We start from the raw sequence: 144,179 nt of genomic DNA on the forward strand, positions 1-144,179 counted from the left end.
TGTTTTATTGTTTAGGGGTAAGTCAAGTCCCATACAATACTTTAACCTTATCTTTTTCAAATTATCTATAAAGGGGACAACTCTGACCATTCCTCAGAATACTTTTTACACCATTTACATACATCTATGTGTGGGTGTGCAAGTTGTATATTATTTTTTAATTGTTACTTCATCAGATCATCATAATAACCCATTATAGTCAATATTATCTTTATCTTACTTTATCTCTAGTAACCCATTATACATTTGTGTTCAGCCCTTTCCCATCTCAGCTGTTATCCTCAATGGCTTCTCCTGTCAGTGCTCACTACCTGTAGATTGATGGGCGGCGGTGGACAGAAACCAAAGATAACGTTATAGATCTAAAAACTAAGCTCATAGAACTGGCTGGGGTATCAATTATTTCACCCACTCAGTAATCCTCTTTCACACTGGAGCTAGTCTCCTGACAGCTCTCATTCACTCAGTAATTTATAGCTCAATTTCAATCTTATAACATTTTCAATCAACCATATTTCAGTGTTATTCAAATTTCAATCAGTTTAATATCCAAATTTCAATCAGTTTAATATCCAAATTTCAATCCATTTATTGTCCAAATTTCAATCAGCTTAATATGTCATCTGACAATCACAACTTTCACATCCAAATTCACTTAGATTACCACGTGTGTTTGGGAATAGTACTAACATATTACCCATATTCATCTTCAACGATTCTCTTGTTACTTGCTATGCATCATATGTATCTCCTATACATATTTAATAACACCACATATTCAAAAACACTTATTTGTAGTGGCTGCAGACCACGTAGACATTTCTTATGAATGCCTACAGACAGTGGTCAGCAGGGCTTTCCATGGTACCGTTACGCCCTCGCTCTAGTCTTCTCATAAAATTAGTGAATAGCCTTCTCTCTACAAGATTATGGGTACATATTTAGGCGTTACTCACCTTGATTTAATTTATCATTTATTTTTTATTTTTATACAGATTCAAACAAAATTGACTTACTGAAATCAGTTGCCGTCCCTCAATTGTTCGCGGATGATGTCTCCTTCTGGGCAGCTCACAGTAAGGGTCTGGTCTGAGTGGGTCTTATCGTCTTTTGGTCAGACAGGAATTTCCCTCACGCTTCATAAAATGCGCCACCAGTTTTTCTCGCAGACCCCCACTGACCCCCAATCAATCATCCTGTTCGTTGACACCAAATTGTTGTGGAAATTCTTCCACAGGGACACTCAGTCAGTCTTGTATGAATCATTGTTTATTGTCAGTGCACTGGAGGTTCCAACCAACTCAATGCACCATATGTACACATGTCGATCAGGAGCTCTAACGGGGCAGTCCTGTTAGTCCCCTTATATACTAACAAGTTATATTTGCATGATTCATATTATTCTTCATTCATAATTTATGTTTGCTTCGCGCAATTGTGACAGACCAATACCTCACAAGGCTTCTCTCTAAGCTGAGACCTTGAAACTGAGATATCCCTTTCTCTAAATAAGGTTTTGGGTGTACTGCCAAATTGCAGATACTGATAGTGAGGATTCGTTCAGTCACTTGCAGGAACAGAGAAATGGGTTTTTAGAAAAGCACGAAGATAACATTTTCCATCACACTACTCAAACGGTCTCCCGCAGAGAGGAACTATGATGTAGGCAACTGGGAGCTCTTGGCTGTGAAGTTGGCATTAGAGGAGTGGAGACACTGGCTGGAGGGCGCCAAGGACATTTCTCAACCTCACTAACCATCGGAACCTGGAGTACATACTGACAGTGAGGCGGCTAAACCCGCTCCAAGCAAGGTGGGCCCTATTCTTCACTAGATTTGAGTTCACCTTGTAATATCACCCAGGTTCAAAGAACATCAAAGCCATGTCACATCTCTATGATTCGGGAAAGGTTCCTGTCCTGAGTGCACCCATCATTCCGCCCTCCCGAGTTGTTGCCACCATGCTTTGGGACAAAGATGTGGACATAAGCCAGGCTCTGGAGAGAGAACCCACACCTGCTACCTGTCCTCCAGAGCACACCTACGTTCCCATGGGGATAAGGGATCGGCTGTTGACCTGGGCGCACACATCTCTCATTGCTGGACACCCAGGTATCACCTGCACTATTCAATCTGGTACTGGTGGCCCGACTTGGCACAGGACATCACTTGCTATGTCAACTCCTGCTCCGAATGGGCCCAAACTAATCTCCCTGGCACGCTCCAGCAGGGAAACTCCTTCCCCTCCCCATGCCTCAGCGTCCTTGGTCTGTCCATTCATTTCGTCACTGATCTCCCCTCTTCTGATACTTTCACTACTATTATGGTTGTTGTGGACAGATTCTCTAAATCCTGCCATTTTATCCTTCTCTCTGGTCATCCTATCGCTCTCCGGGTCACTGAGGCACTGTTCCAGGTCTTCCGGAGGAAGGTCATAGTGTCCCCCAATCCATGTCACGGGTATGAAAAGCCTTCATAGAGAAGCTCGGGGTCACGGTCATCCTCACTTCAACGGGCAGGTGGATAGGATGAACCAGGAGCCTGGGAGGTTCCTTAGGTCCTGGCAGTGACTCGTGCAGAGGGAGTGGGCCCGGTTCCTTCCTTGGGCGGAGTATGACCAGAATTCACTGCGTCACTCCTCCACTGGGCTGACCCCCTTCCAGCCTGCCCTGGCTCTGTGGACCCCGAGCCAGACCAACGCTCCTGCGGTGGACGAGTGGTTCTGGCATGCAGAGGAGGTTTGGAACTATGCCCATGTAAGGCTCCAGCTCGCCATCCGCAGGAATGTCCCCGATTTGTGGGGCCCTTCAAGGTCCTCCAGAGAGTCAACGGGGTCGGCTCCAGTACCTGGTGGACTAGGAGGGGTATGTCCAGAGGAGCACTGTTGGGTCCCGGTGGATGAGATCCTGGATCCCATCATCCAGGATACCTTCCGGACCAAGCCGCACGTCAGGAGGGGGGGGTACCGTCATGCCTGCTCTGGCGCTCAGCGGTCTACTAACCACCGGTCCTGGCAACCCACATTGCACACACACCTGCTCCACATTATGTAAACCTGGACTTCATCATCACCCTGATTACTCTCCCTGTTTTCCCTCCCCTATTGGTAGTTACAGTCAGGACTCGTGAGAGGTGAAGGTCGAGAGCCATGCTTCATCCGAAACACGACCCTGCCAAGCCGCACTGCTTCTTGACACACTGCTCGCTTAACCCGGAAGCCAGCCGCACCAATGTGTCGGAGGAAACACCGTACAACTAGCGACCATGTCAGCGTGCATGCGCCCAGGTCTGTAGTGGCGCCACTAGCACTGTGATGCAGTGCCTTAGTATTGGTTTTGTTTACGTTCAGTACGCTACTCCTGTTTTAATTATCTTCATGTTTCTTATTATTAAACACCTCCTGCACCTGCTTCCTGACTCCCTGCGTATACGTTACAAATATCCTCTTTGATATCTCTTGTAGTGGAGATGAATGACGATGACAACTTTGATGAGCAAGCCCTCCCTCTTGGTGAGTATTTCATTTCTAACCCTTAAAGCAGGGGTTCCCAAATGTTTTTACTCATGGCCCCCCTTCCAGCATTGGGGAACAAACAAGATTAGCTTAGAATTCAGTAGCATTATTTTATTGTATGAAGAATACAAAAGTATATTTTCTCCAAATTAATTCCAAAGGATTGCGCACATGCGGCTATAAGAAACAGTTATTTATGCAACTTTAGTTGTGATACAAACATTGAGCTATATATTGATATATTCTAAGGCTGCATGTTGTACCTCTAATGATTTGAAAAAAAATATGCATGAAAGGAATAAGCTCTGCATTGTTTCTTGTGCAGGCTGCACACACTTCATCAGTCTCTCATTCACAATTTGACAAGCACTTGATAATATTCTCAACAGGCCTTGAATTCCCTGGCGGCTTGCCCCTTGTGTGGCCATAATGCCCCCTAAAATACCCATGGCTTTTGCAGCCAAAGTGGCTGTGTGCCCATGGGCTGAAATATAATAATTTAAATTCCCTTCTCCCAGCAGCCTTGCTCCGAAGCACCTCTCACTCACATGGCTCTCTCAGATATCTCAATTCTTATTAGCCAATGCACTTCATGTGATCGGGTCCTTCTCACAGGCATCTCAACTCTGAAGTAGGCTACAAGTGAATACAGACACATTGGGGATGCAACAGCGTGCGTCCGTCATCGAATTCCGAGGAGTGTTTTGAAGACGTTAGAATGGTCCACATAAGATGAGTAGGCCTAACAAACAGCAAAAGCACTAGCCTATGTCAATCTACTATCGCCCATAATACAAAGGTTGACCTATTCTGTGCAAGAACATACTCTGGGACAGTTGCAGGATGTGATAGATCCCAAATTAATACCACTCGCATCAAACCTAAAAGCAATTAGGCTGATGCAACCTATCAGAACGTTTGGCTTAAAATGTTGATAAACTATTAGGCTATTTCTTCACATAAGCTCAGCAATGCGCTATAAGAGCAAATGTTCCAAAATGCAATCAATTAGCTGTTCTCAAAAGTGACCGCAAATGTGACTATAATAAAGCATTACATCCATAAAGGTGCATATTTTTTCTTTCTTCCCCAAACTTGAAACTCATGTGCCGCCTATGTATGCCAGTTAAGCTCTACATCGATTGTAAAGCGGATTAATTTAAGTTATTTGGACACTTTTTAGTTGTGATCCAAACCTTATCAGAACATATAGGCCTATGGGCCTACATGTGTGCAACTATGATTTCAAAAAGCCGCAAAAAAGGCATGTGCTGTTTCTTGCGTGAGGTGTGCAACTATGATTTCAAAAAGCCGCAAAAAAGGCACGTGCTGTTTCTTGCGTGAGGTGTGCAAATATGATTTCAAAAAGCCGCAAAAAAGGCATGTGATGTTTCTTGCGCACACGCTGGGCATCATTCACAAGTGATATTCTCACCCATCATTTAATCTTGTCTTTACATATAATAAATAATTAGTGAAATTAGTTTTGATTTAGAATGGCTCATTATCATGCACCCGTCTCGGGGCAGTGAACAAAAAATACGTCATCTATGCACTTAATTAGCGAATGGAGGATGCTTTTCAGGTCGCCCCAAAAACGTACATATTGCAGCTTTAATGTAAAATAGAACTTCTAGAAACGTTCCATTGCAAGAACATTCTGAGAAAATCGCTGGACTGACACTCGTCATATGCTCCAGCAATGTTTACATTTCCTGTTGGATTTTTTTGAAGATGGTTTTGATCAATGTTCACTCAAATTGTTCTGTATTAATGTAAATTGAAATTCTCAGTCAGCATGTGTTACCACGTAGTATATTGTATTAGGCTTCTGTACATGTTTTCACCCTGTCCTGTTTATAATTGTAATGTGCTTGTATACCTGAGGCCATAAATAAATATCATTTGAGAGAAATAAGGTTATTAGAAACAATCCCTGAATGTCTATACTATATCTGCACCATCAACAGATTTGTTCAAAAACAATAACCATCACATAATACAGTATTCACTCATGAAGAACTCAGATGACAGAGCAACTGAGTTTTCTAACAGGTCTATGAGCTAAGCCAGTAATGGTGGTATAGCTCAGGGGCACACAATGACATCAAATTGATAATCTGTATTTTTGTTTAATTCACAAATTATCATGAACAAAGCTAATCATTTCAACAAATGAAATGTACTCAATGTTCAGGTCGCTATGAAATGTTATTACACGTCAATATCATAATTGTTAATGTGATCTACCCTGAACACTTCGCAAGATGTTAACCTTGAAGTTGAAGCAGTTTGTAAGATTTTCAGTTATTTCATCTAATGAAACACTACACATCACACTGTGGCTTTAAAACAAAACAACTTTTCAATTTGCAAGTCAGTGTGCATTAATCAATTTATCCATTCCCATAGTTTTGCCACATCCTTTCCAACTTCTCACTCATCTTTGGATTTCTGCTCCTTGCGGGCCCGAGAGGCCATGACTTTGAAGAAGAGGGCGGGCCACAGGGTGCGAATGTAGATGGCCAGAGTGGGCAGGGGCCCAGCCAAAAGGACCTCTTTACTCCTGTGATGGACAGCCTTCAGGACCACTTGGGCCACATCTTTCGGTTCCCGCCCTAAAGCTGTTGTCTCATCCAGGACTTTACCAGAGTAGAGAGGAGAGAAATAAATAGATGACTAATGTAATTACAGAGGGGGAGGGGAAAGGCAGAGAAAGAGTGGCCAGTTAATTCCTCTCCATTACCTCCATATTTGGAGCCATCACACGTGACAGCGTTAAGAGACAGATTGGTTCTGATGTAGCCAGGGCTGACCACTGTCACCTGGATATTGTAGCGCTCCATCTCAGCCCTCAGACAGTCAAAGTAGGCCTGGGTGGCGTGTTTGGAGGCAGCATCTGCTCAAAACACATTACTAGTATGTATACATCCTTTACTAGTACAGATATCACTGACAGAGCTATTTGCAGTTGGAAATAATACCCGTTTCACCTTCCTTTGGAAATGTTTGTAGATTTTTGTTATGTTACACATTTTCCAAAAGATCAAAATGTCAAAATGTGATTTCATGGATAATTATTTAACCTCAGTTATAGGGTTGGCATCACTATCTCTACATTACTCACAAGCTGATCTGTAGGGGATAGCAATCTTCCCCTGGACACTGCTGATGACCACTACGTGTCCACTGTGCCGGCGAACCATGGAGGGCAGGATGGCTACAGGTGGAGAGAGAGAGGGATGGAGAAAACAAAAAAAGTGGAGAGTGGAGAGAAAAATCAAGAGACTACATGAGCTCAAGACATGAATGGCATTTGTCATTTGACCACAGAGAGAGTACATTTGGAAATCGGGTGATCATAACCTTTACCTTGAGTTAGAGCTATGGGCCCAAAGTAATTGGTGTCCATGACGTCCCTCTGTACGGAGATGTGCGTCTCCAGGATGTTGCCGCGGTGACTGATGCCGGCGTTGTTGATGAGGACATCCACATGGCCGTAGCAACTCAGGATCTCCTTTGCGGCCATGGCAACCACCTCCACTGTGTCGGACAGGTCAAATACCACCATACAGGGGGTGTACGTCTGCCGGTGATGACATCACAGACATGTCATAAGAATTCAAGGGGTGCATCTCAATAGTCAAATGTTCCTCTCTCCCCTGACTCCTTTCCTTCATCTGACATGATGTAAAAAAGCTGAACTGGTGAAGGCAAATTTCTAGTATCCAACTAATCGCTCTCCCTTATCTTATGTTTTCATGTCAGCCCAGTGGAGGAAGAGGAGATGAGAAGTGAGTAAGTGTGTGTCTCCATACCTGCTGCTGGCTGTCTGCTGCGGTGGCTATGAGCTCCTGAACTACGTCCTGTAGCCTGGCTCCGTCCCGGCCACACAGAACCAGCCTTGCTTTGGCAGCATGGAACACCCGAGCACACTCTGCAACACAACACACACACTATTTTAAAAGGTATAGTTCACTTTAAACTAGTACCTAGAACCTTTGAGTATGTTTTTAATTTTATTTTTGTGATTCTGTCTATGTAGCCTACATTGTGTATGCTGCGAAATTGCCTCATTGAGGACATTAAGTTTTCTAATCCAAAATAACACTCACCTCTCCCCAGGCCAGAGCTGGCTCCAGTGATGACCACTACAGTGTCCTGGATGGTAGCCCCCTGTTGGAGCCTCTGGAGCAGCCGGTAGAGCAGCACCAGCCCCAGCCCACCCAGGACCAGCGGCACCACTCCGCCCATTACACGCTCCATGGCTGGGAAGATAGGGTCGGGTGGTCCGGTCCAAATCAGTTTACCCTGCCTGGACAACACACAACCACTTCTCTTCAGGATTTCCAAGCTGCTTCCCAAATGGCACCCTATTTTCTATATAGTGCACTAGTTTTGATAGGAATCTGGTCAGAAGTAGTGAACTGTGTAGAAAATAGCATCATTTCAGAGGCAAGTTAGAGGCTGCCAACCTGTGAGGATCAGCAGAAATCATTGCCCACCAAATTAAAATACCGTAAAACTTTTCTTTAATAGCGCAGGCGTTTATTTGCTTAAATCACTGAACACAACAGGCACTAATTAGAGACCGACTTCTATTTGAGCCAGGCGTCTATTTCCTTAATGAACACATTTTTTTGTATTGTTTAATTCCAGCATTTTAATCCATTTCTAAATGTCCTGCACTAATGTGTTATGTACACACTGTGTCATGTTTATTTTGTCTTAGTACGCTTCAGTAAAAAATACAACAAAAACAGAATAAGGCCAATAATAGTACATTATGAAACGCGATAAAGAAACCTTAGAGATTTCCCTTCAAAATAAAAGTCCCACAATGAAGGTGGTAAAGAATTATACAAATGGTCGAAATTCGTAACATTTTATGAGGAAATGTAAGCGGACTTAGAATTTTGTTTAACAATATGAAAAAAGGAATGAAGTTAATCGCCTTTATAGCGCAAATAATAATATTGCATTGACATTTAACAGCATTAAAAGTAATGATTACTAGATAGTTATGGTAACAGTAAATGTTATTTTTTATAATACTTCTATTAATAGTAATAACAATATTAATAATAATAATATGATAATCAAATTTAGAAAACACTTGTTAATTAGCCCATTGGTATTGCATGATGTTCAGCACATTTTTCATATTGTGTGGGGGGGGTCCCATTGTACTCAGGAGCTTTTTACTAAGAGTTTTGATCTATATTTTTCATTGGGTATTTACCATTGCAAACCAATGCTGGCACTAAGACCACACTCAACAAGCTGTATAGGGCCATAAGCAAACAAGAAAATGCTCATCCAGGGGTGGTTCTCCTAGTGGCCGGTAATTTTAATTCAGGAAAATTGAAATCCGTTTTACCTCATTTCTACCAGCATGTCACCTGTGCAACTAGAGGGATAAAAACCTCTAGATCACCTTTACTACACACACAGACTCCATACAAAGCTCTCCATTTGGCAAATTAGACCATAACTCTATCCTACTGATTCCTGCTTACAAGCAAAAACTCAAAACAAGAAATATCAGTAACGCACTGGGTGCATGCCACTTGGGTGCATGCCACTTGGGTGCATGCTCAGTTCCCTCCTGCACTCCCTGTTAACTCATGAGTTTGCGACATGACGGTGGTAGGTCTGATCACCAACGACACAGCCTATAGGGGGAGGTCAGAGACTTGGCATTGTGGTGCCAGGACAACAGCCTCAACGTGGGCAAGACAAAGGAGATTTTTGAGGACTACAGGAAATGGAGGGCTGAACACATCCCCATTCACATTGACGGGGGGTCGAGAGCGTCAAGTTCCTTGACGTCCACATCCCTCAGGACCTATCATGGTCCATACACACAAACACAGTCGTGAAGAGGGAACAATAATGCCTCTTCCCCTCAGCAGGCTGAATAGATTTGGCATTGACCCTCAGATAATTTAAATGTTATACAGCTGCACCACTGAGAGCATTGTGACAGGCTCCATCACCACCTGGTATGGCAACTGCTCGGCATCCATACGCAAGGTGCTACAGAGGGTAGTGCGTACGGCCCAGTACATCACTGGGGCCAAACGCCCTGCCATCCATGGCCTCTATACCAGGCGGTGTCAGAGGAAGGCCCTGAAAATTGTCAGACTCCAGCCACCCAAGTTATAGACTTTTCTCTCTGCTACTGCACGGCAAGCGGTGCCGGAGCACCAAATCTGTGACCAAAAGGCACCTGAACAGCTTCTACCCCCAAGCCATAAGACTAACTGTTCAGCAATCAAATGGCTACCCGGACAATTTACACTGACCCCCCTTTATTATTTATGTATCTTAATTGTTTTGGACTGACTTCCTTGCACTGGCTCTTCACACCCACTAGATTCTACCCTCACATACACTACACTGTCACTCCAACACACACGCATGCATATTGACACCACACACACTTTACATACGCTGCTGCTACCCTCTTTATTATCCTGATTGCCTTGTCACTTTTACCCCTACCCACATGTACATACCTCAAATACCTCGTGCTCCTGCACATTGACTTGGTACCGGTACTCGTTATGGTTTTTATTGTGTTACCATTTCCTTTTTATTTAGAAAATATTTGTCCTACTTTTTAACTGTGCACTGTTAGGAATGAGCTTGTAAATAAGCATTTCACTGTAAAGTCTACACCTTTTTTATTTGGCACAATACAATTTGATTGATTTCCAAATACACAGAGTTTACACCCCAAGTAGCATCATTGCTCATCTGCAGCCCTTAAAGAGGGGCCAATCAGCTTAAGTCCAATAGTTTTTTCATATTGGGGACGCCATTTTCTGTAAATTGTGTCACAGTAAAAAGGGGGTCTATTCTATTCAGATGGGCTAATGGGACAATTTGGAGCAGTGGCAGTCGGTGCAGTTTAAGATGAGTTTGAGTTTATTTTTAGTGCGCACATTAATCAACATTTCGGTAAAAAAGTGCCGGTTTTAGCCAGCAGGCAAATTTTCAACCGCAGTCCCTGGGTAGGTTATTAAAACCAATAAACAATTAATGAGCAGTGAGCACAAGCAGAGCAACATAGGACAGGCAAGACGTTGCATGCACACCGAGCAATGTAGCACAAAAAGCAACAAGACAAAATCCATAAAAGCAACTAAGTGTTTCCACACCTAACAAGCTACAGACAACATGGAAAGTAGCAATACACAACTAGCGATTATGTTCAAAAGTCTGATTGTCCTTTAGCCATGTCTTCATGTTGTTTGTGAATGTGTGATAGGTGGTGCAGTTGTGTATCTGATGGCAGGGTATTCCAAACATGAGAAGCTCTCACAGAGAAAGCAGATTGACTAAAGGTGCTTTTCCTTAAGGGAACTATACAGTCACCTCTCATGGCAGACCTTGTGGATCCGCTGCCACGTTTGGGTTCTCTGTTTAACAAAAGTACTGAGTGGAGGGGGAGCCAGGCCATTTAGGATCTTGAATACAAGACATGCGTCGGTGTATTGCACAAGATTTTTCCAACTCAGGAGCTCCTGCTTTCTGAGGATGTAACAGTGATGATGGCTATTGGGCTTCCTATCAAGACTTTGAGAGCCTGTTTGCAGACAGACTGAATGTGTTTTAATGTTGTACAGCAAGCTTGGGCCCAACTAGTCAAAGCAGTATGTTAAGAGTGGGGGAGTATCATAGATTTGAAGTACAGTTTTGCTACTTCTGTAGTCAAACAATTTCATATAAATCGGAAATTAGCTAAGTTGAATTTGGTTATTTGAGGGAGAACACTTTTTTTTTTTAACAAGCATGGCCTTATTTCCATTACAGCACATTGGATGACTGTCATTCATATTCCATTCCCTCAGCTCAATGTAACATCGATAGGTTTAGGCTACTACATGATTGTAAAATTTTTCCTATACCCATCATGATGTTGCTACAACCTAGCCTATGAACGAAGGTTTATAACGTAGGTTCACAGGTCGAGAGAAATGTAAGTAATCAAGGTGACAGACAGTGACACATTCGATTCCGCCTTGAACACTCTTGCCTGCATCTAGCTGATCTAGGGTGTAATCATTAGTCCCAACAGTTGCAAACAAAAGTTTTTGGGACAAATTCAGGTATGTTTATCCCCGTTTAAGAAACATTTCAACAACAGAATCGTCAGAATGAATACCCCTGATCACATGCTAACACAGTTCACTTTCATAGCAGCCACATGCAAACAGCATGATCACATCTACGCGCTCTCATAAAACCTTTTCCCTTCGCCTGTGGACTTCAGTGCACAACACATCAGCTGTCTGTGACCAGGCAAAAAAAAATAAAAAATCCAAGCCAAACCTTCATAAGCATTACACACAGCCTACACCGTTGTCCCCATATTAGCAAACGTCATAGTCAACATAGCTACTAGAACTAACGCGTTAGTAAACCCGCTACAATCATGCAGTACAGTGTACAGTCAGCAAGCAGTTGCAGTTACGCCCCCTGTGGCAATAAATTAATAAAACCAAAAGATTACCTTGACATTGAAGAGTTCCAGTGTTGGATAGCCATAGCCACCTAGCTAACATAGCATCCCTCTCTGTTTGAGTTAGCTAAACTAGGTAGCTGCACAAGTGAAAGTGCAAAAAATACAACAAATAGCTAGTTATCTCTATTGCTTCTTCATTTTTAAGAAATGAATTTGTTCAAAACTGTTCAACTATTGTCTTTCGCTCTCTTTGAGTCAACTACTCACCACATTGTATGCACTGTAGTGCTAGCTAGCTGTAGCTTATGCGTTCAGTACTAGATTAATTATCTCATCCTTTGATTGGGTGGACAACATGCCAGTTATGCTGCAAGAGCTCTGATAGTTTGGAGGACATCCTCTAGAAGTTGTTTTAATTCATGTGTATGTCCATGGAAGGGGGTAAGAACCATTAGCCTCCTAGGTTTTGCATTTAAGTCATTGTACCCAGAGGAGGACAGAAACGAGCTGTCCTCGGGCTACACCATGGTGCTACACTAGAGTGCTGTTGAGGCTACTGTAGAACTTAATTGCAAACAGTGCATTTTAACCAATTATTTGGTTAAATATATTTATTATAGTTTTATCTGAAGAGGTTAACTTTATTGTTTCACTATTTTTATGAAATTCACTGAGGAGGATGGTCCTCCCCTTCCTCCTATGAGGAGCCTCCACTGATTCGGAGTACAATGCATTTCTCATCCCAGGGTTGAGGTTCGTTTCCTGCCTGCTCCGCTATGTCTTAGGGCGTTTTCACATATTACATGTTTTACCCTGGTTCGGTTTCCTGGAGTATTTGTTTGAATTCTACACAAAACGTTTTGCTTTCACAACACCTAAAAAAGTTTATGGGTGTGATTATTAAAAACATACACACTATATCATGTTAGGGAGCAAGCTTGTTTACACGGGCAAAAAAGTTCCACGTGACTCACAATACCTGGTATAATCTTTATCTTTTTTTCTTCATTTTACCAGGTAAATTGACTGAGAAAACATTCTCATTTACAGCAACGACCCGTGGAATAGTTCTCGGGGATGAATGAGACAATTGTAAATTGGGGACCTTGCACCCCCTACTCACGCAGGTCCAAGATTCGTTCCAGCATGCGTTACACACATGCTTTAGAGCGCGGATCGACACAAATGCAGCTAGAAGTAAGCGGATCTGCTGGCTAAATAAAAAGAAGCACACAACAGTAACAGCTGCTGTTATGTTCCGACCGTATACAATGACACACAGTTTGGTCCTCTAGCTAGTTTACTTTGCTACAAGGCAGAACCCCCAAAAAGAAGAAAAAAGAAGAAGAATCAGTCACTAGCTACACCAGTTGCTAAATAATTTTAAATATTCCACAAGCAAGTCTTCTTACTAAAATATGAGCCTGCAGCTACTGACAGATGGCTAATAAAACTCAACATGACTAACCAAAGTGCCGCAAATATCTTATGTAGCTATGCCGAAAACATTACACACCTGACACCTGTCCGTTTGAATCGTCGTCAACATAAAGGTTTGACGATAATATTTGATAGTAATCTTTGTTCAAATCTGAACACCGACAATAGAAAGTAACCCGGAAGCAGCTAGGAAAGTTTAATTCCAGCCAATCAGTTGTATGTGACGTTGGAAGGATTTCTGCCAATCACGTGTAGGCTGTCAATCAGTGCGCATTATTGCTAACCCGGGGTATTCCGTTTTTTAATCAGTGGAAACAGGTTATATTTCTTTAGTTTACAATAGTTTCAACTCAACACATATTTATATCTGTCACTGCTACGCGTCACCAAAGATTATGGATATACTGACAAGATTACATGTCTCTCCGCCTTAACAATGGTAGTCGTTGTCCACGATGCAGAACAGCTAAAAAACACAGCGGGCTGTCTAGCAACCTTCTATCCTTTCTTTGGATTGGTGGATACATCTCATTATTGTAATCCTGTTTTGAATATTCGATTAAGGTTGTTTACAGTCAACTGCCTGTATGCTATAGCCTCATGTCATGAATATGCGTAGACAACTCTTGAGAAAAAACACTTTATATCGGAGTTGTCGGGAAGTCACGTGTCCTACTTATATCAGTACACTCGTAACAATTTAAGCATTACGAAACTTATATTTCATCAAATAAACCAATAAGCCATTCATTTTTTGTTGACCAAATTCGACACTCATTGCCCTCCATATAAAAACTCATTGCTTGGTGTGCAAAACGACAATACGCCACCTGCTGGAGAGAGAGAGATTTTCCTCCGACTTGGGACTTTTCCTCTGGTATCACACCATTAACTGATGACTCTCAAATGCATATCAAGATGATCCAAAGTTAGAGCTGGAGGTAATAAGCTAGCACAATTACTAGAAAAAAAACATTGTACATGTTCTAAGTATTTTAACTGCAGTCTCAAGAAAGACTTTCCAGGTTGTTCATTGTTAATTTTGTATAATATATTGCAAAACAGCAATGTGAAAGAAAACACAGGCAAACAGGGTAAGTTGCCCTGTATTGATGATTGCCAAACAGGTATTTGGCTAATCAGGCCCCCCATCAAGCTGCAAAGCCTTACAATTTCAAATAATATTCCAAATTAAATTAAATACAGGTAAACCATAATGGTTAGACACACTAAATTTAATGTTGCTCTCTTTAGTGCAATTTTTAATTGATTTAAAATATAAAACTATGAATGATAATTTTCTTGTAACCTGGCTAAGTCGTGTGTACACAAGGTTGTCATGTTCTATTTTACATAGCAAACAACCTGATTTAAGATTAATAAACACCACAAGAAGACTACTTGCAACATTTGGGACTCCATAAACACTGTGTACTCCAAACATTAGGAACACCTTCCTAATACATGCTGACTCCAATGCTTCCCACAGTTGGCTGGATGTCCTTTAGGTGGTGGACCATTCTTGATACACATGGGAAACCCCACCAGCATTGCAGTTCTTGACACAAACAGGTGTGCCAGGGTCCTACTACCATACCCTATTCAAAGGCACTTAAATATTCTGTCTTGCCCATTCACCAAACAATGGCTCACAATCCATGTCTCAATTGTCACAAGGCTTAAACAACATCCTTTAACCTGTCGCCTCCCCTTCATCTACACTGATTGAAGTGGATTTAACAAGTGACAACAATAAGGGATTATAGCTTTCACCTGGTTAGTCTGGTCATGAAACGAGCAGGAGTTCTTAATTTTTGGTACACTCGGTGTATATGTCCCTTACATACACAACCCACTCCTACACTCAGAAAGTCCCCATTAAGTGTCTAACAATCCCACAAAGAGCTCCATCTGGACAGTCTTTTTGCCCATAACTGCATGTGTTTAAAGGACAAGACAGACCAACACAATGTTGGGAAAGGAACAGAAAGGAAATCGGCCATGCACAGCAAGTCCTATGTTCGTGTTGATCTGTTTTGTCCTTAACAACTTTGACTGGTGAGGGATGGTCAAACAAGTATGTTTAAAGGTCTGACTTTGTTCCAAAAACTGAGTAAACCTAGAAAGACAAGTCTGAAAACAAAGGTAATGCTATTGCCTTTGTGATTCAAGACATGGTGTAAAATTTGTTTAATGAAAAAGAAAATACAGAAATGAGAGTTTGAAATATCCTAATGTTTAATGAAAGGGTGACATACTGATCAGCAAGAAAGGGGTACAGTAAAACTACAAGGAATAGACATGTTGGTAATACTTAAGCCTGTCCGTTTCAACTGCAACACAATTCAGTCTAAATCTTATTACTTAGCTACCCTTGAGCCCTAACTTAGTGTACTGAGAGGGGTACAGGGATTGGGAAGAGGCGCAAGGGTACCATATGGATAAGTGCACTGGTGATGTCACTTACAAGTAAAGAAAATAAGGGAAAAATAATTCCTTCTAGTTTGAACTATATCCCTCTGATCCATCAAACAGCCCAAAAGTAAGCGCCCGCGCAAGTGAGGTGGGGTGGAGGGGGTTGGGGGCAAACCCTCGACTCAGCACATGGCTTCCACTTGGCTTACTACTGGGTGGATTCTTTCTTTTCCCGCTATATTTATTTTATTTTTTATTTTATTTGTTTAACCCTCTTCAGAGTATGCTCATACCACATAGAGTTCGTAGATCTTCTTGGCGCAGTAGGCCAGGGCGGCCAGCGCTATCGTGTTGTGGAGTCTCTTTCTGTGGATGTCGTCCCTGCGCACCAGAACCACTGGCGTGGAGGAGGTGAGTGTGTGCAGGGGCAGCCTCGAGAGTTTTTGGCTATCGTACTCCACCTGGTACTTGCAGCAGGGATCGAACTGCCAGGAGATTCCGTAGAGGGCGGAGCAGGCCACGCTGAGGGCACCAGCGGGCAGTGCCACGTAGCGTGAGTATTCAGGCGGCAGCGAGAGCGGCGTCAGGAGGCAGGCGGTGCCCGACAGGACGGCCGTCTTGTGCAGGCAGTTGCCCACAGCGATCCAGCGGGCCGTCTCGTCGCCAATGCGTGTGGGCTCGATCACAATGTACTTGTACTGGGCCTCGAGTGCCTGCTCCAGCTCATACTCAAACTGGTCCTGCGCATTCTCCCCGTTGTAGATCTCATGAACGATGTAGCAGTCCGTTGCCGCCATCACTCCCCTGTATACAGAGAGAGATTAGATAATGAGGGAGAGAGGGGATTAGAAAGTAGATGGAAAAGGAAGAGAATCACAATATTAAATTCCCAATTATTTTCCAAGCTTCATAGCAATTGTGCAGCTTCGGGGCCTAAGGCAAGTGGTTGCACCAGTTTTTAATGATGATGTACAGATGAGTACCACTTGTGAAGAAATAAGGGGAACAACTACTTTTACAAAACTTTTTTTTTTTACATTATAGTCCATGACCTTGATATCAGATTAGTGCACAACACCTGTTTTTTCAGCCCACTGTGGTAAAAACAAGACACTTGTGGAACTTTGACATGTGTTGCCTGTGCATGTTTGACATAAATAAGAGCTGTTGAATCAAAGTAGGGTATTTTCTCATGTTTAGAATTCTCAAGAGTTCACTAACTAGTCGTCAGTCACTCAAGTTGCCTGTTAGTAATAAGCTATGGTGATAACTTTATTTAACTCGGCAAGTCAGTTAAGAACAAACTCTTATTTACAATGATGGCCTACCCTGGCCAATTGTGCGCCGCCCTATGGGACTCTCAATCACGGCCGGATGTGATACAGCCTGGATACGAACCAGACTGTGCCTGGGAACGTTAACGTAGCTATGGACAATATAAACAATATGCAGGAGAAAACTAAATGTAGCTATATCAAGTGGAAATAACTCACGTGTAAAACTCGAATATCTCACTTTGCAAACATTTTGCCACGCGCAAGAGCGCTAGCTAGCTCCCCAACAAGATTAACACGGCATGCTAAATAAGGCTGCGTTCGTAAATTCACCCTGGCTGAGTCAGACACTCCAGAGCGAATTTACGAACGCACCCGTCAAGTAGCTAACTGTTAGCTAGCTAACGTAAATAAAACTCTGGGTTAGCGAGCATGTTGATCATTCACAACTTTCAAAATTCCAGTAACATCTATATTAGCTACGTTTAACATGGGAGCTGCTGCTATGCTGTATTGGAAGCAGCTTTGCATAACGGCAGTTCATAACGTTACATTGGTCAGCTCTACCGCTGTTAGGAAGCTAGCTGCTCTGAAAAGTAGCTAGTACATAAATTACAAGCGGCGAGTAAAACGTTAGTATTGTGTTATACGACCGATATGTTTGATATGTGCTAGTATATCTACTTTGTAACGTTACGGCATGTTTTCACACTATTTTAGTTGAGATGGCTAACCTATCCAGAACTTGACTTTGAAGCTTTGATGAACAGGCTATCGAGGTTAGCGACGATAGCAAACATGCTAATCAAAACATCACATGAGCAATTATGGAGGAAGGAATTCGGGAGTGACAGTTGCATTTTGCTTTTAAAGTCCATATGTTGGAATAGTGAACGTGTAGGTATCATAAAACAGACCTTGTACACAAAAAAATAGTCGTGATATGGCAATGATTGAGTCAAACTGACCTCTCCCTGTTGACTGGGACACCGCGCCTCCTTCCCAACGACGCCATCTTGGAGAACCAATATACGACTGCTGTGGACGCAGTGCAAGCTAGGATGTGTAGTGTATGTTATACTTGCAATACACTGCGACGACGACTTAATGTACTTTGTCGTACTACATTTACCATAATTAATTGAATGCATGTAGGACGTACCACTCATTATTTATACCATGTAAATGTAGAGGTCAGTTTAATTTACTACACTAGTACATTTTGACGTAAACTGTAATACAAAATGTATAACACAAATGCGGAAAATGCTGCCTACACATCATGTTTATGTTTTGTAACAGTTGAAAAATGACCAATCACAAGCAAGGACAACACTATGGGACTCAAGAGTAGCATAAACCATTCTATAGCCAGGTTGCGCAGCAGGTAAATTGTTCCACTAGCTATTATGGGCTGCACTCACACTTCAATGCAACGGACTGCCACACTGAAGTGGGGGTGATATTTACCTGCCTCAGGTTTCTATACTTACCCATATTGTGTCCTGTCCTATCCAAGCTTCTCTAGTGAGTTGATATCTGGCTTATCGCACACACGGTGTAGAACACTAGACTGGGAAATGTGTTGTAACCCTGTGCCAAGCCAGTGCAAACCACAGTAACATGTGCAATCCATTAGTATGCTCCCTGCCTCCCTTGTCAATAGATTAATTGCATAAAGTGCACCTTTAAAATGTTATCACCTTGGTAGTCTGCAGCTCAGAGGTGAAGTATACTAGGAAACTACTTTAAAATGTATAAGGCACTTCTAAATGATTGTAAATCAATGTTTCAATGGTTAGTCAAATAAGGTATTATTTAATTTAAAACAAGAGAGACATGGAAAATAATCAGACTGTCTGCAGACTATATACCCATCTCTGTCAGACAGTAGGCCTACAGAGCCATCCCCTGAAGACCGTGTCATCAGTTGTATTGCCTTCCTGACCAGTATGCATTCAGTCACCTAGTAAATAGTACATCTCACCTAGGTCAAAGCCAGAGAGAATCCCTACTGTAGTTTAAGATACTCAGCAAATGGAAAATACAACCTGTTACTTGATATTGGAATTTTGTTTTCTGTTTTCTTAAGCCATGCTTGTAAACTGTATAGAGAAAATGCCACACAAGATTTAAACTGTAGTGGAACAGCCCTGAATTAGTGCTTTTACAGACAGTAGAAGATTACCCCCACGGTCAATGAAGGTTCTATGGCAATGTCTCATGTCAGATAGCACAGCAGCTTTCTGTACAGTAACATTTAAGGTGAAGGGTAGGCCTACTGAAGAGTGGTTGTCCTGATGAACATGGGGACAGATAGTCTTGGGCAGCATAGCAGGAATAGAGGGAAGTGCCTCACTAGCCCACGACAGGCTGACTGCATGTAGGGGATATAGCCCGCAAGTTGATGGTCTAAAGTAAACAAGGTGTGGTCCACCCTACTGGAGAGCTATTGTATGTGCACACTATTGTGCCAATGCTGCTCTAACACACCTGATTCAGCTAATCAAGGTCCTGATGAACAGCTGTTTGTCTTGATGGTTTTGACGAGAGGACAAACATCCTGAATGATCAGGATTGCATTCCACTCCAGAAAGCTGTTCCTTTCCTCCTGCCGTTGTTCACTCCTCTTCAAATGACCAGCCAAGACAGGATAAGTGAAAGCAAAACGGCCAAAGTGTGATGAGACATTGCTTCTTACAGTACAAAAACAGGAATCCTGCATACAGTCTTGCCACTGTATATACAATAAGACAGCAAGACTCTACAACATTCCTTTTTTCTTTACACACACACTGATGTCCATTCCCATTGAGGACAGGCCATGAGTAATGTCAATGGCACTCGGAAAGTTCCTCTACCACTGCTCTCCAACAGGGAGTCTTTATGTCTGTAGAGATAGCTATAGTATGGTTTCCCTCTCCCTTACACCCCCCCCCCCCCCAAAAAAAAAACATTACACAAAGTCCTCCAAACCGAAAGCATGAGGCCATGCTTTCTACCTCAGTCTCTCTCCCTCTCCGTCATGGGGTCACACGGGGTGGATGTGCTCCAGGTATTGAGGTTGGGGATTCTCTTTGACGTATTTCTGGATGTACCAGCAGGTAAGGTGAGCCTTCAGATCCTCTTCCACCACAAAATCCATGGCCGCCTGCAATCAACAGAACATTGCCATTTAATTTAGGAGTTGTTTGGTAGCTTGAGTTTACAAAGTAACGGTCTGTGTCACTCTGGTTTTATTTTAATACATGCAGTAATCAGGGACTGCAGATAAAAGGTGAGACACTTGCTCTATTATATTTGATATAAAGATTTTAAAATGTTAACGTTCCGGTCTACACAGATCTTCAAACAAACCATGTTTTAATTTCCTTCTTCCTCTTATCTCTACCATAACTGTTCCCTTGATATTACCCACCAGTGCTCTGAGCTGAACTCATCTGGCAAAGCACTGCCTAGACTGAATAAACAGGCCAATGCTTGGATTTTCAGAATTACAAGCAACATTCACATTGCCATGCAGCTGTTATAAAGAGAACTAGATGGGAGAGTCCAAAATGTCCAATGAAAGCAGTTTATCAGCTGACAGCTTAGGAAACTGTATTTACTGTCTCTTACTGGGTTAAAGAGGTACAAAGACTTCTCTCCATACACAGAGTGAGCTGCACAGGTCCAGATTGCAAGAAGGTCCTCCTGCAGAATTGTGTTATAGCAAATGATGGGTAGCATTATGAGTTGTTTCTGGACAAGGCCATGGGCTCAAATGCCTAACCAGTAATATTGAGACCTATGGACTCCCATTGCTTATCTGAAAGGCACAGATAAATGTTAAAAAGATCTAGGGACATAATAGGAGTGAGGGTGTATTTTGCATTGGGCTATGGTTCCATTCCATATTGTCAGACAGTCGAACCTTGGCCAGGTGCTTGGCAATGCCTCTCCCTCTGTAGGCGTCTGGAACCTCCGTATGCTGCAGGTCCACAGTCTTCTTCCCGACATACTCGTACAAGAGGACCGCACGGTCATGAGAGCCTAGAACCAAAGAGAAAAGGGTTACCTTTAAAAAAAAAAAAAGTTTAAATTTAACCTTTATTTAACTAGGCAAGTCAGTTAAGAACAAATTCTTATTCACAATGACAGCCTACCAGGTAACAGTGGGTTCATAACAACTGCCTTGTTCAGGGGCAGAAAGACAGCTTGGGGATTCGATCCAGCAACCTTTCGGTTACTGGCCCAACGCTCTAGGCTACCTGCCGCTCCGAATTTAAAAGGGTGCAATTATATGCTAAGTAGGGCTTACACCTTGCGCGACTATTAAAAGGTATGTACACATCAGTCTGATTCTCCATCAGACCTCAAATAAAGATCTATCAAAGATAAGGATGCTGATAAGGATGCTGGCAGATAAATGAGGAATTGGGTTTTTAGAGAAAGTTAAGCAGATTCTCTCAAATCAGAAGTTTTTTTTTGAGCGAATGTGCATGCACAAACTAGCAAACTAACTGAGAAGAACAACACCACCATGTTAGATGCGTGACAGCAAGAGCATTCAATTCAACCGCTCAATGCCAGGAAGCTAAGAATTTTCCCAGTTGGCTAATGCTACAAATCCTTGGCTATGTCACTTGAGTTCTAGCTAGTAGCTTTTGGTCCGTTTGTTTACAACGACCATTAGGAAAAAGTACGTTCCTTATCTAAATCACAGTACGACTGCAATCAGGTAAGACTCTTTTGCGCTATGAAAAAGTTGGTTAGCTAACTAGTTTAACCACACTCTTTGGTAAACAATTGATAAAAGGGAAACCACGTACGATTTCGCGTAGCTAACGTTACATTACCATTTAGTCGTATGGTAAACTGTCGCTTCTTTTTATCGTGTTCTACTGTTATCGGAGTGTTGATTTCGGGGACATTCATCTGTGTAGCCTGGGCCATGGTCTTTCGTCTTCCTTTCGCCAAAACGTATTTGATTGAGGTGGAATGGATCTCAAAGCGATTAAATCATAGCCACCTCAAACTCAGAAGAATCAATATCCAGCAAAACACTCCATCATCCTCCAAGGAAGTCTACTGTAGATCACATGGTCTGAGCGGACCAATGATTCCTGCGATTCTTCCATTTGAGAATGGCCGTGTTCCAGGCCGCCTACATTGGAGTTGAGATGCGCATAATCCGTTTATTTTGTCATCAATAATCAGTTAAGGTATCACATATTCATGTGATTCATTCGATCAAGGTTAAACACTTGGCTTAATTCAACATTTGCAGATATCTGACAAACACACACATGAGAAGCGCTTACCAAGAAAAACTTTAACTTAACAATTTCGCAACAACTACCTTCTACACACAAGTGTAAATTAATGAATAAGAATATGTACATACAAAAATATATGAATGAGTGATGGTATAGAACGGCATAGGCAAGATGCAGTGGATGGTATAGAGTATAGTATATACATATGAGATGAGTAATGTTTATTTCTTTATTTTTATTTTATTTCACCTTTATTGGCCAAGATAAAGCAAAGCAGTTCGACACATACAACGACACAGAGTTACACATGGAGTAAAACAAACATACAGTCAATGATACAGTATAAACAAGTCTATGTACGATGTGAGCAAATGAGGTGAGATAAGGGAGGTAAAGGCAAAAAAAAGGCCATGGTGGCAAAGTAAATACAATATAGCAAGTAAAACACTGGAATGGTAGATTTGCAATGGAAGAATATGCAAAGTAGAAATAAAAATAATGGGGTGCAAAGGAGCAAAATAAATCAATAAATTAAATACAGTAGGGAAAGAGGTAGTTGTTTGGGCTAAATTATAGGTGGGCTATGTACAGGTGCAGTAATCTGTGAGCTGCTCTGACAGTTGGTGCTTAAAGCTAGTGAGGGAGATAAGTGTTTCCAGTTTCAGAGATTTTTGTAGTTCGTTCCAGTCATTGGCAGCAGAGAACTGGAAGGAGAGGCGGCCAAAGAAAGAATTGGTTTTGGGGGTGACTAGAGAGATATACCTGCTTGAGCGTGTAGGGTATGTAAACATATAAAAGTGGCATTGTTTAAAGTGGCTAGTGATACATTACATCAAGATGGCAAGATGCAGTAGATGGTATCGAATACAGTAAAAACATATGAGATGAGTAATGTAGGGTATGTAAACATTATATAAAGTTGCATTGTTTAAAGTGGCTAGTGATACATTTATTACATCAATTTTTCCATTATTAAAGTGGCTGGAGTTGAGTTGGTGTAGCCGATGTGAAATGGCTAGCTAGTTAGCGGTGGTGTGTGCTAGTGGCGTTTCAATCGGTGACGTCACTTGCTCTGAGACCTTGAAGTAGTGGTTCCCCTTGCTCTGCAAGGGCCTTGGCTTTTGTGGAGCAATGGGTAACGATGCTTCGAGGGTGACTGTGTGTGCAGAGCGTCCCTGGTTCGCGCCCAGGTTGGGTCGAGGGGACGGACGTAAAGTCCGTCCCCTCGGACTTTATGTGATGGCTGTTTAACAGTCTGATGGCCTTGAGATAGAAGCTGTTTTTCAGTCTCTCGGTCCCTGCTTTGATGCACCTGTACTGACCTCGCCTTCTGGATGACCTCACCTTCTGGATGAACAGGCAGTGGCTCGGGTGGTTGTTGTCCTTGATGATCTTTTTGGCCTTCCTGGGACATTGGGTGGTGTAGGTGTCCTAGAGGGCAAGTAGTTTTCCCCCGGTGATGCGTTGTGCAGACCTCACTACCCTCTGGAGAGCCTTACGGTTGTGGGTGGAGCAGTTGCTGTACCAGGCGGTGATACAGCCTGACAGGATGCTCTGGATTGTGAATCTGTAAAAGTTTGTGCGTGTTTTTGGTGACAAGACACATTTCTTCAGCCTCCTGTGGTTGAAGAGGCGCTGCTGCGCCTTCTTCACCACTCTGTCTGTGTGGGTGGACCATTTCAGTTTGTCCGTGATGTGTACGCCGAGGAACTTAAAACTTTCTACACTCTCCACTACTGTCCCGTCAATGTGGATAGGGGGGTGCTCCCTCTGCTGTTTTCTGAAGTCCACGATCATCTGCTTTGTTTTGTTGATGTTGAGTGTGAGGTTATTTTCCTGACACCACACTCCGAGGGCCCTCACCTCCTCCCTGTAGGCCGTCTCGTCGTTGTTGGTAATCAAGCCTACTACTACTGTAGTGTCGTCTGCAAACTTGATGATTGAGTTGGAGGCGTGCATGGCCACGCAGTCGTGGGTGAACAGGGAGTACAGGAGAGGGCTCAGAACGCACCCTTGTGTGGCCCCAGTGTTGAGGATCAGCGGGTTGGAGATGTTGTTACCTACCCTCACCACCTGGGGGCGGCCTGTCAGGAAGTCCAGGACCCAGTTGCACAGGGAGGGGTCGAGACCCCCATGAGCTATAGTCGATGAACAGCATTCTCACATAGGTATTCCTCTTGTCCAGATGGGTTCGGGCAGTGTGCAGTGTGATTGCGATTGAGTCGTCTGTGGCCCTGTTGGGACGGTAAGCAAATTGGAGTGGGTCTAGGGTGTCAGGTAGGGTGGAGGTGATATGGTCCTTGACTAGTCTCTCAAAGCACTTCATGATGACGGAAGTGAGTGCTACGGGTAGTCATTTAGCTCAGTTACCTTGGCTTTCTTGGGAACAGGAACAATGGTGGCCCTCTTGAAGCATGTGGGGACAGCAGACTGGGATAAGGATTGATTGAATATGTCCGTAATCACACCAGCCAGCTGGTCTGTGCATGCTCTGAGGACGCGGCTGGGGATGCCGGCTGGGCCTGAAGCCTTGCGAGGGTTGACACGTTTAAATGTTTGCTCACGTCGGCTGCAGTGAAGGAGAGCCCACAGGTTTTTGAAAGCTGGCCGTGTCAGAAACAGACAATCATAATATAAGTCATAAATATCAGATTCCCTGTTTGTTTCAAAACCAACTTTATAAGAGTTTTTATAAATAGGTTATATTTGACTCAAAATTCCATGATGTACAGTAAGGCGTTGTTGGCAGAATAGATGGATGCAGTTCAATGCATTTCTTGCTAGTCCCAAAATATTGCTATCAGGTTGTAAATCACAGCTGGCCTGGTACATTGTTTCCTTCCGCCACCCATTCGTGATGCACTGTTTCAGTTTCAAATGACTCAATATTTTGAACAAAAACTGACAACTGTAACTAAGGCTGGGAGTGTCAATACAATCAAACTAGCAAGGGCAATGATCACAAGTCAGTCATAATGTGGCTAATAGGCTAGCATACGTGTCAAACACAAGGCCCGCCGTCCGAATTAGACACACATAAGCGAGTATAAATGAGTCCACAGTTGAGTCATCTACTTTATGAAATCACAGCCTGATGTACTTGTATAGTTAATTCAACTTCAACTGTGCTGCTTTCGTGTGTCCTGTTTACAGAGCTGCAGTGGAGGGAAAGTGTACAGACACATGCCACTGTCCTGGCTAAGCTACTAAAATGTTGACGCCTGGTTTCGGTTTTTAAAGCTTGACAATGAATAACCAAAAAACAAAACCTGCAACAAAACACCATTCAAAAGAGAAACATGTAGGCCTGTTACAGCAAAATTTGAGCAGTAGCCTAGGTTGGCTACTCAACTACAATACATTTTGAGTGTACCATACAGCAATGATGCATTCAACCGCACCAATGAATGCAGTGCAAAAAAATGAAAAACATGTTTTAAGATGAAATGTTACAACAACCTATAGCTACTTTTTAGTTATTTGGAGTTATTAAATACTTTTTAATTTGGGTCACAGCACATCATGCACATTTGCAAGCATAGCAGCAAAGGCTGGGCAAATATTATTGATCTATTTTGTTTTAATATGTTAAATTGCTATATACAGCTGACTTAACTGTAGTACAGACAGAGTTTGGAACTCTATTCCACATCAAGTGGAATGCAAACTGTAAAATCAGATATAAAAACAGATAAAAATACACCTTATGGAACAATGTGGACTGTGAAGAAAAGACACACACAGATGCATGCGCACGCTCACTCTACATACACGTAGGTATGGTGGTATTATAAATGTATTGTAGCTATGTAGTGGTGTAATAATGTTATGTACGGTTTTATTACATTTGAGTTTTTGTCTTAATTTGTTTGGACCCCAGGAAGAGTAGCAGCTAATGGGGATCTTTAACCTTAAGAGTCTATTAACTCACCTGTGCTTCAATCTAAGTAACAAAATACAAAAAGATCCATCAAAATCTGTCAATTTAAGCTATATATATCAGTAGTTTTGCATGAGCCGATTCTCAATCCACCGCATATGTCGGCCTTCCGCATCTGTGGTGGAAGGTGACACAGCGGTCATCTCACAAACACGTTTGTAGCCTCCTAATGGGCCCCACTGTGGAAAGGGGAGACTCTCACTAACTCAATGGTCTCCTCTGTTTTGCACATCTTAAGGTAACCCATAGAAATGAATGGCTCACCTTCCTCCCTGCGCTTTGTAGCCATAAAACATGTTCAAATTTCGCCAAGATGTGGCATCATATGTAAACTAAAACAAAGAGAGGCTTTCTGGCAGTAGTCCTTAGACACTGTGGATCCTCAGGGCTAAACTATGATTTTTCACTGTCCTCGTCTCTATAATGTTGCCTTGATTTTTTGGGTCTCTGTCTCCGGATTCACAGACACCCAAATATCACCTATGTGTATTTTGACACGGCCTATTGATTAATGAGACACATTATCTTATTATTAGTATTATTAGGTGCAACAATTGTTAATTTACCTTGAAACATATTGTCATTATTTTCTTACATTGTTGTTTCTCAATGGGCCACTAGGCTATAAATAGGAGCGTCAGTTGACTGTTCGACACCTGTACAGCAGTGGAGGCTGCTGAGGGGAGGAAGGCTCATAATAATGGCTGAAATGGAGTGTAATGGCGTGAATGGAACGATATCAAACACAAGCCCTTCTCATGATTTTTGTCATTGTTATTGAGCACCCCTCCTTTCCTTTGTTTGCTGAAGCGCGAAGGCCCACCTGAACTCTTGCATATATACATATGTAGATCTGATCATATTAAGTATGTAGACATTGAGTGGATTTGAATGTCAAAACCTCTTTTGCATGGAAGCATTGGCTTCATCTGAACAGAAAGTGTGTAGACTTTCCAACTTGTATCACACAGTTTGCTGTTGGGTTGAGGAACATGTCATTACCTAGAATAGAGTGAAAACAGTCTGGTTAAAACTCAAATCATGTTTTAATTATTGATGTACTTGGTGTCAGTATCAAAATGTAAACAGTTACAGTATTTATTGTTTAGCACAATAAGGCACATTCTGCAGTCTAAAATTATTTATGACCTGCATACTCACCCATTGAGCATGTTTGGGATGTTCTGGATCGATGTGTACAACAGAGTGTTCCAGTTCCTGACAATATCCAGCAACTTCGCACAGCCATTGAAGAGGAGTGGGACAACATTCCACAGGCCACAATCAACAGCCTGATCAACTCTATGCGAAGGAGATGTGTCGCGCTGCATGAGGCAGATGGTAGTCGCACCAGATACTGACTGGTTTTCTGATCCATCCCCCTACTTTTTTTTTAAAGGTATCTGTGACCAACAGATGCATATCTGTATTCCCAGTCATGTGAAATCCATAGATTCAGGCCTAATGAATTGATTTAAATTGACTGATTTCCATATATGAACTTTAACTCAATCAAATCTTTGAAATTGTTGCATGTTGCGTTTATATTTTTATTCAATATACATGCAAACCCACTTTAAATTCATAACATACTCATTCAAACTGCAATAACATTTGTTGGCTATAAACTGAAGCTTAGTGCTAACACCGAGGCAGAAACCAAACCATGACAAATCAAAAAACAATATACAGTACATGTGATGCAAATATGTCAGAATTTCACAAATTGGTCTATCAAATCCAGTTTTCCTGCATAGACTATAGAGTAGACAATCACTGAATGAAATTAAGATCTATATCGCTCTTTTAAAACAAAATGACTTCATAGGACTTCATTGTTATCCAAACTAATGGGTTGAAGTTTTCTGTTGTTGCAGATGATCAGATATTCAGGTAGGGCCGAGTGACCATTTACCATTCACGCTGTCATACAGGGTGAGGGGGTCACCACCGATGGTCTCCGGTGGCCCAATAAGACCTGGTGAGGCAACAGTAGACTTCCCTGTCAGCACATGCGCCTCAATGAAGTACAGGTACTCTTCATCAGCCAAGCCCCTCCACAGCTTCTCTGTCCCATGCACGCTGGACTTTTTTCACATTTCGTTACGTCACAGCCTTATTGTAAAATGGATTTAAAAAAATCCTCAATACCCCATAACGACAAAGCAAAAATAGGTATTTAGACATTTTAGAAAATGTATATAAAAAAAACAACCTGAAATATCACATTTACATAAGTATTCAGAACCTTTACTCAGCACTTTGTTGAAGCACCTTTCCCAGTGATTAAAGCATCGAGTCTTCTTGGGTATGACGCTACACGCTTGGCACATCTGTATTTGGGGAGTTTTGCCCATTGTTCTCTGCAGATTGAACTACCAACGGGACATTAAAAACGGTAATATCTTATGCTTCACGGAGACGTGGCTGAACGACTACACTATCAACATACAGCTGGCTGGTTATAACTAGTAAATAGTAGCCTACAGCAAAGTGTATTTAAATCATTTCTAATTTGTTAACTTCTGCTAGTTAGCTTTTGCTACCATGTGGGTTTTAGCTTGCTTGAGCCTGCTACCATACATGTTTCATTTTAAAACATTTATCTTACAAAGGAGTTGTTTAATCTAACTGCTTAACTATTTATCTGTACATGGAATTGTATTTGTTTTTTTTTGCTAATTCTTTTCTAATCTTTACAGGAAAATGCCACGGGCACTATCTGATGTGTAGAGACATTGCACTGCAGCTAATGTAGAAGGGAATTATGTGTACATTTGCAAATACTATGCCAAATCATATGTGAAGAATGCAACAAAGATGCAGAATCATCTGGCAATGTCCATAAAGTTCCCCCAGCGCTCGCTCACAACAAGCAACCTCTGACAAAAGTCCCTCTACTTCTATTCTAGGTGAAAATGATGAATCAGACACCTTAACGATAGCAACAGCTCGCTCCAGCAATCATACGTTTTTTTGACTCAATGGAGGAACGTAGTCAGAGAAATACTGATGGATGTCTTGCTCGAGCTGTGTATGCAACTGGTTCACCTCTGATGCTCACAGGCAATGTGTATTGGAAGAGATTTCTTCTTTTTTTTCTTCTTTTTTAAAATTGTACCCCTTTTTCTCCCCAATTTCATGGTATCCAATTGTTTTTAGTAGCTACTATCTTGTCTCATCGCTACAACTCCCGTACGGGCTCGGGAGAGACGAAGGTTGAAAGTCATGCATCCTCCGATACACAACCCAACCAAGCCGCACTGCTTCTTAACACAGCGCCATCCAACCCGGAAGCCAGCCGCACCAATGTGTCGGAGGAAACAACGTGCACCTGGCAACCTTGGTTAGCGCGCACTGCCGCCCAGCCCGCCACAGGAGTCGCTGGTGCGCGATGAGACAAGGATTTCCCTACCGGCCAAACCCTCCCTAACCCGGGCGACGCTAGGCCAATTGTGCATCGCCCCACGGACCTCCCGGTCGCAGCCGGTTACGACAGAGCCTGGGCGCGAACCCAGAGTCTCTAGTGGCACAGCTGGCGCTGCAGTACAGCGCCCTTAACCACTGCGCCACCCGGGAGGCCTTGGAATAGATTTCTGAATGTTCTTCGCCCAGCACACACCCCTTCAACCAGACCTGATTGTTTTACTATTTTGCTTGATGCAGAGTTCAACAGAGTTCAAGTGAAGGTCAAGAAAATCACAGAGAAAGCAGACTGTATTGCAATCATCTCTGATGGGTGGTTGAATGTTCGTGAGCAAGGAATAATTAACTACATCATCTCCACCCCTCAACCAGTACTATTTAAGAGCACAGACACAAGGGTCAACAGACACACCGGTCTCTACATTGCAGATGAGCTGAAGGCAGTCATCAATGACCTTGGACCACAGAAGGTATTTATTTGCACTGGTTGCAGACAATGCTGTGAAAATGAAGGATGCTTGGTCTAAAGTGGAGGAGTCCTACCCTCACATCACACCCATTGTCTGTGCTGCTCATGCATTGACTCTGCACCTCAAGGACATCATGGGACTGAAAACAATGAATACACGCTACAAGAGAGCCAAGCGTTAGGTATGTGAAGGGTCATCAAGTTATAGCAACAATCTATCTCACCAAGCAAAGTGAGAAGAATAAGAGCACCACATTGAAGCTGCCCAGCAACACCCGTTGGGGTGGTGTTGTCATCATGTTTGACATTCTCCTGGAGGGGAAGGAGTCTCTGTTATATGGCCATTTCTTGGAGTCTGCCGATATGGACAGCTCCATCAAGAGGATCCTCCTGGATTATGTATTTTGGGAGAGAGTGGTAGCAGTCTGAAACCCCTGAAACGTATAGCAGTAGCCATTGCACGGATTGAGGTAGACAATGCCATCCTGTCTGATGTTCAGACTCTGCTCTCGGATGTAAGAGAATAAATCCGTACTGCCCTGCCCACTTCACTGTTGCTCCAAGCAGAGGAAACTGCAGTTCTGAAATACATCAAAAAGCATGAAGACTTCTGCCTGAATCCCATACATGCCGCAGCGTACATGTTGGACCCCAAGTATGCTGGCAAGAGCATTCTGTCTGGTTCAGAGGTCAACAAGGCTTAAGGTGTCATCACTGCCGTGTCTCGCCACCTTGGCCTGGATGAGGGTAAGGTCCTTGGCAGTCTGGCGAAGTACACTTCCAAGCAAGGGCTTTGGGATGGAGATGCAATATTGCAGTCGTGCCAACATATCTTATCAGCCACCTGGTGGAAGGGACTTTGTGGATCTGAGGCTCTTTCCCCTGTTGCCTCCATCCTCCAAATCCCACCAATATCAGCCGCCTAAGAGCGCAACTGGTCCTTGTTTGGGAACACATACACCAAAGCACGCAACAGGCTGACCAATACAAGGGTTGAAAAATTGGTGGCCATCGGGGCAAATTTGAGATGAACTGATCAGAGATAAGATAGTGCTTTGATAACTGATGAGGCACGTGCAGACGTTTGCTGAGAGAACGTGACCTGACGCTGGTCTTGGCAGTGGAGACATGCCGATTACTGATATACAGATAAGGTCCATGGAGCTAGAAAGGACAATGTCAATGCTACATTCAGGCAGCCAGTAAAGAAGCTCCCCTTTGCCACAGATAATGCTAATACTACAGCCAACTCTGCAGTAGACAACCCCAATAAGTGCCGATATTGTTGCATTTCTCATGGACGGGGAAAAGAACACTGCCCAGCCTATGGAAAAATATGCAAATCCTGTGGTACAGCAAATCACTTCGCACGGGTCTGCATGAAAAGCAAGAGAAAGGAGGGTAAGTGCACTCCATGGAAACAAACACAGATGAAGGGAACAACAGCACAGAGGATGTATATGCTAGCGAGTGCATAGGGGCAGTAGGGGCAGTGAGGGCAAAAGGAAAAAAGTGGTTTGTCACTCTGCTACTTAATAAAAAACCACAGCAAATGCCAGCTAGATTCAGGGGCCACATGTAACATTATGAGCCTTAAAGACAAAAGGAGGCTCGTGCCCAGAGACAAACTCACACAGAGTAGCCCCAAGCTGAAACTGTATTCGGGCCAGTTCATGACCTCTTTAGGCCTGTTTGTTACAGAGTGTGTTTTACGTGGCCAGAAACACACACTTGAGTTTGAAATAGTTGAGGCTAGTCAACAGTCATTACTGCCAGGTTTTTACATGCGAGCGCCTTGGGCTTATTAACTTCACCATCCCAGCTGATCTTAAGATTATATACTAAGTCCATGCTGGGCCCCTGAGCAAGGAGACACTCCTAAGCAAGTACCATGATGTCTTCAAAGCACCAGTCGAGTCAGTTCCCGGCGAAGCCCACTTTGAGTTGGACGCAGCAATCCAGCCTGTCCAGTGTGCACCCCGCAATGTACCAGTGGCCATGAAAGCAGCTATGAAGGCTCAGCTTGACAAATACGAAGCAGATGGCGACATCATATCCGTCACCGAGCCTACAGACTGGATAAGTAATATGGTTATTGTCAAGAAACCAGACAAGCTACGGATATGCATTGATCCTAAACATCTCAACCGGTCTCTGCGACGTTCACATTACATTATGACCACGTTGGAGGATGTTCTTTACAAGCTCCCGAAGGCCAGAGTCTTCACGCTCATGGACGCCAGAGATGCCTTCCTGCAGTGCAAGCTCAACGAGCCCAGCAGCTACATGACTACCTTTTGGACACCCTGGGGCAGGAAGAGATGGTTGAAGCTCCGTGGAAGAGATGGTTGGTGTCTCTGTGGCTCCAGATGTGTATCAGCGGAAACGGCACGAGCTGTTGATGGGACTCAGTGGCGTGGAACCCATAGCAGATGACATCCTCGCAGTGGGCTGTGGGGACAGTGATGAGGCAGAATGTGACCATGACGCCAAGCTGCTGGTCCTGATGGTCAGATGCAGACAGGTCAAGCTAAGGCTAAGTATAAAAAAGCTTCAGTTTAAAGTGCCAGATGTCCGCTTACATGGGCACATCTTGTCCTCCACCAGATTGAATGCGGATCCTGAAAAAGTGAAGGCTGTCTTTGAAATGCCCCCCCCCCCATCTGTCATGAAGGCAGTGCAGCACTCCTGTCATGATTCAGAGTGACTCAAGCCAGTATAGACTTGGCTGTTGCCTCGTGCAGGAGAGCCAGCCTGTGGCATTCGCCTCTCGGGCACTCACTCCAACAGAGTAGAACTATGCCCAGATAGAGAAGGAGTGCCTCAGCATTGTTGCATGCCAACGCTTCCACCACTACCTGTACGGGCACGACAATATTACCGCAGATCACAAGCCCCTTATTGCTATATTCAGCAAGCCTCTCCTGAATGCCCCTAAACGACTGCAGAGCATGCTACTGGCCCAACAAAACTACAACCTCAAGGTGGTGTATAAGCCAGGGCCAGAGATGTATGTGAGTGACACGCTCAGCAGGGCTACTGCATCAGGCACACGCTCCATGCATGAACAACACGCAGTGTGCAGCTTACAAACAGAGCAAGTGGATGTTGAACACATCAACCAAGCTGACTACCTCAATGTTACGGATCAGCGCCTTATACAAATCAGACAGCACATAGACAGGGACGAGCAACTCCAGGAATTGAGGTCTGTGATCCTGATGGGCTGGCCTGACTGCAAGGAAGAAACTGCTTTAGCCGTCAGAGAATATTGGCCAGTCAAAGAGGAGCTCAGTGTTCAAAATGGAATAATATTCAAGGGTCAGATAGTCGTTATTCCCTGGTCTCTGCGCCCTGAGATGTTGGCGCGCGTGCACTCAAGTCACATAGGAGGTGAGGCCTGTTACAGACAAGCATGTGACACACTGTATTGGCCAGGAATGCAGAGTGAAATCAAACACTATGTCATAAAATGCACAATCTGCAATGAATATGCCATTGAGCAACAGAGAGATGATGATGTCCCACAAGCTACCGATGCGCCCCTGGCAGATAGTAAGTCTAGATCTCTTCTAGCACAGTGGCAAAGACTTTCTGCTGGTAGTCGATCATTACTCAGACTTCTGGGAGATTGACCTCCTCCCCGACCTCTCAGCAGAGACAACGATCAAACGCTGCAAGGCTCAGTTTGCCCGCTATGGCCAGCCAGATAGGGTAATTTCAGATAATGCACCCCAATTCTCCGGATTTGAGTTCTGAAAATTTGCTGCAGAATGGGAATTCGAGCACATCACCTCATCACCATGACACCCAAAAGCTAATGGGAAGGCGGAGTCGGCAGTCAAAATCGCAAAGAACCTCTGCAAAAAAGCTCTACGAGAGGGCAAAGATGCCTGGAAAGCAATTCTGCAGTGGCGCAATACCCCGACAAAATGCATGGAAAGCAGCCCGGCCCAGCGCCTCATGGCACGGCGCTTAAGCCAGCACTCTCCTGGAGCCATGTGTGGTGACAGACGTGCTGGTAAAGTTACTCACAGAAGACAGGTTTCCAAGTTCATCTACGACAATTCAGCAAAAGACTGAGCTCAGGGTGGGTGAAACGGTGCCAATGAAGCCACTACCAGGGGACCGGACGGGCCTCTGGAGACTTGGACCCTGTGTACAGAAAGTGGCACCACGCTCCTACTTGGTCGAAGTGAATGAATCACTGTACCGTCGTAACAGGGTTTACCTTCGGATTGCTGAGCCAGCGTCTACTCAGAACCCTGATGGTCATAGGGGTCGCATGACAAAAGATGGAACCCCAGCAAGTCACTGAGGCACAGGGGGAAGAGCCAGGGGATCACAGGTCTGCCGCTCCCTCGCCCATCAATACTCCCCTTAGACAGTCAGGTGACACGCCTGTGTGGGAACCCGCAGTCCTCGCAGACAAGCCCCCTGTCTTTTCACGCTGCGGGCGTCTATCCCAGCCACCAAAAATAATCCAATCGGTAGGATTCCCATTAGGGATTGTTGACAGACAGAGGTGACACGCCTGTGAAGAGAGTTTCAAAATGTGTTAAGTTCTTACTTGAGCAGTTTAGTTTTCTTTTCATGTTGGAAATTATTACTAGGTTTGTTTTGTTAGGGAATTGACAGCTCCATCTGTTGGTAAATGTTAATTACTGCAACTCCAGTGTTTTGGAATTTTAATTTTACCTTTATTTAACCAGGCAAGTCAGTTAAGAACACATTCTTATTTTCAATGATGGCCTGTTATTAAATGGATTGAGAGTTCTTGTTCTCTACATCAGGTAGATTAACCCCTGAACAGGTTAACTGCCTGTCGTTCTGACAAGGTAACAAGGTACAAATCTGTCGTTCTGCCCCTGAACAGGTTAACTGCCTGTTCAGGGGCCGAATAGTCCAATGCTTAACCACTAGGCTACCCTGCCGCCCCTACGTAGAGAACAAGAATGTTACTCTCAATGCTTCTGTGTTGTCATTTAATAACATTCAAACGAAGATGGGCTACACATACTGTTTCTCTCGCTCGGATGCTTTCTCTAGTGAAATTACATCCAGCCTCTTGCGAATTGAAGGACAGTTATGAAACACAGAGACAGGAAAGATTTTTTTTTAATTGTAATGTTTTGCTTGGTATTTTTGGGGGGGAAGCCTGGTTTCCCTTGGCCTCGTGAATACACGCCACTGTTGAAAGCAAGTCTAAAAAGCGGTATATCTGTTCTATGTGTGCTATTTATATGCTTCCCGTTCTTAAGTTTTGTTTTTGCGTCTTTTACGTTCAAACAGCTGAAAGTACAATATTTTTGGTTAAGGAAAATATATTTCACAGCGGTTTAGATGGTACAATGATTCTATACTTGCTTGTTTTGTCACAAACTGAAATGAGGCAAACTATTCGAATTTTAGCAACCAGGAAATGGCGTAGCGATTTCTGCATAGTGTAACTTTGAAGGAAACCAGTGAAAGTTATCAGAAAGAAGAAACTTAAAAACGCCCCCTTTTGTATGCAAAGAAATACGCACTTAAATAGGCTTACAAAACAATACTAATAGTTTGAAGTATGCACACTGTAAGAAAGTGTTCATACACGTTGCAAGTGTAGGCCTATTCCTTTCAATAATAAAGCAATTTTCAGACGACAATGCACAGGATAAAATAGGGTGATGCGCGATACCGATCAAGTTGCAATGTCATATTACATGGTTTCACCAGAATCAAAAGCGAAACTAAACCGATAGGCTACCCGCTACTACACCTACAGTGAATAGATGTGTTGTTCGTCATTTGAAGTTGTTCGGGGAGGATGGCAGAAGCCTACGCATTTGCCCTGCTTGTTGAGTTGGAGAGGAATCCCAATATTCCCAAACTGAAAAACAAGTTGGTAAAATATTTCCAAAGTAAAAAGTCTAACGGTGGTGATTGTCTTGTGGAATACGAAAATGGACAAGAAGCAGTAGTGCGGTTCAAAACTGAGGAGGGTAAGTTATAGCAATTGTAAATGCTTGTTTTAAACGGCCTGTATCACCTATTGGTTAGAGATGACATTCAACCAATGTTGTTAAGGAAGTTCGAAATGTACTTGTGCCTATCCTGCCCATCATATGATTAACTCAAAAATAATGTTTACAACCACAAATAATAACGGTAGCGACCCAGTGTTTATAAACGTGGATATCGAATTTTACACAGCATTATTTTGTGGCACTGATGACACGCAGGGCTACGGGCCAGAAGGTTGAGGGATCAAATCACATTTCTGTGTTTCTGTGCCAATGCACCACACATCCAATAAACAAAGCATACCGACTTCCGGCACTTCAATATCACAGGAGGTTGGTGGCACCTTAATTGGGGAGATGGGTTCATGGTAATGGCCGCCGTTGAATCGATGGAATGGTATCCAACACATTAACTCCGTTCCAGCCATTATTATGTGCTGTCCTCCCCTCAGCAGCCTCCACTGTTCAATATCATGGTTAGCGTTTTCATTTTCAACACCACAATGAAAAAGACCAGGGTCCCCCAACTGGCCGCGGTGGTTTTATTCGCCCCCCCCCCCCATGTGTTCTAAGCCCCCAAAAATAATAGATTTTTATTTTTAACATTTTCATTGTTAGACATAAAAAAAAATGTAACACCAGGAAATCAGCTACAATAGATTTTAATTTGGGGAATATTAAATGAGTGCAGGAAATGCAGAATAAATTATTTTAGGGTGAAGTTGAATTGTACAGTATAAAACAATCCAAGTGGAGAAAGACCCATTGAAATAATTTAGAATATATGTGTTGCCACCTGAGGGTCACCACTACTCAATAAAGCAAATGTAGAACTTTTTATTAATCAAAAACATAAAATACTGTCAAATTTGAAAAATACCATATGATGTGATATTTTGGCCATATTGCCCAGCCCTATAAGGGAAGTACCAAAACACTTTGATATAAGGGAGGGGTATGCAAGCAGATGAGGAAATCTGGCTAGGATGGAAGAAATTACAGTTGAAGTCGGAAGTTTACATACACCATACCATGCATTTAAACTCAGTTTTTTCACAATTCCTGACATTTAATCCTTGTAAAAAATCCCTAATTTAGGTCAGTTAGGATCACCACTTTATTTTAAGAATGTGAAATGTCAGAAAAATAGAGAGTGATTTATTTCAGGTTTTATTTCTTTCATCACATTCCCAGTGGGTCAGAAGTTTACATACACTCAATTAGTATTTGGTAGCATTGCCCTTAAATTGTTTAACTTGGGTCAAACGTTTTGGGTAGCCTTCCACAAGCTTCCCACAATAAGTTGGGTGAATTTTGGCCCATTCCTCCTGACAGAGCTGGTGTAACTGAGTATGTTTGTAGGCCTCCTTGCTCGCACACGCTTTTTCAGTTCTGCCCACAAATCTTCTATAGGATTTAGATTAGGGCTTTGTGATGGCCACTCCAATACCTTGACTTTGTTGTCCTTAAGCCATTTTGCCAAAACTTTGGAAGTATGCTTGGGGCCATTGTCCATTTGGAAGACCAATTTGCGACCAAGTTTTAACTTCCTGACTGATGTCTTGAGATGTTGCTTCAATATATCCACATATTTTTCCTACCTCATGATGCCATCTATTTTGTCGAAGTGCACCAGTCCCTCCTGCAGCAAAGCATCCCACAACATGATGCTGCCACCCCCGTGCTTCACGGTTGGGATGGTGTTCTTTGGCTTGCAAGCCTCCCCCTTTTCCTCCAAACATAACGATAGTCATTATTGCCAAACAGTTCTATTTTTGATTCATCAGACCAGAGGACATTGCTCCAAAAAGTATGATCTTTGTCCCCATGTGCAGTTGAAAACCGTAGTCTGGCTTTTTTAGGGCGGTTTTGGAGCAGTGGCTTCTTCCTTGCTGAGCAGCCTTTCAGGTTGATACAGGACTTGTTTTACTGTGGATATAGATACTTTTGTACCCGTTTCCTCCAGCATCTCCACAAGGTCCTTTGCTAATGTTCTGGGATTGATTTGCACCAAAGTACGTTCATCTCTAGGTGACAGAAAGCGTCTCCATCCTGAGCGGTATGACTGCTGTGTGGTCCCATGGTGTCTATACTTGCGTATTATTGTTTGTACAGATGAACGTGGCACCTTCAGGCCTTTTGAAATTGCTCCCAAGGATGAACCAGACTTGTGGAGGTCTACAATTTATTTTCTGAGGTCTTGGCTGATTTCTTTTGATTTTCCCATGATGTCAAGCAAAGAGGCACTGAGTTAGAAGGTAGCCTTGAAATGCATCCACAAGTACACCTCCAATTGACTGAAATTATGTCAATTAGCCTATCAGAAGCTTCTATAGCCATGACATCATTTTCTGGAATTTTCCAAGCTGTTTGAATGCACAGTCAACTTATTGTATGTAAACTTCTGACCCACTGGATTTGTGATACAGTGAATTATAAGTTAAATAATCTGTCTGTAAACAAATGTTGGAAATATTACTTGTGTCATGCACACAGTAGATGTCCTAACCGACTTGCCAAAACTAGTTTGTTAACATTGTGGAGTGGTTGAAAAACAAGTTTTAATGACTCTGACCTATTGTATGTAGACTTCCGACTTCAACTGTATGTAGTAAAACCTGCAAAAGGGCAAATGTAAACCAGGCAAAAAACACGCTACCCTCCCCTGTGCCCAATAAAAAATAAACACACAACCCTCCCCAAAGCAAAGTAAAAAGTTTGACAACCTTCCCCTATTTTGGACCCCCTCCCCAGTAAATTATGAACTATCCCTTACATTGTTATTACATTGTTATTCATGGCTGAATGTGTTTTGAACATTGCATCATTAGTAGCGGTTCTTTTCTGTCCCATGCACAGTCAGGCATAGAGTTCTTGAGAAGCAGGAGCACGAGATCAGGTTGGATCGAGGGGTGCTGAAACTGACCATTCGTCTGCCATCAGATGATGTCCCAAAGAATGTAAAGGTCAGTAGTGTCCTGATTGTGAACCATAGGCTATTCTTCTCTCTTACAGACAGATTGTGCAGATGCACTACCAGTTCCCTATTTTTACAAACTGAGTCTTTGTTCTGAATTTTCAAAGTTTTAAGTGACAATTTTATAGCCAATCATGTGACTATGTTGACCAATCTCAATGCTGTATTAAATACATAACACAATATTATTTTATATTTAGGAAACACAGTCTCCTGTCACCTCAGGCAAGTATCAAACATTTCATTTTTTGATAAACATCTATAGTTGTTTGGCAGCTAACAAGGCAGGCAATATTAAACACTCATATTGGCGCAACGGTCTAAGGCACTGCATCTCAGTGCTAAAGGCGTCACTACAGACACCCTTGTTCGAATCCAGGCTGTATCACAACCGGCCGTGATTGGGAGTAACATAGGGCGGCGCACAATTGGCCCAGCGTCGTCCGGGTTTGGCCTGTGTAGGCCGTCATTGTAAATAAGAATTTGTTCTTAACTGACTGGCCTAGTTAAATAAAGGTTAAATAAAAAAATATATATATTAAACTATTCAACATGCCATACTATGCAAACATTTGTGTTATTACAAGAAATTGTCGTATTATAAGACATGACATATACATGTCTTTGAACAGGGTATGGTAGTAGGTGCCAGGGGTACCGGTCTGTGTCAAGAACCTCTGGGTTTTTCATGCTCAACAGTTTCCATGTGTATCAAGAATGGTCCACAACCTTAAGGACATCAGCCAACTTGACACAACTGTGGGAAGCATTGGAGTCAACATGGGCCAGCATCTCTGTGGAACGCTTTCGACACCTTGTATAGTCCATGCCCTGACGAATTGAGGCTGTTCTAAGAGCGGGGGGCATTCTTTACATGTTTTATACACTCAGTGTATATTCTTACATGCTTACATGTTATAAAGCATAACACCTGCAGGCTTTAAGTAAAGTGTTACCCACAATTCAGCAGGTTATAGGGAGCCAATTGACAGCCAGCTCATGGCGTCAGCTAAGAGGAAGGCAGAGGCTGATGCTCAGCAGGAATTACTAGGCTTCAAAAAGCAAGCTGTTGGTTAGTAGGCTAAAATAATATCTAATTATTTCTCAAGTGGTGCAGGGTTGTGGGGGATTCCTATTGGTTTGTGTCTGACCTGATTTTATTTTTTTAAAGTAAAGATTTTTTATTGGGCTGTTCGCAATAACATTTGAAAGGGTTAAATGGGTCGCAGTACAACGTTTTGGGAACCACTAGTGTATGTGAAATGAATGTTTTCTAGAATTATACATAAATATATAATGTTTAACTATACGACACAAAAGTTTGCATTCTATATCATGGTTAAGTTAACATACTATAACTGATTTGGCTCAGCAGTGGTTAATAATACATTCATAAAGTTGTATTACAGTTGTTGTTGTAGAAATCAACAAAGTAGTCGTAAACCTCCAAAAATACATGGCCTTATCATTCTCAGATGCTACTGACTCAAAAGACTTACCAACGAGTGGGGTTGGAGATGGACACACTTCCCTTACTGAGCCACAGACAGAGATGGAGATTGAACCGATGGAAGTCGAGGAAAAGCTGGTGTCCACCTCAGCCGTGTTGGGGAACATTGAGGAGAGCATGAACAAGGAGTTCCTGGAGATGCTGATAGAGAACATCCTGAGTGCGTATAACACCTCTGGTTCTGACTCTCCTACTGCAACTCAAACCTTCAGTCTGGAGATCCTGACACCTGTCCTAGACACCGGCTTGGCTGTGGTGACTTTCCAAAATGGAAAAGGTAAACAATAAGAATGATTTGTTGTTTTTCCACCTTAAAGATAGAATCAGCATTATGACATTGCCATGAGCAGCACTGCAGATATTGCGATGAGGGCGATGCAAGACTTTGCTCGCATACATTCACACAGATTATGTGCGCATGCGCACAGGTTCACATCACACTGCTACAAGGTGGAAGCTACGGGACTAAAACAGCTGAGAAGTTTTGCCTTGCTCTTCCACCCAATATGTTTACTTTGTGCATTTACGTAATCTTGCGGAGTCTACCTGTAATATAATTTACTGCTTGTAAATCTCCTAAATGACTAAAATGTAAATACCATTTTGAGAGGTATATAATTTTATCCTTTACATACAACACGTCATCAAAGACACCAACTATTTACTGAATGTTATGACTTAGTATCTCTTGAAAACAAGGCCATATCTCATCAGCATACTCTACTACTTATCTTATTTGTCAGAGACTGAGAACTTCATCACCAGCTGCACCAGCAACAGGATGTTCAGACAGAAACAACTATCTGTTAAACTCCTGGAACTCACCACAAAAGTGAAAGTTGAAAACATAAAGCCAAATGTTAGTTCAGACCACCTCCAACTATTATTTGGAAAAGGGGGCGAGGAGGTGGAAGACGCTGAAATGAATGAAGAGGACCAATCAGCAATCCTCACCTTTCAAGATCCTAAAGGTAAAAACAGTACTAAAAGAAAGCAGAATGATTTTTCCATAGGGTGCAGGGGCAAAAAAAATGTATGCCTTATTTAGGTATGTTTCTACTAATAATGATTTACTATTTGTTACTCAACTTGTCTATAATTAGGTAGGCTATATGCAGTTTCTCTTCGGTCATACCTTGTTGCCCTAGAAGACTAACTGAATCGGTACCTACAAGAATACATTTAACAAATTGATAGAATTAATGCATCAATACTCTAGTTGACATCGGTAAAGTAGTTGTCTCTCTTCCGTTTTTGCTTCTCGCAGAGCGATTACTTTTAAGGATGAAAATCGAACACGGGAAGGATTCATCCTGTGCAAATGTTCACCTCTTAAGGAAATTAAGGCTGTGAATGATCTAACGTGTTTCTCATAAGTTTGTCTTGGATGCATCATTTTATTTGATTAAATATTGTCAGATTTTATATAAGTCAAAATCGCTTAAAATAGCATGTTTACAGGCACATGTGCATTCAGATGGTGGAAAAAATAGCTCATATTTCTCCCTCCTGTTCCTAAGACAAAATTAACAATTGGTGTATAATTCTACTGCAATAAATGCTTAATTCTCTATTAGGTAATTTTATATTTGGTTATATGTGAGAAGTTAGGTCTACAGTCAGTGTCCAGAGTTCAATGACTATTCCTTTAACACATCAAAGGTGCGGTAGAGCAGGGGGGCTGCCTCTCCTGCCGCCCCCTACTTCTACCGTCCTTGGTACTACATAGTTATGTTATATATGTTATGACAAAATTATATTTCATAATGTATGAGGAATAATCCAATATTATGTGTTTTTTATTAGCTGTTCACAGAGTCCTAGAGAAACCACATTACATCGAGAAGCAGCCTCTCAAGGCTTTCCCCTTCTATGATTCTCTGGGAACGGCCTTGTACGGCAAAGACAGACCCACATTGAAACTCCCTTCTGCCTTCACCGAAAACATCAACCAGGCAATTTGGAGATACCTCTGTGACAACCAGGAAGCTGCAGAGACCATCCACAAGGAAATGAGCAAACACTTCTGCAATGTAGACTTCCAACAACCTACCATCAAGTTAAGCCCACTGCCATCTCTACTCAAACAGAAGGGTGTGAAACCCAAGCACTTACAACAATGGAAGGACACCACCAAAGTTGCCTTAATCCAAGCCTTGTCTAACTTTAAATCATTGGAGCTCCAGGTTCAGGACACTGCATGGGAAGAGTCTGAAGGGGAGATCCTCAAGGCAGTGTCTGGGGAGGCCGTGATGGTAGTCCATGAAGAGAACAGAGGGGTTCTGGCAGTGGTAGGATTGGTAGAAGATGTGGACCGGCTCAGGCAGACACTGGATGGGATCATGGACAGGATTTCTAGAAGAATCAAGAGGGAGAAGATGAGCATAACAGAGGAGTTCCCTCTGGTTCCATCAATCTACCAGGTACTGTTGCATGGCGGCCTGCTGGACAAGATTGTTGGTGAATTCCCAGAGTTGAAGCTGACGTATAATCAAGAGAGCCAGAGTGTGACCATCTTTGGGTTGATGCAAGAGGTGTTGTGTGCTAACAGAAAGCTTGCAGGTGAAGTAGTAGCCCTGAAACAAAAGCTGGTGGAATTGGATGACTACGTCCTTGAGTTCCTGCAGGAAGAAAATCAGGAAAAGGTAACCAGTTCCCTTCTGACCTTACAGCGCATCAATGCAGCACTAAAAATAGAGAGAAAAGGAGTGCAGCTTCTGGCTGTCTCTGAGGAGGCCCTGTGCGAAGCAGAACATCAACTGTGTACGCTTTTGATTTCTCAATACATAGATGTAGAAGACTCCAATCTCCTGAGGATGTCCGAGTGGAAGGATATTGCCAAACGTTTGGAGGAAGCTTCAAACACTCCTTTCAGGAAAGTTATGGTCCAGACTGGTGACTATTCAGGACAACAAGTGGTAGTGTCTGGCTACAAGGAAACTGTTCTCTTAGTTTGTAATGAATTGGATGATTTCTTACACCAAAATGCTCATGTTGATGAAACTATCGAAGTTAAGCCTGAGGCTATTGTTAAATTTATCCAGGAACAACACAGGGATGCTTGGTCTGATAAAGTCAGAGATAGTGGAGTTAAAGTTTCTTTCAAGGATGAGGCTATTTACCTGAGTGGCACCAGAGTTCACGTAACAGATTGCAAGGCATTATTCGAAAACTTGTTATCCTCCACATTCTTTGACGCCTTGAGAATCTCCAAGCCTGGAGCAAAGAAGTTCTTCCAGGACAATGAGCCCATGTATGTTGACACAGTCATGAATCAGACAGGCTGTGTGGTCCAGCTGATTGAAGAAGAGTATGATGGCAATGGCGGACAAGGCATAAAGCTAGCAGGAGGAGGAATGAAACCTACCTACCAGCTTCAAACACCAGATGGGGTGGAGATAGCCGTTTGCAAAGCAGACATGTGCAAATATTCTGTACACGCTGTTGTCAATGCCGCTGCACTGGACCTGAAGCACAGTGGAGGTCTTGCAGGAGCTCTTCTGGATACTGCTGGCCCTCAACTGCAGGATGAGTGCAACCAGATCATCAAGAACAAGGGTCAGCTCAAGCCAGGGGACTGTGTCATCACTGTTGCAGGAGGGAAGCTCCGCTGCAAGCACATCATTCATGCAGTGGGACCCAGGTTTGACCAGGCAAACCCCCAGAAGGCCATAGGACAGTTGAGGAGGGCGGTGAAAGGGAGTCTGGATCTAGCAGAGACCCACAACTGCCTGTATGTGGCGCTTCCTGCTATTAGCTCCGGGAATCTAGGCTTTCCTCTGACCCTGTGTGCAGACACCATCGTCAAAGCTGTTAAAGAACACTGTGATGACAAGTTTGGGGAGAACACTCTGAAGAAGATCCATCTGGTGAACAATGATGACAAGACAGTCCAGGCTATGGAGGCAGCAGTGCAGAAGGTGTTTGGGAGCCATGGGACTAGTCATCCACGAGAGAATCGACCCACCATAGCTACACACAGCCAGCCTGGTAATCGGGTTCAACGCACAAGTGGTTCAAGTGTGCAGACAAAAGAGGGGCTGGCTATTACCCTGACGAAAGGGAATATCCAAGATGCTGTGGTAAATTGTTTCCAATGTTACTTTGGCTCACTTTGTTTGTATACATTTCAATAATCTTAGTTAAAAATGTCTTAGATTTCATGACGATAAAATCAGAAGATCCAATATTTTTGTGTAGTGAACCCTTTTGGTGTTGAGGTACCATATACAAGTTGTCATTGAATGACAATCCAGTTTATAATCAGTTACATGCAACTTGAAGATATTCATAGATCTGTTTCATGTTTATTTGCCATGTGTAAACAAATACATTGGACGTTTAACTCTTAAATTATCTTACTGTTACAGACAGAAGTTGTGGTCAATACCGTGGGTGATGACCTAGCACTTAACCATGGTGCAGTCTCCAAGGCCATCCTCGCCGCTGCTGGCCCCCAACTTCAGACTCTGGTAAACCAACAGGGCACAGCCGGAAGGCCTGGGGAAGTCATTGTCACCACTGGCTGCAACCTGAAGAGCAAGCAGGTGTTTCATACCATCGCCCCTCACTGGGACAATGGACAAGGAGCACCACAGAAGGTAAATTATGTTGTTCCTTATCTAAGGATATATAGTTTCATTTTTTTTGTATTTGTACTGTATTTGTTGTGTACATTGCATTCAGAAAGTATTCAGACCACTTCCCTTTTCCACATTTTGTTACGTTAGTCTTATTCTAAAATTGCTAAAAATATATTTTTTCCCTCATCAACCTACACACGATACCCTATAAAGACAAAGGGAAAACAGGTTTTTATATATTTTTTTACAAATGTATGAAAAAATAGAAACAGAAGTACCTTATTTACATAAGTATTCAGACCCCAGGTGCATCCTGTTTCCATTGATCATCCTTGAGATGTTTCTACAACATGATTGGAGTTCACCTGTGTTCAATTGAATTAATTGGACATGATTTGGAAAGGCACACATCTGTCTATGTTAGGTCCCACAGTTGACAGTACATGTCAAAGCAAAAAGCAAGCCATGAGGTTGAAGGAATTGCCTGTAGAGCTCCGAAACAGGATTGTGTCGAGGCACATATCTGGGGAAGGTTACCAAAACATTTCCGCAGCATTGGAGGTCCCCAAGAACACAGTGGCCTCAATCATTCTTAAATGAAAAAAGTTTGGAACCACCAAGACTCGTTCTAGAGCTGGCCGCCCGGCCAAACTGAGTAATCGGGGGAGAAGGACCTTGGTCAGGGAGATGACCAAGAACCCGATGGTCACTTTGATAGAGCTCCAAAATTCCTCTGTGGAGATGGGAGAACCTTAAAGAAGGACAACCATCTCTGCGGACACTCCACCACTCAGGCCTTTATGGTCGACTGGCCAGACGGAAGCCACTCCTCAGTAAAAGGCACATGACAGCCCGCTTGGAGTTTCCACCTAAAGGGCTTTCAGACCATGGGAAACAAGATTCTCTGGTCTGATGAAATCAAGATTGAACTCTTTGGCCTGAATGCCAAGCGTCACATCTGAAGGAAACCTGGTACCATCCCTATGGTGAAGCATGGTGGTGGTAGCATCATGCTGTGGGGATGTTTTTCAGTGGCAGGGACGGGTAGACTAGTCAGGATCGAGGGAAAGATGAACGGAGCAAAGTACAGAGAGATCATTGATGAAAACCTGCTCCAGAGCACTCAGGACCTCAGACTGGGGCGAAGGTTCACCTTCCAATAGGACAACGACCCTAAGCTCACAGCCAAGACAATGCAGGAGTGGCTTGGGGACAAGTCTCTGAATGTCCTTGAGTGGCCCAGCAAGAGCCCTGTCTTGAACCCAATCGAACATCTCTGGAGAGACCTGAAAATAGCTGTGCAGCAACGCTCCCCATCCAACCTAACAGAGCTTGAGAGGATCTGCAGAGAAGAATGGGAGAACCTCCCTCAATGAAGGTGTGCCAAGTTTGTAGTGTCATACCCCAAAAGACTTGAGGCTGTAATCACTACCAAAGGTGCTTCAACAAAGTACTGAGTAAAGTGTCTGAATACTCATGTAAATGTGATTTGTTTTTAAAATTTTCAATACATTTTCAAACATTTACATAAACCTGTTTTTGCTTTGTCATTATGGGGTATTGTGTGTAGATTGACGAGTGAAAGAATAAGGCTGTAATCTAACACTGTGGAAAAGTTAGTGGGTCTGAATACTTTCCAAATGCACTATATATAAAATATATATAAAATGTAAGTAATGTAATGTCCGACACTTGAAATGACTTATCCCTAGGTAGGATGTCTAGGTCAGGGCTCTCAAACCCTGTTCCTGGAGAGCTACTGTCCTGTAGGTTTTCACTCTAACCCCAGTTGTAACTAACCTGATTCAGCTCCTCAACCAGGTAATTTTAACAGGTGCGCTAGATAACCTACAGGTTGGTAGCTGTTCAGGAACAGGAGTTGGAGAGCCCTGTACTACATAGTATAAAACCATGTCTTACTGATCTCTAACTGAAATGTACCTAGATATTGAGTGGGATCACGAAAGAGTGCTTGGGTGAGGCAGAGCATCAGGGACTCATCTCGATCACCTTCCCTGCCATCGGCACGGGAAACCTGGGCTTCCCCAAAGACCTGGTGGCCTCTCTGATGCTGGATGAAGTCCTCAAGTTTAGCAGTAAGAGGAACCCCAAGCACCTGAAGGAGGTTGTCTTCATCCTCCACCCAGGTGATGCACCGACGATCCAGGTAAGGAAAAGAGTGATATAGTCGATAAAACTACTGTCAAATGTAAAACCATTTTCTGCTTCAAGGTGCAATTTGTTTTCCTCTTTTAATTGCTTCTACCTTTGCTCACAGGCATTCACTGATGAATTTAACAAAAGGTTCACAACCCAGTCGGGAACGTCAAGGGGCTCAGCAGCATCCAGTCAACAGAGTAAAGGTATGTTAATAATATGTTCCATTTAAATATTTTCATAATATATGTCATTTAAATATATGCCATTTAGCAGACACTTTTATCCAAAGCGACATGTGTTTTACGAATGGGTAGTCCTGGAAATTGAACCCACTATCTTACCGTTGCAAACGCCATGCTCTACCAACTGAGCTATAGAGGACTACGAGATTCATATATGTATATTTTGACAAATTATTGTTTCTTAAGGTAAGATGTGATATAAACCTGTAAACCTTTTGGGTTCGAACCGGTTCATAACTTTATTTTCCTGGTCGGAACAGTGGAATGAAACAAAAAAAATGGTGTTTCTGTTCAGAACAAAAGAGATTGGAAATCATTTTGGTTCCAACCCCTGGGAAAGGAAACAAGCACTCATTAAGATCACATTAAGAACACACTTAACAAGATAGAAGATAGAGTTCTGTTGATGCTGAAAACAGAATATATGTATATGTGTATTCTTAGAACGTTCTTTGAAATTTACTAATGTTTTCTTGTGTTTTTTTATGTTTTTTTTATGTTCTGAGAACATGACTAAAAACAACCATGAGGAAACCTGCAGAAAACGTCATGTTAAATGACTGAAATTCCCACAGAAGAACGTTGTTTCTTAGCGTTCTCTGATCAATTTGAGAACATTACTTTAAATAGAACGAGGAAACCTATATGAAACATTATGGGACTCTTGTATGCTAAATAACCATAGGACAACCTGATCTTCACCCTGTTATTGTCAAGCCTGTTAGAGGCCCAAGGGTAACTTTATCAGTTTGATATTATATGTGAGTTTATCTGTACAAGGAATATTTGATCAATGAGACAATCTTGGATTTATCTCAAACATGTTTTTAAATAATAGTTAGGCAGTTAAATAAGTGTCCATAACAGGGTTGACACATGCAGATTAAATGCTCTTAGGTCATAGGATTTGAATGCCTGAAATGGGGGGATGGGGGGTTCCATAGGCTAAACATATCCTCCATGCAAATGAATGTTGAAAGAAGAGATATTTAAAAGTTCACTGCTTAAAAATGTGCATGTCTAAAAGGCATCTATTTTGTGGATCGACCGAGGTCCCTTATGTAATTGGCTTGACTTTTCTTCCCTCTTTACTAGGCCCTTTCTCTAAAATCACTTCAAGCTCAGGGATGCACGAGACGAAGATGGGAGCGGTGCTTATACAGGTAATCACAGGAGACATCACCAAGGAGACCACTGATGTCATCGTCAACTCCTCCAATAACACCTTCAATCTCCAGTCAGGTAAATCTAACCTTACTTCTGTCTCATTTCACTGGAGTTGACCTGTTTTTCTGTACATTACACAATTGTTAACATAGCAAATAATAGGTACTAACTTTACATTACAGAACATTATGGCTACACTGTATTTGATAACTATAAAGCTCCTCGTACACAATTTTTATAAACCTTCTGTTCATCTTATACTTCCTTCTCCAGGGGTATCTAAGGCCATTCTGGATGTGGCTGGTCAGACTGTGGTAGCTGAATGCCAACAACTCGGTAAGAACCTCTATATCTGAAAAGAGTATGTGATCAAAAAAGAAGACTATTTGAACAAGCCTCTGCTCGGCAAACTGTCTGTGCTCTTCCTCTCTGTCTCCGAACCTTTCACTCTGTCTCCCTCTACAGTGCCTTGCAAAAATATTCATCCCCCTTGTTGCATTACATTTTGTTGTATTGTAACCTGTAATTTAAATGGATTTTTATTTGGAATTCATTTAATGTACATACACAAAATAGTCCAAATTGGTGAAGTGAAATGAAAAAAATACGTGTTTAAAGAAATTATTTAAAAAATCCAATGGAAAAGTGGTGCGTGCATATGTATTCAAGACCTTTGCTATGAAGCCCCTAAATAAGATCTGGTGCAACCAATTACCTTCAGAAGTTACATAATTAGTTAGATTGCACACAAGTGGACTTTCTTTAAGTGACACATGATCTGTCACATGATCTCAGTATTTTTACACCTGTTCTGAAAGGCCCCAGAGTCTGCAACACCACTAAGCAAGGGGCACCACCAAGCAAACGGCACCATGAAGACCAAGGAGCTCTCCAAACAGGTCAGGGACAAAGTTGTGGAGAAGTACAGATCAGGGTTGGGTTATAAAAAAAATATCTGAAACTTTGAACATCCTAAGGAGCACCGTTAAATCCATTATTAAAAAATGGAAAGAATATGGCACCACAACAAACCTGCCAAGAGAGGGCCGCCCAACAAAACTCATGGACCAGGCAAGGAGGGCATTAATCAGAGGCAACAAAGAGACCAAAGATAACCCTGAAGGAGCTGCAAAGCTCCACAGCGGAGATTGGGGTATCTGTCCATAGGATCACTTTAAGCCGTACACTCCACAGAGCTGGGATTTACAGAAGATTGGCCAGACAAAAGCCATTGATTTAAAGAAAAAAAAGAAGCAAACACGTTTGGTGTTCGCCAAAAGGCATGTGGGAGATCCCCCAAACATATGGAAGAAGGTACTCTGGTCAGATGAGACTAAAATTGAGCTTTTTGGCCATCATGGAAAACACTATGTCTGGCAAACCCAACACCTCTCATCATCCCGAGATCACTATCCCCACAGTGAAGCATGGTGGTGGCAGCATCATGCTGTGGGGATGTTTTTCATCGGCAGGGACTGAGAAACTGGTCAGAATTGAAGGAATGTTGGATGGTGCTAAATACAGGGAAATTCTTGAGGGAAACCTGTTTCAGTCTTTGAGATTTGAGACTGGGACGGAGGTTCACCTTCGAGCAGGACAATGACCCTAAGCATACTGCTAAAGCAACATTCGAGTAGCTTAAGTGAAAACATTTAAATGTCTTGGAATGTCCAAGTCAAAGCACAGACATTAATCCAATTGAAAATCTGTGGTATGACTTAAATATTGCTGTACACCACCATCCAACTTGAAGGAGCTAGAGCAGTTTTGCCTTGAAGAATGGGAAAAAAATCCCAGTGGCTAGATGTGCCAAGCTTATAGACACAAACAGTTGAAGTCCGAAGTTTACATACATTCGGATGGAGTCATTAAAACTTGTTTTTCAACCACTCCACAAACTATGGTTTTGGCAAGTTGGTTAGGACATCTACTGTGTGCATGACACAAGGAATTTGTTTACAGACATGATTATTTCACCTATAATTCACTATCACAATTCCAGTAGGTCAGAAGTTTATATACACTAAGTTGACTGTACCTTTAAACAGCTTGGAATATTCCAGAAAATGATGGCTTTCGAAGCTTCTGATAGGTTAATTGACATCATTTGAGTCAATTGGAGGTGTACCTGTGGAGGTGTACCAGTGCCCTTTGCTTGACATCATGGGAAAATGAAAAGAAATCAGCAAAGACCTCAGAAAAAAAATGTAGACCTCCCCAAGTCTGGTTCATCCTTGGGAGCAATTCCCAAACGCCTGAAGGCACCACGTTCATCTGTACAAATAATAGTACGCAAGTATAAACACCATGGAACAGCGCAGCCGTCATATCGCTAAGGAAGGAGACGCGTTCTGTCTCCTAGAGATGGCTTGCAAGCCGAAGAACACCATCCCAACCGTGAAGCACGGGGGTGGCAGCATCATGTCGTGGGGGTGCTTTGCTGCAGGAGGCACTTCACAAAATAGATGACATCATGAGAGAGGAAAATTATGTGGATATATTGAAGCAACATCTCAAGACATCAGTCTTGTTAAAGCCTGGTTGCAAATGGGTCTTCCAAATGGACAATGACTCCAAGCATACTTCCAAAGTTGTGGCAAAATGGCTTTAGGACAACAAGGTAAATGTATTGGAGTCGCCATCACAAAGCCCTGACCTCAATCCTATAGATTGAACTGAAGAAGTTTGTGCGAGCAAGGAGACCTACAAGCCTGACTCAGTTACACCAGTTCTGTCAGGAGAATGGGACAGAATTCACCCAACTTATTGTGGAAGGCTACCCAAAACATTTGACCCAAGTTAAACAATTTAAAGACAATGCTACCAAATACTCATTGAGTGTATGTAAACTTCTGACCCACAGGGAATGTGATGAAAGAAATAGAAGCTGAAAGAAATTATTCTCTCTACTATTATTCTGCCATTTCACATTTTAAAATAAAGTGGTGATCCTAACTGACCTAAAACAGTGCATTTTTTACTAGGATTATATGTCAGGGGTTGTGAACATCTGAGTTTAAATGTATTTGGCTAAGGTGTATGTAAACTTCCGACTTCAACTGTACATACCTGTCTCCCTAGCCTCTGCCTCCTACTGTCCTGTCATGAAAATGTAAAAAATACGTTAGGATTTAAAAAATAAAATTTTACCTACAAACTTGCCTCAAGATATGTTCCTTGTCCTGGTATACAATCAGGAAAGTCTCCCTTAGAAATGTTCTGAATCTTTACATTCCAAGTACATATGGTCACTGCTCTGCCTACTGAAATCAATGTACAGTAAAACAAATAATGTATACAATGTATATTTCCAGGAGCCCAGCCTAACAATGGAGTGATACTTACCCAGCCGGGCAACATGCAGTGTAAGAAGATCATTCACCTGGTTGGTCAGACGGACCCAAAGAAGATCCAGGAGTCGGTCAAAGGAGCACTGCAAATGTGTGCACAGAATAACCTCACATCCATCTCCTTCCCTGCTCTCGGCACAGGTGAGTTACAAAACAGAACAGGAATGAATACTCAGGTACAAGGTTTAGATAGCTGGCACTACCAAATTTCTAAATTGCACCTTGCGTAGTCTACATTTCTAACTCTCAACACTAAGTTGAGACAACGACAGAGTTCCTCTCTGATTCTGGGAATTGTTTAACTGGGATTTTGGGGAAAGTTACTGGGATTTTGGGGAAAACCTGGGAATTTGGAGAAAGTTACTGGAATTTTGCAACCCTAGTGAGAATCCATAGGATTGAAGGAACATGACTTGACCCACTTGAATACTAGCTGTTTGCTAAGTGCTTTGTTTTTTAAACTTTGCCCTCCATTAGACAGCAAAGGTTAACAGTCATATTCATATTCAGAAAATCTTTGTTTCATTGCTGGGCAATGTCTTGCAGCAATATAATATACATGTTGCACGTTGTTGAACTTCATATCCACACTTGCTAGGTGTGGCAACTAGCCTGTTCTCTCATTGAAGGTCAGGGCAATGTACAGGCGGGCCAGGTAGCTGACGCAATGTTGGATGCTGTTGTGGAGGTGGTGGGTCAGAAGTCCCAAAACACACTGCAGCTGGTCAGGATGGTCATCTTCCAGCCTGCCATGCTCACAGAGTTCCACAAATCTATGGTGAAGAAAGAGGGCACAGACGTTGACACTCAAAAGAAGGGGAGCATCTGGGGAAAAATTAAATGTAAGGGCTACTTTATTATGTTGATAAAGAAATGAAAGGCCAGCACATGGTATAATGCTGCTCCCCAGTGCTTTCTTCCTGCACCGGGAGAAAGCATTGTGGAGCACCATTATATGTTACCGTGTGTGGGCCTTTCTTTACCCCCTAATATTTACTGCCACATAGACCTAAACAAAGTTAACTGTAGCACTAGCTCCCATTGACTAATACCCTAAGATTGCATCTAAATAATGCAGTGTCCAATATTGGTACAGCATTTTTAACCTGGAGTAAAGCTGACATGCAACAAAAGGATGAGGATTTTGTCATCGAGGGCCAGCAAGTAGATCCAGCTTTCTTCCATATCTGCGGTGGCTCTCAGGCCAGAGTGGACCATGCCAAGCGTTGGATCAAGGACCTGATCCTGAAGGAGCAAGTCAGCAACAGCATCACCGATGACGCCATCTTCAACTTGTCTGACTCTGACCGTAAGTGCATCCACGACATGCAGACCACCATGGGAGTGAGTGTGAGGATAGAATACAATTCTTCCAGGGAGGAAGCTATGCTCACGATCGAGGGCCTTAGCAAGGATGTCCTCAATGCAGTCAACGAGATCCAGGAGATGCTGAGGAAGGCCAGGGACAAAGAGACCTTCAACAGGAACGTGGAAGTGGCCAGCAACATGGTGGAGTGGCAGTATCAGCAGCAGCCAGGGGGGCAGTACCAGAGCTTTGACCCCATCCCCAACTTCCATCTGGAGCAGGCGCTGGGGAGGAAGTTGCCCCACGTAGAGGTCTCTTTCCAGAGGCAGATGTACAAGGTCACCCTTCCTGACGGGCCTGCTACAGATACCCATGGCAACAGCCTCAAAATTAGACGCATCGACAAGTCTGCAGGTACTCTTCCCTTTGGTGTTTACAATGCATACAGTGGGCCAAAAAGTATTTAGTCAGCCACCAATTGTGCAAGTTCTACCACTTAAAAAGATGAGAGAGGCCTGTAACTTTCATCATAGGTACACTTCAACTATGACAGACAAAAATAGGAAAAGAATTCCAGAAAATCACATTGTAGGATTTTTTATGAATTTATTTGCAAATTATGGTGGAAAATAAGTATTTGGTCAATAACAAAAGTTTATTTCAATACTGTTATATACAACTTTGTTGGCAATGACAGAGGTCAAACGTTTTCTGTTAGTCTTCACAAGGTCTTCACACACTGTTGCTGGTATTTTGGCCCATTCCTCCATGCAGATCTCCTCTAGAGCAGTGATGTTTTGGGGCTGTTGCTGGGCAACACGGACTTTCAACTCCCTCCAAAGATTTTCTATGGGGTTGAGATCTGGAGACTGGCTAGGCCACTCCAGGAACTTGAAATGCTTCTTACGGAGCCACTCCTTTGTTGCCCGGGCGTTGTGTTTGGGATCATTGTCATGCTGAAAGACCCAGCCACGTTTCATCCTCAATGCCCTAGCTGATGGAAGGAGGTTTTCACTCAAAATCTCACGATACATGGCCCCATTCATTCTTTCCTTTACATGGATCAGTCGTCCTGGTCCCTTTGCAGAAAAACAGTCCCAAAGCATGATGTTTCCACCCCCATGCTTCACAGTAGGTATGGTGTTCTTTGGATGCAACTCAGCATTCTTTGTCCTCCAAACACGATTATATTTTGGTTTTTATCTGACCATATGACATTCTCCCAATCTTCTTCTGGATCATCCAAATGCTCTCTAGCAAACTTCAGTCTGGCCTGGACATGTACTGGCTTAAGCAGGGGGACACGTCTGGCACTGCAGGATTTGAGTCCCTGGTGGCGTTAGTGTGTTACTGATGGTAGGATTTGTTACTTTGGTCCCAGCTCTCTGCAGGTCATTCACTAGGTCCCCCCGTGTGGTTCTGGGATTTTTGCTCACCGTTCTTGTGATCATTTTGACCCCACGGGGTGAGACCTTGCGTGGAGCCCCAGATCGAGGGAGATTATCAGTGGTCTTGTATGTCTTCCATTTCCTAATAATTGCTCCCACAGTTGATTTCTTCAAACCAAGCTGCTTACCTATCTATTGCAGATTCAGTCTTCCCAGCCTGGTGCAGGTCTACAATTTTGTTTCTGGTGTCCTTTGAAAGCTCTTTGGTCTTGGCCATAGTGGAGTTTGGAGTGTGACTGTTTGAAGTTGTGGACAGGTGTCTTTTATACTGATAACATGTTCAAACAGGTGCCATTAACACAGGTAACGAGTGGAGGACAGAGGAGCCTCTGAAAGAAGAAGTTACAGATCTGTGAGAGCCAGAAATCTTGCTTGTTTGTAGGTGACCAAATACTTATTTTCCACCATAATTTGCAAATAAATTCATAAAAAATCCTACAATGTGATTTTCAGGATTTTTTCCCCTCATTTTGTCTGTCATAGTTGAAGTGTACCTATGATGAAAATTACAGGCCTCTCATCTTTTTAAGTGGGAGAACTTGCACAATTGGTGGCTGACTAAATACTTTTTTGCCCCACTGTATGTGTATTCCATGTAGCGTGATTTTTTAAAATGTATTTTAACCATACTTACCAAGGGGATAAGCTAAGTTCCTCAAGTATTAGTATTAGATACAATTTGTCTGTTGTTCACAAATGTGCTTTACATACAGAAAATGCACTGTTTAGAAATCCCCAACAAGAAGATAAACATGGCATAGACACAGCATTATATATATATGTATATATATCCTGATATATATATATATATATATATATATATAAACAATTAATGAAGATGTCAGCTTAAGGACATTAACTTTGTATTCTGTGCTCCCTCCAGCTCAACCCATTGACAGTCTCCCTCAACATTGGGATGCTATGCCAGCAAACACGTCATGCCATTCCTGCCTCATTCAGCCAGGAAGCCCAGAGCACAATGAAGTCTTAAACTTGTTCCGAGCCACCTGTCCCAACATCGTTTTAAAGGTACCTGCTGTTCCTAAAGCTACATCCATTGTAGTTATTTTTATGTCTTGGGATATGCTGGGTGTTATTAGCATGGGTGAGGGATGATTTGTTCACTTTCACTCATCTGTTGGTCTCTTGAGATCACAGGATGTGCCATAGGGGTGTGACATTTAAACAAATTTGGGATCGTTTAATGTTTAGAAAAAAATCCTAACCGAAAACCTTTAATTTCAATTTTTACAAAGTTAAAATCACAAAACTACCACTAACAGGTCCTGATCATCGTCATAAAGGCAAATAAAAAATTTAACAAATACCCAATGCAACAATGTTGTAAGTAGGAGGAGATATGCATCTGTCAAATGATTTGCCACGGCTCTAAAGCGCTCCGAACGTCATCGTTGATAACAGTTGGTGAAGACTGAAGCTGGGAAGTGACAGCAGTGAAATCTGTATGGCAATACTTTGAGATGTTAAATGAGAAGGGGATGAAATGCAAAATTTGCGAGGTGGAATTGAGCTACATTGGCTGTACAGGTGCAGTGCTGAAGGGGAGGCACCCTGAGACCCAACCCAGTGCTGGCAGCAGTGCGAGAAGGGACGGAGTGAGAAAATCACAGTGCTGATTAGAGAAATTATTGCAGTTGATATGCAGCTATTGTCAATTGTTGAGGATGTCGGCGTCAATACCCTAATGGCATATCTAGAACCAGGCTACAAGATGCCATGTCGAAAAACCGTGACGGCCCTGATGAAAAAATTGTACAATGAATGCTCTGCAAGAACAAATCGTGAGCTTTCAATCACCATATGTGGCGTTAACAGATTGTTGAACGTCTATGAACATGCTGTCATGCATCACTATAACGAGTTATCACATTGATGAGACGTGGGACATGAAGTCTAATGTACTGACAACTGAGAACATGGAGGAGAGGCACACAACAGAGACCCTAAAACGGCATTAATACCATTGTGGGTGAGGGACAGGAGTAAGGAGTACTGTCTGGTAGAGGCCAATACTGCAGTAGATTGAAGAGCATTACCCCCTAGTAGTGGTTATACACAGGACCATATCTGAATTGTTCATTCACGTCATTTTATGATTAAAAAAAACATTTATTTGAGAAAAAATTGCAATTTAAGAATTGTTTTAGATTTGTCACATCCTTAATCTGCCATATGAAATGGTTTGTTTATTATAGACTTTGATTGTTAGTATTTGGTTAGGCACTTGGAATAATAAATAAATAAAGCACCAAACAGTACTGCTAGTCTTCCTGGTAGCCAGCTATTTAAAAAAATATATATTTTAGCCCACAATGGCAAAGAATCATCTAAAAACTAAGGTTTATGGAATGTACAAAGGACACATTTTAGAGTCTATTAATGGCAGATTAATAATTATTCTTCCCTGATTTATTTCAGATTGAGAGGATCCAGAACCCAAGCCTGTGGAGGAACCTCCAGATCAAGAAGGATGAAATGGAGCTCCGGAACGGTCATAAGAATAACGAGAAGAGGCTCTTCCATGGAATGTGCCACACAACCATCAATCACATCAACCACCATGGCTTCAATCGGAGCTATGCTGGGAAAAATGGTAAGATACACATACTGGACTTGTGCCGATCTGACCATACTCGTATTCGTATCTTTAAATTGACAGTAGATAGTCGGATCAGATGACACTCGTGGTCGAAAAAATTGAAGTGTTTTAAATTGCCTAAATAGAGTTTGGCAATATACCTTTTCAGGTACCTGTGCTTTTATAGACCAGGAAAGCTGCAGATCAGAAGCAGCGGACGTGTGTGTGTTCTTAACTTGCAGCAGGCATTCTGAGCGCACATCAGCAGTCTCTTTTTTTCCTACCCTCGCTCCACTTGTTAAATATCATGCACAGTGATAGTTTGCTAGCAAACATCCTCGCCATTTGATTGACCATAGTAGCAGCAGGCAGTAGCAATATAAATGGAGCAAAACATGCGAAAAGTGACTGCTGAAATTATTATATGAAGTGAGTAGACGGAATTACAGCTGCACTCTATCCAATTGTGTCATTAGGATCAACCTAAATGTCTTTACAGACAGCAGAACTAGCGGGTTGAGTTATTTAGTACCTCTCACTTGGTTGAGTGACATGAGAGTTGCATGCTGGCAGTTGAAAATGAATTTTATTCTGATCATGGGATCACAAAAAATATATGGATCATAGGGCCTACCCAGTGGCGCAACGGTCTAAGGCATTTCATTGCAAGCGTCACTATAGACCTGGGTTCAATCCCAGGCTGTGTCACAAATGGCCATGATCGGGAGTCCTATAGGGCGGTGCACAATTGGCCAAGCGCTGTCTGGGTTAAGGGAGGGTTTTGTCCGGGTGGGCTTTACATGGCTCATCGCGATCTAGCCACTCCTTGTGGTGGGCCGGGCTTCTAGCCACTCCTTGTGGTGTAGGCTGACTTCAGTCGTCAGTTGAACAGTGTTTCCTCCAACACATTGGTACTTCCGGGATAAGAAGGCGGTTATTAAGGAGCGTGGTTTGGCGGGTCATGTTGCAGCGATGAGACATGATCGTAATTGAAATTGGGAGAGAAATAATTCAGAGGATGCATGACTCGACCTTCGCCTCTCCCGAGCCCATTGGGGAGTTGCAGCGATGAGACATGATCGTAATTGAAATTGGGAGAGAAATAATTTTGAAGCATATCATAATCGTATCAGGAAAATTCCTCATATTTTACAATACTTGTTTCGTTTGAGTGCTCGGCACACCCCTAATACATACCCATGAACAAGTAGCCTGGTCGCAGATCTGTTTGTAATGTCTTGCCTACTCCTATGGTCATTGGTAAAAGCCACATGTAAACATTGTCATTCTCATATACTCCGTCTTGTCTCTGCAATAGTCTAAAATCGAAACTATATTTTTTTCAGCTGCAATGTATGGAAATGGCACATATTTTGCCGTTTCTGCCAGATATTCTGCCAGTAACACATACTCAAGACCAGATCCACAAGGACAGAAGTATATTTTTCTCTGCCGAGTTCTGACTGGAGATTTCACAACAGGACGACAGGGGATGATAGTGCCTCCAGCTAAAAACACAACATCTGCTCAACTCTACGACAGCGTGACAGACAACCTATCAGGGCCATCCATGTTCGTTGTATTCAACGACATTCAGGCATATCCTGAGTACTTGATCACTTTCCGCTAGACCACAGAGATAAAAGCAATGCAATGAACACTCGTTCTTTTTATCTGCTGTGTAAAGTTTTTATAAATTGCTTTATAAATTGTCATTTATAATGTTTCTTGGAAAACTGAAAATGATTGTTACTTTTGCATGAAAAAGTGTAACTATTACAGGTTGGTTGTATAAGTTTGCTAAAGGACTGTAATTTTATAATCTACAATTGATATGTCCTTTTTTTTTACAATCTCAATGGCCACTGTGCTTTGTACAGGTTGTACTTAGGGGTTGGGGGACTTCCTGTGAATGTACATCCTTGTTCACTGTCTCATTGGAAGAACAACTGAAAAAAGACAAAGTACTATGCATGGCTTGTTTTGGATTGTAGTTCAGTGTTGCCAAGTTGATTGTAAACTATGGTCAATGTCTGATAAGCACATACATTTATATGACGTGAGTTAATGGATAGAGAATAAGGCTCTACGAAAGTCCCTGACGTGTGCTGATAAATCATGTGACACCAAGTGATAGCAAGTGGATGTGTGTGTTTATGAAATGGCCTTTCAATCAGTTTGCTTGTGCGTAGGAAAGTAAAAAATAATGAATATTTTCCAGCTATCAGATTGGCAAATGTGTATGTGTATATATATATATATATATATATATATATATATACACACACTGCACAGAAATATAAACGCTACACGTAAAGTGTTTCATGAGCTGAAATAAAACTAAATCTGACATTTCCCATATGCACAAGAAGCTTATTTCTTTCAAATGTTGTGCACAAATTTCTTTACATCCCCGTCAGTGAGCATTTCTCCTTTGCCAAGATACTTTTGTGTATATATAGTGTATGTGGACACCCCTTCAAATGAGTGGATTCAGATATTTCAGCTACACCCGTTGCTGACAGGTGTATAAAATCGAGCACACAACTATGCAATCTCCAGAGAAACATTGGCAGTAGAATTGCCTTACTGAAGAGCTCAGTGACTTTCAACGTGGAACCGTCATAGGATGCCACCTTTCCAACAAGTCAGTGCTGTTATTGTGAAGTGGAAACGTCTAGGAGTAACGGCTGTAATGCATAAAATTCACAGACTTGTTTCAAAACATCACCTGCCATGTCACTGATGCGTCGTGAAACAGTGTAGTTTGATGAAGGCATTGTCTATAGTTTTTTGGGCCTTTTCCCCCAACATTGTCCCAGCCATATCCGTGGCAGCAGGAAGAATTAAGTCCTCCACAATAGAATGGGGCTTGCCTGTCCTAGCCACTCGGTAGCTCACATTATACAGTGGGGCAAAAAAGTATTTAGTCAGCCACCAATTGTGCAAGTTCTCCCACTATGACAGACAAAATGAGAAAAAATTCCAGAAAATCACATTGTAGGATTTTTAATGAATTTATTAGCAAATTATGGTGGAAAATACGTATTTGGTCAATAACAAAAGTTTCTCAATTCTTTGTTATATATCCTTTGTTGGCAATGACAGAGGTCAAACGTTTTCTGTAAGTCTTCACAAGGTTTTCACACACTGTTGCTGGTATTTTGGCCCATTCCTCTATGCAGATCTCCTTTAGAGCAGTGATGTTTGTTTCTAAATGTCTGCGCAAGAGTGAAGGTTTCATCAAGTTCTGAGAGAGTACTTTTGCACATATAACACAATGTGGCTGAGGAAAGGCACTACTCCAAAACAAGTGAACCCCAAATGAATGTAGTTATCATATTCGCGCCTCTTCGATGGTCCAACGTCCCTGTCTGTTGTTCCGGTGCTTTCCCGGGTAAGGGGGCAGTAGCTCTTCGGCTGCATCAGATTCACAACTGTCAGTGTCCATGCTAGCTGGGCTAACAACAAATGTAGAATTACTGACGCTAGCATTGGATGTGCCCGTGAAAGCAGAACAGCTTGTGTTGTCGACAGGTGCAGGTGTAGTACTGCTGGTAGTAGCAATTGAACTTGTCGATGAATAGAATTACATGTAGAGCAAGTGGGGAAAAAATTATACTTAGCATCATGTTGTAGCTTTATCATGGTTAGAACACATAGATAATATTGTTATTAAAATTGGTAAGGGAATTGCTGCTAGAAGAAAATGTTCAGTGTATGTAACATCTAGCACTCTTAATCAGGTGATTTAATCCCTGGTCCTATCACACTTAGAGTACTGTCCGGTTATATGGTCATCTGCAGCAAAGAAAGATATTGAAAAACAAACTCAATGGCTCAAAACAGGGCTGCCAGATTATCTCTTCATTGCTCTAACCAAATTAATATTATTAAAATGCATCAGAATCTCTCACGTCTTCACGTTAAAAACGAATTACTATCTACCGTAATTGCTGGACTATTAAGCGCACCTGAATATAAACCGCACCCACTGAATTATAAAAAAATATATATTTTGTACATAAATAAGCCGCACATGTCTATAAGCCGCAGGTGCCTACCGGTACATTGAAACAAATTAACTTTACACAGCGTTTAAACGAAACACGGCTTGTAACAAAAATAAATAGGCTTTAACGAAACACGGCTTGTAACAAAAATTAAACAGTAGCCTACCAAGAAAGTAATTGGTCACTATCTTCCTCCTCCTGTGCACTGAAACCACTGAAGTCATCTCCTTCGGTGTCGTAGTTGAATAGCCTCAGAATTGCTTCATCCGAAGTTGGATCGCTGCCCTCTTCAACACGCAGCAGTCCAGCCTTTCGCAACCCGTTGATGATAGTGGATTTTTTGACAATGCTCCATGCTGTCAGCAGCTCCATTTCCTTTTCCAACAGCCAGATCGATCGCCTTCAACTTGAAAGCTTCATCATATGCATTTCTCCGTATCTTTTCCATGATGAGGGTGACAAAATGACTACCGTAATCAGAATGATGGGCGCGCTCACATGAAAGCGGGAAAAATCCATAAATTAGCCGAGTCACTGTATAAACCGCGTGGGAAAAAAGTAGCGGCTTATAGTCCGGAAATTACGGTAGTCTTTTGATTTTCTTTAGGAATGTTATATTTTTCGAAAAACCACATTATTTTTCAGTCCAATTAGTACCTACTAGCAACACACATAACCACCAAACCAGACAGGCACATTCAGGGCAGCTAAAACAACTCAAGCCAAGGACAAATCGCTTATAATTAAAAATAGTACTATAGCTGAATGGAACTGTTTACCAATCCATATTTCTCAGGCAAAAAGTAAATCAACCTTCAAGAAAAAAAACATCTAATGTGATAGACCGTATGACTGGACAGCAAATAGAAAGTAGAAAGTATCAACTGAATGTTAAGTGTTTCCTGTCAGGTATTCTAATTATCTGTATTGTCTACTTGTTGAATGTTTGAAGTCTTGATAGTGGTTGTTTGTATTTTCTTGTTAACTGCTGTTGGACCCCAGGAAGATTAGCTAGCGTTATGTCGTCAGCTAATGGGAATCCTAATAAAAATGACAAAACATTACTACCAGTAGAGCTAGTATGTGTCTTTAAAATCCATTTTCGAGGAAACGAAATTAGCAGTAGCTACGTTTGGCTACATAAGCACTGTTAGTGGAATTCCCGCGAGAGATTAACTATTAATGTGATTGGATGTTAATTATTTGACTAGTCTACCTGTATTTGACATTGTTGTTATTTTGTTGAACACTAGGATGGTTTAATTTGATTTTTGGCAGTGAAAAAAGGCTGCTCAGGCGAGGGGGGAAAAACTCACCCAAATGTATTGCCCCGTTGTAAAAATATAATGGACTGTTTGAAAATGTGAAGATTGATTTTTTTATTTTTGTAAATGTGAATCACATTTTTATTTTGCGTACCCCTGAGGAACAACTTGCGTCGTCGACAGGTGCGTACCCCAATTTGGGAATACCTGTTCGAGACAATATATTAAAAAGATCTCAAAAACCAAGAGAGGAATTACTAAAAACTAAACCAAAGAAGAAAATAACGCAACTGTCTTTGGCACTAAGTACACCAAGGGTTCGGAGAAAATGAAAGCGATCCTGAAAAAGCATATTCTACAATCAGACAAAAATTATAAAAATCGCACACCTCTTAAAGGAACCCCCACTGGTGGTCTATAAGAGTGGTCGCAATATTGGAGATAGCTTGGTGAGATCTGACATGCCCCCTGAGCCCACTCAGACACTATTGACACCTATCCCAAATGGGAACTACAATTGTGGCTCATGCGCACAGTGCAATAGCACTATGAAAACAGCCTTCTTCAGACACCCACATACAGGTATAAAAATCCCTGTAAGGGAATACCCCCCTGAAATGTACAAAAATGAATGGGAATATATTGGCACCTTACAACACCACTCAATTTGGCGTCGTTTCATTCAAAGTTGATTGCAAATGCCATATGGCAAATGCCAAGTGTAACACTGCAAAAATCCAACAGATGGCGAGTGCGCTCCACCGTAATTTTTCATATTGCAAATGTAACATAAGTCAAGACCCGAGTAAAATTTTGAGAAATTGAAAAAAAAATCTGAAACTTATCACCCCCTTAAAAAAGTGCTTTCTGCATAAGGCATATGTTTTGTCCATTTGCAATATGATTTCATACAAAGTCAAAAATCGCAAAAAATGTGAAAAAACTTATCACCCCCTTTTTTTTACTTGTCCATAAGGCATATGTTTTGTCCATTTGCAAAATGATTTCATAGGAAGTCAAAAGTCGAAAAATGTGAAAAAAATTCTAAAACGTATCACCCCCTTAAAAAAGGGCTTTCTGGACCGTTTTACGAAATTATTTTGATGTTTTGTCAATTACACACGTATAAGAACTGTATGAACATACTTTTGTCATATTTGATTATTATAATTTAAAAAAAAAATGTTTTACTTGTCCATAAGGCATATGTGTTGTCCATTTGCAATATGATTTCATAGGAAGTCAAAGTCAAAAGTCACTTTTTTTGGGCCAAATGCAATAAGAAATGTCCAAATGCAATATGAAAGATTTGAAAGTGCCAAACAGGATGTTATGTCCATTTGCCATGTACGATCATTGGAAGTCGGTTTACAAACACAAAAGTCAGTGTCCAAAAGGCATTTATACTGCCAGAATGATATATATGATATACATATGACACCAATTATGGCACTTCCGGTTGGCACCCTTTAAATTTTTTTTTTTTTTAATTTTACCTTTATTTAACCAGGCAAGTCAGTTAAGAACACATTCTTATTTTCAATGACGGCCTGGGAACAGTGGGTTAACTGCCTGTTCAGGGGCAGAACGACAGATTTGTACCTTGTCAGCTCGGGGGTTTGAACACGCAACCTTCCGGTTACTAGTCTAACGCTCTAACCACTAGGCTACGCTGCCGCCCCACCTTAAGGGTGGGTTATCTTTGGTCTCTTTGTTGCCTCTATGATTAATGCCCTCCTTGCCTGGTCTGTGAGTTTTGGTGGGCGGCCCTCTCTTGGCAGGTTTGTTGTGGTGCCATATTCTTTCCATTTTTGAATTATGGATTTAATGGTGCTCTGTGGGATGTTCAAAGTTTAGGATATTTTTTTTATAACTCAACCCTGATCTGTACTTCTCCACAACTTTGTCCCTGACCTGTTTGGAGAGCTCCTTGGTTTTCATGGTGCCGCTTGCTTGGTGGTGCCCCTTGCTTAGTGGTGTTGCAGACTCTGGGGCCTTTCAGAACAGGTGTATATATACTGAGATCATGTGACACTTAAATAAAGTCCACCTGTGTGCATTTCTAACTAATTATGTGACTTCTGAAGGTAATTGGTTGCACCAGATCTTATTTAGGGCCTTCATAGCACCACTTTTCCGTTTTTCTATTTTTTAAACATTTTTGCAACAAGTAATTTATCCCATTTCACGTCACCAATTTAAGCTATTTTGTGTATGTCCGGTCCATTAATTCCAAATAAAAATCCATTTAAATTACAGGTTGTAATGCAACAAAATAGGAAAACCGCCAAGGGGGATGAATACCTTTGCAAGGCACCGTATGTCCCTCTGTAGACAACTGTGTCTCATAATATGTAATCAGCTTCTCTCTCTGATGGTATGTGTATTTACAGTACTATTTGTTTCTCAACCACGGTGTATTTGTACACTACTGTGTGTGTATCCCTTTTATCTGTGTCTCTGTACAGTCGTGGCCAAAAGTTTTGAGAATGACACAAATATACATTTTCACAAAGTTTGCCCTCTTTAGATATTTTTGTCAGATGTTACTATGGAATACTGAAGTATAGTTACAAGCATTTCATAAGTGTCAAAGGCTTTTATTGACAATTACATGAAGTTGATGCAAGGAGTCAATATTTGCAGTGTTGACCCTTCTTTTTCAAGACCTATGCAATCTGCCCTGGCATGCTGTCAATTAACTTCTGGGCCACACTGATGGCAGCCCATTCTTGCATAATCAATGCTTGGAATTTGTCAGAATTTGTGGGGTTTTGTTTGTCACCCGCTTCTTGAGGTTTGACCACAAGTTCTCAATGGGATTAAGATCTGGGGAGTTTCCTGGCCATGGACCCAAAATATCAATGTTTTGTTCCCCGATCCACTTAGTTATCACTTTTGCCTTATGGCAAGGTGCTCCATCATGCTGGAAAAGGCATTGTTCGTCACCAAACCAGACTGTTGGTTGTTCATGTTTTGCTGTGTTCTAGTGTACTAGGGAATATATTGCTTTCTTATTCTTGACACTTCTCCCAGTCATATTTAAGGTTAGAACTACCTTTCTAAGTGTTCTGATACTTCTAGCTTGGAGTTGTATCTTTATGATAACATAGCTACAGCATTTCACATTTTAATGTGTATATTCTTGCTTACTAGGTGTGTCAAATCAATTTTTTAACCACTCATTCTTTCAATTAGGGCTAATTGGAAAAGCTGTTCAAAAGAGGACATTGTATTCCTTTTTTTTGTACTCCCTGATGAAGGCCATGCAGCCGAAACACGTTGTTTAAAAAAACCTTTGTTTCAATTGAACATGCCATACTAATAAAGGCATTTTATTAATTATGTGAAGAGTGCCTTGGTCCTCCTTTCTTTTTGATTACCAATTTACCCCTTTTACCAAGGAGCACCTTCCATACCAAAATGTACTATTGTGTACCTTAGTAGCACTTCCCTCCACTTTCTACTAGTATAGTAGCCCTTATCCAGCTATCCAGTTAGGTAAACACTCATTGAATTTTTACACATTCTTTTATTTTACCTTTATTTAACCAGGCAAGTCAGTTAAGAACAAATTCTTATTTTCAGTGACGGCCTAGGAACAGTGGGTTAACGGCCTTGTTCAGGGGCAGAACGAAAGATTTTTACATTGTCTGCTCGGAGATTCGATCATACAACCTTTCGGTTACTTGTCCAACGCTTTCATAAAAAAATATATATTTCACCTTTATTTAACCAGGTAAGCTAGTTGAGAACAATTTCACAGTTGTAAATGAGAACAACTCATTTACAACTGTGACCTGGCCAAGATAAAGCAAAGCAGTGCGACACAAACAACAACATAGAGTTACACATGGAATAAACAAGCGTACAGTCATTAACACAATAGAAAAAAAGAAAGTCTATATACAGTGTGTGCAAATGGTCGTGAGGATGTAAGGCAATAAATAGGCCAATTAACACTGGGATGATAGATGAGCAGATGATGATGTGCAAGTAGAAATACTGGTGTGCAAAATAGCAGAAAATAAAATAAAACAATATGGGGATGAGGTAGGTAGATTGGGTGAGGTATTTACAGATGGGCTGTGTACAGCTGCAGCGATCTATTAGCTGCTAAGATAGCTGATGCTTGAAGTTAGTGAGGGAAATATAAGTCCAGCTTCAGCAATGTTTGCAATTTGTTCCAGTCATTGGCAACAGAGAACTGGAAGGAGAGTCGGCCAAAGGAGGTGTTGGCTTTGGGGATGACCAGTGAGATACACCTGCTGGAGCGCGTGCTACGGGTCAGTGTTGTTATCGTGACCAGTGAGCTGAGATAAGGCGGAGCAGTGGTGGGAGGTATAAGGGGCTTTGGTGACAAAACGGGTGGCACTGTGATAGACTGCATCCAGTTTGCAAGTAGAGCATTGGAAGCTATTTTGTAAGACCCCAGCTGGGCCCCGAAGTGAGAGGGCCAGGAGGTATGCGGTCAACAATGCTTGACTCAGGGAGGAGGACGCCCCTGCCATGCATAGTCCCATGGGATGTTGGCTATCAACAACAAGGCAACTCCTATGACTAATTGGGAATGGGACGCAAGCGTAGGATTGATCACCCTGTCGCTGGCCGCCTTTGGGGAGGGTGTATAGTGTGAAAGGCCGAAACACCCTAGGAACCAAAGGTACACTACTGACGATGCGCTCCCCAAATTTCACCACGCTCACTGATCATTAACTCTTGGAAGTGCTTGCACAAAGGATATTAACATCTCATACTGTGTTCTTGGAATTTGTAAATTACATAGTCAAAGAGGGTATGTTTGGCGGCGTGAGTGAAGGAGGCTTTGTTGCGAAATAGGAAACCAATTCTAGATTTCATTTTGGATTGGAGATGTTTAATATGAGTCTGGAAGGAGAGTTTACAGTCTAGCCAGACACCTAGGTATTTGTAGTTGTCCACATATTCTAAGTCAGAACCGTCCAGAGTAGTGATGCTAGTGGGGCGAGCAGGTGCAGGCAGCGAATGGTTGAAAAGTATGCATTTGGTTTTACTAGCGTTTAAGAGCAGTTGGAGGCCAATGAAGGAGTGTTGTATGGCATAGAAGCTCTAACCACTAGGCTACCTGCCGAAATAACTCAGTGAGAAGCAGTATGAAACTGCAACAAACACAAAAGTACATGTTTTCAGTTACAGTAGTATAAGAGCACAGAATGTATTTCACAATAACTGCGCTAAATGTACGGAATAAGAGTGCTCAATCTAGACTCCAATATAAAGTTACTAGGATGCAACTGAATGCTTTATTGTTCAGATAGGTGTCCCTAGGGAGAAATAGCGCTGAAGCTATTCTAAATCTTTCATTGAAATGTGATGAACATTTATCTTGTGTTTAGAAACATATGTACTTAAAGACATTGCTTCTTATAAAGCTTATAACGAAGGATGTTGAAGGATTGTAACTACTCAAACTTGCACATCTAACACATTGCTTCCCTTCTGAAACGGCTTCCTGTCACATGACACAAACAGGTAAATTAAACACTGCTGCACTTAAACTGCCACTAGGGGGTGCTAAACAACTAACAGGTTCAGAACAAACACTGAAACATGCATGAGAGCACCAGGTTTTCCGGATGACTGTGTGATCCTGCTCTCCGCAGCCGATGTGAGTAAGACCTTTAAACAGCTCAACATTCACAACAACGCAGGGCCAGACAGATTACCAGGACGTGTACTCCGAGCAAGCACTGACCAACTGGCAAGTGTCTTCTCTGACATTTTCAACCTCTCCCTGTCTCAGTCTGTAATACCAACATGTTTCAAGCAGACCACCATAGACCCTGTGCCCAAGAACAATTAACTACTTGGCACCACACGTCCCGCTAGGGCACCTCCCCCCACTGCTCAACTGACACAGTAGCACACAGAACGCAAAAAATATTCTTAGAAATATTTAACCTCCACACATTAACAAGTCCAATAGCTCAAATGAAAGATAAACACCTTGTTCATCTAGCCACCAAGTCAGATTTCTAAAATGTTTTACGGCGAAAACATAGCACATATTTATGTCAAACCACCACCAAAGATAGGCTAATTTACATAGCCATTTTGTAGAACAATAGATGCAATCACAAAAGCAGGATTAAAAGTAAAATAATTCACTAACCTTTTGAAAATCTTCATCAGATGACAGGAATAGGACATGTTATACAGTACATTTATGTTTTTTTCAATAATATGCTAATTATATCCATAAATCACGGTTTACATAGAAGGTCATGGCTAAAAAATGCTACAACAATGCCTGGAGAAATTATGGTAACTCTGCCAGATAACTGAAATACACATCATAAACGTTGACTAAATATACATGTTCTACATATACTTAGAAAGATACACTTCTTCTTAATAAAACAGCTGTGTTACATTTATTTTTAACTTTACAGATTTCGTTCACTAGGCTATAATGTGAGTCGGCGCTCAGGAATTAGCATTTTGGCTCCTCCACAGAAACCCAAATTTAACACATAAATGTTCCCTTACCTTTGCTGTTCTTCCATCAGAAGACCTGGAAGGGTTTATACTTACCAAAAACAGCTTTAGTTTTGAAGTCTGTGTCTTTCGGTTATCAAACACGACATATTTCGGTTGAAATGCAGCCAAAAAGTAAAGTTAGTTCGCACCAAAACGTCGAAATTACATATTATATGTCGACTAAACTTGTCAAACTTGGTTCAGAACACAGCGTTAGCATGCTATATAGCTTCACCGCAATTCTCAGGACAAAGAGAAACACACGCATCGTTTAATCAATCTTGAAAGAAAGACACCACAGGCGCAGAATGCGCGTGAGATCTCCTGCGACCGAAAGGATTCGGTACGTCATTAATCTCGTGAGCGTGCGATTCACACAATGAGAAGCCCCATTGAAAGCGGACACCGCGCTGAAGGCATAGGAATTGTTCCCAGGACCGTAGGTGCTTGGGAAGGGTGGGGGCGATGACGTCAAAGTTGGGCCAACTTTTTGGATGACAAGAGAGAGTTTGGGAGAATGAGTGCCCTGAGAGTTCTGCTTTACTTACAGACATAATTTAAACGGTTTTAGAAGCTTTAGAGTGTTTTCTATTCAATAATATTTATTATATGCATATATTAGCAATTTCTTACAGATTTTTTTTCTGTTTACTATGGGCACGCATTTCACCAACGGGGGCAGTATTCTGCCCTAGCCTTAACAGGTTTTAAGGTAACCTGCCTAAATGACTACCGACCCGTAGCACTCACTTCTGTAGCCATGAAGTGCTTTGAAAGGCTGGTCATGGCTCACATCAACACCATCATCCCAGAAACCCTAGACCGACTCCAATTTGCATACCGCCCTAACAGATCCACAGATGATGCAATCCCTATTGTATTCCACACTGCCCTTTCCCAGAGTTCCTCTGTCCAGTGTCTGTGTTCTTTTGCCCATCTTAATCTCTTTACTTTTTACTGGCCAGTATGAGATATGGCTTTTTCTTTGCAACTCTGTCTAGAAGGCCAGCATCCCGGAGTCGCCTCTTCACTGTTGACGTGGAGACTGGTGTTTTGCGGGTACTATTTAACAAAGCTGCCAGTTGAGGACTTGTGAGGCGTCTGTTTCTCAAACTAGACACTCTAATGTACTTGTGCTCTTGCTCAGTTGTGGCCCGGGGCCTCCCACTCCTCTTTTTATTCTGGTTAGAGACAGTTTTGCGCTGTTCTGTGAAGGGAGTAGTACACAGCATTGTATGAGATCTTCAGTTTCTTGGCAATTTCTCGCATGGAATAGCCTTCATTTCTCAGAACAAGAATAGACTGACCAGTTTGAGAAGAAAGTTCTTTGTTTCTGGCCATTTTGAGCCTGTAATCGAACCCACAAATGCTAATGCTCCAGATACTCAACTAGCTTAAAGAAGGCCAGCTTTATAGCTCCTTTGAGCAGGACAACAGTTTTCAGCTGTGCTAACATTTTCAGTCAATTGGAGGTGTACCTGTGGATGCATTTCAAGGCCTACCTTCAAACTCAGTGCCTCTTTGCTTGACATCATGGGAAAATGAAAAGAAATCATCCAAGACCTCAGAAAATAAATTGTAAAATCAAATCAAATCAAATTGTATTTGTCACATACACATGGTTAGCAGATGTTAGTGCGAGTGTAGCAAAATGCTTGTGCTTCTAGTTCCGACAATGCAGTAATAACCAACAAGTAATCTAGTAGACCTCCACAAGTCTGGTTCATCCTTAGGAGCAATTTCCAAATGCCTGAAGGTACCACGTTCATCTGTACAAACAATAGTACACAAGTATAAACACCATGGAACCACGCGGCCGTCATACTCCTCAGGGAGGAAACGCGTTCTATCCCCTAGAGATGAATGTAAAAGTGCAAATCAATCCCAGAACAACAGCAAAAGATCTTGTGAAGATGCTGGAGGAAACAGGTACAAATGTGTCTATATCCACAGTAAAACGAGTGCTATATCCACATAACCTGAAAGACTGCTCAGCAAGGGAGAAGCCACTGCTCCAAAATCGCCATAAAAATGCCAGACTGCGGTTTGCAACTGCACATGGGGACAAAGATCGTACTTTTCTGATGAGACAAAAATATAACTGTTTTGCCATAATGACCATCATTAAGTTTGGAGGAAAAAGGGGGATGCTTGCAAGCTGAAGAACACCATCCCAACCGTGAAGCACGGGGGTGGCAGCATCATGTTGTGGGGGTGCTTTGCTGCAGGAGGGACTGGTTGTGATAACATGCGTCTTGGTGAGAGGTGTAGGAGTCAGGCGCAGGAGAGCAGGGATGTCTGAGAAGCGTGTTTAATAATATAGTCCACCAATACAAACGGTACAGAAAAAAATCCCCAAACTACGCTCTCGAATAATCAGAAACTCGTGCAAACACACGGAGGAACAAACACAGTTCCGACACTTTACATACACGTGCGTAATAGCGAAAAAACAACAAACATCAAATACAATCGAGCACAATACACACAAGTCTAATCCTGCACCAATTACGGCAGGTAACAGGTGCCCTATATACCCACAGAAATCAAAGCAATTGAAAACCAGGTGTGAAAAGGAACACAGACAAAACAACCAGAAAAAGAAAAAGGGATCGGTAGTGGCTAGTAGACCGGCGACGCCGAGCGCCGAGCGCCGCCCGAACAGGGAGAGGAGTTACCTTCGGTAGAAGTCGTGACAGTACCCCCCCCCCCTGACGCGCGGCTCCCGCAGCGCGACGCCGCCGGCCTCGAGGACGACCCGGAGGACGAGGCGCAGGGCGATCCGGATGGAGGCGGTGAAACTCCCTTAGCATAGGTGGATCCAGTACGTCCTCCACCGGCACCCAGCATCTCTCCTCCGGACCGTACCCCTCCCAGTCCACGAGGTACTGAAGACCCCCCACCCGACGCCTCGAGTCCAGTATGGACCGAACTGCATACGCCGGCGCCCCCCCGATGTCCAGGGGGGGCGGAGGGACCTCCCGCACCTCATCTTCTTGAAGCGGACCAGCCACCACCGGCCTGAGGAGAGACACATGAAACGAGGGGTTAATACGGTAATACGGGGGGAGCTGTAACCTATAACACACCTCGTTTATTCTCCTCAGGACTTTGAATGGTCCCACAAACCGCGGACCCAGCTTCCGGCAGGGCAGGTGGAGGGGCAGGTTTCGGGTCGAGAGCCAGACCCGGTCCCCCGGTGTGTACACCGGGGCCTCGCTGCGATGGCGGTCGGCACTGGCCTTCTGCCGCCCTTCGGCCCGTTTAAGGTACCCGTGGGCGGCCTCCCAGGTTTCCCTTGAGTGTTTCACCCAATCGTCCACCGCAGGAGCCTCGGTCTGGCTCTGATGCCATGGTACCAGGACCGGCTGATAGCCCAACACACATTGGAAGGGCGACAGGTTCTTGGAGGAGTGGGGGAGTGAGTTCTGGGCCATCTCCGCCCAGGGGATGTACTTCGCCCACTCCCCTGGCCGGTCCTGGCGACCGCAGAAACCTACCCACATCCTGGTTCACTCTTTCCACCTGCCCATTACTCTCGGGGTGAAACCCAGAGGTCAGGCTGACCGAGACCCCCAAACGTTCCATGAACGCCTTCCACACCCTGGACGTAAACTGGGGACCCCGATCAGAAACAATATCCTCAGGCACCCCGTAGTGCCGGAAGACGTGAGTAAACAGGGCCTCCGCCGTCTGTAGGGCCGTAGGGAGACCGGGCAAAGGGAGGAGACGACAGGACTTAGAAAACCGATCCACAACGACCAGGATCGTGGTGTTGCCCTGTGACGGTGGCAGATCGGTCAAGAAGTCAACCAACAGGTGTGACCAAGGCCGCTGTGGAACGGGAAGGGGTTGTAACTTCCCTCTGGGCAGGTGCCTAGGAGCCTTGCACTGAGCGCACACTGAGCAGGAGGACACATAAACCCTCACGTCCTTGGCTAAAGTGGGCCACCAGTACTTCCCACTAAGACATCGCACCGTCCTCCCAATCCCCGGGTGACCAGAGGAGGGGGATGTGTGAGCCCACCAAATTAACCTGTCTCTAACCTCCAGCGGAACATACACCCGTCCCGCTGGACACTGTGGTGGAGTGGGCTCAACACGCGATGCTCACTCAATGTCTGCGTCCACCTCCCACCTTACAGGTGCCACTAGACAAGAAGCCGGGAGGATGGCCCGCTCCTCTGTATCATATAGTCGGGACAATGCGTCTGCCTTAGTGTTCTGGGAGCCTGGTCTATAGGGATGGTAAACCTAAATCGGGTGAAAAACATGGCCCACCTTGCCTGACGAGGGTTCAGTCTCCTCGCTGCCCGAATGTACTCTAGATTACGGTGGTCAGTCCAGATGAGGAAAGGGTGCTGGGCCCCCTCAAGCCAATGTCTCCACACCTTCAGGGCTCTGACAACAGCTAGCAGCTCCCGATCCCTCACGTCATAGTTTCGCTCTGCCGGGCTGAGCTTCCGAGAAAAGAAAGCACAGGGGCGGAGCTTCGGTGGCGCACCCGAGCGCTGGGAGAGCACGGCTCCAACCCCAGCCTCGGATGCGTCCACCTCCACTATAAATGCCAAAGAGGGGTCCGGATGCGCCAGCACGGGAGCCGAGGTAGAAAGAGCCTTCAGGCAACCAAAAGCCCTGTCCGCCTCAGCCGACCACCCCAGACGCGTCGGCCCCCCCTTCAGCAGTGACGTAATGGGCGCAGCCACCTGCCCAAAACCCCGGATAAACCTCCGGTAGTAGTTGGCAAACCCTAAGAACCGCTGCACCTCCTTTACCGTGGTTGGAGTCGGCCAATTACTCACGGCTGCAATGCGGTCATCCTCCATCACCAACCCCGATGTGGAAATGCGATATCCAAGGAAGGAGACGGCCTGTTGGAAGAACGAGCATTTCTCAGCCTTGACGTACAGGTCATGCTCCAACAGTCGCCCAAGTACCCTGCGCACCAGAGACACATGCGCGGCCCGTGTAGCGGAATAGACCAGAATATCATCGATGTAAACCACCACACCCTGACCGTGCAGATCCCTGAGAATCTCATCCACAAAAGATTGGAAGACTGCTGGAGCATTCTTCAACCCGTACGGCATGACGAGGTACTCATAATGGCCGGATGTGGTACTAAACGCCGTCTTCCACTCATCTCCCTTCCGGATACGCACCAAGTTATATGCACTCCAGAGATCCAGTTTTGTGAAAAACCGTGCACCGTGAAATGACTCAATCGCCGTGGCAATGAGAGGTAGCGGGTAACTATACCCCACCATGATGGAATTTAGACCTCTATAGTCAATGCACGGACGCAGACCACCCTCCTTCTTCTTCACAAAAAATTAACTTGAGGAGGCAGGTGAGATGGAGGGCTGAATGAACCCCTGCCCCAGAGATTCCGATATGTATGTCTCCATAGCCACCGTCTCCTCCTGTGACAGGGGATACACGTGACTCCTGGGAAGTGCAGCGCCTACCAGGAGATTTATCGCACAATCCCCTCGTCGATGAGGTGGTAATTGGGTCGCCTTCTTTTTACAGAAGGCGATAGCCAAATCGGCATATTCTGAGGGAATGTGCACGGTGGAGACTTGGTCTGGACTCTCCACCGTTGTAGCACCGATGGAAACTCCTACATACCTGCCTGAGCACTCCTCCGACCACCCCTGTAGAGCCCTCTGTTGCCATGAAATCCTGGGGTTGTGACGGGCCAACTAGGGGATCCCCAACACCACCGGAAACGCAGGAGAATCAATGAGGAAGAGACTAATTCTCTCCTCATGACCCTCCTGCGTAACCATACCCAGTGGAGCCGTGGCCTCCCTGACTAGCCCTGACCCTAATGGTCGGCTATCTAAGGCGTGCACTGGGAAGGGTTTGTCCAGCTGAACAAGGGGAATCCCTAACCTGTTTGCTAAACCGCGGTCAATAAAATTCTCCGCCGCGCCTGAATCTACTAGTGCCTTATGCCGGGAAAGAGGGGAAAATTCATGAAAAACAATCCATACATACATGTGACCAACAGGGGGCTCTGGGTGAGCCTGGTGCCGACTCACCTGAGGTGTCCGGGCAGTGCTCGGCCTGGCGTCTCGACTCTTGGGGGGACCCCCCAGCACCGGTCAGCAGTGTGCCCTCTGCGACCACAGCTGGCACAGGAAAGGCCCCCTCCTCCGGTCGCCCTCGCTGAAGCACCTCCTAGCTCCATGGGTGTTGGAGTGGTGGAGCTGGGAGATGGAACTGACAGAGCCCGATCTGGACGTCCGCGGGTCGCCAGCAAGTTGTCCAACCGAATGGACATGGTCCAAGGACAGGGTGGTGTCTCTACAGGCCAGCTCCCTACGGACGTCCTCACGCAAACTACACCTATAGTGATCGATCAAGGCCCTGTCGTTGCATCCCGCGCCAGCGGCCAAGGTCCGGAACTCTAGAGCAAAGTCCTGAGCACTCCTCCTCTCCTGCCTCAGATGGAACAGCCGTTCACCCGCCGCTCGACCCTCAGGTGGGTGATCAAACACGGCCCGAAAGTGGCGGGTGAACTCTGGGTAGTGGTCCCTCGCCGAGTCAGGATCGTTCCATACCGCGTTGGCCCACTCCAGGGCTTTACCTGCGAGGCAGGAGACGCTCTCACCCCCCGAAGGAGCCGGACGAACGGTCGCCAGGTATAGGTCCATCTGGAGTAAGAAGCCATGGCACCCGGCCGCCGTCCCATCATACTCCCTCGGGAGGGCGAGTCGAATTCCACTGTGCTCAGGCAATGAAGGAGAGGGTAGTGGTACTGGTTGGGGTGTAGCTGATAACGGTGTGGGAAGGCCACCTCTCTCCCATCTCTCCATCGTCGCCATCACCTGATCCATGGCGGTCCCCAGTCGGTGTAACACTGTCGTGTGGTGTTGAACTCGCTCCTCCACGGACCCTGGAAGTGCGTCCGCTCCTGCTGACTCCATAATTATATGGGTGCAGGATTCTGTGATAACATGCGTCTTGGTGAGAGGTGTAGGAGTCAGGCGCAGGAGAGCAGGGATGTCTGAGAAGCGTGTTTAATAATATAGTCCACCAATACAAACGGCACAGAAAAAAATCCCAAAACTACGCTCTCGAATAATCAGAAACTCGTGCAAACACACGGAGGAACAAACACAGTTCCGACACTTTACATACACGTGCGTAATAGCGAAAAAACAACAAACATCAAATACAATCGAGCGCAATACACACAAGTCTAATCCTGCACGAATTACGGCAGGTAACAGGTGCCCTATATACCCACAGAAATCAAAGCAATTGAAAACCAGGTGTGAAAAGGAACACAGACAAAACAACCAGAAAAAGAAAAAGGGATCGGTAGTGGCTAGTAGACCGGCGACGCCGAGCGCCGCCCGAACAGGGAAAAAATAGATGGCATCATGAGAGAGGGAAATTACGTGGATATATTGAAGCAAAATCTCAAGACATCAGTCAGGAAGTTAAAGCTTGGTCGGAAATGGGTCTTCCAAATGGACAAAGACCCCAAGCATACTTCCAAAGTTGTGGCAAAATGGCTTAAGGACAACAAAGTCAAGGTATTGGAGTGGCCATCACAAAGCCCTGACCTCAATCCTATAGAACAGGCAGAACTGTGGGCAGAACTGGAAAAGCGTGTACGAGCAAGGAGGCCTACAAACCTGACTCAGTTACACCAGCTCTGTCAGGAGGAATGGGCCAAAATTCACCCAACTTATTGTGGAAAGCTTGTGGAAGGCTAACCAAAATGTTTGACCCAAGTTAAACAATTTAAATGCAATGCTACCAAATACTAATTGAGTCTATGTGAACTTCTGACCCACTGAGAATGTGATGAATGAAATAAAAGCTGAAATCAATAATTCTCTGTACTATTATTCTTACATTTCACATTCTCAAAATAAAGTTGCGATCCTAACTGACCTAAAACAGGGAATTTTTACTAGGATTAAATGTCAGGGGTTGCGAAAAACTGAGTTTAAATGTATTTGGATAAGGTGTATGTAAACTTCAACTGTATGTGATTTGACTGCTAAAACTATTCCTTTTTAAATCTTTTTTTCAAAAGAACCATAGAAAATAGTAAAAACATAGATTAAAAGCAGTTGAGCTGGGTCTACTTTTGAGTAGTCCGAGCATAACATGTCAACCCTACTACCAATGGATAGACAGGCTGGAAATGTTTTAACAATTTCATTTTTTTTGTGAATTTTGCATTAAATTGCCACTGTTACAAAGGAATTGATGGCTGATTTAAGAAGAAATTGTCAACCCTGTTACTTTATTTGTCATCTAATAGGCACTTACTTCTCAAAGGCACCGAGTTGGTGAAACAACCCATGTAATCCAGTAAAGACAACGTGTAGACTGCCAGTATGATGCAAAGAAAAATGTTGTTTATATATAGTTTATATAAGAGGAACCACATGGACTTGGATGCAATACTGTACATGGCTGCATAGATGGCTTTAGCTGTAATGTTTGGTTACTAAAGAAAATTCTAAAGTATAGTTTCACTAGGTCATCTAACTCAGGCACTTCAACAGTGGCATACACATCAAAGGGGAGCCAGGGAGGCATGGAATTAGCCAAATCCCCTACTTTAATCTTGAAAAATAACACTTTATCAAAAAAAATATTAAAAATGTTGACTTTGTTCTCCAAAATAAATGTCTAGTTTATTATATTCTCAAAATGTTACTTTGTTCTCAAAAATACATTTAAAGTCTATTATATTCAAACTTTTTTCTTGAAGCTTAATTTAGACTATTTAAAAAATAATGCTTCTTTATTCCGAAAATATTGCCACTTTATTCACTTCATTTAGACTTTATTCTTGAAAATTCCAATATTTATTTAACCTTTATTTATGCAGGTTTATCTAATTGAAATCTGTTTTGCAAGAGATGTTCATTGTTCTAGATTGTTCTAGAACAAAAGCACATTTTTGTTTTCTGTTGCAAAACGCAAAAAAAATGGTTTTGGTTTGCTCACCCTAATTAAGATGACCGGAGCTGTAAGAGCTCCCCCCCATGTTGAGGGGCTATTAGAGAGGATGAAGCAGCAGGTTCACAAAGGGAGACCGACACACTGTTTTCCACCGTAGGGGTTGGGGACCATGGACCATTGGGGTTTCCAATCCAGACAGGTAGTGAGACATGTTATGTTTTACTATCCACTCTAGAAAACGTTCTGAATGGTGCAGATAGAGATAAAATGAATACAAAAATCATATCTGTTCAATCTACATAATAATATTTACATCTGAAAATGTTATATACTCCTGAACTGGCCATCGGGTGTGAAGTGTGTGACAGCCTGAGGCCCCTATTTCTAAGGTGTGCGTGCGACAGCCCCCACTTGTGACCCCCACTTCTAAGGCGTGTTTGCGACAGCCCCCACTTGTGACCCCCACTTCTAAGGTGTGTGTGCGACAGCCCCCACTTGTGAACCCAACTTCTAAGTTGTGTGTGCGCCAGTACATAGCCCCTACTTCTAAAGTGTGTATATGCATGACTATCTCTGAGCTGCAGGTGTCTGCCTGTGCCTCGTCGATTTGATTAGACTGATGAATAATAATGTATGAATAATGCATGGTTCTGTGAGCCGACAGGGAGCCTTTCATTATGCTAAACAGACACAACATCTATTCATTCCTAAAACAGAGATTCTGCTTCCCAAATGGCAGCCTATTCTCTATATAGTGCACTACTTCGGTCTCTGTGCGTGTGCATGCGACAGGCTATGGCTCCCCATATCTAAGGTGTGTGTCTGTTTGTCTGGTATGTGTTTATTTCAAGGTGTGTGTCGAAATTGGTGCACAATATAGGGAATAGAGTGCCATATGGGACGCACCCAGAGTGTTCAAGTGGATCCCCCTAAAACATCATCAAACGAAGTGAGATTGTCCAAACAGGACACAGATGTTCCAGGCTCTATGCTCCATGGCAGGGTGCTTGCGGATGGCTTTAGCCCGGGAGAGAGAGGCCTTGTTTGGGAAAACGTGCCAGATGTAGATAGGCTACCATTCAGCAACCTTACTCTCCAGAGACATCATGGTCATGTCCATTAAATTTGAATTTGATATATTTGTAAGATGAAAATATCATGTTTTTTAATTATTTTTTATTACATAAACCAGGTTTTCATCCATCCTTTTTATACGAGTAAAGTACATGTAAAAAAATATATATACAAAATTCACCACAGGCCTGATGGAAAAAGCTAATTTGTCGGGAACCTTTCCAAATGCCGACAAAACAAAATACGCTAAAGACAAGGTGGGATATTTTCCCTTCATTCCCTATTGAAGATACAGTGGGATATTGGTAATGTTGCACTTCCTAAGGCTTCCACTAGATGTCAACAGTCTTTAGAATGTTGTTTCAGGCTTCTACTGTGAAGGAAGGGGGAATGAGAGGGGATTGAGCCAGGTGTCTGGCAGAGTGCCATGGACTCGTGAAGCGCGTTCATGTGAAAGTTACCTCGCTTTCCATTGCTTTTCTACAGACAAAGGAATTCTCCGGTTGGAACATTATTGAAGATTTATGATAAAAAACATCCTAAAGATTGATTCTATACTTCATTTGACATGTTTCTACGGACTGTAACGGAACTTTTTGGACTTTTCGTCCGACCTTTCCGCTGGACTTGCACGCACGTCGTGAGATTGAATTTGTTTACCAAACGTGTTAACAAAAAGAGGTGTTTGGACATAAATTATGAACGTTATCGAACAAATCAAACATTTACTGTGGAACTGGGATTCCTGGGAGTGCATTCTGATGAAGATCATCAAAGATAAGTGAATATTTATTTCTGACTAATGTTGACTCCACAACATGGCGGATATCTTTTTGGCTTGTTTGGGCTCTGAGCGCCGTACTCAGATTATTGCATGGTATCCTTTTTCCGTAAAGGTTTTTAAAAATATGACATGATATAAATATGCACTTTATCGAACAAAACATACATGTATTGTGTAACATGAAGTCCTATGAGTGTCATCTGATGAAGATCGTCAAAGGTTATTGATTCATTTTATCTATATTTCTGCTTTTTGTGACTCCTCTCGTTGGCTGGAAAAATGGCTGTGTTTTTCTGTGACTTGGTGGTGACCTAACATAATCGTTTGTGGTGCTTTCGCTGTAAAGCTTTTTGAAATCAGACACTGTGGCTGTATTAACGAGAATTTTATATTTTAAATGGTGTAAAATACTTGTATGCTTGAGGAATTTAAATTATGAGATTTTTGTTGTTTTGAATTTGGCTCCCTGCACTTTCACCTACTGTTGGCGGGGTGGCACGCTACCGTCCCACATTTCCCAGAGAGGTTAAATGTATTTTCGACAATCCCGTGGAGGGCAGAGAGGGAGGAGAGCGTCTGTTTTAGCTCCAGCAGGGGAATCAGACGGCTGCTGAGTATGTGCTTACCTCCCGGACAGTAGCAGCTTCCAGTGGATGGAATGAGCCGGCACTCAGCACGTTATTTAGAAGAGGTCTGCGCGAGGAGGCCCAGACGGAACTGGCCTGCCGAGATGACAACGTCACCCTGGACGCACTCATTGCGATGGCCATCCGTCTGAATAACCTCCTCCAGGAGTGTAGGCATTTCCATCGCTTCTCTCCCTCCGGCGAGTGTTCGGGATCAGAGCCTGAACCCATGGAGGTAGGGGTCACACGCCTTCCCGCGGTGGAACAATGCAGATGGATACAGCTGGGGCTCGGTCTGTACTGTGGCCAGGGAGGGTACAAGCGCTAGCGGTGTCCGTTACTTCAGAATCCGGGATCCCCTAGAGCAGAGGGATGGTCACGTGATGTTACATCAGCCTCTAGGATCCGGAACCATCACACACATCAGCCAACCACTCACCCTCACAGTGGAGCCTACTCCACTGTTCTACTTCCGGCGCCGACAGAGATGGCCGCCTCGCTTCGCGTTCCTAGGAAACTATGCAGTTTTTTGTTTTTTTTACGTGTTATTTCTTACACTAGTACCCCAGGTCATCTTAGGTTTCATTACATACAGCCGAGAAGAACTACTGAATATAAGATCAGCGTCAACTCACCATCAGTACGACCAAGAATATGTTTTTCGCGATCCTGTGTTCTGCCTTACAACCAGTGTAACGGAGTGGATTACATGCAGCGACCCAAAAAAACTACTCAGAAAAAGAGGGAAACGAAGCGGTCTTCTGGTCAGACTCCGGAGACGGGCATATCGTGCACCACTCCCTAGCATTCTTCTTGCCAATGTCCAGTCTCTTGACAACAAGGTTGATGAAATCCGAGCAAGGGTAGCATTCCAGAGGGACATCAGAGACTGTAACGTTCTCTGCTTCACGGAAACATGGCTAACTGGAGAGACGCAATCCGAAGCGGTGCAGCCAGCGGGTCTCTCCACGCATCGCGCCGACAGAAACGAACATCTTTCTGGTAAGAAGAGGGGCGGGGGCATATGCCTTATGGCCAACGTGACATGGTGTGATGAAAGAAACATACAGAAACTCAAATCCTTCTGTTCACCTGATTTAGAATTCCTCACAATCAAATGTAGACCGCATTATCTACCAAGAGAATTCTCTTCGATTATAATCACAGCCGTATATATCCCCCCCCAAGCAGACACATCGATGGCTCTGAACGAACTTTATTTAACTCTCTGCAAACTGGAAACGATTTATCCGGAGGCTGCATTCATTGTAGCTGGGGAATTTAACAAGGCTAATCTGAAAACAAGACTCCCTAAATTTTATCAGCATATCGATTGCGCAACCAGGGGTGGAAAGACCCTGGATCATTGTTACTCTAACTTCCGCGACGCATATAAGGCCCTGCCCCGCCCCCCTTTCGGAAAAGCTGACCACGACTCCATTTTGTTGATCCCTGCCTACAGACAGAAACTAAAACAAGAAGCTCCCGCGCTGAGGTCTGTCCAACGCTGGTCCGACCAAGCTGACTCCACACTCCAAGACTGCTTCCATCACGTGGACTGGGAGATGTTTCGTATTGCGTCCGATAACAACATTGACGAATACGCTGATTCGGTGTGCGAGTTCATTAGAACGTGCGTTGAAGATGTCGTTCCCATAGCAACGATTAAAACATTCCCTAACCAGAAACCGTGGATTGATGGCAGCATTCGTGTGGAACTGAAGGCGCGAACCACTGCTTTTAATCAGGGCGAATACAAACAGTGCAGCTATTCCCTCCGCAAGGCTATCAAACAAGCTAAGCGCCAGTACAGAGACAATGTAGAATCTCAATTCAACGGCTCAGACACAAGAGGCATGTGGCAGGGTCTACAGTCAATCACGGACTACAGGAAGAAACCCAGCCCAGTCACGGACCAGGATGTCTTGCTCCCAGGCAGACTAAATAACTTTTTTGCCCGCTTTGAGGACAATACAGTGCCACTGACACGGCCTGCAACGAAAACATGCGGTCTCTCCTTCACTGCAGCCGAAGTGAGTAAGACATTTAGACGTGTTAACCCTCACAAGGCTGCAGGCCCAGACGGCATCCCCAGCCGCGCCCTCAGAGCATGCGCAGACCAGCTGGCCGGTGTGTTTACGGACATATTCAATCAATCCCTATACCAGTCTGCTGTTCCCACATGCTTCAAGAGGGCCACCATTGTTCCTGTTCCCAAGAAAGCTAAGGTAACTGAGCTAAACGACTACCGCCCCGTAGCACTCACATCCGTCATCATGAAGTGCTTTGAGAGACTAGTCAAGGACCATATCACCTCCACCCTACCTGACACCCTTGACCCACTCCAATTTGCTTACCGCCCAAATAGGTCCACAGACGATGCAATCTCAACCACACTGCACACTGCCCTAACCCATCTGGACAAGAGGAATACCTATGTGAGAATGCTGTTCATCGACTACAGCTCGGCATTCAACACCATAGTACCCTCCAAGCTCGTCATCAAGCTCGAGACCCTGGGTCTCGACCCCGCCCTGTGCAACTGGGTACTGGACTTCCTGACGGGCCGCCCCCAGGTGGTGAGGGTATGCAACAACATCTCCTCCCCGCTGATCCTCAACACTGGGGCCCCACAAGGGTGCGTTCTGAGCCCTCTCCTGTACTCCCTGTTCACCCACGACTGCGTGGCCATGCACGCCTCCAACTCAATCATCAAGTTTGCGGACGACACAACAGTGGTAGGCTTGATTACCAATAACGACGAGACGGCCTACAGGGAGGAGGTGAGGGCCCTCGGAGTGTGGTGTCAGGAAAATAACCTCACACTCAACGTCAACAAAACTAAGGAGATGATTGTGGACTTTAGGAAACAGCAGAGGGAACACCCCCCTATCCACATCGATGGAACAGTAGTGGAGAGGGTAGCAAGTTTTAAGTTCCTCGGCATACACATCACAGACAAACTTAATTGGTCCACTCACACAGACAGCATCGTGAGGAAGGCGCAGCAGCGCCTCTTCAACCTCAGGAGGCTGAAGAAATTCGGCTTGTCACCAAAAGCACTCACAAACTTCTACAGATGCACAATCGAGAGCATCCTGGCGGGCTGTATCACCGCCTGGTATGGCAACTGCACCGCCCTCAACCGTAAGGCTCTCCAGAGGGTAGTGAGGTCTGCACAACGCATCACCGGGGGCAAACTACCTGCCCTCCAGGACACCTACACCACCCGATGCTACAGGAAGGCCATAAAGATCATCAAGGACATCAACCACCCGAGCCACTGCCTGTTCACCCCGCTGTCATCCAGAAGGCGAGGTCAGTACAGGTGCATCAAAGCTGGGACCGAGAGACTGAAAAACAGCTTCTACCTCAAGGCCATCAGACTGTTAAACAGCCACCACTAACATTGAGTGGCTACTGCCAACACACTGTCAATGACACTGACTCTACTCCAGCCACTTTAATCATGGGAATTGATTGATGGGAAATGATGTAAATATATCACTAGCCACCTTAAACAATGCTACCTTACCCTACATTATTCATCTCATATGCATACGTAGATACTGTACTCTATATCATCGACTGCATCCTTATGCAATACATGTATCACTAGCCACTTTAACTACGCCACTTGGTTTACATACTCATCTCATATGTATATACTGTACTCGATATCATCTACTGTATCTTGCCTATGCTGCTCTGTACCATCACTCATTCATATATCCTTATGTACATATTCTTTATCCCCTTACACTGTGTATAAGACAGTAGTTTTTTTGGAATTGTTAGTTAGATTACTTGTTCGTTATTACTGCATTGTCGGAACTAGAAGCACAAGCATTTCGCTACACTCGCATTAACATCTGCTAACCATGTGTATGTGACAAATAAAATTTGATTTGATTTGATTTTGATTTGAGCCCAATCACCAGGGAAACATCCCCTTCCTCATCACCAGTGCACCAGTTCACAAGATCATCCTCTGCCTACTTTGGCTTCAGCACCATAACCCTACCATCTCATGGTTGAGGATGAGAATCCCCGACTGGTCGCCTGAATGCCGGAAGACCTGCTTTCCTGTCCCTTGTGGTTCCATGTCGGTTGAGAGTCCTGTGGTTGCACTCCAGCCCAACATCCCGGAGTAATATCAGGATCTAAGGGAGGTATTCTCCAAGACCTGCATTATCTGTTTCCCTCCTCATCTCCCCTGGGACTGTGCCATTGATCTGTTTTCCAGTGCTACACCTCCGCGCAGACTGTCGGTGTCTGAGACCCAGGCCATGGAAGACTACGTTCAAGAGGCTCTCCAACAGGGTTTCATCCACAGGTCCATGTCCCCTGCATCGACTGGTTTCTTCTTCGTGGCCAAGAAGGAGGGAGGAATACGACCTTGTATCGATTACCGTGGACTCAATGTCATCACCACGAAGTATCGGAACCCTCTCCCGCTGGTCCCGTCAGCCATCGAGCAGTTCTGCGGGGCCCGGTTCTTCACCAAACTGGACCTGCAGAGTGCCTATAATCTCATTCGCATCCGGGAGCGGGGATGAGTAGAAGACGATGTTCATCACGATGTCTGGTCACTACGAGTACTTGGTTATGCCCTTTGGCTTAGCCAATGCTCCATCAGTGTTCCAGGCATTCGTCAACAAGGTGTTCATGCTCGGACGTCAGGTGATTGTGTACATCGATGACATCCTGATCTTCTCGATCAACCTGGAAGATCACATCACTCATGTTCGAGCAGTCCTGGAACGCTTCTTGGCTAACCACCTGTTCGTCAAGGTGAAGAAGTGTCAATTCCACCAGAGGGCTGTCTCCTTCTTAGGGAGTGAGGATGGAAGACAAGAAGGTAGATGCGGTAAGGTCATGGCCAGTCCCAACTACCATCAAGGGGTTACAATGTTTTTTGGGGTTTGCCAACTTTTATCACTGCTTCATCAGGAACTTCAGCGCCGTCGCCGTCGCTCTCACCTCCCTCCTCAAGGGTGGGCCTCGTAGGTTGGTTTGGTCTCCATCAGCCGACGAGGCCTTTTGTCTCCTCAAGGGGCATTTTACCTCCGCCCCTTTGCTAATACACCAAGATCCCACGCTACCTTTTGTGGTTGAGATAGAAGGAGGTGGCCCCCTAAAATTATATCATTGTGCTTTCTCCTCCAAGAAACTGTCCCCCGCAGAGAGGAATTATGACGTTGGCGATCGGGAGCTCTTGGCGGTGAAGTTAGCATTAGAGGAGTGGAAACACTGGCTTGAGGGTGCTAAGGAACCATTCACCATCCTCACTGACCATCAGAACCTTGAGTACATATGGACAGCGAGGAGACTGAATCCACACCAAGCCAGGTGGCCCTCTTCACCAGGTTTGACTTCACGCTGACCAGGCCCAGGTTCTAAGAACATCAAGGCCAATGCCCTGTCCCGTATCTACGATTCGGGAGAGGCTTCTGTCCAGAGGTCACCCATAATCCCATTCTCCCGAGTCGAGGGTCCAGTGGTTTGGGACGTAGATGTGGAAATCTACGACATCTGGTCCCCTAGCTGATGCTGTTCCCCCGGCGTACGCTGTCAGAACCCGATGTCGTGGGGTCGGCTCCAGTATCTGGTGGACTGGGAGGGGTATGGCCCAGAGGAGCCATGTTGGGTTCAGGTGGTGGACATTCTGGACCCCAACATCATCCGTGATTTCCACCTTCACCGCCGGACCGATCCGCTCCTCGGGGTCGTGGTTGACATTGTCCTGTGGCTGGGACAGCATGTCGGGGGGGGGGGGGGGGGTACTGTCACATCAGCTCGTCCCTCCGGCGTACGACATTGCCATAGTATTAACCACCTGTCCTGGGATTCATTATTACGCACACCTGGCACTCATTACACGCAACTGTGAATCATTACTTTACATTTTTTTATTTCACCTTTATTTAACCAGGTAGGCCAGTTGAGAACAAGTTCTCATTTACAACTGCGACCTGGCCAAGATAAAGCAAAGCAGTGCGACACAAACAACAACACAGAGTTACACATGGAATAAACAAACGTACAGTCAATAACACACTAGAAAAAATCTATATACAGTGTGTGCAAATGTAGTAAGATTAGGGAGGTAAGGCAATAAATAGACCATAGTGGCTAAATAATTACAATTGATATATTGGCATGGTTTTCCAGCCCTCGACTTCATCGTGGGCCTAACAACACCCGTGCCAGTATATCCTCCAAACACCGGCTTCGAGGCCATTATCACTTAAGTATGCGTCATTCCATGAGTAAATTAGTCAACTTATGTTGAGGTTGAGTAGTGGTTGACGTTGTATATGTCGTTCGACAGACCCTTTAAACCCAATATTGTGGTAAGATGGGGTCATTTTTGTTTGTTTTTGCTTTTCTCCAATAGCATTGGAGTTTTTAAATTATGTAAAAATGCAGTAAATGAGCTTCAACTTCCAAAAGATTCCTTGGAACCACCCCCGCACAACCCACTTTGCCATACCCTAGGTTTAGCTGAACTGACATTACTGCTCTGCTGTCTAATAATAAATAATAAAAAGTACATTCATAGTATAAAAACTACTACTCGGCCTTCAACTAATAAAAACGACTATAAATGATTATGAAAGGGATAGGATTCCATTTGGGATACAGACCTAGCCTTCTCCATGTGGGGCAGTGAGATGTCTCTGTCTAGACTAGCTGGTCATATTAGAATGAGGACAGCTATTCAGATGGTGACAGAGATTGTTCAGGAGATGTTGTCTGGAGAAGCCTGATGTTATTGGTGGAATAATTGTTTTCTTCCCCTTTCGAAATATCAGAGAGAAGCAGAGATATCCGAGACTAGTATGTGGGAGCTCACCTGTGTGTCTGTGTATGTGTGTGTGTGTGCCTCATTTCTCAGGTGTGTGCTTGTCTGTCTGGTATGTGTTCGATGTGAAAAGATGTGTGTGTGTAAAGGCTTGTGTGAAGGTGTGTATGTGTGTGCTTGTGTGTGTGTGTGGCCCGCAGGCCCCCTTCAGCACGTCTGGTAATTGAATTGGCCTGTTGGTGTAATTGAATATTTCTGCCAGGCTGGAGACAGAGGAGGCTTTCATTACTGTATGAGTGATGTGCTCTACTTGGGCTCCATAAGCAAATCAGCCCAAAGGAATAGATGAATATAGATTAATAGATGATACAGACAAGGACAAGACAGGGTCAGCCTCCCTCAACAGTCTCGGTCACTCACCTACCTGCAGATAAAGTGCATTCGGAAAGTATTCAGACCCCTTGACTTTTTCCACATTTTGTTACGTTACAGCCTTGTTTTTTTCCCTCATCAATCTACACACAATACCGCATAATGACAAAGCAAAAACAGGTGTTTATTTTTTGTGCAAATTGATTACAAATAAAAACGGAAATAAAAATGGAAATATCACATTTACATAAGTACTCAGACCTTTTACTCAGTACTTTTTTGTAGCACCTTTGGCAGCGATTACAGCCTCGAGTCTCCTTGGGTATGATGCTGCAAGCTTGGCACACCTGTATTTGGGGAGTTTCTTCCATTCTTCTCTGCAGATTCTCTCAAGTCTCCAGGTTGGATGGTGTGCTTCGCTGCACAGCTATGTTCAGGTCTCTCCAGAAATGTTCAATTGTATTCAAGTCTACTCAAGGCTACTCAAGGCATTCAGAGACTTGTTCCGAAGCCAATCCTTCGTTGCATTGGCTGTGTGCTAGTCGCTTGTGGTACAGTGGCTTGTGAAAGTATTCACCCTCTTGGCATTTTTCTTATTTTGTTGCCTTAAAACCTGGAATTAAAATCCCATTTTTGGGGGTTTATATAATTTGATTTACACAACATGCCTACCACTTTGAAGATGCTAAATATTTTTTCCTGTGAAACAAACGAGAAAACTTGAGCGTGCATAACTATTCATCCCCCAAGGTCAATACTTTGTAGAGCCACCTTTTGCAGCATTTACAGCTGCAAGTCTCTTGGGGTATGTCTCTATAAGCTTGGCACATCTAGCCACTGGGATTTTTGCCCATTCTTCAGGCAAAACTGCTCCAGCTCCTTCAAGTTGGATGGGTTCCGCTGGTATACATCAATCTTTAAGTCATACCACAGATTCTCAATTGGATTGAGGTCTGAGCTTTGACTAGGCCATTCAAATCAAATCAAATCAAATCAAATTTATTTGTCACATACACATGGTTAGCAGATGTTAATGCGAGTGTAGCGAAATGCTTGTGCTTCTAGTTCCGACAATGCAGTAATAACCAACAAGTAATCTAACTAACAATTCAAAAAAAAACTACTGTCTTATACACAGTGTAAGGGGATAAAGAATATGTACATAAGGATATATGAATGAGTGATGGTACAGAGCAGCATAGGCAAGATACAGTAGATGATATCGAGTACAGTATATACATATGAGATGAGTATGTAACCAAGTGTCATAGTTAAAGTGGCTAGTGATTCCAAGACATTTACATGTTTCCCCTTAAACCACTGGACCATGTTGCAACGTCTGGGTACAGCCATGGATCGCGTGCTGCAGACAATGAATCGTTGGGAGAGGGGAGGAGGTTTTCCAGCGCCTCCACCAGCTCCACTACAACAGGTCCCAACTGTCCACCCCTCTTCCACCTGGTCCCAACGGGATTCGACTCACGCTCCCAAGGGATTATGATGGGACGGCTGCCGGATGCCAGGGGTTTCTACTACAGCTGGAGCTCTACATGGCGACCGTCCACCCGGCTCCTTCGGGGCGTGAGAGTGTGTCCGCCCTCGTCTCCTGCCTCTCAGGCAAAGCCCTGGAGTGGGCTAAAGCCATATGGAGTGAGGGAGACGCAGCGTTGGACCATTACGCAGAGTTCACCCGCCTCTTTTGGGCAGTGTTCGACCACCCGCCTGAGGGTCGAGCGGCGGGTGAACGTCTGTTCCACCTGAGGCAAGGGACGAGGAGCGTGCAGGATTTCGCCTTGGACTTCCGGACCCTGGCCGCCAGCGCGGGATGGAACAACAGGTCCCTGATCGATCACTACAGGTGCAGTCTGCGTGAGGACGTCCGTCGGGAGTTGGCCTGCCGAGACACCACTCTCACATTGGACCAGCTGGTGGACATGTCCATCCGGCTGGACAACCTGCTGACTGTCCGCGGACGTCCGGATCGGGACCTGTCAGTTTCATCCCCCAGCACCTCCACTCCGACGCCCATGGAGCTGGGAGGTGCTGCACTTAGGGCGACCGGAGGAGGGGCCATTCCCTGCACCATCTGTGGCCGCAGAGGGCACACTGCTGGTCGGTGCTGGGGGGGTTACTCAGGGAGTCGAGGCAGCAGGCAGGGCATTGTGTCACCCCAGGTGAGTCGGCACCAGGCTCAACCAGAGCCCCCTGTTGCTCACATATATGTGTTTATTTCATTTCCTGAGTTTTCCATGCATTCCCAGCATAAGGCGCTAGTAGATTCAGGCGCAGCTGGGAATTTTATTGACTGTTCATTTGCTCATAGTTTAGGGATTCCCCTTGTTCCTGTGGATATGCCCTTCCCTGTGCACGCCCTAGATAGTCAACCATTAGGGTCTGAACTGATTAGGGAGGCCACCGCTCCACTTGACATGGTTATGCAGGAGGGTCATAAGGAGAGAATTAGTCTCTTCCTTATTGATTCTCCTGCGTTTCCCGTGGTGCTGGGCTTACCCTGGTTGGCCTTTCATGACCCCACTATTTTGTGGCAACAGAGGGCTCTCAAGGGGTGGTCACGAGAGTGCTCAGGGAGATGTGTGGGGGTTTCCATCGGTGCGACTACGGTGGAAAGTCCAGACCAGGTCTCCACCGTGTGCATCCCCTCAGAATATGCCGTTTTGGCTCTCACCTTCTATAAAAGAGGGCGACTAAAATTACCACCTCATCGACGGGGGGGTTGTGCGATAAATCTCCTGGTAGACGCAGCACTTCCTAGGAGTCACGTGTATCCTCTGTCAAAGGAGGAGACGGTGGCTATGGAAACATATGTCTCCGAAACCCTGGGGCAAGGATACATTCGGCCCTCCACTTCACCTGCCTCCTCAAGTTTATTTTTTGTGAAGAAGGATGGGGGTCTGCGCCAGTGTATTGACTATCGAGAGATCAATCAGATTACTGTGAGGTACAGCTACCCGCTGCCTCTCATCGCCAGTGTGATCGAGTCAATGCACGGGGTGCGCTTCTTCACAAAATCTCAGGAGCGCTTACAACCTGGCGCGTATCCGGGAGGGGGACGAGTGGAAGACAGCATTTAGAACCACCTCAGGGCACTATGAGTACCTTGTCATGCCGTACGGGTTGATGAATGCTCCATCAGTCTTCCAGGCCTTTGTTGACGAGATTTTCCTGGAGTGTAGTGTGCAGGATGTAGTGGTGTATATCGATGACATTCTGATATACTCCGCTACACGCGACGAGCATGTGTCCCTGGTGCGCAAGGTGCTTGGTTGACTGTTGGGGCATGACCTGTACATCAAGGCTGAGAAATGTCTGTTCTTCCAACAGTCCGTCTCCATCTTAGGGTACCGCTTTTCCACGTCAGGAATGGAGATGGAGAGTGACAGCATTTCAGCTGTGCATAATTGGCCGACTCTCACCCCGGTAAAGGAAGTGCAGCGATTTCTGGGGTTAGCCAACTACTACCGGAGGTTTATCCAGGGTTTTGTTCAGGTAGCAGCTCCCATTACCTCACTGCTGAAGGGAGGACCGATGACGCTGCAGTGGTCGGCTGAGGCGGACAGGGCTTTTGGTCACCTGAAGGCTCTCTTTTCCTTGGCTCCCATGTAGCTCATCTGGATCCCTCTTTGGCGTTCATCGTGGAGGTGGACGCGTCCGAGGGTGGGATAGGAGCCGTGTCCTCTCAGCGCTCGAAGCATGCCACCAAAGCTCCGAAACTATGAAGTGGGGGACCGGGAGCTGTTGGCTGTTGTCAAGGTTCTGAAGGCGTGGAGACATTGGCTTGAGGGGGCTAAACACCATTTTCTCATCTGGACTGACCATCGCAATCTGGAGTACATCTGGGCGGCGAGGAGACTGAACCCTCGCCAGGCAATTTGGGCAGACCAGGTTCCTACAGACCAGGTTCCCAGAACGCTAAGGCAGATGCATTGTCCCGGATGTATGACACAGAGGAGTGGTCCATGGATCACACTCCCATACTTCCGGCCTCTTGCCTGGTGGCACCGGTGGTGTGGGAGCTGGATGCGGACATCGAGCGGGCGTTATGCACAGAGCCCACTCCCCCCCAGTGTCCAGCTGGGCGCCTGTACGTTCCGTCTGCTGTCCGCAACCGTTTGATCTATTGGGCCCATACGTCACCCTCCTCTGGTCATCCTGGCATCGGTCAGACGGTGCGTTGCCTTAGTGGGAAATACTGGTGGCCCACCTTGGCCAATGACGTGAAGGTTTATGTTTCCTCCTGCTCAGTGTGCGCCCAGTGCAAGGCTCCCAGGCACCTGCCCAGAGGGAAATTACAACCCCTACCCATTCCACAACGGCAGTGGTCGCACCTGTCAGTAGACTTCCTGATGGATCTTCCTCCCTCACAGGGCAACACCACGATCCTGGTCGTTGTGGTTCGGTTTTCTAAGTCCTGCCGTCTCCTCCCTTTGCCTGGTCTCCCTACGGTCCTACAGACTGCAGAGGCCCTGTTCACTCACGTCTTCCGGCACTACGGGGTACCTGAGGACAGAGTCTCTGATCGGGGTCCCCAGTTCACGTCCAGGGTCTGGAGAGCGTTCATGGAACGTCTGGGGGTCTCGGTCAGCCTTACCTCAGGCTTTCACCCCGAGATTAATGAGCAGTTGGAGAGAGTAAATCAGGATGTGGGTAGGTTTCTGCGGTCATATTGCCAGGACCGGTCGGGGGAGTGGGCGATGTTCATCCACCGGGTCAGAGATGGCCCAAAACTCACTCCCCACTCCTCCAATAACCTCTCTCCTTTCCAGTGCGTACTGGGGTATCAACCGGTTCTGGCACCGTGGCATCAGAGCCAGATCGAAGCTCCTGTGGTGGACGAATGGTTCAAGAGCTCGGAGGAGACCTGGGACGCCACCCATGTGCACCTATAATGGGCCATGAGGCAGCAAAAAGTGAGCACCGACCACCACCGCAGCGAGGTCCTGGTGTTTGCACCAGGTGACCGGGTCTGGCTCTCGATCTGAAACCTGCCCCTCCGCCTGCCCTGCCAGCAGCTGGGACCGCGGTTTGTGGGCCATTTAAATTCCTGAGGAGACTGAACGAGGTTTCAGCTTCCCCCAGATTATTGCATTAATCCCTCGTTCCATGTGTTTCTCCTCAGGCCGGTGGTGTTTGGTCCACTCCAGGAAGCTGAGGTGCGGGAGGTTCCTCCGCCCCCTCTGGAAATCGAGGGGGCCCCGGCGTTTGCTGTTCGAGCCATCCTGGACTCGAGGCGTCGGACAAGGGGCCTTCAGTATCTTGTGGAGTGGGAGGAGTACTGTCCCTTGGAGAGATGCTGGGTGCCGGTGGAGGAAGTCCTTCGTTGCTGCAGGATTTCCACCGTCTCCATCCAGATAGCCCTGCGCCTCCTGCTCCTGGTTGTCCCTGAGGTCGGTGTCGGCGCACTGCTGGAGCCGCTCATCAAGGGGGGGGGGGGGGGGGGGTACTGTCACGATTTCTTCCCATCCTTGTTCGGGTGGCGTTCGGCGGTTGACATCACCGGCTTTCTAGCCACCGCCAATCCACTTTTCATTTTCCATTTGTTCTGTCTTTGTGTTATTACGCCTGGCTTCACTCAAGCAATTACTTGTTTATTATTTAACCCTCTGTTCCCATGTTGTATTTGTGAGCGATTGTTTATTGTATTTTCGGTCCGGCATTGTGTGCTCGTGATGTTACTTTGTACATTTGTCATTTTGAGTAAAAGTACGTTGATTACTCATATTTGCTGTCCTGCGCCTGACTCTCTACACTAGCTACACAGAGGACCCCTACAGAACCTCCATCCCAGTCTCAAATCTCTGGAAGACTGAAACAGGTTTCCTTCAAGAATTTCCCTGTATTTAGCGCCATCCATCATTCCTTTAATTCTGACCAGTTTCACAGTCCCTGCTGATGAAAAACATAGGATGGTGTTCTCGGGGTGATGAGAGGTGTTGGGTTTGCGCCAGACATAGTGTTTTCCATGATGGACAAAAAGTTCAATTTTAGTCTCATCTGACCAGAGTACCTTCATCCAGATGTTTAGGGAGTCTCCCACATGCCTTTTGGCGAACACCAAACGTGTTTGCTTATTTTTGCCTTCAAGTAATGGCTTTTTTCTGGCCGCTCTTCCGTAAAGCCCAGCTCTGTGTAGTGTACGGCTTAAAGTATTCCTATGGACAGATACACCAATCTCCGCTGTGGAGCTTTGCAGCTCCTTCATGGTTATCTTTGGTCTCTTTGTTGCCTCTGTGTAATGTCCCTCCTTGCTTGGTCCGTGAGTTTTGGTGGGAGGCCCTCTCTTGGCAGGTTTGTTGTGGGTGCCATGTTCTTTCAATTTTTTTAATAATGGATTTAATGGTGCTCTGTGGGATGTTCAAAATTTCAGATATTTTTTATAACCCAACCCTGATCTGTACTTCTCCACAACTTTGTCCCTGACCTGATTTGAGAGCTTCTTGGTCTTCATGGTGCCGCTTGCTTGGTGGTGCCCCTTGCTTAGTGGTGTTGCAGACTCTGGGGCCTTTGAGAACAGGTGTGTATATATACTGAGATCATGTGACACTTAGATTGAGCACTGGTGGACTTTATTGAACTAATTATGTGACTTAAGAAGGAAATTGTTTGCATCAGATCTTATTTAGGGGCTTTATAGCAAAGGGGGTGAATATATATATATATATATATATATATATGCATGCACCACTTTTAATTTAATGTAATTTTTTGAAACAGGTAATTTTTTACAATTCACTTCACCAATTTGGACTATTTTGTGTATGTCCATTTCATGAAATCCAAATTAAAACACATTTAAATGACAGGTTGCATTGCAACAAAATAGGAAAAATGCCAAGGGGGATGAATACTTTTGCAATGCACTGTAATAGTCACACACACACACACACACACACAGATTTTCCAGTGTGTTCTAATAAACACACAAACCCAATATAGTGCATTACTTTTGACCAGAGCCCTATGAGTCCTGGTCAAAAGTAATCCACTAAATTGGGGATAGGGTGATGTTTGAGATGCACACAGTGTTCAAGTGGTTCTCTTTCGCTGTTTGTCATCAGGTTTGGTTGTTTTCCATTAGGCGTTATGTCACCTGTCGCCATGGGAACCCGGCACCGAGTGGAGTCTATCTGAATCTCTCGTTCTCCTCCCACTACCCTGTAGGAGTGTGTATGGTATCTGGGTTTTCATTATGGCGTGTGTGTGTGTGCGAGCAAGTGTGTGTGGGGGATGTCGTGTTTGTGTGTGTGGGAGAGATTGCATTCACTATAGTGAATTTTCTTCAGTAGCAAGTTGGACTCAAGCAATTACCAGTGTAGTTTAGCTGATGGGCATATGAAAATCCTCGGTGTGTGTGTGTATAAGAGAGAGAGAGAGAGGAAAGAGAGAGAGAGAGCAACACAGAGAGAGAAAGCACGTGATGATATTAAAACCATACAGTAAGCCAACCGTCTATCATCTCATTCCTGCAGATGCATACATTCACCCACAGCTAAGCTACCTTCCTGCAACCTCACAGAAATGTTTTTGGAGGTTAGCATGTCTACTTTTAGGAACCCAATGTGGTCAGAAGAGGGGGGACCGAGAGAGAGAGGGAGTGAGAGAAAGAAGGAGAAGAAGAAACGGTGACTCTCCTCCACACCAAAGAGAGGTCACTTCTCCAAAGGGAATGAGAGAGGAAAGGGAAGATTTTTAGCATGGCGACATGCCCCTCCCTCGCCTCGTTCTTCTCTCCTCCCATACTGAGCCGCAGGCAAGGAGAACTGGTACAGAACAGAAGTACAGCAATTAAAGACGGAGTGTTCTAACAAACAACCGACCCACTCTCCTACTGTGTCCCAAATGGCACATTATTCTCTACATAGTGCACTACTTTAGACTAGAACCCTATGGGCCCTAGCAAAAAGTAGTGCACTAAATAGGGAATAGTGTGCCATTTGGGACGTAACTTTTCTCTGCAGCAGGCAACGTTGACCTCCTCTGGTCCTTTGATCTCTGACCCCAAGGGAGGTAGGCGTCTGGGAGCCGAAAATATCCAACTGCCTTTACTCTCACCCTCTACGCCTTTTTTATTTTTTCAAAAGATAAAAAATTACTGCTCACAATTGATAAGAGAGTGTCTGTTTGTCTCTCTCTGTGTGTGTGTCTGAGGCCTAGATTCAATCCGGACCACAAAAGAGTCATGGTAAACACTGCATATTTCGGCTCAATCGGAAATGTAACATTTTTATCACGTTATAATGCAGATCTTCCACGGTCCAGATTGAATCTGGCCCTGAGTCAGTGTGTCTGTCTGTCTACGCATATGTGTGTGTTTGTATTTGTGTGTGTGCGCGTGCTTGCATCCATGTGTGTGTGTGTGTGTGTGTCAAGCCCTGTCTAACAGACAGGTTTTATTGCAGTAGTGATTGGATGACCAAGTGGATAGCCTCAGGTCTGATGTGGTGTTAATGAACTCTTATTCACCCACCAATAGCAGTGATGTGACCTTCCAATTCAGACAGCCTGCTCTGCAACACAGGTAAACCCACAGCTATACACACACACTCACACAGGCAGACACAGGCCCACACACACTTAGGCACACACTTATAGACAGGCACATAGAAACACACGCATAGACACAGGTCAAACAGACAAAAACAGACACTCACTCATAGACACAGGCACACACACATATACACTGGATGTTGTCACTTCGTAAGGGTATGTAAACACTGGAACACAAACACTTGGTTGAAAACACACCTCTGCACACATTCACACAATGCAATGTAATTATTCAGTTTTGTCTTTTTGATCTTGTACAAACTAAGAGAGTGAAAGCCTCTTAGTGAGTCTGAGAGCTGATTTCCCCTGGCAGTAAATGCAGAGCAAACCACTTGTGTAGAGAGCTGTTTTGTGTGTGTGTGTGTGTGTGTATGTGTGTGTGTGTGTGGAGTGGTTTTTAGTCTGTGCATGTGATTGAGGGGAAGGTGACCCTGTCAGATCTGGATGAGAGATGAAAAGGCTCTCCCAAAGTGGGATACCAGGCACCGTCACTGAACCTCTTCAAAGTGTATGTGTGTGCGTGTATGCTTGTGTGTGCATGTACGTATGTCTACATCCATGCCTCAGTATGTACACTGAACAAAAATATAAACGCAACATGTAAAGATGTTGGTCCCATGTTTCATGAGCTGAAATAAAAGATCCTAGAAATGTTTCATATGCACAAAAGCTTATTTCTCTCAAATGTTATGCACAAATCTGTGTTACATCCCTGTTAGTGAGCATTTCTCCTTTGTCAAGATAATCCATCCACCTAACAGGTGTGGCATATCAAGAAGCTGATTAAAAAGCATTATCATTACACAGGTGCACCTTGTGCTGGGGACAATAAAAGGCCACTCTAAAATGTGCAGTTTTGTTACACAACACAATGCCACAGATGTCTCAAGTTTTGAGGGAGCATGCAATTGGCATGCTGACTGCAGGAATGTCCACCAGAGCTGTTGCCAGACAACTGAATGTTTATTTCTCTACCATAAGCTGCCTCCAACATCATTTATTTATCGATGGCAATTTGCATTTTGGCAATATGAATGACAGAGATACCATGATGGGATTTTGAGGCCCATTGTCGCTCCATTCATCCACCGCCATTACCTCATGTTTCAGCATGATAATGCACAGCCCCATGTCACAAGGATCTGTACACAATTCCTGGAAACTGAAAATGTCCCAGTTCTTCCATGGCCTGCACACTCACCAGACATGTCACCTATTGAGCATGTTTTGGATGCTCTGGATCAACATGTACGACTGCGTGTTCCAGTTTCCGCCAATATAAAGCAACTTCACACAGTCATCGAAGAGGAATGGGACAACATTCCACAGGCCACAATCAACAGCCTGATAAATTCTATGCGAAGGAGATGTGTCGCGCTGCATGAGGCAAGTGGTGGTCACACCAGACACGAACTGGTTTTCTGATCCACGCCCCCACCTTTTCTTTAAGGTATCTGTGACCAACAGATGCATATCTGTATTCCCAGTCATGTGAAATCCATAAATTTGTGCCTAATGACTTATTCCACATTTTCTTGTGTAACAGCCTGAATTCAAAATTGATTCAATAGATTTCTTTCCCTCACCTATCTACACACAATAACCCATAATGGCAAAGTGAAAACATGTTTTTCGAAATGTTAGCAAGTTTATTGAAAATGAAATACAGAAATATCTCATTTACATAAGTATTCATACCTCTTTGCTCCAAATTGAGCTCAGGTGCATTCAATTTCCTTTGATCATCGCTACAACTTGATTGGAGTCCACCTGTGACCAATTCAATTGTTTGGACATGATTAGAAAGAAACACACCTGTCTGTCTATTTAAGGTCCCACAGTTGACAGTGCATGTCAGAGCAGAAACTATACCATGAAGTCCAAGGAACTGTCTGTAGATCTCCTACAGTAGATGGAAATGTGATTAGGCATATACTGTTTCTGGGGAAGGGTATAAAACAATTTCTAGAGTGTTGAACATTTCCAAGAGCACAGTGGTCTCATTTGGAAATAGACTAAATATGGAACTACCAAGACTCTGCCTAGAGCTGGCCGTTCGACCAAACTGAGCAACCGGTCAAGAAGGACCTTGATCAGGGAGGTGACCAAGAACCCAATGACCACTCTGACGGAACTACTGAGTTCCTTGGCTGAAATGGGAGAACCTAACAGAAGAACAAAAGTCTCAACAGCACTTTACCAATCTGGGCTTTATGCGAGAGTGGCCAAAGTTTGCCAAAAGGCATATGAAAGACTCTGAGATCATAAGACAAAAGATTCTGTGGTCTGATGAGACAAAAATGGAATGCTTTGGCGTGCTATGTCTGGAGAAAACTAGGCCCAGCTCATCACCTGTCTAAACATCATCCCTACCATGAAGCACTGCAGTGACAGCATCATGTTATGGGGATGCTTTTTAGCAGCCGGGACTGGGAGACTGATAGGGATAGAGGGAACAATAAAATGGAGCAAAATAAAGGCAAATCCTTGATGAGTAAAAGGGCCTCCCTAGCTGTCTAAGGCACTGCATCACAGTGCTAGAGGCGCAATACAGGTACGGGTTCTGGATTTTGTCACAGCCTGCCACGACCAATCCTGGATTTTGTCACAGCCGGCCACGACCGGGAGACCCATGAGGTGGCGTGCAATTGGCCCAGCATCCCCCGGGTTAGGGGAGGGTTTGGCCGGCCGGGATATCGTTGTCCCATCGCGGTCTAGTGACTCCTGTGGCAGGCCGACCGTGTGGCGCATGCACGCCACACGGTCGCCAGTTGGGTGGTGTTTCCTCGGACAGGTTGGTGTGGCTGGCTTCTGGGTTAAGCGAGCAGTGTGTCAAGAAGCAGTTCGGCTTGGCAGGGTCGTGTTTCGAAGGATGCATGGCTCTCGACCTTTGTTTCTCCCGAGTCCGTACGGAAGTTGCAGCGATAGAACAAGACTGTAACTACCATTTAACTACCATCACAAAATTAGGGAGAAAAAAGTACAAAGAAAAAAATGAATCCTTGATGTGTGCAAATGACCTTCGACTGGGGTAAAGATTCCAACAGGACATTGAGCCCAAGCATACAGCCAAAGCAATGCTGGAATGGCTTCAGAACAAGAATGTGAAAGTCCCTGAGTGGCCCAGCCAAAGCCCAGACTTGAATCCCATTGGAAATCTGTGGAAAGACTTGAAGATTACTGTTCACCGCCGCATCCCATCTAATTTAACAGAGCTTGAGAAAATCTGCGAGGAAGAATGGGAGAGAATCCTCAAATCCAGATGTGCAAAACTGATGCAGACATACCCAAGATGACCTGTAATATCTGCCAAAGGTGTTTCTACAAATATTGACTCGGGTGTGAAATACTTATGTAAATGAAATATTTCTGTATTTCATTTTCAATAAATTTGCAAACATTTCTGCCCAATAATGACAAAAAGTGAAAACATGTTTTTAGAAATTGTGTAAATGGGTAAAAAAAAAAATCAGGCTGTAACACATCAAATTGTTGAATAAGTCGAAGGGTATGAATAGTTTATGAAGGCCCTGTATAAGGCACTACTTTTGCCTTGATCAAAAGTAGTGCACTATAAAGTGAATAGGGGGTCATTTGGGACACAGCCATGGTGTCCGTCCTTTACCCGGATTACACAGTGCTGCCTGGTGTGCGACTGACAAATGAACTCTTATGTAGAAGGCCTAGGTAGGAGGCCTGGGTTGAATCCCAAATTTCACCCTATGTCCTAAATAGTGCCTAGGCTCTTATGGGCCCTATTCAAAAGTAGTCACTATAAAGGGAACAGGGTGCCATTTGGGAAGCAATGGCGTACGACCCTTTGACCTGTGATCTTGTCGGGGATTAATCGGCAGGATGCACCAGCAGGTTTAGGCACCAGATTAGGCTTCACGCTGACTCATGGCACTGCCGCACTCTGGCTGTTATAGGAACTATGGAGGTGACATTACATCATCATCACTAATCTAATCTGATTGGTCTGAAGATGTTTTTTTTTGAGAGAAGAATATTACCATTGATCCTTCAGGTACATGCTTGGATTTAACACACACATGTAACATATTTACAGACACGCACACACTCACACATAGACACAGGCCAGGATTCAATCCCATCGCAGATTATAGGAATTTCAGCTTTTAAAGGCAATGTTCCCACTTTTGCGGAGATCGCAATTCCTATAACCGAGATCGTATTGAATCCTGGCCACACACACACAAATGGACCACATAGAGTACCAGTCAAACGTTTGGACACACCTACTCATTCAAGGGTTTGTCTTTATTTTTTTAATGATTTTCTACATTGTAGAATAATAGTGAAGACATCAAAACTATGAAATAGCTCATATGGAATCATGTGGTAACCAAAAAAGTGTTCAACAAATCAAAATATATTTTATATTTGAGATTCTTCAAAGTAGCCATCCTTTGCCTTGATGACAGCTTTGCACACTCTTCGCATTCTCTCAACCAGCTTCATGAGGTAGTCACCTGGAATACATTTTGGAGGTAGTAGTGGAATACAGGTATACCTTGTTAAAAGTTCATTTGTGGAATTTATTTCCTTCTTAATGCGTTTGAGCCAATCAGTTGTGTTGTGACAAGGTAGGGGTGGTATACAGAAGATAGCCCTGGTAAAAGACCAGCTCAAATAAGCAAAGAGATACGACAGTCCATCATTACTTTAAGACAGTCAATCCGGAACATTTCAAAAACTTTTGACTGGTACTGTATTTCAATTGCTGTGTCTCTGTATACGCACGCACGCACACACACAGTCAAGGGTCAAGCCACAGTGCTTAATGGAGAGGTGGTTATACTGGCAGCTGGTAACTGCCCACTGGACATACACTGGTTGAATCAATGTGGAATAGATGTTGAATTGAGGTCTGTGCCCAATGCCAATAAGGGTCTGTTCAAATGTATGTAGGGAGTAGGGTTCCATTTGGGATGTGACCGCTGTGTTATTTTGTTGTTGGCCCAGCTGTGGCATTTTTTCATTTTTTTACCCCATATTTTCAGGCGTCGATACATAACCCTGATACATAGCCTTTTGAAAAATAAGAAATGTTTCATTTGTTGGATATATACACACAACATAACATGTTACACACAACGCACGCACGCACACACACTATTTATCCCATAGCAGATTACACTTTCCATTTATTAATCAAAGTTGATTAGTCCTGTAGGATCAGGGACCTTATAAGGACTTACACATCAATCTATACTGTAACTGTGGATCCTCTCCACTTGAAAGTGTATGTGTTGTGTGTGTGTTGTGTGTATGTGTGTGTGTGTGTAGGAGTCTCTGACACTGTACCCCAAATTGCCAATCATAAATCACACCTGTCTCTCTCTTTTCTCTGTCCCTCTCCCTTTTCTCTTCTCTCTCCATCCTTCTCTCTCACTCCTCTTCTCTTCCCTCTCTTCTCTCCGCTTAACTCCCACACTTCTTTCTCTTCAGTCACATCACAAATCATTATGTCAATGAGAAAAGAGACACCGTTAAAACGCAGTTACATTTTGTAATTATATATATTTTTTTTATGATTTATTAACATTTTCAGCCGAAATAAATTGTTCATTTTTCATTGAAATAAACCAAAAGGTAGGAGAAAAATATATCAACAACAACCCAGTCAGTGTAAATCAGCATCTCGGGCTCGTTCAGACAGTGGAAGACGTCCGATAGAGGTCAAAGTTCAACCAGTCCATCCAGTCGAGTCAGTTACAGAATCCATCCCTTCTCCTTTCTGAAGATAAATAGCAATTAGTTTTAATCAGAGACTTAGTGAGCAGCTCGGACATCTCTTATATCTCCACAACTCTGGTTGGTATCATCTGATGGCTTATGTTATTGGTATGTTAATTCTAGATTTAAGATTATAGATCAGTAGTTATGACGTGCTAAAAGCTCAGTTTGAATGCAGTTTCAGTTTGTATCTCCCCCCCAAATCCCTCTCCTCATCTCCAGGTTTGCAGTTTCAGTTTGTGCTCAAGTATCAAGCTAACTCAACCCCTTTCCTCGTACTCCAAGCACATTCAGAGATATTAAGAAAAAAAAACTGCTCATCAAAATTGATATAAAAATAGAATAGTGTTGATTTATGAAAATAGTGAGCAAGTAAGTTTCCACTGCACATAGACAGACTGTCCTATCTACGGACCCATATGGGAGTATTATTAAGTGTCATGGAAAACTAAGTCTAAGTCCCAAATGGCACCCTATTCCTTACATAGTGAAATACTTTTGACCAGGGCATAGGTAGTGCACTATATAGGGAATTTGGTGTCAAAAGTGTTAATTCGTTACATTAAACATCAATGGTTATCCACTACCCTATGGTACTGTGGATAAAGCAGATGTTGATAATGGTTTTGCATCTCTATGATAGCCCATTGCCATCATTGTTACAGAGACGACACCTTGTACAGTAGTAGCAGCACGTTTCCTTTCAAAGTGCACTACTTTTGACCAGGGCCCAAAGTTGTGCTTTATTAAAGAAATATCGTGCCATTTGGATGCAACCGATCTTCCTTGCCATGTGTTTCATTAACCTTCCCAGAAAGCAAAATAATGTGATGCTGTAGAATTACCAGCCAGTTCACCCGTGACACCAGTCAGTAGTCGACATATATCAATATCTGATATCACGTGAAAACTGGCCACTAGGTGCAACAGGGAGCGCTGTTACCTTCAAGTAGGTTTTGGTTTTGCTTAGACATGGATGGTGGGTAGGCATAGGCATAGGCATCTGTCTCTGCTGTCAAAGTTTGCATGTTCAAATTCAGTGAAAGAAAGTTGTTTTTGAGATTTTAACTCTGCAAAATGTCTAAGTACACAATTTGACATTTGGAAGAACTTAGAAATTGGACGTTTGAGAGACATGGATGAATGGTCTAATTCGTGAGACTGTGGGAGCTGTCAAAGAATGACAAAGTATTGATAATGTTCTCTCCATTCCACATGAATTATTATGAACAAAACGATATAGCCGCACAATTTAACAGATCAGATGGTTAACAGACCACTACTCCTCCAAGTTCATTAGCCATCTGACTGACATCCATCCAACATTGCTTTTCAAAAAGGGATGGCCATTCTATACAATACATTTCTATGTCCCTAATGTCTAGTCTATGAAAGATTGCCACAAAAACTATTATAGGTCATATAGGGCTATATAGTGAGTTACTTTGTGCAGTAGGAGGGACAAGGAATTCTGGTATTCTACAAAAATATACTAGAAAACAGTAATCTGTTTGACCAGTCTGTGGATCCTCCATACAGTGTCCTGGGGCTCTGTTGGGTTTGTAGGGAGGACTGAGGGTGCACCCTTAATGGCGCTTTATTCCCTATGTACTGTAGTACTCTATTTTACTTTGCTCTACCAGAGCAAGAGCACCATAGTACACTATATAAGGAATAGAGTGCCATTTTGGATATCGCAACCTGACACATACAGTACATGGACGAGTGTTGCTCAAGCTCATGCACTAAAACCAGCTTTATCTGGCTCTGACTACACAGTCCAGTACACAACTTTGGTTTAGGTTTCATTTGGGAGGAAGAGTCCCGAAGGGTAGTTAGGGCTTGAAGCCAAAGTTTTGTGTTGCTTGAAAGTGTTGAAAGAAAAGAAGCATCAGGAGGTCTATTCTGGGCCTGTCTTCTGTCTATCGCCAAGGGTTTGAGTAATAAGAGTCAGTTGATTGGATTGGATACAGCATGAGAGGTTCTGATACACGCCCACAAAAGCCAACAGCAAGCTTCACCTTGAGAATAAAGCTTATCTGAATGGACCTTGATAGACAAGGCATATTCTGGATAGCAGGACTGTACAACCCAGTTTTAAAGTAACATAAACCACTGTAGTACTAGTCCCTACCACCGTACACTTCTTGATTCCCGTTCAAAACTGGAGTAGCATAAATTGGTGTAAGTTAAACAGTAGTAACCTAACCTAAGAGAGGGTCTGGTCTACTACCATATTACTGACATATGTCCAAATCTGTCAGGTGTACACTTACTGTTGTGTTGAACCTAAATTAATGACCTGTGTCTTTACTCTATAGTATTGTTTTCGTGTTGTTATTAGTTTTCACTCTTCTTTTCTCAAAACTATATCTAAGGTGCATAGTTCAGATATGAAACGCAGAAAGAGCTAGGGCTGCGTCACAAATGGCATCCTATTCCCTACACACCTATAGGGCTCTGGTCAAAAGTAGTGCACTATATAGGGAATAGGTACCATTTGGCACTATTTCCCACCCAGAGTTTTTCTCATTCGTGGTGACAAGTTTTGCAGGCAGTAATCTATTTCTACAATACATTTAATTTATTTAAATTATGTTACATATTCCCCCGTACTGTAATTAGACATGTTCATTTCTCCAAGTGCTGCCTGTCTGCAAAGAGCCCTTGTGGGAGAACAGGTTGCTAATGTAATCCTCTTTTGTCTCTCTCCATTATTCTATTTCTCACTATTTCCTCCTTTGGGTCTGTTTAGGGATGTCCAATGGTATCTCCTCTTTAAGCAACCTCATGGCCGTGTTCATTAGGACACACAACGTTTAAAAACATATGCAATAGTAAACCATTTTTTTTGTTTACTATTGCATATGTTTTTTTCTCCCTTTTGGTACCCAATGAACATGACCCATGTCTTGATTGATGTCTCCTCAGCCAATGTGATGACTGGAAGGAGATGTAACAGTGCAAATTATATACCCATTTTTAGTACCATACCAGACTTTACCTACGTGATGATTGATTGACTTTACCTACCAACTTTAATCTCTCCTCTTCTTTCTTTGTCCCTCTTTTATTCCCACTTGTCACTTATTTCCTCTGTTTTAAGGTTTTTGGTAAGACTGTCAGTAGGTCAATTCTACAGTTCTATATTATCTGGTCTTTAACTTCAGTCACCCAGCCAACTCCCATTTTAGTATTATCAGCTGAAATGTAGCCTAATATACAGTTAAGGCTACTGCTCTTTTGTTAGCCAATCTTTTGCTTCTGTGCGGTGGCTAATGGGTTAATTTGTTTGATTTTCAAGTGTAGCCGAGTGTAGCCCCTTAATGCAGTGCTTTGTTCTATTTGTGCTAGATTTCGGTACGAGCCAACCTGTAACTGTGCTTTATCAATGTTGCTGCCTGGTCAGCCGTTCAGCTGTGTGCAATAACTGGAGCTGTCTAAATCAATCAGATTCCCTGTTCAAAACAAATAAAGTGGTGGGGTGCAATTGCTAGAGAGTGAGTTAGACAGCAAAACATAGTGTTTTGTTCACTTGATAGTGAATTGTGCCCACTAATTGTTTTCTATACAGGTTCCCAGTAATATAACAAAAATCTAATTTCATGCTATCAATTGTTCACTTTCTAAGGGATTCAAATTGTATAGAAATGCAAAATACACAACACAAATTTATGCACTTATGCATTTTATCACTGTATTCTTCCAATTTTAAGTTTATATTTCATATTTACTTCAAATAGCTAATTAGCAGCAGGCAATATTTATGGAAAGCACCTTTAAAACTACAGGTGTGCATATAGAAAATGTTTAACTAAACAGCAGTAGGTATCCAGTGTTTCTATTTCCAGCACACTCTGTGTCTTTGACTCTGTAAACTACAATATAGGGCAGTTATAAGAATCCCTCAAAATACCCTCTTGATCTGTTGAAAATACTTCACACACTCAACTAAGAAATCAATATATATTTTTTTTATAGCTAAGATATTATTTCCTAATAGACAATGAATATTGCATTATATAAAGCTCCTACCTCAAACCATCTCATGACCAAAAGGTTTAAAGTTTTCTTAAAGAGAGAGGGGTCTTTTGATGACTGTTCCTGTTATTCCATGCTATGAGTAAGCAGCACTGCTGTCTCCACTCATGGCTGTTTCTAGAGTGATTTCCTCCTTCCTCATGGCTGTAGCGTGCGATAAGTCATGGGTTTCATATGGCACTTGCATTGCTCTGCATGTATTCACATGGAAAACAACCCGCTAGAACTGAGTTACAAGAAAACTATTTTGAAATGTCAAAGGTCATATCTCCGATTCTCTACGATATGACCTCTGGTCTAGGCTGACGGTGGCCTGCAGTCTCTCCAGCTCTGGCACCCTGTCCCCATCCTCCTGCCCCTCCTCATCATCTTCCTCGTCCTGGCTGATGAAAGCCAGCTCATTCTCATAGCAGAAAGAGTTGGCTGTGGGCGTAGGATCCTTGTCCTCATCCTCCATCTCCGCCATGTCCTTGGCACTGCACTGGGGGGTGGACGGCACCTCAAAGGTTTTGTGGAAGTGAGCGTAATCCACTTTGTACTGGCTCTTCTCCTCGAAGACGACAGGCTCGAAGCGGTGACCCCACAGAATCTCTGAGGACAGGTAGGAGCTGCGAGCTTGCGCTGTCATGGCTGTGGCTTCCACCATCCCTTCAAGTATCACCACTATCTCAAAGTCGGACAACTCCAGGTCCAGCTTGCTGATGCCGAACAGGGGGCTCTCCTCATCGATCTCGTGCACAATGGTGAGCGGGGAGACCAGGAAGATGCGGTCGATGCCCGTGTCATACCCTACGTTGATGTCGATCTGGTCCAGGGGGATGTACTCACCCTCCTCTGTGATGCGGGGCTTGATGAGCTGGGCCCGGACATGGGCCTCCACCATGTGGCTCTTCCTCAGGTTGCCCACCCTCCACATAAGGCTCAGCTTCCCATCCCGCATGGCGATCACTGCATTGTTGCTGAACAGCAGCGTCTCTGCACGCTTCTTAGGCCTCGCCATCTTGGCTAAGATGGCACCGATCATGAAGGAGTCGATGATGCAGCCGAAAATGGACTGGAAGACCACCATGAAGACGGCTGAGGGGCACTCCTCCGTCACGCAGCGGAAGCCATAACCAATGGTGGTCTGTGTCTCCACGGAGAACAGGAAGGCGGCCACGAAGCTGTTGACCTGCAGGACGCAGGGGGTGAAGTTATCGTCTCCACCACCCGGGTTGTCCATATCTCCATGAAGCAAAGCGATGACCCAGAAGGCCAGGCCGAATGCCAGCCAGGACACCACGAACACCAGTGTGAACATCAGGAACATCCAGCGCCAGCGGATGTCCACGCACGTGGTGAAGATGTCCGACATGTAGCGCTGCGACTTCTCGTCCATGTGCGAGAAGTGCACATTGCACTGGCCGTTCTTGTTCACGAAGCGGCTGCGGCACTTGCGGCGCGTCGTGTGGATCTTGCCGTTACCGAAGCCGTTGCCCATTGTGACGGAAGGCATGGCACCGAGACGCAGGCCTTCTTCCTCCGAGGACACAATGCTGTAGCGGTGCGCCCCGACCACACTCATGACCGAGCCAGGCTCAGCCAGTGGGGCACCAGAGAGTCGCTGCTCCAACTCAACAGTCAGAGTGGTAGGCAAGCCACAGGAAACAGCACTGGGGATTACAGGAAATGGGCACAGGCGGTTCCCCCCTGATGCCAAAACAGATCTCTGTCCAAGTGGCCAAATGGGTCCTAGACACACCCTTCCTGACCTGAGGAGAGAAGAGAAGCCAGAGGTTAGTCTACTATACACAAAATCCTGATATTATCTACTGTTTTTATGATAAAACAATTAATAAATGAAATATCTAAAACACTGATGTGTATTATATGTGCAACACTTGAATAAAAACTAAGCTGTTACATGCAGACCATGTTAAACAACACCCCTCCCATTCTGCCTCAAAGACTCATCTACTCAGTGGCTTTTTAACTTTATTTTCAGCAGTTTTTTATCACTACAAAGGTGTAGTGTGTAGTACTCTGTCACTTTGGGCTCGGTGCGCCTTAGCAGCAGCAGATGTTGCTAATTAAACCAAGTTCACACTCTTTCTTGTGAAAATTGTAAGCAGCCATTCAGCTGGGATCCTGGTCTTGAGGCTTATAATAGTAGTTTTTAAACTCCTCAGTAGACTAGGGTTGTGTCCCAAATGACACCCTATTCCCTTTTATAAATGTACCACTTTTGACCAGGCCCCATAGGGCTGTAGTCAAAGGTAGTGCACTATATAAGGAATAGGGTGCCATTTGGGAAGCATCCTAGATCTAAACAACAGATTCAGGGTTGGGGGTTCAATTCCATTTGAACTCAATCAATTCATCACCTATGTTTTCATTCAATTGGGAACTGGCAACAATTTTCACTATGTATGTTTTTATAGCCCTAAAATTGAATTGGAACTCATCTTCTGAATTGAACAATACAACCTTAGATTTGGGGTAATTATAGATAAAGTAAGACCCTTTGTACTGCAACTGTAGTAAGCTAATAAGGCATTTATAAGTGATATTCTTTAAGAATCTATTGGTGTCTAAAACCATTAATGGACCTGATTTAGGAGTAACCTCCCACCCCCACCTGTCATCAGCACCCCCTGGTCTGGCTCTGGCTGTACTGTAGTCTAGTGGCTGAGCAGTGTGATTTGTCTCTCTAATAATAGCTGCCAGTCACGTTGAGTCCCCTTTTCCACAGCTCAGGCTCTGAGAGCGCACTGTGTTCTGAGTGCGTTTCTTTTCAACACAAGTACTGTACAGACCATTTTATTTCAATGCATCTCCAGCACAGTTCATGTCAACGCAACTAAGAAGCTAATTCCAATGAAACAATGTTTTGACTCTTAGGTGTTCCTCAGGTGCTGAAGATGAAGACAGAACTGATACCATATTGCAGTGAAATGTTTAGCGACACAAAAAGTAGGTTATGGCATATGGACCACATCGTTGTTGATTGACCTAACTAACAGGCACCTCTCTCATAGTCTCTCTCTCAAGTCTCTCTCTCTCTAATATTGCCACATGGTGTGTTTGGCTCAGTGTAGCGACCAACCAGTAAACAGGAGTTGCCGAAAGGGAACCTGATTTGCTGAGGTATTGTGGGACGGCTCAATGTAAGAGAGTGGTAAAAGCCATCACCATGGAAACAAGTCACCACGCTGAGACTGAGTTCTACTGAGATTGGGTGTGCGGCATACTGTAGCAATACCTACAGTAACGTGTTAACTTTGGAGGCTGGTTTGATCGCAGGTGTGAGGTGGTTTGTAATTTCCTAATGTTGGTGGATTGTTGTTGTCTCAGTACACAGGTAACTTAAAATCATCCCTGGGCAGTCTTTTCTTCCTGCCCTCTTCACTATCTCCTCCTCTCCCAGAATATGGCTGTAAATCTTCCTTTTTTTCACAGGAATAACTGGCCTGGCCCGTCTTGGTGTCTTGCCACCCAAACTTAAGTATTTCTGGTTCCCTCCAGGTGGCAAAACAGTCAGAATGCCATTTGGAACTCAGCCCATGTACAGAGAAACTAGCCAACAGCAAGACAGATTGAGAAAGATTAGATGGAGAGGGCTAGTGATGGTGAGAGGGAAGTACTGTAATGGAACACAGAGAAACCAGAGAGAGTGAAGAGGTGAGAAGAAAGGATTAAAAAAGGATAGAGGTCAGGGAAGACAGGGGAGGCACTGTGGAAGGACACAAGGAAAACGAAAGGGTAGAGAAGGAAGCAGAAAACAGGGGGGACCCTTAAGATTGTAGAAGGGAGGGAGAAATGGATACTGGTCTAAATATAGCTTGTCTGTCTGTTTCGTCAAATGTCTGCCAAGAAATGACTCCGCTATCTCTCCGATAACCAAAGAAAACACTGATGCTGTCACCGTGGTTACTGCTCTCATCTTGTTTTGTACCTACCTGCTGATAGACATTTCAGTATAATTTTACTTCATTTTACTGCAGTTGGGGAAATCAGGGTCACATAGTGTCTTACTACTATGTCTTACTACTTATCAACAAAAGTGTACACCTCACACACATGGTTATGGGCATGTCAGATATAGAGTTGAAATGTATTCAATTTTGAGTTTGCATCCTAATATTACACTTTATATGCATCACAGAAGATTGAAATATAACAAAATTGTTTAACATAGAAACACAGGATTTTCCGACACCCGCAATGTTGTTACAAAATGAATTCTGAAATTCTGAAATATATTAATAAAATTTGGCCACTAGGTCATCTTACTACAGGAAAGGGCTACAGCCAACAGGTACAATGCATTATGATGCCAGTATGCATGAATAGAATGGTGCCAGAAGAGGCTGCCGTTTTACGGGCTCCTAACCAATTATGCTAATTTGTCCGTTTTTTCGCGTTGTTTGCAACGCATTTGGTGCGTAATGTTTCTGCCACCGTCTCTTATGACCGAAAAGAGCTTCTGGATATCAGAAAAGTGATTACTCACCTCGAATTGGAGAAAGATTTTTTTCTTTAACAGGTCGAACGCAAAGGATTTACTCGAGATCACCGACCAGGCCCAAATCGCTGTCATTCGCATGAAGAGAAGACGCCGATACAGGGGACGCAGGTCAGGGTGCCTTGGGAGCATTCATTGGCGAGTGGGTAACCCGCTTCTACCATCCGTCCTATTGGACAACGTGCAATCATTGGAGAATAAACCGGATGAGCTCCGGTGAAGACTATCCTACCAACTGGACTTTTAAAAACTGTAATATCTTATGTTTCACCGAGTCATGGCTGAACGACAACATGGATAATATAACGTTGGCTGGTTTTTACGTGCATTGGCAAGATAGAACAGCTGCCTCCGGTAATACAAGGGGTGGTGGTCTGTGTCTATTTGTCAATAACAGCTGGTGCTCGAAATCAATTATTGAGGAATTCTCTAGGTTTTGCTCACCTCATCTCATGATAAGCTGTAGACCACACTATTTACCAAGACTTTTCATCTATATTTTTCATAGCGGTCTATTTACCACCACAAACCGATGCTGGCACTAAGACCGCACTCAACGAGCTGTATAAAGCCATAAGCAAACAAGAAAATGCCCATCCAGAGGCGGCACTCCTATTGGCCGGGGACTTTAATGCAAGGAAACTTAAAACCATTTGACCAAATGTGCAACGAGGGGGGAAAAAAACTCTAGACCAGCTTTATACTCCACACACAGAGATGTGTACAAATCTCTCCCTCTCCCTCCATTTGGCAAATCTGACCATAATTCTATCCTCCTGATTCTTGCTTACATGCAAAAACTAAAACAGGAAGTACCAGTGACTCGCTTAATACGGAAGTGTTTAGATGACTCAGATACTAAGCTACAGGTGTCACGGCTGTTGAAGGAAGTGGACCAAGGTGCAGCGTGGTTCTTTTTTTTGGGAAAATGATGCCGAACAAAACAATAAACACTACAAAAACCGTGAAGCTATGTGCCATAAACAAAAGTCAACTTCCCACAAAGACAGGTGGAAAAAAGGGCTACATAAGTGTGGTTCTCAATCAGAGACAACAATTGACAGCTGTCCCTGATTGAGAACCCTACCCGGCCAAAACATAGAAATACAAATAATAGAATATAGAATACCCACCCCAACTCACACCCTGACCAAACCAAAATAGAGACATAAACAGGATCTCTAAGGTCAGGGCGTGAAAACAGGACTATTTTGCTAGCACAGACTGGGATATGATCCGGGACTAATCCGATGGCATTGAGGAGTATTCCACATCAGTCACCGGCCTCATCATAAGTGCATCAATGACGTTGTCCCCACAGTGACCGTACGCACATACCACAACCAGAAGCCATGGATTACAGGCACCATCCGCACTGAGCTAATGGGTAGAGCTGCCAATTTCAAGGAGCGGGACTCTAACCTGGACGCTTATAAGAAATTCCACTATGCCCACAGGCAAAACGTAAATACAGGACTAAAATGGAATCCTACTAAACCGTCTCCAACGCTCATCGGATGTGGCAGGGCTATTACAGATGACAAAGGGAAGCCCAGCTGTGAGCTGCCCAGTGGCACAAGGCTACCAGAGAAGCTAAATTACTTCTATACGCGCTTCGAGGCAATTAACACTGAAGCATGCATGAGAGCACCAGCTGTTCCGGACGACTGTGTAATCACGTAGTCGATGTGAGCAAGACCTTTAAACAGGTGAACATTCACAAGGCCGCAGGGCCAGACCAATTGCCAGGACGTGTACTGCGAGCATGCGCTGACCAACTGACAAGTGTCATCAATGACATTTTCAACCTGTCCCTTGGCCGAGTCTGTAATACCTACATGTTTCAAGCAGACCACCATAGTCCCTGTGCCCAAGAACACCAAGGTAACCTACCTAAATGACTACCGACCCGTAGCACAAATTTCTGTAGCCATGAACTGCTTTGAAAGGCTGGTCATGGTTCACATCAACACCATCATCCCAGAAACCAGAAACCCACTCCAATTTGCATATTGCCGTAACAGATCCACAGATGACACAATCTCTATTGCACTCAACACTGACCTTTCCCACCTGGACAAAATGAACACCTACGTGAGAATGCTGTTCATTGACTACAGCTCAGCATTCAACACCATAGTACCCTCAAAGCTCATCACTAAGCTAAGGACCCTGGGGGACTAAACACCTCCCTCTGCAATTGGATCCTGGATAGGCAACAACACATCTGCCAAGCTGATCCTTAACACAGGGCCCCTCAGAGTGGTGTGTGCTTAGTCCACTCCTGTACTCCCTGTTCACCCATGACCAAGTGGCCAAGCACGACTCCAACACCATCATTAAGTTTGCCGACGACACAACAGTAATAGGCCTGGTCATCGACAATGATGAGACAGCCTATATGTCAGAGACATGGAAGTGTGGTGCCAGGACAACAATCGCTCCCTCAACATGATCAAGACAAAGGAGATGATCGTGGACTACAGGAAAAGGAGGGCCAATCACGGCCCCATTCTCATCGAAGGGGCTGTAGTGGAGCAGGTTGAGAGCTTAAAGTTCCTTGGTGTCCACAACACCTACAAACTAACATGGTCCAACCACACCAAGACAGTCGTGAAGAGGGCACGACAATTCTTATTCCCCCCCAGAAGACTGAAAAGATTTGGCATGGGTCCTCACATCCTCAAAAAGTTCTACAGCTGCACCATCAAGAGCATACTGACTGGTTGCATCACCGCCTGGTATGGCAACTGCTCGGTCTTCGACCGCAATGGCGCTACACTGGGCGTACGGCCCAGTACATCACTGTGGCCAAGCTTCCTGCCATCCAGGACCTCTATACCAGGTGGTGTCAAAGACTCCAGCCACCCTGGTCATGGATTGTTCTTTCTGCTACCGCACGTCAAGAGGTACCAGAGCGCCAAGTCTAGGTCCAAAAGGCTTCTTAACAGCTGCTACCCCCAAGCCATAAGACTACTGAAGAGCTAATGAAATGGCTACCTGGACTAGTTTGTATTGACACCCCCAACTTTTTTTTATGCTGCTGCAACTCACTGTTTATTATCTATTATCAATGTATAGTCACTTTACCTCAATTATCTCGACTACCCTGTACCCCCGCACATTGACTCGGTACCGGTACCCCCGGTATATAGGTCTTGTTATTGTTATTTTATTGGTGCTATTTTGTTTTTTACCTTATTTAGCAAATATTTTCCTTAACTCAATTTTTTTTTTAAACAGCATTGTTGGTTAAGGGCTTGTAAGTAAGCAATTCACGGGAAGGTCTACACCTGTTGTATTCGGCGCATGTGACAAATACAATTTTATTTGATTTTGGATTTCCGTTATGATGTCTGTGTGACCCTTTGTAATGTCTTAGAGTCATAAGAAACAAATTATGTTTTAGTTGTCATAGAAGACTTGGTAAACAAGTTATGTATTATAGCTTGAAAACATGCTTAAAAAGAATGTAATGTTGCTCTCTACAGATATAAAATATAACTCAGGCGCTATCTGCATGGGAAAATAAGTATTTGTCAGAGGCCCACCCTTAAATGTAATGCATTACGCACATCTTGCAGAGTGAGAATTTAAGTCCATTACACTGTCCCTGTGCAACACATAATGTTACCCAAAGTTGATTTGCCTCTTCTACGACAGTGAAACCATGAGATAATTGCCATCTGAACCTGATCAGCCGTCTGAGATGGCAGAGTCACACATGGCTATATGCAGAGGCTGCACTATTGCCAGATGACTCGCAGATCATATGAAAGTTTTAATGCCACGAATAGACACACGGCGGTGTTAGATGTTACACAGTAGAGGGGACAGGACAAGAGTTGGAACATCTTCAGAGGGGGAAAAACATATATTAGTCTATGGCTGGCCATTGGAATATACTGTATATAAGTCTATGGCTGGACATTGGAATATATTAGTCTGTCTGGCCATTGTCTGGCCATTGAAACAAGGCTGGTTAGACTAGTTTAGATCAGGCCTTGTACTTAATGTCACTTTTCTCTTGAATGGTTTTCAGATGAAGTGGGGCTGAATATCTTCTATAATGTACACTGAACATGTATTAATTAAACACTTTAAATTTCATGTCATTATTGAAAGCCTGCTGGTTCCAATTGCAATGACATTATCACAGAGTTAGTGGGAGAGGAATAAAATAAATGAGAGCTGAACAGAGGAACACACACAATCTTTCAGAGCTCCCTATGGGCCCTGCTCAAAATAAGTGCTATTTGGGACACAGGCTAAGTGAGTCAGAGAGCACTGTAGAGAGAGACATCTACTGTGAGATGATTCAGCACATAGCCAATTGTAATCCGACCTTTATAGCTGATCCCCCACCCTCGATTTATGTGACCCACTGGCTAACAAACACACTCCGAAGTCCGAACCCTCAAAACAACACAAACGTTCAAACACAGAGACAAAGACAGACAGAGAGACCGAAATACAGACAGACTCAGAAATTAGTGTCCTTCCATGATTATCTCCTTGGTATTTATGACTATTATATTTCAAGAGGGTCTTCAAGTCCAATGAATGAAGTCCATGCCAAGACGATCTTGTTGCTGTAGTTTGGTTTGATTGACATGTAGTTACAGACATTTTGGCTACCTGTTGGTTTGGTTTATGTCATCTGCTTTCTGAATATTCACAGCAAAGGAGTAGGGTCAAGTGAATTTCCTGATTTACAGAACTATTATTTTTACTGAGTTGAAATGAGAGGACCTCATAATTCCCAGCTTTAATCTATACTGAAATCAAACTCCCAGAGCTGTCAGCATGCAGACGGGAAACCACAGGTGTGTGAGTGTTTCACAATGTTCATAGTAGAGTATGTATGAATGCTCATCTGACATGGAACAGAATGCACAGACTACAGGATGGAATAACATGGCTATGTGAACCTTGTGTGGTTCTTTTTCATATTTGTCTCATACCACATTCATAGCCAATCCAAGTAAACTGCTTACAGTTAGAGATGAATCATCACACAATTTGGAAACTATCAGAATTCTGTCTTCCCCAGACACAATTATAATTATTTGGGTGTTCTGTAAGATTTCAGTAACCCTTTACCCTTTATATGTCATAACAGCTGACATAACTTGTCATAACCTGCTATAACTGTCATGACACATACAGTGGGGCAAAAAGGTATTTAGTCAGCCACCAATTGTGCAAGTTCTCCCACTTAAAAAGATGAGAGAGGCCTGTAATATTCATCATAGGTACACTTCAACTATGACAGACAAAATGAGAAGAAAAAAAATCCAGAAAATCACGTTGTAGGATTTTTAATGAATTTATTTGCAAATTATGGTGGAAAATAAGTATTTGGTCAATAACAAAAGTTTACCTAAATACTTTGTTATATGCCCTTTGTTGGCAATGACAGAGGTCAAACGTTTTCTGTAAGTCTTAACAAGGTTTTCACACACTGTTGCTGGTATTTTGGCCCATTCCTCCATGCAGATCTCCTCTAGAGCAGTGATGTTTTGGGGCTGTTGCTGGGCAATATGGACATTCAACTCCCTACAAAGATTTTCTATGGGGTTGAGATCTGGAGACTGTCTAGGCCACTCCAGGACCTTGAAATGCTTCTTACGAAGCATTGTCATGCTGAAAGATCCAGCCACGTTTCATCTTCAATGCTCTTGCTGATGGAAGGAGGTTTTCACTCAAAATCTCACGATAAATGGCCCCATTCATTCTTTCCTTTACATGGATCAGTCGTCCTGGTCCCTTTGCAGAAAAACAGCCCCAAAGCATGATGTTTCCACCCCCATGCTTCACAGTAGGTATGGTGTTCTTTGGATGCAACTCAGCATTCTTTATCCTCCAAACACAAAGTTGAGTTTTTACCAAAAAGTTATATTTTGGTTTCATCTGACCATATTACATTCTCCCAACCTTCTTATGGATCATCCAAATACTCTCTAGCAAACTTCAGACGGGCCTGGACAGGGGCAGCTGTCCCCAGTCCATCTGACCGTGCTGCTGCTCCAGTTTCAACTGTTCTGCCTTGTTATTATACGACCATGCTGGTCATTTAGGAACATTTGAACATCTTGGCCATGTTCTGTTATAATCTCCACCCGGCACAGCCAGAAGAGGACTGGCCACCCCACATAGCCTGGTTCCTCTCTAGGTTTCTTCCTACGCTTTGGCCTTTCTAGGGAGTTTTTCCTAGCCACCGTGCTTCTACACCTGCATTGCTTGCTGTTTGGGGTTTTAGGCTGGGTTTCTGTACAGCACTTTGAGATATCAGCTGATGTACGAAGGGCTATATAAATACATTTGATTTGATTTGATTTGATTTCGACATGTACTGGCTTAAGCAGGGGGACACGTCTGGCACTGCAGGATTTGAGTCCCTGGCGGCGTAGTGTGTTACTGATGGTAGGCTTTGTTACTTTGGTCCCAGCTCTCTGCAGGTCATTCACTAGGTCCCCCGTGTGGTTCTGGGATTTTGGCTCACCGTTCTTGTGATCATTTTGACCCCACGGGGTGAGATCTTGCGTGGAGCCCCAGATCGAGGGAGGTTATCAGTGGTCTTGAATGTCTTCCATTTCCTAATAATTGCTCCCACAGTTGATTTCTTCAAACCAAGCTGCTTACCTATTGCAGATTCAGTCTTCCCAGCCTGGTGCAGGTCTACAATTCTGTTTCTGGTGTCATTTGACAGATCTTTGGTCTTGGCCATAGTGGAGTTTGGAGTGTGACTGTTTGAGGTTGTGGACAGGTGTCTTTTATACTGATAACAAGTTCAAACAGGTGCCATTAATACAGGTAACGAGTGGAGGACAGAGGAGCCTCTTAAAGAAGAAGTTACAGGTCTGTGAGAGCCAGAAATCGTGCTTGTTTGTAGGTGACCAAATACTTATTTTCCACCATAATTTGCAAATAAATTCATTAAAAATCCTACAATGTGATTTTTAAGTGGGAGAACTTGCACAATTGGTGGCTGACTAAATACTTTTTTGCCCCACTGTATATTTAGACAAATATTGCGTTATTTTATGGCTGGTTATCACATCTACATAAGAGTGTCAAAACCTACCACAAAACATTGGGCCATAACACCATTCCATTACACCATAGTCTACCTGTCAAAGGTCTGTTAATGTTAAATAATACTTTTTTTATTGACCATGTTAAATTGTCATTGTAATTGCGCACACATTGATGTCAGACATGCACCTACCCCAATGCTCTGTTGCTGATGACTAGGATGAATGCAGGAGCAGATTTCAAGAGCAGGTCAAAACACCTTCTTTTTGACTGATGTAAGGGCATGTACATGATAGGACTATCTGGCTTATTTGATTATGATGGTCATAATGCTTCTTGAAAAGTGTATTTTCTTAGTCCAGGATGGTTATAATGATTCATGACAGCCATAAAGTGTATTTTCTTTTTTAAGTTACTTAAAATATGATGAAAAAAACACAACTTTAAAGAATTAATTGCAACAACAACAAAATACATAAGAAACAAACTTTCAAATCAAAGGAAACTTCTTGGCAGGGAAAAACTCATTTGAATAAATTTGGGTTTTGACACTTGTGTTGGTGTCATAACCAGCAATAAAATAACGCAATATATGTCACAACAGATGTAAGTATATGGCAGTGTTATGAGCATATTATAACAAGTTATGTTAGTTGTTATGACATTATGACATGGTTATAACCGTGTAATAATGTCTTATGACATTGGGTGTTAAGTGTTACCAAGATTTCTAGAATATAGACTGATGTGAGTATAGTATTTGCTAAGCCATGTTATAAAAGTGGTTTATTTACTGTACACAAACAAACACATACTCTCACACACACACACACACACACACACACACACACACACACACACACACACACACACACACACACACACACACACACACACACTGTCACACTCTGACCATGATTTGCGTTGTTTGTTTCTATGTTTTGTTTGGTCAGGTTGTGATATGAGTGGGCATTCTATGTTGTATGTCTAGTTTGTCTATTTCTATGTGTTTTGGCCTGATATGGTTCTCAATCAGTGAAGGGTGTTTGTCGATGTCTCTGATTAGGAACCATATTTAGGTAGCCTGTTTTGTATTGTGGTTGGTGGGTTATTGTCTATGTGATGTTGCATGTTAGCACTCATTTTCTATAGCGGTCCCGTTTCGTCTGGTTAGTTTGTTTGTTTGTTTGTTTTAGCGTGTACTTAGAGTTTTTTTCGTCAATCATTAAATCATGCATTCACACCACGCTGCGCTTTGGTCTCCTCAATACAACAATTGTGACACACACACACACACACACACACACACACACACACACACACACACACACAAACCTGTGCAAGAGAAAGAAAGGAGCGTACAAAGAAGTACGATTACAAAAACATTTTATAATAATAATAATACAGTGCCTATTGAATGTCTACACCCCCCTTTGGATTTATTCATATTTTATTGTGTTACAAAGTGGAATCAAAATTAATTTAATTGACATTTTTTGTCAACAATCTACATGACATAATTTCAAAGTGGGAAAAAAATTCAGAATTTGTTTTAAAATGAAAAATAAAACACTAATATACTTTGATTAGATAAGTGTTCACCCCCGAGTAAATACATGTTAGAAACACCTTTGGCAGCGATTAGACCTGTGAGTCCTGGGTAAATCTCATAAGAGATTATTCTTTTAAAAATTCTTCAAGCTCTGTCAAGGTGACAGATTTATCAAGCAGATTTAAGTCAAAACTGTAACGTGGCCACTCAGGAACATTCACTGACTTCTTGGTAAGCAACTCCATTATAGATGTGGCTTTGTGTGGTAGGTTATTGTCCTGCTGAAAGGTGAATTCCTCTCCTAGTGTCTGGTATAAAGCAGACTGAAGCATGTTTTCCTCTAGGTTGTTGCTGGTGCTTAGCTCCATCCCATTTTTTCATCCTGAAAAACTCCCCAGTCTTTGCTGATGTCAAGCATACCCATATAGCCACCACCATGCTTGAAAATAAGGAGGCAGTTACTCGGTGTTGTGTAGGATTTGCCCCAAACACAAGACTTTGCATTTAGGCCAAAAAGTGTATTCCTTTGCTGTGTGTTCTTGCAGTATTACTTTAGTGCCTTGTTGCATACTGTACATATGCAAAAAACGGCTTCAGTCTGTATATTTGTATTCAGTTCAGAAGGACTACTGCATCTTTGTGTCTGGGTGATTTACTACATAATCCACAGCACAATTATTAACTTGACCATCCTTTAAGATATATTCAATGTCTGGTTTGTTATTGTTACCCATCTACCAATCACTGCCCTTCCTTCTGAGGCTTTCGAAAGCTCCCTGGTCTTTGTAGTCGAATCTGTGCTTGAAATGCAATACTTGACTGAGGGACCTTATATATGTTGAACTTATTATGTGATTTGTTAAGCCACATTTTACTCCTGAACTATATTAGGCTTGCCTAAACAAAGGGGGTGAATACTTATGTAACAACTACATTTTAGTTATTTAATTTATATTATTTTGTAAAAATGTGTAGACTTATTTTCTCTTTGACATTAAGGAGAATTGTGTGTAAATCAATGACAAAAAAATTACAATAAAATCTACAGTATTTCAATCCCACTTTGTAATGCAACCAAATGTGAAAAAAGTTCAAGGGGGTGTAGACTTTCTAGGCATTGTACGTATATGTCATTTATTGTATTGTTTTAATTAGGGATCCAAGGCAGCAGCTACTCTTCCCTGAAGAGTACATCGGCACTTATATCACACAATAAACAAAAGATAAACGCAGTACATCATACAACATTATTACACCACTACATATCCACAACATAAAATGTACAACACCACCATACAACAATATTACAATGCACGTATGTGTAGAGTGTGTGAGTGTGCATATCTGTGTGTGTGTGTGTGCGTGCGCTCGCATATATCTTCATGTCACACCCTGATCAGTTTAACCTGTCCTTGTTATTGTCTCCACCCCCTCTAGGTGTCACTTGTTATCCCTGGTGTATATATCCCTGTGTTTACTGTCTCTCTGTGCCAATTCGTCTTGTACGTTCCAAGTCAACCAGCGTGTTTTTCCCGTGCTCCTGCCTTTTACATTCTCTTTTACCAGTCCTCCCGGTTTTGACCCTTGCCTGTTTTCTGGACTCTGTCCATTCTGCCTGCCCTGACCTCGAGCCTGCCTGCCACTCTGTACCTCCTGGACTATGAACTGGTTTTGAACTTTTGCCTGGCCACGACCATTCTCTTGCCTACTCCTTTTGGACTAATAAATATCAAATACTCAAACTATCTGCCTCCCGTGTCCGCATCTGGGTCTCGCCTTGTGCCCTTATACAGTCTCCGCTGTTCCATAAGGTATATTTTTATCAGTTTTTTTTATCTGATTCTACTGCTTGCATCAGTTAACTGATGTGGAATAGAGTTCCATGTAGCCATGGGTCTACGTAGTACTGCGCACCTCCCATAGTCTGTTTTAGACTTGGGGATTGTGAAGAGACCTCTGGTGGCGTGTCTTGTGGGTTCATGTCCGAGCTGTGTGCTAGTAGTTTAGACAGACACCTCAGTGCATTCAACATGTCAACACTTCTTACAAAAACAAATAGTGATGAAGTCAATCTCTCCTCTACTTTGAGCCATGAGAGATTTACATGCATATTATTAATGTTAGCTCTCCATGTACAGTGGGGAGAACAAGTATTTGATACACTGCAGATTTTGCAGGTTTTCTTACTTACAAAGCATGTAGAGGTCTGTCATTTTTATCATAGGTACACATCAACTGTGAGAGACAGAATCTAAAACAAAAATCCAGAAAATCCCATTGTATGATTTTTAAGTAATTAATTTGCATTTTATTGCATGACATAAGTATTTGATCACCTACCAACCAGTAAGAATTCCTGCTCTCACAGATCTGTTAGTTTTTCTTTAAGAAGCCCTCCTGTTCTCCACCCATTACCTGTATTAACTGTACCTGTTTGAACTCATTACCTCTATAAAAGACACCTGTCCACACACTCAATCAAACAGACTCCAACCTCTCCACAATGGCCAAGACCAGAGAGCTGTGTAAGGACATCGGGGATAAAATTGTAGACCTGCACAAGGCTGGGATGGGCTACAGGACAATAGGCAAGCAGCTTGGTGAGAAGGCAACAACTGTTGGCGCAATTATTAGAAAATGGAAGAAGTTCAAGATGACGGTCAATCACTCTCGGTCTGGGGCTCCATGCAAGATCTCACCTCGTGGGGCATCAATGATCATGAGGAAGGTGAGGGATCAGCCCAGAACTACACGGCAGGACCTGGTCAATGACCTGAAGAGAGCTGGGACCACAATCTCAAAGAAAACCATTAGTAACACACTACGCGGTCATGGATTAAAATCCTGCAGCGCACGCAAGGTCCCTCTGCTCAAGCCAACGCATGTCCAGGCCCATCTGAAGTTTGCCAATGACCATCTGGATGATCCAGAGGAGGAATGGGAGAAGGTCATGTAGTCTGACGAGGCAAAAATATAGCTTTTTGGTCTAAACTCCACTCGCCGTATTTGGAGGAAGAAGAAGGATGAGTACAACCCCAAGAACACCATCCCAACCGTGAAGCATGGAGGTGGAAACATCATTCTTTGGGGATACTTTTCTGCAAAGGGGACAGGACAACTGCACCGTATTGAGGGAAGGATGGATGGGGCCATGTATCAGGAGATCTTGGGCAACAACCTCCTTCCCTCAGTAAGAGCATTGAAGATGGGTCGTGGCTGGGTCTTCCAGCATGACAACGACCCGAAACCCACAGCCAGGGCAACTAAGGAGTGACTCCGCAAGAAGCATCTCAAGGTCCTGGAGTGGCCTAGCCAGTCTCCAGACCTGGACCCAATAGAAAATCTTTGGAGGGAGCTGAAAGTCCGTATTGCCCAGCGACAGCCTCGAAATCTGAAGGATCTGGAGAAGGTCTGTATGGAGGAGTGGGCCAAAATCCCTGCTGCAGTGTGTGCAAGAACTACAGGAAATGTATGATCTCTGTAATTGCAAACAAAGGTTTCTGTACCAAATATTAAGTTCTGCTTTTCTGATGTATCAAATACTTATGTCATGCAATAAAATGACAATTAATTACTTAAAAATCATACAATGTGATTTTCTGGATTTTTGTTTTAGATTCCGTCTCTCACAGTTGAAGTGTACCTATGATAAGAATTACAGACCTCTACATGCTTTGTAAGTAGGAAAACCTGCAAAATTGGCAGTGTATCAAATACTTGTTCTCCCCACTGTACATTTAAGGGCCAGCCGTGCTGCCCTGTTCTGAGCCAATTATAATTTTCTGAGGTCCCTCTTTGTTGCACCTGACCACACCACTGAATAGGTGTGACAAAACTAGGGCCTGTGGGACCTGCCTTGTTGATAGTGTTGTTAAAAGGCAGAGCAGTGCTGTATTATGGACAGCCTTCTCCCCAGCTCAGCTACTGTTGCATCAACATGTTTTGACCATGACAGTTTACAATCCAGGGTTACTCCAAGCAGTTTAGTCACCTCAACTTGCTCAATTTCCTCATTATTTATAACAATATTTAGTTGAAGTTTCTGGTTTAGTGAACGATTTGTCCCAAACTCAATGCTTTTAGTTTTTGAAATATTGAACTTATTACTTGCCACCCATTCTGAAACTAACTGCAGGTCTTTGTTAAATTAAGTGTTGCAGTGATTTCACTTGCTGTAACAGCTGACGTGTATAGTGTTGAGTCATCCACATACATAGACACACTGGCTTTACTCAAAGACAGTGGCAATTCATTAGTAAAGATTGAAAAAAGTAATGGGCCTAGACAGCTGCCTTGGGGAATTCCTGGATCATGTTGGAGAGGCTTCCATTGAAGAACACTCTCTGTGTTCTGTTATACTCTTTATCCACAATATAGCAGGGGGTGTAAAGCCATAACACATAAGCTTTTCCAGCAATATACTATGATCGATAATGTCAAAAGCTGCACTGAAGTCTAACAAAACAGCTCCCATAATTTTTTATGATAAATTTCTCTCAGCCATTCATTTGTGTAAGTGCCGTTGAATGTCTTTCCCTATAAGCGTGCTGAAAGTCTGTTGTCAATTTGTTTACAATAAAATAACATTGTATCTGGTCAAACAAAGTTTGCTTAGGGTTGGTAACAGGCTGATTGGTCAGCTATTTAAGGCAGTAAAGGGGCTTTACTATCCTTGGGTAACAGAAATACTTCTGCTTCCCTCCAGGCTGAGGGCACAGTTTTTAGTAGGCTTAGATCGAAGATATGGCCAAAAGGAGTGGCAATATCGTCCCCTATTATCTTAACTAATTTTCCATCCAAGTTGTCAGACCCCGGTGGCTTGTCATTATTGACATACAACAATCATTTCCCCCCTCTTCCACACTCACTTTACGGAATTTAAAATTACAATGCTTGGTTGGTCTTGTTGGCAGCGCTGAGCCCTGGTCAAAAATAGTACATTATATAGGGTGCCATACACCTATGGGGACAAACACCTACAGTACTGTAAGTCCAGACAGTATGCTTCAGAGGCAACCTATTCCATAACTCTGTGTGTAAATGAGGGTATTAGGGCTCCCTTGTGCTTTTGGTGTGTGAGTCATGAGTCATATGTATTCAAGTTATGCCTCTTAGTAATACTGAAATTATAATTAGTAGCATTTAAATTGAGCTGATTCCTGGGTGTCCTATGAGTGTGAGAAATTGATGTGTTTCAAATTGTCATGGTGGGTTTCCTTGGGGCCTAAAGATTTCCACGGTTGAATGATACCTTAGTGAAGCGTTGGGTCAGTCAGGACAATGCGAATAAACCTGGTCCCAAGTGTTGAGAATGTGCTCATTCCGTGTCTGTTTAGTTGTGTGACGTCTTTTGGATACAGGAAGGACTGTGCAGTTGCGTCCCCTGGGACTTCTGTAGGAGACCCCTAGGGAACCTTGCTTGTCCCTTTCTCCTCTCCCCCTTCTTCTCACAGCACACACAGCCCATGGCCTAAATATCCACCTCTGCCTTTAAGCCTCACTTCCCTCTCTCCTCCCTGCACCACAGAATGCTCTGGATCTGGAATCCAGCTGCAGTGGAGGTGTTTTGACAATAGGGAGAAAGACGACACGGAGGGAATAGAAATATAATTACTAGAATGTAGTGCTGAGCGATTAACAGAAATGTTGGTTAGGCAGCACCTCTATAGAGATGAGATGTTGACTTGGAATGAAATAATAGTCATAAAATAAAACAAATGTAATATACACAATAACTGAAATATTTTATTAAAGTAATGTGAAGTAATGGGCAGTCACTACCATTATGGGACTTTTATTAATTGTTTTATTCTGAGTTGTTACAGCATTCAACCCACATAATGCATAGTGCATTTAATGTTTAAAAAAGTTATCCAAACCGAATTATTTTTAAAATATTCTAACCAAAACTGAACCGACCTCATCGCTCAGCACTTTTAAATTTTTACCCGTTTATACTTTAATGGGGATGTCTGTTCAAGTAATAGGAGCTATAGTTAGGTTTATAGGGTTAGGGTTAAGGTTAGATTTTGGGTTTAGAGTTAGGGTATGGGTAAGGTAATGGTGAGGATTAGGCGTTAGAGAAAAAAGGATTTTGAATGGGACTGAATTGTGTGTCCCCACAAGGTTAGTTATATAAGACTGTGTGCGTGCGCATGTGTATTTGTGCACATGTGTACGTGTGTGTTTGAGCTGGGTGGATTGAGTCCGGATTAGGTTATTCCAGACTTCAGTGATGTACTGTAGATAATCATCTGACTAGAGGAGCTTTAGTGTGCTATTGTCATATTGCGGGGCTGTCTCTGGCTGGTCAGGACTTCACTCCTGTCTCAGTCCTTCGCGTCCTCTGCGCTTCCTGAATCAAACTACGAAGGTTGAATCTCAGTCTTTCCTCTGTCCTATCCTCAAATCCTCTCTTCCCTTCCTCTCTAGCCATTTAACTACTACTAGTTTCAGCCATTATGTTAGTCAATCGAGATCTCCTCTTCCATCCCAATAACATCAACAGCAGTGATGTAGACGTCAAAAAGGTGGGTGAACTCGAGGCAGATAAAACCTTATGACACATTTATATATGCCTAGGGGAGAGACAGACAGGCTGCACAGACAAATGAGACAGAGATTAGATAAAGGCATGAGATCAAGGACAGACTTGATGTAATGTACTATTTCCATCTGTCCCTGTCCAGGTCTCCCTCATAACAGAATGTTAATAATAAACAAATAAATAAATAATTACACGTCTCTCTGTCCCCCTTGGCATCCTTTCATCTCAGGTTTACCTGTGCCCAATCAGATGAGACAGCTGTCATCTTACTGTGCTCATATTCTGAAGCTACATCCCCTATGGAACCCTATTCCCTATATAGTGCATTACGTTCGACTAGGGCCCATTGTGCACTTTAGGAAAAAGGGTACCATTTGGGATGCAACATGAATGTAAAACTCCCGACATACAGCACCGGAGGAGGATGACATCATGACACGTGCTGATCGGGGAAGGCATCCATATGCAAATGTAATGCTGAAGCAGGTGCAGGTAGTACGTTTAATAAAACAACAAACATGGACCGAGACAACATAGCAGTGGCGTCTTCACATAAACAATACTGACTGGTGAAAGAACCTAAGGGAGTGCCAGATATAGCGGAGGTAATAAGTGAGGTAATGGAGGTCAGGTGTGCCTCATGATTAAGTGCAGGTGCGCGTAATTATAGATGCCAGGCCCGGTGGTTAGTATACCGGCGACATGAACGCTGGAGGGGAGGAGCGGGAGTAGACGTGACAGCAAAGGACGGCAGGTCCCTGACAGACCAGACTGTCGACATGCCCATCACCAAACCAGCTCCCATAAGACCCAGCGGCGCTCTCAAAGAATCACCACGGCAACAGGAGAACAGTCAGGGATGCTTGTTTGCTTGGCTGTTTGTCTGAACGGCAGAATGTTACAATATTACACTGCCAATTTAGGATTTTAGGATCTTTTATCTGCTCTGCGAGATGGTCTGGAGAGAAATCTGGTCTAATATAATGCAGAGTTTTTTCACGTTTTATAAGACAGGGTGGAAACAGAGCGGAAGATAAATAAGGAGGAGACACAGTAGGAAGAGTGGACACAGGGATCTAATCCTGGTCTCTGTTAAGAGCCAAGTGTGTTGTTAACTACCACTATACCATATCCTTTGTACTATCTGCTGTATTCAGATGTGGAGTTAAGAAGAGCTGGCCTGGTATTGCTCAGTCTATCTGAGCTCTGTTCAGAGATTGGTCTAGCCAGCAGCAGAACAAGGTCAAAGTGTCCCACCTGGATGGAGACAGCGGAGATGGGGGAATGGATGGGATATGGGGGAGAGGGGGGAAAATGGGGAGGGGAGACAGAAGGGAGGAAGGGGAGACGGAGGGACCGACGTGGACACAGAGGGAGGAGATACAAGGGGATGAAGAGGAGATAGGAGAGGGAGGGGAGACAGTGGGGAGGGAGAACAGAGGGGGGAGGGGAGTAGCTGGGCACACAAGACCCATTTGTGCCCTTTCTGTCCCAGTGAGTCTGACAACTGAGGAAGAAATGTTCTGCCACACTTTACTAGAAGGGGGTATGTAGGATAGTGGCATCTCAACATCTCATAATGCCTTACATGAATGTTTCATTACACCTTTCCTTCAATTTATTTATTATAATATGCCTGGAGAGAAGAAAATAAAAGCACCCCTTTCATTGCAGTAAAATAAAGATCGAATAAATGCATGTCCAAAAAGTACGGAGACACTTTTATTTTGACTAATGCTGCCAAGCTGTAATGTTAGAAATGACAATGATGTTGAATGAATGCGTGGTCAACAAAGATGTGGCAACACTCACAGGTGCAATGAAAGGTGTTATCAATACCATCCTTTAAGTAAATAGTGTTAACTGAACATTACTCACATGCATTCCTGCCTTCCATCCTACCCTAAGCCTTTGACAAACAGAGTTCTGATTTATATATCTACAGAGCCAACACTCTTATAATAAAGGGTTCCAAATGATTTATTCAGCTGTCCCTATAGTAGAACCCTTTTTGGTTCCAGGTAGAACTATTTTGGGTTCAATGTAGAACCCTGTATGGGGTTCAAAGGGTTCTCCTATGGAGACAGCCGAAGAACCCATTTAGGTTCTAGATAGCACATCTTTTTCTAAGAGTGTATACAAAGTCTACACCCCTTTGAACTTTTTTTCACATTTTGTTGAGTTACAAAGTGTGATTGAAAAAGATTTTGTCATTTTTTTGTAATTGATCTACACAAAATACTACATAATGTCAAAGTGAAAAGAAAATTATACAAATGTTTACAAATGAAATTACAAAACTAGTTATAGCATAAGTATCCACCTCATAAAGAAGGGCAGTTTTTGGTAAATTGGTAACTATAACAAATCAGACATTGCCTTCAGAAAGTATTCATACCCCACTTGACTTATTCCAAATTTTGTTACCACCTGCATTTCGAATGGATTAAATAGATTGCTAGACAGACATAGATTTTTAAGCCAATTTAAGTCAAAACTCTTGGTAAGCAACTCCAGTTTATATTTCACCTTGGATTTAGGCTATTGTCCTATTGAGAGGTGAATTTGTCTCCCATTGTCTGTTGTAAAGCAGACTGAGCCAGGTTTTTCTCTCGGATTTTGCCTGTCCTTAGCTCTATTGCATTTATTTTTATCTTTGAAAACTCCCTAGTCCTTGCTTGGCACACCTATATTTGCGGAGTTTCTCCCATTCTTCTCTGCAGATCCTCTCAAGCTCTGTCAGGTTGGATGGGGAGAGTCACTGCACAGCTATTTTCAGGTCTCTCCAGAGTTGTTAGATTGGGTTCAAGTCCGGGCTCTGGCTGAGCCACTCAAGGACATTCAGAGACTTGTCCCGAAGCCACTCCTGCATTGTCTTGGCTGTGTGCTTAGGGTCATTGTCTTGTTGGAAGGTGAACCTTCGCCCCCAGTGTGAGGTCCTGAGTGCTCTGGAGCAGGTTTTCATCAAGGATCTCTCTGTACTTCGCTCCGTTCATCGTTCCCTCGACCCTGACTAGTCTCCCAGTCTCTGCCACTGAAAAACATCCCCACAGCATGATGCTGCCACCACCATGCTTCAACGTAGATACGGTGCCAGGTTCCTCCAGATGTGATGCTTGGCATTCAGGCCAAAGAGTTCAGTCTTGGTTTTATCAGACCAGAGAACCTTGTTTCTCATGGTCTGAGAGTCCTTTAGGTGCTTTTTGGCAAACTCCAAGCGGGCTGTCATGTGCCTTTTACTGAGGAGTGGCTTTCGTCTGGCTACTCTCACATAAAGGCCCGATTGATGGAGTGCTGCAGAGATGGTTGTCATGTGCCCATAGGTGCCTTTTGGCAAACTCCAAGTGGGCTGTCATGTGCCTTTCACTGAGGAGTGGCTTTTGTCTGGCCACTCTAACATAAAGGCCTGATTGGTTGAGTGATGCAGAGATGGTTGTCCTTCTGCAAGGTTCTCCCATCTCCAGAGAGGAACTCTGGAGCTTTGTCAGAGTGACCATCAGATTCTTGGTCACCTCCCTGACCAAGGTCTTTCTACACCGATTGCTGAGTTTGGCCCGGTGGCCAGCTCTAGGCTGTATCACATCCGGCCGTGATTGGGGGTCCCATAGGGCGGCGCACAATTAGCCCAGCTTCATCGGGTTTGGCCAAGGCTATCATTGTAAATAAACAACTGTCTTGCCTAGTTAAAAATAGAAAGAGTCTTGGTGGTTCCAAACTTCATCCATTTCAGATTGATGGAGGCCACTTTGTTCTTGGGGACCTTCAATGCTGCAGAAATGTTTTGTTACCTTTCCCTAGATCTGTGTCTCGACACAATCCTGTCTCGGTGCTCTATGGACAATTCCTTCGACCTCATGGCTTGGTTTTTGCTCTTACATGCACTGTCAAATGTGGGACCTTATATAGACAGGTGTGTGCCCTTCCACATCATGTCCAATCAATTGAATTTACAAAAGGTGGACTCCAATCAAGTTGTAGAAGCATCTCAAGGATGATCAATGGAAACAGGATGCTCCTGAGCTGAATTTAGAGTCTCATAGCAAAGTGTCTGAATAATTAGTTAAATAAGGTATTTCTGTTTTTTTATTTTTTATTTTATACATTTTCAAAAAAATCTAAAAAAACGTTTTTTTCTTTGTCATTATGGGTTATTGTATGTAGATTGATGAGAAAAAACATACGCTACCGTTCAAAAGTTTGGGTCACTTATAACTGTCCTTTTTGTCCATTAAAATAACATTACATTCATCAGAAATACAGTGTGGACATTGTTAATGTTGTAAATGACTATTGTAGCTGGAAACAGCAGATATTTTTATAGAATATCGACATAGGCGTACAGAGGCCCATTATCAGCAACCATTACTCCTGTGTTCCAATGGCACATTGTGTAAGCTAATCCAAGTTTATAATTTGAAAAGGCTAATTGATCATTTGAAAACCCTTTTGCAATTATTTTAGCACAGCTGAAAACTGTTGTCCTGATTAAAGAAGCAATAAAACCGACCTTCTTTAGACTAGTTGAGTCTATCTGAAGCATCAGCATTTGTGGGTTTGATTACAGGCTCAAAACAGCCAGAAACCCAAAAAAAATTTCTGAAACTTGTCAGTCTATTCTTGTTCTGAGAAAGGAAGGCTATTCCATGCGAGAAATTGCCAAGAAACTGAAGATCTCGTACAATGCTGTGTACTACTCCCTTCACAGAACAGCACAAACTGTCTCTAACCAGAATAGAAAGAGGAGTGGGAGGCAACGGTGCACAACTGAGCGAGAGGACAAGTACATTAAAGTATCTAGTTTGAGAAACAGACGCCTCACAAGCCCTCAACTGGCAGCTTCGTTAAATAGTACCCACAAAACACCAGTCTCAACATCAACAGTGAAGAGGATGCTGGCCTCTAGGCAGAGTTGCAAAGATAAAGCCATATCTGAGACTGGCCAATAAAAAAAAAAATATATATTTTTTTAAATAACACAGGCACTGGATAGAGATTTTACTTTTTCTTTGCAACTCTGCCTAGAAGGCCAGCATCCCGGAGTCGCCTCTTCACTGTTGACGTTGATACTGGTGGTTTAATTGTAATATTTAATGAAGCTGCCAGTCGAGGGCTTGGTTGGTGTCTTGACGGATTTGTCCAAAATTGTGTGACATAAAATATTAGTTTTCTTTCGCTGCATTTATTGAAGTGTAAGTTGTCATATCATATATTAAGCATTAATTAGTGAAATTAGACATGGAACATGAACCCTGTAATAAATGTGATTGCAAAATTGAATGCTTCTAACCAAAAGAGTCACCTTACCTTGACACTTAAATTCTAAATTGATACCGTCATTACTGTGGTTCTTCAATAATTATGCATAATACTTGTTGGAGTGGTTATTTTGTGTACAGCTGATTAGTTATGCTGTGATATTTTCACACATCATCATCTGATCCAGGAAGGAATTTTCAGAATGACAGTCAAGTGATGAACAGCTGTTGTGATAGAGCAATGCAACAACATTCTAAGTGCTGGATAAAAGGTGTTCATGAGGAATGTCCGGAACATTTTGGTGTCTCATTCCTTACACCTGTGAAGACAGCTGTTCCTGGATACACGTTGGATATAAAATATCCCTAGCGAATTGATGTTGATCGTCGGTTGTTGTCTGCTTGATTTCGTTAGATTTTGTTGTCTCGTTAGATTTAACAGAGAAAGTATCAAGGTAATGCTTATGTGCTTCGGATTGGACACCGAGTCTACTGTGCGCAATTGTTTAGGATATACTATTGCGCAACACCCAACACTATTTCTATTCCTTATTCTGTAGATAATGACACAAAATTAGAAGGACTAGTGGGTTTATTCACAATATGATCTGGTAATGAAATAACATGACACGTACATTTTGTTTTGCATCTAGCTTGAATTTGGACCTCCGAAATTCAAATACTGGAATAGGCCTACCTTGAAAATCAGACATTTTGTCAATTTTGTGCTTGAAATTTCCTTGTAATTATTGTAGCCAATTTATAAGTTATCCTGCTCCCTTATAATCATGTGATTTCAGTTTTTGTGAGAGATGTGGTCACTTTCTTTTGTTTCCTACTGCTTCAGTTGAAGTGTTTTTGCGCTACTCTGTTGTGGTAAAACCACGTGTGGTTATTATGAGGAGGACAGCATCTAATGTTGGCTTCAACTTGCCTTTGCATACAAATCCTTCCGTTAAAAAAAAGGAACCTGTTTTTTGGTCACATTCTCATTAAAAACAGCGATGGTGAGATTAATGCTACCGCTATTCATGGCTTTATTATGTGTGCCACATATACTACATGGACAAAGGTATTTGGGCACACCTTCAAATGAGTTGATTTGGCTGTTTCAGCTACACCCGTTGCTGACAGGTGTATAAAATTGAGCACACCGCCTTGTGATCTCCATAGACAAACAATGGCAGTAGAATAGCCCATACTGAAGAGCGCTGTGACTTTCAACAAGGCACCGTCATAGGATGCCATCTTTCCAACCACCTGCCCCAATGAATAGTGCTAACTTTAAAGTTTGGTGGAGGAGTAATAATGGTCTGGGGCTATTTTTCACGGTTCGGGCTAGGCCCTTTCGTTCCAGTGAAGGGAAATCTTAACGCTACAGCATACAATTACATTCTAGACAATTGTGTGCTTCCAACTTTGTGGCATCAGTTTGGGGAAGGCTCTTTCCTGTTTCAGCATGATAATGCCCCTGTGCACAAAGCGAAGTCCATACAGAAATGGTTTGTCAAGATTGGTGTGGAAGAACTTGACTGGCCTGCACAGAGCCCTGACCTAAACCCCATTGAATACCATTGTGATGAATTGGAACGCCAACTGCGAGGCAGGCCTAATCGCCCAACATTAGCGCCTGACCTCACTGAAGCTCTTGTGGCTGAATGGAAGCAAGAATTTGTGTTTGTATTTATTAGGGATCCCCATTAGCTGCTGCCAAGGCAGCTACTCTTCCTAGGGTCCAAACATATGTAAGCACTTACATTACATAGAAAACAAAAGATAAAACAGTACATCATATAACATTATTACACCACTACATATCTACAATACAAAATGTTTAATCCCACCATACAATAATATCACAATGTATGTGTATGCATGTGTCTGTCTCTTCACAGTCCCTGTTGTTCCATAAGGTGTATTTTTACCAGTTTTTAAAATCTGATTCTACTGCTTGCATCAGTTACCTGATGTCGAATAGAGTTCCATGTAGTCATGGCTCTATGTAGTTCTGGACTTGGGGACTGTGAAGAGACCTCTGGTGGCATGTCTTGTGGGGTATGCATGGGTTTACATTCAGCTTGTCAACACCTCTTACAAAAACAAGTAGTCATGAAGTCAGTCTCTCAAGTCCTGTCACGCCCTGGTCAAGGTATTTTTGTGTTTATCTTCATGTTTGGGTCAGGCCAGGGTGTGGCATGGGGTTTTTGTATTGTGGTGTGTTTTGTCTTGGGGTTTTGGTATGTATTGGGATCGTAGCTAGTGGGGTGATCTAGCAAAGTCTATGGCTGTCTGGAGTGGTTCTCAATCAGAGGCAGGTGTTTATCGTTGTCTCTGATTGGGAACCATATTTAGGCAGCCATATTCTTTGAGTGTTTTGTGGGTGATTGTCCTTAGTGTCTTTGTTCCTTGTTCTGTGTGTATGTGCACCAGTATTAGGCTGTTTTGGTTTTCGTTACGTTTTGTAGGTTTTGTATTTAGATTCGTGTTACGTTTGTTCATTAAACATGGATCGCAATCTACACGCTGCATTTTGGTCCGACTCTCCTTCACACCTAGAAAACCGTTACAGAATCACCCACCACAACCGGACCAAGCAGCGTTACAGAAAAATCGGCATGCATGTATCCATCCAATCTATTTAGTCAGGGGGGTTCTATATTAGGCACTATATGTACAATCATATGATATATTAAATTGTATAACATTGAGGAACTTGAAAATTACAATTAAGTGCTTAAAAAGTCCCTGAAAGTACTTGAATTTGACTTGCCAAAGTTATTTCCAAAAGTTTACTAAAGGTTGGTAAACTGACCAATTGCCTTTGCATACAAATCCTTCCGTTAAAAGGGGAACCTGTTTTTTGGTCACATTCTCATTATAAAAACAGCGAAGGTGAGATGAATGATTGGTCGGCTGTTTGAGCCAGGAAAGGGTGCTTTGATATTCTTGGGTACTGGAATGACTTGCTTCCCTTCAGGCCTGAAAGCACACCCTTTCCTGTAGGCTTAGATTGAAGAGATGGCAAATAGGAGTGGCAATATAGTCCGCTATCATCCTCAGTAATTTTCCTTTCATGTAGTCAGATCCAGGTGGCTGTCATTGTTGATAGACAACAATAATTTTTTCACACTTACTTTACAGAATTAAAAATGACAATGTTTGTCTTTCATAATTTGGTCAGTTATGAATGCATATGTAGATTCAGAGTTTGTTGTTGGAATGTTATGCCTAAATTTGCTAATCTTGCCAGTGAAAAATTCATTAAAGTAATTGGAAATATCAGTGGTTTTGTGATGAATAAACCATCTGATTCAATGAACGATGGAGCTGAGTTCACGTTTTTGCCCACATTTTCATTTAAGCTTTTTACTATGATTCTTTATCTTTGTTTCATAGTACAGTTTGTTCTTATTTTTGTTTAGTTTAGTCACATGATTTCTCAATTGACAGTATGTTTAGCTGTGGTGATCTAGCAAAGTCTATGGCTGTCTGGAGTGGTTCTCTGAGCTGTGTAGCCAGACTTATTTGCCATTCCTTTTCTCTCATCCCACTCAACCATACCATTTTTCAATTCCTCATCTATCCACTGGGACTTAACCGTTTTTACAGTCATTTTCTTAATGGGTGCATGCTTATTAGTAACTGGAATAACTAATTTAATAAATACATCAAGTGCAGTGTCTGGTTGCTTTTCATTACACACAACAGTCCAGCAAATATTCTTTACAGCTTCAACACAGGAATCACTAAAAAACCACTTGTATGATCTCATTTATCTTAGCAACTTCCCACAAGATTAGACTTCAGGTGAGGCAGGTGAACCTCCTCTCTAAGCCTTATATTTAGCAGACACTCTTATCCAGAGTGACTTACAATAGTGAGTGCATACATTTTCATACTGGTCCCCCATGGGTATTGAACCCACAACCCTGGCATTGCAAGTGCCATGCTCTACCAACTGAGCTACACAGGACCACTTTACAGGAATATCACTCTGAATATAAATAGCAACACCACCCCCATTGGCATTCGTGTCTCTTCTGTTCTGAACATCTTCTCTTCTGAAGATGTTGTAACCATGTATTGCTATCATCAAAGTATTATCTAATTGCATTTCAGAGATGTTCATGTTATCTGTTACCAGCAAGTTATCAATTTCATGAACCTTTCATGAACCTTTCTTAGGCTACATATACAGTCAGGTCCATAAATGTTTGGACATTGACCAAGTTATTATTATTTTAGCTGTCTACCACAGCATATTGGAGTTTAAATTAGGTGGTGTGTGTGTGTTATTACCTCATTAGTTAATTTACAAGTAAGCAGACAAAAGGGCTAGAGTTGATTTCTATTGTTGCATTTGCATTTGGAGTCTGTTGCTGTTAACCCTCAATATGAAGTCCAAAGAGCTGTCACTGCCAGTGAAGCAAGGTTGGAAAATCTAAGCAAACCCATCAGCGAGATAGCAAAAACATTAGCTGTGGCCAAATCAACTATTTGGTACATTCTTAAAAAGAAAGAACACACTGGTGAGCTCAGGAACACCAAAAGGCCAGGAAGGCCACAGAAAACAACGGGGGTGGATGACAGAACAATTATTTCCCTGGTGAAGAAAAACCACTTCACAGGTGGCCAGATCAAGAACACCCTCTAGGTGGTAGGCGTATCTGTGTCAAAGTCAACAACCAAGAGAAGATCAGAGTAAATACAGAGGGTTTACCACAATATGTAAACCATTGGTAAGCCTCAAAAACAACCAGATTAGAGTTTTTGCCAAAAAACATCTAAAAAAGGATGTACAGTTTTGGAACAACATCCTATGGACAGATGAGACAATGATCAACTTGCACCTTAATAATGGGAAGAGAAGAGTATGGAGAAGGGAAGGAACTGCTGATGATCCGAAGCATACCACCTCATCTGTGAATTATGGTGGAGGTAGTGTTATGGCGTGGACATGTATGGTTGCCAATGGAACTGGCTACCTTGTATTTATTGATGATGTGACTGCTGGCAAAAGCAGTAGGGTGAATTCTGAAGTGTTTAGGGCTATATTATCTGCTCAGATTCAGCCAAATGCTTCAAAACTCATTGGACGGCACTTCACAGTGCAGATGGACAATGACCCGACGCATACTGTGAAAGCAACCCAATACTTTTTTAAGGCAAAGAAGTGGAAGGTTCTGCAATGGCCAAGTCATTCCCCTGAGCTGAATCCAATTGAGCATGCATTTCACTTGCTGAAGATAAAACTGGAGCCAAAATGTTCCAAGACAGCTGCAGTAAAGGCCTGGCAGAACACCACCAGGGAACAAACCCAGCATCTGGTGATGTCTGGTGGTTCCAGGTTTCAGACAGTCATTGACAGCAAATGATTTCCTACCAAGTATTAAAACTCACATTTATGATTATGTTAGTTTGTCCAATTACTTTTGAGCCCCTAAAATGTAGGGTTTATGTATAAAAATGGTTGTAATTCCTACACGGTTCATACAATAATTTTGACAAAACCCTTAAATTAAAGATATAAGTCTACATTTAAATCACATCTCTATTGCTTCCTTTCAAATCCATTGTGGTGGCGTACAGAGCCAAAATGATGGAAATTATGTCACTGTCCAAATACTTATGGACCTGACTGTATGTTAATGTGGGCACTTTTCTGGGATTCTCAATCGTTTTTATTGCTTTACTATGAGGCAGACATGACAGTAATATTTATGTTGGAGCTGATAGTGCAGGGTGAATTCCACACAGTGGGCTTCCTACTAGGGCAAACCGCCTCATTGCTTACAGTATAACTTTGGTTCATAGGCACATGATGACAATAGCCATTGCATTGACAGGCATTCTGGGGAGTTAGAGGATCATAAATTAGGTTACTTACATTATGACTTCACAACACCCCTGGGACAATGTACATTTGCAGCATACTACGACAACCCAGCGACACAATGGTAGGGATTAAGTGAGCAGGGCTTGAGTCACAGATAAATAATTGTCTCAACTCGGCCTTGAAATACGCGGACAAGGTCCAGGCACCAAGATGACTTGGATGGACTCTTTAAAAGTTATGCTAACAGAGCTACAGTAGTCTTTTAGCCAGATGTGTAATGCCAGTAGCCTCCTTAATCTTCCTCAGCCGCGGCCCAGCGATGGTACAGGGCCTGACATAATTGGCCTATTTTTGGAGTCTTTCAAAGCTAGAATCCAGTTTAATTAGTTCCGATCTAACATTCCTAATGTCATTTGACCCCACATGAACTATGACAGCATCAGCCCCCGGCAGCTGTCGTAGAACGGTACGAAGCAGCCTTGTAATGTAATCATCCTCCAGGAAAGCACAGGGTTTTGGCCCCGGGAACCAAAATATTTTTTCACCATAGAGCTGCCAATGATGACAGCTGGTGAAATGGCAGAAGAGTTCCAGACATTTAATCGCCTCGAATGGTTTAGGAGGCCCCTCGAGTAGCCAGCCGCAGAGTCCATCATGGCTGATAAAGGGGCCAAAGTTCAGACACCCTCACAGTCTGATAAGGGGGGGAGCTGGGAAGATCTTAACCCGAGGTAGGATCCCACCTCCAAGGCCACAGGGATCCTTAATGTCTGGATTGGGTTTCACAAAGCCAAAGTTCACCATAGGCTTACAGCAACTGACATGTTTCCATTTGTTTACTTACAGTGCCTTGCGAAAGTATTCGTCCCCCTTGAACTTTGCGACCTTTTGCCACATTTCAGGCTTCAAACATAAAGATATAAAACTGTATTATTTTGTGAAGAATCAACAACAAGTGGGACACAATCATGAAGTGGAACGACATTTATTGGATATTTCAAACTTTTTTAACAAATCAAAAACTGAAAAATTGGGCGTGCAAAATGATTCAGCCCCCTTAAGTTAATACTTTGTAGCGCCACCTTTTGCTGCGATTACAGCTGTAAGTCTCTTGGGGTATGTCTCTATCAGTTTTGCACATCGAGAGACTGACATTTTTTCCCATTCCTCCTTGCAAAACAGCTCGAGCTCAGTGAGGTTGGATGGAGAGCATTTGTGAACAGCAGTTTTCAGTTCTTTCCACAGATTCTCGATTGGATTCAGGTCTGGACTTTGACTTGGCCATTCTAACACCTGGATATGTTTATTTTTGAACCATTCCATTGTAGATTTTGCTTTATGTTTTGGATCATTGTCTTGTTGGAAGACAAATCTCCGTCCCAGTCTCAGGTCTTTTGCAGACTTCATCAGGTTTTCTTCCAGAATGGTCCTGTATTTGGCTCCATCCATCTTCCCATCAATTTTAACCATCTTCCCTGTCCCTGCTGAAGAAAAGCAGGCCCAAACCATGATGCTGCCACCACCATGTTTGACAGTGGGGATGGTGTGTTCAGGGTGATGAGCTGTGTTGCTTTTACGGCAAACATAACGTTTTGCATTGTTGCCAAAAAGTTGGTTTCATCTGACCAGAGCACCTTTTTCCATATGTTTGGTGTGTCTCCCAGGTGGCTTGTGGCAAACTTTAAACAACACTTTTTATGGATATCTTTAAGAAATGGCTTTCTTCTTGCCACTCTTCCATAAAGGCCAGATTTGTGCAATGTATGACTGATTGTTGTCCTATGGACAGAGTCTCCCACCTCAGCTGTAGATCTCTGCAGTTCATCCAGAGTGATCATGGGCCTCTTGGCTGCATCTCTGATCAGTCTTCTCCTTGTATGAGCTGAAAGTTTAGAGGGACGGCCAGGTCTTGGTAGATTTGCAGTGGTCTGATACTCCTTGCACAGTGCTCCTTGGGATGTTTAAAGCTTGGGAAATCTTTTTGTATCCAAATCACAACAGTATCTCGGACCTGCCTGGTGTGTTCCTTGTTCTTCATGATGCTCTCTGCGCTTTTAACGGACCTCTGAGACTATTACAGTGCAGGTGCATTTATACGGAGACTTGATTACACACAGGTGGATTGTATGTATCATCATTAGTCATTTAGGTCAACATTGGATCATTCAGAGATCCTCACTGAACTTCTGGAGAGAGTTTGCTGCACTGAAAGTAAAGGGGCTGAACAATTTGGCACGCCCAATTTTTCAGTTTTTGATTTGTTAAAAAAGTTTGAAATATCCAATAAATGTCGTTCCACTTCATGATTGTGTCCCACTTGTTGTTGATTCTTCACAAAATAATACAGTTTTATATCTTTATGTTTGAAGCCTGAAATGTGGCAAAAGGTCGCAAAGTTCAAGGGGGCCGAATACTTTCGCAAGGCACTGTAACTAGGCAAGTCAGTTAAGAACATATTCTTACTTACAATGACAGCCTAGGAACAGTGGGTTAACATCACATTTTTCCTTGTCAGCTCAGTGATTCAATCTAGCAACTTTTCAGTTACTGGCCCAACACTCTAACCATTAGGCTACCTGCCGTCCCATTGCTGGAGAATGGGATTGGAGCCTGTGGCATCCGCTAGGTCCTCTAAAAGTGTCAGTCCTGTTCCATTGTCCACAGACAGGGGAGACTTCTCCTGTGAGAGGTCCCTGTGAAGGACTGGCCAGTCAGTCAAAGAGTGGTAACAGGGCGGTGATACTCTCACTATATCGAAACGACATCCAGCCTGAGGTGTAGAGAAGGAGAAGGTAGTCGGCCATGGCTTTCTCTGCAAGTTGTGCAACACCGAGATTTGCTTGCTTAGGGTAGACAGCTCGGTCCTACAGTCCTCCTTAGTTCTTGCATTAAATATCCGGTCGGTAATGGGGAGGCCTCCATGAGAAGAGGCAGTCCCAAATTGGGAAAATCAAAGCAGCTATCTTCGTTAGTTGATGGCTAGCAGCTTAGCTAGCAGCTAAGGTTAAGCAGGTTAACAGCTGTCAAGCTGGTTTCAAACGGTCTGTTAAGTGGGACTCTGGGACAAGAAATTGCAGTCTTAGCTGTTAAGAGCTTACCACGGAGGCGCATATTTTTTTTGTTTTACCCATGCTACAGACGACTATATCGGTCTGCTAATACAGGACTGGGAAAGACACAGTGAAGTACTTTTTTGAACAATCAATTTTTTTTCATGCGTATATTTTTATATTCTGATTTTTCTGGGGGTGCTGCAGCACCCCTACTACCAGCGGCTAAGCCAGGGAGGTTTTCCAATGCCTAGCAAAGAACGGCACTGATTGGTAGGTGGATATAGGAAATAAATAAAGCAGACTTTGAATATCCCTTTGAGCATGTTGAAGTTATTTAATTAAACTTTGGATGGTGTATCAATACTCCCAGTCACTACAGAAATACAGGTGTCCTTCCTAACTCTCAGGGATATCACCATGAGGCCAATGGTGACTTTAAAACAGTTTCAGAGTTTAATGGCTGTGATTGGAGGCAACTGAGGATGGATCAACAACATGGTAGTTACTCCACAATACTAAACTAAATGACAGAGTGAAAAGAAGGAAGCCTGTAAGGAATAAAAAATATTCCAAAACATGCATCCTGTTTGCAATAAGGTACTAAATTAAATCTGTGAAAAATGTGGCAAATAAATGTACTTTATGTCCCTGTCGTGTTCTGACCTTTATTTCCTTTGTTTTGTCTTTATTTAGTATGGGCAGGTCGTGAGTTGGGGTGGGCAGTTTTTCTATGTTTGGTTTCTGTTTCAGCCTAGTATGGTTCTCAATCAGAGGCAGGTGTCGTTAGTTGTCTCTGATTGAGAATCATACTTAGGTAGCCTGGGTTTCACTGTTGGTTTGTGGGTGTTTGTTTCCGTGTGTGTGTTTGTCGCCACACGGTACTGTTTCGGTTTTTGTAGATTTCACGTTATCGTTTATTGTTTTTGTTCGAGTGTTCATTTGTCTTTATTAAAAACATTATGGACACTTACCACGCTGCGCATTGGTTCCTCCGATCCTTCTCGCTTCTCCTCCTCAGAGGAGGAATGCCGTTACAGAAACACCCACCAACCAAGGACCAAGCAGCGTGGTAACAGGCAGCAGCAGTAGCAGCAGGAGAGGCAGTGATACCTGGAGAACTGGACTTGGGAGGAGATTCTGGACGGTAAAGGACCCTAGGAACAGCCAGGGGAATACCGTCGCCCCAAAGCAGAGCTGGAGGCAGCGAAAGCAGAGAGGCGGCATTATGAGGAGCTAGCACGGCAGAGCTGCTGGAAGCCCGAGAGGCAGCCCCAAAAATTTATTGTGGGGGGCACACGGGAAGTGTGGCGAAGCCAGGTAGGAGACCTGCGCCAACTTCCCGTGCTTACCGGAGAGAGAGAGGGACCGGGCAAGCACCGTGTTATGCGGTGGAGCGCACAGTCTCCCCAGTGCGTGCGCATAGCCCGGTGCGGTACATTCCAGCTCCTCGTATCGGCCGGGCTAGAGTGGGCATCGAGCCAGGTGCCATGAAGCTGGCTTTACGCATCTGATCTCCAGTGCGTCTCCTCGGGCCGGCGTACATGGCACCAGCCTTACGCATGGTGTCCCCGGTTCACCAGCACAGCCCAGTGCGGGCTATTCCACCTCTCCGCACTGGCCTGGCTACCGGGAGCATTCAACCAGGTAAGGTTGGGCAGGCTCGGTGCTCAAGAGCTCCAGTGTGCCTGCACGGTCCGGTCTATGCAGTGCCACCTCCACGGACCAGCCCTCCGGTGGCAGCCCCCCGCACTAGGCTGTCTCTCCGTCTTCTGCCTACAGGTGTTCCCGCCTGTCCAGCGCTGCTAGAGCCTTCGTCCTCTCCAGCGCTGCCAGAGTCTCCCGTCTGTCCTGAGTCGCCAGAGTCTCCCGTCTGTCCTGAGCCGCCAGAGTCTCCCGTCTGTCCTGAGCCGCCAGAGTCTCCCGTCTGTCCTGAGCCGCCAGAGTCTCCAGTCTATCCCTGAGCCGCCAGAGGCTCCCGTCTGTCCTGAGCCGCCAGAGTCTCCCGTCTGTCCTGAGCCGCCAGAGTCTCCCATCTGTTCTGAGCCACCAGAGTCTCCCGTCTGTCCCTGAGCCGCCAGAGGCTCCCGTCTGTCCTGAGCCGCCAGTCTGTCTTGAGCCGCCAGAGCCGCCAGTCTGTCCTGAGCCACCAGAGCCGCCAGTCTGTCCTGAGCCGCCAGAGCCGCCAGTCTGTCCTGAGCCGCCAGAGCCACCAGTCAGCCAGGAGCCGCCAGAGCCGCCAGTCAGCCAGGAGCCGCCAGTGCCGTCAGCCAGCCAGGAGCCGCCAGAGCCGCCAGCCAGCCAGGAGCCGCCAGAGCCGCCAGTCAGCCAGTAGCCGCCAGAGCCGTCAGTCAGCCAGGAGCCGCCAGAGCCGCCAGTCAGCCAGGAGCCGCAAGTGCCGTCAGCCAGCCAGGAGCCGCCAGAGCCGCCAGCCAGCCAGGAGCCGCCAGAGCCGCCAGTCAGCCAGTAGCCGCCAGAGCTGTCAGTCAGACAGGAGCCGCCAGAGCCGTCAGTTAGCCAGGAGCCGCCAGCCAGGAGCTGCCAGAGCCGTCAGTCAGCCAGGAGCTGTCAGAGCCATCAGCCAGCCAGGAGCTGCCAGAGCCGTCAATCGCCCTTCACTCCGGAGCTGCCGGAGTCTCCCGCCTGTCCGGCGCTGCCGGAATCTCCCGTCCATTTGGGACCCATGGCTAGGGTTCCCAGTCGGAGTTCGTCGGCAAGGGTCGCCGCTAATAAGAGGCCACGGGGGAGGTTGAGGAGGCGGACAAAAACTGTGGTGAAGTAGGGTCCACGTCCCACGCCAGAGCCGCCACCGCGGACAGACGCCCACCCAGACCCTCCCCTATAGGTTCAAGTTTTGCGGCTGGAGTCCGCACCTTTGGGGGGGGGGGGGGTCCTGTCACGTTCCGACCTTTATTTCCTTTGTTTTGTCTTTATTTAGTGTGGTCAGGGCGTGAGTTGGGGTGGGCAGTCTATGTTTGTTTTTCTATATTTGGTTTCTGTTTCGGCCTAGTATGGTTCTCAATAGGAGGCAGGTGTCGTTAGTTGTCTCTGATTGAGAATCATACTTAGGTAGCCTGGGTTTAACTGTTTGTTTGTGGGTGTTTGTCGCCACATGGTACTGTTTCATTTTTTTTAGATTTCACGTTATCGTTTATTGTTTTTGTTCAAGTGTTCATTTGTCTTTATTAAAAACATTATGGACACTTACCACGCTGCATCTTGGTCCGATCCTTACTCCTCTTCAGCAGAAGAGGAGATCTGCCGTTACTGTCCTGAATACAAGACATTATGTTTGGGGCAAATTCAACACAACACATCACTGACTACCACTTTTCATATTTTCAACCATGGTGGTGGCTGCATCATGTTCTGGGTAGGCTTGTCATCATCAAGGGAGTTTTTAAGGATAAAAATAAATGGAATTGAGCTAAGCACAGGCAAAATCCTCAAGGAAAATCTGGTTCAGTCTGCTTTCTAATAGACACTGGGAGGCAAATTCAAATTTCAGCAGGACAATAACCCAAAACACAAGGCCAAATATACACTGGAGTTTTGTACCAAGACGACATTGAATGTTCCTGATTGGCTTACATACAATATGTGGAATAAGTCAAGAGGTATGAATATTTTCTGAAGGCACTGGAGTTGCACTGGAGTTGCTTAACAATGAATGTTCCTAAGTGGTCTAGTTACAGTTTTGACTTAAATCGGCTTGAAAATCTATGGCAAAACTTGAAAATGTCTGTCTGACAATGATCAACAACCAACTTGACAGAACTTGAAGAATCTTTTAGAGAATAATGGGTCCCGCTTAAAATTACATACAGCTTATAGAGGCTTCATAAAGACATCCTAAATGTGTTAGAAAACAGCTATAACTATATGCCATGATTTTTATAAATGTTGCATAACTGTGAAACAACCACCAATGTCAAATGTGACATAACCCACTCTGACAAATATGGCATAAACTTGTGCTTTTTAAAGGGTGGCAAAAGCACCACTTGCAATGGCAGGATATTGGGTTCGATTCATGGGACCACCCATATGTTAAAATGTCTTTACGCATGACTGT

The 144,179-nt window shown here is 43.6% G+C and overlaps 5 protein-coding genes across 11 annotated transcripts in view; 1 reads left to right on the forward strand and 4 right to left on the reverse strand.

The window, feature by feature from the left end:
• Positions 1 to 3,609: 3,609 nt before the first annotated feature.
• On the reverse strand, positions 3,610 to 13,910 carry dhrs7b (dehydrogenase/reductase (SDR family) member 7B). 3 transcript variants are annotated; one of them, XM_020486093.2, is made up of 8 exons: positions 13,503 to 13,614; positions 13,110 to 13,200; positions 7,629 to 7,828; positions 7,332 to 7,450; positions 6,886 to 7,099; positions 6,641 to 6,733; positions 6,260 to 6,412; positions 3,610 to 6,155 (listed from the first exon to the last, which is right to left on the reverse strand). In XM_020486093.2, the coding sequence occupies exons 2-8, from the start codon at positions 13,145 to 13,147 to the stop codon at positions 5,950 to 5,952; spliced, it is 1,023 nt and encodes a 340-aa protein (XP_020341682.1). In that variant the 5' UTR covers positions 13,148 to 13,200; positions 13,503 to 13,614; the 3' UTR covers positions 3,610 to 5,949. The 3 variants fall into 3 exon arrangements, with proteins under 3 accessions (XP_020341682.1, XP_031682900.1, XP_020341684.1); XM_031827040.1 differs by lacking the exons at positions 13,110 to 13,200; positions 13,503 to 13,614 and adding an exon at positions 13,836 to 13,910; XM_020486095.2 differs by lacking the exon at positions 13,110 to 13,200 and having other exon boundaries at positions 13,503 to 13,632.
• Positions 13,911 to 15,599: 1,689 nt separating this feature from the next.
• On the reverse strand, positions 15,600 to 18,779 carry tmem11 (transmembrane protein 11). 3 transcript variants are annotated; one of them, XM_020486096.2, is made up of 3 exons: positions 18,609 to 18,779; positions 18,084 to 18,153; positions 15,602 to 16,645 (listed from the first exon to the last, which is right to left on the reverse strand). In XM_020486096.2, the coding sequence occupies exons 1-3, from the start codon at positions 18,610 to 18,612 to the stop codon at positions 16,129 to 16,131; spliced, it is 591 nt and encodes a 196-aa protein (XP_020341685.2). In that variant the 5' UTR covers positions 18,613 to 18,779; the 3' UTR covers positions 15,602 to 16,128. The 3 variants fall into 3 exon arrangements, with proteins under 3 accessions (XP_020341686.1, XP_031682901.1, XP_020341685.2); XM_020486097.2 differs by lacking the exon at positions 18,609 to 18,779 and having other exon boundaries at positions 15,600 to 16,645; positions 18,033 to 18,132; XM_031827041.1 differs by lacking the exons at positions 18,084 to 18,153; positions 18,609 to 18,779 and adding an exon at positions 17,335 to 17,446 and having other exon boundaries at positions 15,600 to 16,645.
• natd1 (protein NATD1) lies at positions 18,284 to 22,211 on the reverse strand. The gene is made up of 3 exons (XM_020486099.2): positions 21,954 to 22,211; positions 21,029 to 21,147; positions 18,284 to 20,266 (listed from the first exon to the last, which is right to left on the reverse strand). Exons 1-3 carry the CDS (start codon positions 22,048 to 22,050, stop codon positions 20,147 to 20,149), a joined length of 336 nt encoding a protein of 111 aa, XP_020341688.1. The 5' UTR covers positions 22,051 to 22,211; the 3' UTR covers positions 18,284 to 20,146.
• Positions 22,212 to 35,839: 13,628 nt separating this feature from the next.
• On the forward strand, positions 35,840 to 62,863 carry parp14rs1 (poly(ADP-ribose) polymerase family member 14-related sequence 1). Of its 3 annotated transcripts, none has more exons than XM_020486102.2 (17): positions 35,840 to 36,192; positions 39,073 to 39,179; positions 39,391 to 39,415; positions 40,666 to 40,977; positions 41,444 to 41,671; positions 42,507 to 44,782; positions 45,071 to 45,301; positions 47,229 to 47,450; positions 47,562 to 47,646; positions 48,781 to 48,927; positions 49,126 to 49,188; positions 52,167 to 52,343; positions 52,832 to 53,044; positions 53,281 to 53,922; positions 55,840 to 55,985; positions 57,396 to 57,570; positions 58,902 to 62,863. In XM_020486102.2, exons 1-17 carry the CDS (start codon positions 36,018 to 36,020, stop codon positions 59,183 to 59,185), a joined length of 5,508 nt encoding a protein of 1,835 aa, XP_020341691.2. In that variant the 5' UTR covers positions 35,840 to 36,017; the 3' UTR covers positions 59,186 to 62,863. The 3 variants fall into 3 exon arrangements, with proteins under 3 accessions (XP_020341691.2, XP_031682902.1, XP_031682903.1); XM_031827042.1 differs by having other exon boundaries at positions 35,844 to 36,192; positions 53,299 to 53,922; positions 58,902 to 59,691; XM_031827043.1 differs by lacking the exons at positions 35,840 to 36,192; positions 39,073 to 39,179; positions 39,391 to 39,415 and adding an exon at positions 40,018 to 40,262.
• Positions 62,864 to 102,045: 39,182 nt separating this feature from the next.
• The window catches only part of LOC109893076 (ATP-sensitive inward rectifier potassium channel 12-like), a 51,239-nt gene continuing 9,105 nt past the window's right edge, over positions 102,046 to 144,179 (reverse strand). The window contains exon 2 of the mRNA XM_020486103.1: positions 102,046 to 108,073. Within this exon, the coding sequence (XP_020341692.1) occupies positions 106,585 to 107,886 (1,302 nt within the window). The 5' untranslated portion in view covers positions 107,887 to 108,073 and the 3' untranslated portion in view covers positions 102,046 to 106,584. The remainder of the gene's footprint in view (positions 108,074 to 144,179) is intronic.

The sequence above is a fragment of the Oncorhynchus kisutch genome, linkage group LG6 (genome assembly GCF_002021735.2).
Source record: "Oncorhynchus kisutch isolate 150728-3 linkage group LG6, Okis_V2, whole genome shotgun sequence".
In the NCBI taxonomy this organism is placed as follows: Eukaryota; Metazoa; Chordata; class Actinopteri; order Salmoniformes; family Salmonidae; genus Oncorhynchus; species Oncorhynchus kisutch.

Coding starts and splice junctions, on each gene's coding strand:
- tmem11 (XM_020486096.2), bottom strand. Junction 16,646..18,083: donor GTCCCAGTCAACAGGGAGAG/GTCAGTTTGACT, acceptor CTCTGTATACAG/GGGAGTGATGGCGGCAACGG.
- dhrs7b (XM_020486093.2), bottom strand. CDS start 13,147: ATGTGTGTAACGCATGCTGGAACGAATCTTGGACCTGC. Junction 7,451..7,628: donor CAGCTCTGGCCTGGGGAGAG/GTGAGTGTTATT, acceptor GTTGTGTTGCAG/AGTGTGCTCGGGTGTTCCAT. Junction 6,413..6,640: donor TATCCCCTACAGATCAGCTT/GTGAGTAATGTA, acceptor TGTTTTGAGCAG/ATGCTGCCTCCAAACACGCC.
- natd1 (XM_020486099.2), bottom strand. CDS start 22,050: ATGGCCCAGGCTACACAGATGAATGTCCCCGAAATCAACACTCCGATA. Junction 21,148..21,953: donor GTTTACCATACGACTAAATG/GTAATGTAACGT, acceptor CTTTGGTTCTAG/GCTCTCATGACCGTGCGGTC. Junction 20,267..21,028: donor TTGCCAAGCACCTGGCCAAG/GTTCGACTGTCT, acceptor TGTTGATTGCAG/GCGGCCATGGATTTTGTGGT.
- parp14rs1 (XM_020486102.2), top strand. CDS start 36,018: ATGGCAGAAGCCTACGCATTTGCCCTGCTTGTTGAGTTGGAGAGGAAT. Junction 39,180..39,390: donor ATGTCCCAAAGAATGTAAAG/GTCAGTAGTGTC, acceptor TTTTATATTTAG/GAAACACAGTCTCCTGTCAC. Junction 49,189..52,166: donor AGCTGAATGCCAACAACTCG/GTAAGAACCTCT, acceptor GTATATTTCCAG/GAGCCCAGCCTAACAATGGA.